We start from the raw sequence: 144,179 nt of genomic DNA on the forward strand, positions 1-144,179 counted from the left end.
CTACACTCATATCTGCTCCTAACTGTGTAATTTTATAATTCCACAAGCATCTTTAAGAAAGTCTGTACGGATGTGAACTTATTAACATCCACCCAGAGTCTCTCCTCCCCTGCATCCCAGTCTTCAGAAGCCTGAAAGAGCTCCATACTGGTGGTACGGTTGCAAATAATATGAAATACAACTTTCATGTGTAAATATGAACACACATGAATATATGAATACATATATACACATAAATAGTATGAAATATAGAAACATGAAAAACATGTATAAACATAAAACGTAAAATCTTTGCTCTACTTACTTTCCTTGTAAGAGCCCTAAAACATATCATCACATCTCTATGTCAATAATTTTTTATTTAAAAAAAGGAAATTGCAGTAATGAAGAAGTAAACCATTACGCCTAATCATCTAATTTTTTCTAATGACAAATAGCTCCACATAACGTATAAACAGAGATGACTAAAATTGACTCTGGTTTTAAAACCTGGTGTCACCTGTGTTGCCAGGAAATAATGGTGAGGATTTCCATCTTCCACCATGGAAAGCAGACATTCTGATCCACTCACTGCATTCTTGAAATGGGGACAATTTCGAACCTGGCATTTTTGGGCAATCAGCTTTGCCCCGTATAAGTCCTTTCCCAATGTTTCCAACTCTTTTAACACACATCTGGAAAATAAAGTGTTATTAGCAGCTCACAGTTATAACAGATGCCTATCAGTTATTCACATAAAGTATTAAAAAACAATCTCAGGTCTTTTTCAAAAACTACAAGCCATACAGTAACCATTTCACCCTCAAAAGACCTGGAAAAATGCATACATCAAGTAGAAGGAACTTAATGAATAGCTGAAATGTACTGAGCATTTATCCTGTGCAGGCAGCATGCTAACTGCTCTTGACATAAATTCTCCCTTATCTCAAAACAGCCCTACAAAGTTAGGCAGCTTACTTTAAAATTATCCTTATTTTAGAACAGCTTATTCTGGGAGATTTCAAGTAACATGCCCAAAGTCAAACAACTAAAAGTGGTAGAGTGAAATGTGAATCTAAGTAGTTTGACAATAGATGCCCCAGCCAGAGTGCTATAGGCTTCTGTTTCAAGTACAAATCGATACATCTTTAAAGTATTTTCAGCTCAGAAAAGTAAAGATTCTCAACTCACCAGCTTGTTTAAAAGCAATCACAACTTTCCTCACTTTGCATTTTCATATTAAGCTACTGTTTTTCAAAGTGTTACCAATGTGTGTGTGCTCAGTTGCTCAGTCGTGTCCAACTCTTTGAAACCCCACGGACTATAGCTCACCAGGCTCCTGTGTCCATAGAATTTTCCAGGCAAAAATACTGGAGTGGGTTGCCATTTCCTACTTCAGAGGATCTTCCTGACCCAGGGATTGAACCTGCATCTCCTGCATTGGCAGACGGATTCTTTACAACTTTACCACCTGGGAAGCCTAATTTCTCATCCACAAATCTGAACCTCTTATGGAGGAGTCAAATATTAGTATTTTAATAAGATCCCCAGGTACTTCCTCTATCCCACTTAAAAATTATGAGAAATAGTGAATCAAAAGGTTCTTCAACCTGAGCCAACCCTTGCCTGTCTCTACCTTGCCTCATCCCCTTTATCCCATTAGTTTATTTGTTTGAAGAGATTTTGCTTTCTACAGTTACCCATTTTGAATGTTATTTTGAATTTCAGGACTAAATTGCCAAACATTTACTGAATATTTCCAATGGATGGTCTGCCGTCAGCTCTTCATCAAATTCACTATGTCTAAAATCAAACTACTTTCCTGTTTCCAAACTTCTCCAGGGCTTGCTAATGCTTTGGACTTATTATCTTCTCAGATACCTTGTATAGAAATCCGAAATCCTATTTGATCTTTGCTTTCTCACTCCCACCTCTACCCTGCCCCAAAGGTGGGTAGTTCTATCTCAGCTTGGTATTTACTTCTGTGACATCTCCTTGTAAAACCCTGGGGTTCCTGCCTTTCCTCTCTCCCATTATTTCTTGACTAGAATTAACCAAAAAATGGGTTTACCTGTCTTCATTCTCTTGCTTCTCCAACTCACCCCTTACATAGCTGCAGTTATCTTTTCTAGAAGATACTTATCATGTGTGATAGCATTCACCTCCTAACACACACCAAGAATTAACAGAACAATATGTTTTAAAATAACCTATCAGATATCTTAGGCTAAGCAATTGAAGATATTTGATTATTCATTGCATTAAAGCAAAATATTAAAATAATTAGAGGGCGTTCTCTTGCTGAGACAATCTGCTAATTTGTAATATATTCAATAATACAGTTTTGAAATTTTTTTAAACAAACAAACAAAAAATAACCTATCAGTAAGATTAAGGGGGGTGGGGGAAATAAATGAGTAAGATAGTCATGTCAATAACTGCAAAAGCTGGGTGATAGATATTTTGTGATGCTATTCTATTTTTGTGCATGAAATATTCCAGAAGTTCAGAAGCTAAATTCCTTAGGAGGGAAAATGCAGCAAAATATAATTTCATCCACTACTTCTCAAACATATGTATATTACAGACTGTATTAAAAATGTTAATATTTATGACAGACAGAGCTAAATGGACAAGGCTTGTAGACAGAAGAAATCAACTCTGGAGCACAGGTCATCAGGATCTGGCAGTCCTGAAGGCAAAGGGGATCAAAAACTAAGGGTATCTATGTCCCATCTGAAGCTCTGCCTGGATGAAATCTGTATGAAGTTCTGAATACAGAAAGCTGTTTATGGAGTACTATTAGGTGAGAAAGACAGGCCATTAATATCATATGCAGAGTAAGAGCCCATTCTTATGTGTGTGTGTACAAAGAATTGGATGAATGACAGTAGTAAGTCACTGGTGTGGTCTTATGGTCACTTAAATTTTCTTTTTTCACTTTTTAAAGGAAATATTCTACAAAGAAAAAAAAAAAAACTACTAAGTTTATGAATAGTAGTTCTTTGTTATGCAGCCTCTATTTATCTTCTTCCCAGCTCCTTTCCCGAGTGTACACTGTGCTCTAACCTCTTTCCCTTGCATTTCACAACTCCACTCCTTCGTTCAAGAGTTCTACAAGGGATCTTTCACTCAGAAAATGTCCTTCCCTTCAGAACTGAACTGGGACTGAGCTCAAGTCACTTCATCTATGAAACCTTCCTTGACTTCATCCTCTCTCCAAACAACCCCACATGGTTTCATCTTACATGTTCCCACACTTTGAGGAAATGGGGAAACTACACTTGGAGTCAAACATAACAAATAGCGGTTGATTTATGCAACCCACTCTAGTATTCTTGCCTGAAGAATTTCACGGACAGAGGAGCCTGGGAGGATACAGTCCATAGCGTTGCACAGAGTCGGACACGACTGAACGACTAACACTTTATGCACTTTGCTGGCCATTCGGTTTGGGAGATCATCCTGTTCACCCAGTTATCCTCTGGCTAGAGCAGTGCTGTTCACCCAGTTATCCTCTGGCTAGAGCAGTGCCTGGCGTTCAAAAAAGGCAGCTGAATAAACAGAGGACCTTGCACAAAGTTTTTAACATCGAGTCTGGCCTTATCTTTCTGGGAATAGAAGGTGTTACACCATGAGGCAGTTGTGAAGCTTGAAAAATTCTTAAACTGGGAAAAGCTTTGCAAACAACTAGCAACCACTTCGAGGAGACAGGTTTTGAGATACCAATAAACAATCCTCATATACTATACCTCGTTAGACTTTTATAGCAAATTTATAAGTAGTTACAATCTTTTTTTTTTTTTTAATCAGATGAGTAATTCTAGGCTCAGAGATTAAATAACTTGCCGGAAATCACAAAACTGGTAGCACTGGGGTCGGAAGCCAGGTTGGAATGCAAAGGACATGTGCTTGTCCTCCAGACTAACGACAAGCAAATACCCCACGATACTACTGTCCCTCTACACGGTAGATACTCGCCCACCCTCCTCCGCGGCGCCGCCGAACTGTCAGCTCCTACTGGGCGGGGCGCTTTGCCCCTCCAGGGATCGCAATGGATGCCTGCGAGCAGCGGCCCGGCTGCTACCGCACTCGCGGGTTCCCCGCGCCTCCATCCGGACCGGCCAGGCCCACCTGGTGGTGCACAGCTGAGTCTCCGCCATGAGGTAGCGGGGCAACTGCTCTCGCAGCTGGATGCGGCCCCGTAGCGCCGCCTGACAGAAAGTGCCGTCCAGCAGTATCTGGTATGGCTCGCGGACTCCAAAATTATTGCGGAAGAAGCCAAGATGCTTCTTGGCGTGTTTCTGCCTGGTGATCTTCATGCCTGGCTTCCCGGGCCCAGGCCACCCGACCAGGACGCAGCTTCGAACCAATAAACTATCCCACGACCGGCAAAGTCTGCTTACCCGGAAACAAACACCCTTGGCCCCGGAAGCAAACGCCCCCATCTGTCGCCCCGATTTACGTCACACCCAGACAAGCGCGCGCTTCACGGTGGTGCCGGCGCTCTAAGGGGCATGCCCTCGGAGGCGGAGCTTGCGCTTAAGCGGGAAAACAACTAGATGTGTGGTTAGGTGCGTGCATGCGCAGTCAGGTGTCAGACTAAAAAGGCTACATGCTGGTGGCGCTAGTGGTAAAGAACCCATCTAGTGGTAAAGAACCCATCTGCCAATGTAGGTGGATGTTAAGGGACGTGGGTTCAATCACACACACACACACACACACACACACACACACACACACCCTCTTGCGTGACACACACACACACACACACACACACACACACACACCCTCTTGCGTGTTGCCTGGCACAGCAGCTGAAAAATTGGCGTTATGATAATCAGTGAAAAGATTGAGCCTTAATATGTCCTAGGTGGATGTTAAGGGACGTGGGTTCCATCACACACACACACACACACACACACACACACACACACACACCCTCTTGCGTGTTGCCTGGCACAGCAGCTGAAAAATTGGCGTTATGATAATCAGTGAAAAGATTGAGCCTTAATATGTCCTAGGCACTGTCAATGTTCTAGAGAAGTTACCTTATATTTCCTCCTTTAATGTTGATAATTCTCAAATGCGGGAAGAAAGGGACCAAAGTATATTGGATGACTGCGATTGGGCCGGTTTGTAACGGTTGCCTTCCTATAAAGAAGTTGAGCCTGAGTACTAAGGGCACCTGGTTCTTTAGTGTCAGAACTACCAGTAGAACCCAGGTCTCCTGCCTGAAGTTCAATTGTTCTGGCACCCCACCACATCTCCCCCTTAGGACCACTGTGTATGAGTGGTCCTATGCGCCAAATGTCAGGGTAAAAAGTACTACCATTTTGCATTTCTTCTGGAGACTGTCCTAAATGACGCACAGGGAGCGTTTCAGGAGGACTTCTCAAGAGCTTCCTTTTCCAAAAGTCAGTGTCCCTAAACTAGAGTTCTCATTCTGTCCCTGACCCAAGTCATTTGACCTTGAGCAACTCCCCAAAAAAGCTGGTTCAACTTCCTCACTGTCAAATAGATCGGCAGGACTAGATGACTTTTTTTTTCCTATAGCAGATTTTTATTTATTTTTCATTTATTTTTATTTGTTGGAGGCTAATTACTTTACAGTATTGTAGTGGTCTTTGCCATACATTGACATGAATCAGCCATGGATTTACATGTATTCCCCATCCTGATCCCCGCTTCTACCTCCCTCTCCACCCGATTCCTCTCGGTCTTCCCAGTGCACCAGGCCCGGGCACTTGTCTCATGCATCCAGCCTGGGCTGGTGATCTGTTTCACCCTAGATAATATACATGTTTTGATGCTGTTCTCTCGAAACATTCCACCCTTGCCTTCTCCCACCGAGTCCAAAATTCTGTTCTGTACATCTGTGTCTCTTTTTCTGTTTTGCATATAGGGTTATCGTTACCATCTTTCTAAATTCCATATATATGTGTTAGTATACTGTATTGGTCTTTATCTTTCTGGCTTACTTCACTCTGTATAATGGGCTCCAGTTTCATCCATCTCATTAGAACTGATTCAAATGAATTCTTTTTAATGGCTGAGTAATATTCCATGGTTCTCCAAAGAAGACATACAGATGGCTAACAAACACATGAAAAGATGCTCAACATCACTCATTATCAGAGAAATGCAAATCAAAACCACAATGAGGTACCATTACATGCCAGTCAGGATGGCTGCTATCCAAAAGTCTACAAGCAATAAATGCTGGAGAGGGTGTGGAGAAAAGGGAACCCTCTTACACTGTTGGTGGGAATACAAACTAGTACAGCCGCTGTGGAGAACAGTGTGGAGATTTTTTTAAAAACTGTAATTAGAACTGCCATATGACCCAGCAATCCCACTTCTGGGCATACACACTGAGGAAACCAGATCTGAAAGAGACACGTGCACCCCAATGTTCATCACAACACTGTTTATAATAGCCAGGACATGGAAGCAACCTAGATGCCCATCAGCAGACAAATGGATAAGGAAGCTGTGGTACAGGACTAGATGACTTTTAAGAACCTCTTTTATGTCTGTAGTCTCCAGGGTAGGAAGATTACCTACTGGGCTACTTACTAACAGGGAGATACAAAGCAGACCAAAAGTTTAGAAATACTTGGTCAACTTGATTAATGAAGAGGGTGAATCTAAAAATTTTGAGTTCCCGGATGACTAATTGCTACATATCTACTTCAATTCTAGGCAAAATAATTAGAGAGTGGGAGTATGGGATTTTGCTTTTTTTCTTTTGACCTGGATCTGTCCCAGATCTAGTCTGGCTGAAGATTGAAAGAACCAATGCAGAAAAATAACTTACAAAATGATAGAGCTGTATTATTTGCATTTGGGGTTTTATTTGAAGACACAGGTTTATGAAACTGGAATTGAAATCTTCTATAATGTAAACCCTGTCTTGATTCCCAGTACAACATCACTTAAATGGCTGCATCTTTTAACCGAAAATAAATCTAGGAGTTGGAAGCCATGAAGAGTTACTGTAGGACTGGAATCATGGTTCTTGAGTATAATTCCTCATGACCTTTCAATCTGAATACTCTCTTTATCCCTGTGTGCCAACACGCCACTCTGACTATAATCCCACCACGGACAGAGAAAATATACTATCCCAGTCCTGCAAAACAGTTAAAACAGTTTTAAAAACAGACTCACAGATTTATCTACCAGCTCCACCCTGTTGGCCACATTTCACTAGTAAGAAATATGTGGTTCGGGCCTAGGATTGAGTCATATTTTTTTTTTTCAATTTACTAAACTGTAGCAATTTTTTTCAAGGTGTATGTATGTGACAGTGCTATTTGCACAACCATCCCTTATTTCACAAGCAAGAAGACAGTAGATACCAGTGATTATCAAGTTTAAAACAGAATTTTCTGTTACATCAGTGTTTCTCAAAACATGATCCTGGGACATGCAGAAAGGCTGTGAGTATGCTGGTTTAATATGCCCATTTGATTGAGAACAAGTATTGAGGGAGAAGGATACTATTCAGAGAGGAGGTGACATTTATTACAATCTCCTGCAAGTCATTTATTATGCATATTAGTGATCCAGAAGGACTGTCTTCAGTAAAGCGTCACTGTTTACCCAATGGGACGTTTTCATTAAGTGGTCTACTGAGTATATCTTTGCCTGATGCCAAATGACCTAGTATTGAAAAATCAACATTTGGCCACAACAAAGGCAGGAACCAAATATTGCCATTATTGGATGAACTATTTGGATATAAGTTTGAATCTGAAATTTTACTTTGCAAATTATTATAATATTATTAGCTTTTAAAAATAATCATTGAAAATTCTCTTGACCTTAGAGTGCAGGAACAGTAATGTCTCAGCATTGCTAGCTGCTGGTTTTTTTTCCCCCTCAGGTCACTCACTACACTGGATATTTTCCAGGCCAAATAGACATTCAGTTGCAGTAGGGGATTAATTTATTTTTCTTTATTTTTTCATAGACTTCATATTTTTTATTACACCTGGATCAAATATAATTTATATGTTGTTGTACACAATTTTGAAGCTCTTTCCTCATGAAATTTTGATGCATCCAAGTTGACATGAATATGATTTATTCTTGCAAGGTATGACTAATTCCCAAACAAGACTTTTCATGAAAGATTCATGTCCTAAATGGAATTAAATAGGTAAATATTAAATGCAGTTCATAAAGCTTATTTTGTTTAATTTCATAAACGCTCATATTCCAATAATTCAGCAAAGTTATCTGTCATGATATTATTCTTCCTTATATTCATATTTAAATATTTATAAACATTTGTTAACATCCATTAGCTCCAAAGGAATGCAATGTTCCCCTACTGTTACCCAGCTAACATATTCCTTAAATAAGTAATTTCCTAAAATAAATAATTTAAAACAACTTAGGTAAACTGGTTTGCATTGAGAGCCTATTAGTACTTCACTAAGATCCCCTAAACTCCATCTGGGACTTGCTTACTGTGAATTTTTATATATTAGGGAAGGTGTTACAAAGGTTGATTCTGCTGCCATATTTTTAAAAAACATTTTATGGTTTTCAAATTATAAAACTACTATAAAACACAGGCCTACTATAACAAGAGGAACAATAGAACAACACAAGACAGGCATATCCTCTTCTTTGCCAAAATAATACAAAATAATCTACTGGGTACCCTTCTATGATTTGTTTCATATTCACATACTCATTTGCATGTACATCTGCATACATATTTAGAGATTTTTGTCACTTTGTTATTCAAAAATGAAATCATATTTTATCACTTCTGTCCATTTTAGTTTTCTCACCCAATGGTCTTTGTGAAAATCCTGACGCATATTCCAAGTTAATTGGCATAGTACTTTTTCATTATTTTTAATGACTGTATGAAATTTCCCACAAAATCCCACGTGTAACATAATGGATGTGACACAAACTGTGAATTGACACTCAATATCTCTTCTCTTCTCTTCAGTAGGTAGGATCCTAATTTCATCCTGGACAGTAGTGTGCCCAGAAAAGAGGATCCATGTCTCAGACTCTGTGCGGTTAAGTATAGTCATAGGATTAAGTTTTAGCCAAAGATAGGTTAAGTCTAAGTGTTACAAGGAACTTCTGGGAAAGCTGCTAAAAGGAAATTGGTTTCATTTGGTTGTGGGCACTTCTGTTTTTTTCCCATCATCTTTCTAACGACTCCTAGGATTTGGATGTGATAAAGGGGAATCTAGTAGCCTATTTTAGAGCAAGAGGTAAATGTGAGGATGGAGGCCATGTGCTAAGCTAGCAAAGTGGAAAAGAGAAAGAGCCTGGGCCATCGGTGACTATGAAACTACCTTTCCAAATCTAGCCTTTTAACCTCTGAGCTTGTTTTACATGAGAAGAAAAATAAACTTCTATTGTAGTTTAAAAATATAATTTTTGATTTCTTTTCATTTTCGAAACTATTTTTTTTTAGAGCAGTATTAAGTTTATAGCAAAATTTAAAGGAAGATGCAGAGATTCCCCATGTAGCCCTTGCCTCCACACATGCAGAGCCTCCCCCAGTATCAATACCGCTCTCCAGAATGGTACATTTTTTTCACCCAAGAAGGACCCTACATCAATACATTGTTTCTTTTATATACAGCCGTACCCAAACTTAATTGATAGACTAAGTTAAAACTGTGTGTGTATGTACTCACTCCCTCAGTCCTAAGGGACTCTTTGCCACCCCATAGACTGTAGCCCACCAGGCTCCTCTGTCCATGGGATCCTCCAGGAAAGAATACTGGAGTGGATTGCAATTTCCTTCTCCAGAGGATCTTGCCAAACCCAGGAAATGAACCAGCATCTCCTATTTGGCAGGCAGATTCTTCACCATTAAGCCACCTGGGCAGCCCCACATCGTACCTTAACTTTACCTATAATTCACTTAAAACTTTTATCCCATATGCCAGTGGGAAATAAAATACTGTAACCCTGAGTTCCTGTTTCCTTTACCTGTTGAACTCTCTAGCTCAGGCTTATCTCAACTCTGCTAGTAAACGTCAATCAGCTAGGCATTAGCACAGGGGATTGTCGTCAGGGCATGCAAGTATGCTGTTGTTTGTTGTAGTTGTTGTTTACTCACTAAGTTGTGTTCGACTCTTGCGATTCCGTGGACTGTAGCCTGCCAGGCTCCTCTGTCCATGAGATTTCCTAGGCAAGAATACTGGAGTGGGTTGCCATTTCCTTTTTCTGGGGATCTTGCTGACTCAGGGATCGAACTCCTGTCTCCTGCATCACAGGCTGGTTCTTTTACTGCTGAGCCATCACGGAAGCCCAAATTAAAACTACTTGCCAGAATTAGAGAATTTTATCTTGGCAGATGTCTTTGATAAAACTTCGATGTTGGTTAGTTTTTGCCAATATAATTACCCTTTCTTTGAACAGTTTCAAAATCCTAGTTTATAAGTTTTTTTTTTTTTTTTGAAACGTAAAATCAGTTCAGTCCAGTTGATCAGTCACATCCGACTTTGTGATCCAATGGACTGCAGCACGCCAGGCTTCCCTGTCCATCACCAATTCCTGGAGCTAGCTCGAACTCCTGTCCATCGAGTTGGTGATGCCACCCAACCATCTCATCCTCTGTCGTCCCCTTCTCCCGCCTTCAATCTTTCCCAGCATCAGGAGTGAGTCAGTTCTTCGAATCAGGTGGCCAAAGTATTGAAGTTTCAGCTTCAGCGTCAGTCCTTCCAGTGAATATTCAGGACTGATCTCCTTTAGGATGGACTGGTTGGATCTCCTTGCAGTCCAAGGGACTCTCAGGAGTCTTCTCCAACACCACAGTTCAAAAGCATCAGCTCTTTGACACTCAGCTTTCTTTATGGTCCAACTTTCACATCTGTACATGACTACTGGAAAAACCGTAGCTCTGACTAGATGGGACTTTGTTGGCAAAATAATGTCTCTGCTTTTTAATAAGCTGTCTAGGTTGGTCATAACTTTTCTTTCCAGGAGCAAGCGTCTTTTAATTTCATGGCTCCAGTCACCATCTGCAGTGATTTTGGAGCCCAAGAAAATAAAGTCTGCCACTGTTTCCACTGTTTCTCCATCTATTTGCCATGAAGTGATGGGACCGGATGCCATGATCTTAGTTTTCTGAATGTTGAGCTTTAAGCCATCTTTTTCACTCTTCTCTTTCACTTTCATTGAGAAGCTCTTTAGTTTCTCTTCACTTTCTGCCATAAGGGTGGTGTCATCTACATATCTGAGGTTATTGATATTTCTCCCAGCAGTCTTGATTCCAGCTTGTGCTTCATCCAGCCTGGCATTTCGCATGATGTACTCTGCACATAAGTTAATAAGCAGGGTGACAGTATATAGCCTGGACGTACTCCTTTTCCAATTTGGAACCAGTCTGTTGTTCCATGTCCAGTTCTAACTGTTGCTTCTTGACCTGCATACAGATTTCTCAGGAGGCAGATAAGGTGGTCTGCTATTCCCATCTCTTGAAGAATTTTCTACAGTTTGTTGTGATCCACACAGTCAAAGACTTCGGCGTAGTCAATAAAGCAGAAGTAGATATAAATGTAAAATACTTTTTCAAATAAACTAAATCTTTTTACATTCTATAGAAGCTATCTTACTATTTGTTTATTTTGAAAGTATAAACAATTTGATTTGAACTAAGAGTGTCAGTGGAATGTATCTCCTGCTTGGAAAAGTTAGCTAAATATTGAAGAAGCTTCACTGCTTGGGCAAGAAACATCAAGGAACTGTTTGTGTCACCCAGCTGTCAATTAAAGGAAGCAAGCAAAATTTCTGTCTGTTGGCCTAGCTGGTACCATGGACTCTTCCTGAAATGATGAAGGAGAAACTGGGTCTCAGAAAAAAAATCACAAGGGATTGCTCTTTGTCAAGGATATTTCTAAACCAGACAGTGATCAACAAATAATTCACCATTGGTTATCAGATGGCTGTTGTCAGGTGGCTGTAAAATTAGACTAGCAAATTTGCTTGCTAAATAGTTTATTTGAATGAGATTATACAGAGAAAAAATACTGCCATGTGAGGTAAGTTAAAAGGAATTAAGCTTCTCATAATAGATCTGAATAGTGCTCGCCACTGGAGTTTCACTAACAAAGTGTTCAGTGGTATTAATTAAAGTAGTAAAAACATACAATGGGGGAGAAAAGCAAAAAGTTGAAAAGTGGTAGCAGTGTGCAAAATGTTTTACTTTGATACGTGCATAATAAATAAACCATCATTTGAAATTTAATGAAATCATAACTGAAACTGCCAGAGAAATTCATGCTATATGGGGTCATTCATTTTTTAACCTATCAAAGCATTTTTAGAAGATTAATGAATCCTTATAAAATTACTCTAGGTAAGCAAATATTATTACTATTACCTAAAGGAGTTTAAAAATTGAGAATTATGTCAGATATGGCACTAAAGGATTTTCTAAAAACATTATTTATTTATATTAAACAAAATTTTGAAGACAACCCTTTCACTCATGGTTTAGTATATATTTTTAAGCAGCAGGGGGACTTCAGGGCAGAAACTGAATTTCTGGTGGCAAGAAATTAAACAGGCTTTCAATTTTTCAGTAGAATATTATTTCAAAGTCTTGTATTAATAACTGAATTACACCAATACAAGGTATTAGTTACATGATATTATACCAAATAAAAGTCACTCTTAGAATCTGTGCTAATGTTTTCAATGGGACTCGTTTTCTTTTAATATTAGTTGGTAGGTCATACATCAAAATACTGGGATGAGAAGATCAAATATCATTTTAAAAACTATTATTATTTTAACAAACACATAGAAAATACCTACATGCTGATTCATAGGTAATATAATTCATAGTATTATTTTCTTTCCATTGGTTCTCTCCATACCCTCTATTGTGACTTTTCATTGAACAAAACATTTGGTTCTTCAAAGTATAACCTCCCTTAGTCTCATTCCACATAAGTATACAGAAGAAGGCATATGATTTAAATCGATCTCAGATTAAAGAGAAAGACTTTTTTCCCCATAGTTGGGGAATAGGTTTTCTTTTTCTTACGAGAATTATAAAAATGAAGTGTATTATGTTCTTTGGTACTAGCAGCTATTTGGAGATTATAGGGGTAGCTAGCCAATTTGTGTTGTTGTTCAGTCACCAAGTTGTGTCTGACTGAAGCACCAATACTCTGGCCACCTGATGGGAAGAGCCAACTCATAAGAAAAGACCCTGATGCTAAAAAAGATTGAAGGCAAGAGGAGAAGGGGATGACAGAGCATAAGATGTTTGGATGGCATCACCAACTCAATGGACATGAGTTTGGGCAAACTCCAGGAGATAGTAGAGGACAGAGAAGCCTGGCGTGCTACAGTCCATGGGGTCGCAAAGAGTCGCAAAGCTGCTAGTACCAAACATGACAGAAGACAGACAAGAGATTCATAAAAATGCAGAACTGGAGTCTTTAGGCTGCTTCATTTGTACATACCTCTAGACATTTAATTGTGTGACAATACATTTCCTTCTTTTTTTAAAATTAGTTTATTTTTTAATTGAAGGATAATTGCTTTACAGAATTTTGTTGTTTTCTGTCAAACATCAGATGAACCAGCCATAGGGATACATATGTCCTTGTTTAAAATAATTTAAACTGTTTTTTGTTTACTTATCTATTTTTGGTTGCTCATAGCCCAAACCAATGGGCTATCCTAACCAATGGACAGTTTGTTAAATCTAGGCAACAAAATGTATTTTTAAAGGAAAAATAATATTACCTGTAAAATGTTTTACCTTAAGGACATTTAGGATGTTCCGTATATGTCCTTGTTTAATCCCAGACACCATTGTGAAGAGACTGGAATGCAGAAGTGTTGCTATTAGCTGCTTTCAAGTATCTCCCAAAGGCATCTTTTCCAGTCTAGTTAAATATTAAGCAAAGTGTTTATAGTGTTTTAAGCCAAATGATTTCCTTCGGTCAAGCAAATATTTGTGAACATCTAAAGAGTATGTGAATTTAATTCACAACTTCAGTTTTGCCCCATTTATGTGTTGTTTCTTCTGGCTTTGCTTATGTTTGATTTTTGTTCCCCAGGCCTTGTTCAATTGTGATGGCACTATATGTTCTTTTAGAGGGGAGGAGATGAGACAACTCTTGCCCTTTCCTCTCATTTCCAGAGTAGCATGTTTCTGATCCCTTCCTTATAACTGAGTAGTGTTAAAGTAGACTTCTTGTTTCTCTCTATACCCTCTTACTTATGACACCCTAACAATGGAGTGACTAATTTGATATTTGTGGAGAACTTGTAACCATCCCGTAACAGTATTTCCTTTTCAAGGGGAAAAGATTTTTGTGTTCCTTTTCTAGAAAATAATCTACGCAGATGAGATAAAAGCATACACCCTTACAGGCTTCCACTGAAAATTTTATTAAAAATGGTGGTTTCTTTGTTCCTAATGGTTACCAAAGAAGAACCATCCTTCACTTGTATGTCATGAGTGTACAGTTACTTCTCAGAGGGACAGTAAATAGAAAGGTCAGAGGACTTTCTACCCTCTTCCTTCATACCAAGGCTGGAACTGATGCTAAGTTGGCCCTATAGAGGTTGCCTAAAAGCCCTGAGCTCAACTCAGACTGTCAAGATGTCCAAAGGAAACTTGCCTTCTGTAGAGGGCTGGGAAAAGCCAACAACTGAACAGGAATAAACTGACATTAAAAAAAAGAAAACAAACAAACAAACAAAAAAACCCCCAAAACCCTTTGGCTCATCCTAATACTGAGTAGGAATAAAGTAACAATTTAAGAAATTCTTTGGCTCATTTTTGGTGTCTATTTTATTGCATTGAAGGGTATTTAGGTGAGTCTTAGCCAATTGAGAGGAAACAGCTCTAATACTGTGGGTATTAGAAACAGCCCTAATGGTGGGTCCAAGGCATGGACTGGTCACAGTCTGACATTCATGGGTTGAGTTACCATGCCACAAAAGCAGACCCGGTCAGACTGTTTATTTTTTCATTTTTTCACTCAGGTATGGCAGGCTCTTCTTTGCTTCCTGTCCCCAGGTGGTATCCAACCGTGGACAGGGCCCACAGCTTGCTTTGGAAGGGCCTTGCCATCCTCTCTCTGTGCCTCTGACTAAATCTGAAATATTTCCAGCAAATATAGAACTTTGCTGAAAACTTTAGTTCCTTGGATAGAGAGAATGAAGAACATACTGTTGGGGATATAGGGTAAATTTGTCTTTTCCAGTATATGAATATCCATAGTGAAATTAATAACCACAACATCAAAACTGCCTTTTGGAGGGATGCTAAAGTACAACTGAATGGTTGTAAGCAACTTTCTTTGGATGATCAAATATGCTTAGTGTTGTTTAATTTCTTCTGCATGTTGCAGGCTTGTTTTGCTCTTATTTTTTTAGGATCTCGAAGAGGAAGATTAGGTTATTGATTTGAGATATATCATCTTTTATAATGTATACATTTAGCTATAAACTTTCCTCTCAGTACTGTTGTAACTGCGTGCCATGAATTTTGACATTTTATATTAATATTTTCATATTTATTGAGTTTCCTCTGAATAAATTCAGTGTGTCTTAAAAGTTCCCTTAAGACTTCCTCTTTGATCCATGGGTTATTAAAAGCATGTTGTTTACAATATTATAAAGCAGTTATCCTTCAACTAAAAAGAAATTTTAAAAGAAGCATTTTGCTGTGGGAGAAGGCGAGGGTGGGATGTTCTGAGAGAACATCATTAAAACAAGTATACTATCAAGGGTGAAACAGATCACCAGCCCAGGTTGGATGCATGAGACAAGTGCTCAGGGCTGGTGCACTGGGAAGACCCAGAGGGATGGGATGGAGAGGGAGGTGGGAGGGGGGATAAGGATGGGGAACACATGTAAATCCATGACTGATTCATGTCAATGTATGGCAAAAACCACTACAATATTGTAAAGTAATTAGCCTCCAACTAATAAAAACAAATGGAAAAAAAATGAAGCATTTTGTATAGTTTTCAAGTATTTGGAAATTTTTCAGTTACCTTTATATTTTGACTTCTAGTTTGAATCCATTCTGCTTCATGAACATGCTCTGAATGATTTTTTGAATAATTTAAATTTCTTTAAATTTGTTGAGGTTGGTTCCTCACTCAGGATATGATCTCTGTGTTCCATGGGGTTCTTTTTTTTTTTTTTTCATGGGGTTCTGACAAGAATGTGTATCCTGTTGCTGTTGGGTGGAATGTTTTATAAATGTTTATTAGATCCTTTGATTGATGATGTTGCTGAATTCCTTTATATCCTTGCTGATTTCCTCTGTAGTTGTTATATCAATTGTTAAGAAAGGAGAGTTGACATCTCTAACTATGACTGTGAATGTGTCTGTTCTTTGAGCCCTATGAGTTTTTTCTCAACATAGTAAGTTCAGCTTTGTTGCTAGAACATACACATTTAGAATTGCTGTGTTTTTGATGATTGACCATTTTATCATTATATAACATTTTCCTCCATCTTTGCTGATTATCTTAGCTCAGAATTCTGTTTATCTGATATTAATACAGCCAGTTCTGCTTTCTTTTGCTGAATGATATATTTTTCCATCATTTTACTGTCAATGTGCTTATATCATTATATGAGTTTCTTTTAGACAGCCTATTAGGTTGTTTTTATCCATTCTACCAATTTTTTAAAAACAAAAATTTTTCTTATTTATATTTGGCTGCTCTGGATCTTTATTGCTTTGTGAGGGCTTTCTCTAGTTGTGGCGATCAGGGGCTACTCTTCATTGTGGTGCATGGGCTTCTCATTGCAGTTTGTTGGGGAGCATGAGCTCTAGGGCCCACTGGCTTCAGCAGTTGTGGCACATAGGCTTAGTTGCTCTGAGGCACTCTGGGATCTTCCTGGACCAGGGATCGAACCTGTGGCTCCCACACTGGTAGGTGGACTCCCATCCACTGCGCCACCAGGGAAGTCCCATTCTATCAGTGTTTTTTATCCATTCTTCCAATAGTTGTGTTTTAATATAGAGCATCTATATTAATCTAACTATTGTATATGTTTAGGCTTAAGAGTACTATGTCATTTTTAAAGAATAATTTTATTAATTTTTGGTTGTGCTGAGTCTTCACTACTGCCTGGGCTTTCTCCAGTTGCACCGAGCAGAGGCTGCTCTCCAGTTGCCCTTTGAGGGCTTCTCATTGCAGTGGGTTCTCTTCTCACCGAGCACGGGCTCTCAGGCACCCGGGCTTCAGTAGTTGCAGCATGTGGGGTCTTCCCGGATCAGGGATGGAACCAGCATCCCTTGCATTGCAAGGCAGATTCTTAACCACTGGACCACCAGGGAAGCCCTTGCATACATTTTTAACATGGAGTTTACACAAGCTTCCAATGAATCACCGGTCGAGTGTCAAGGATACAGAGGAGTCAAAGATGCCCCAGAAGCTTAGTTCTTATCAACTAGAAGAATAGAACTGTCATCTAATGACTGGAGAAGACTGGGGAAGAACATTTTTTTCAAGAGGAGAAGGTATTTGGAGCTCAATTTTTGAAAGGTTAAGTTGGAGCAGGTGCTTGTGGGACATTTAAGTGGAGATGTTGAATAAATAGACATGCCATTGTGGAGTTCAGTGGAGAGGTCTGGGTAAATATAAATTCAGGAATGATCGGCATTGCAGGAGGAGTATTGAGATACAGAGTAAAGATAAGGGGATGAAGATGTACAAGGACTGAACACACTGCTGTTCTTAAATTAAAATAATTTAATTAAAATTAGGCATTCAAGTGAAGGACATGTCATTCCTGCTGAAACTGTTAGGTGTCAGGGCTCCAGAAGAGCTCTGGTCTCACAGTCCTTTATGTCTCAACGCAGAAAGGAATTTGTTGAGAGGCAATGTGATAAATGGCAACCTTCTGCAGTACTCTTGCCTGGAAGATCCCATGGGCGCAGGAGCCTGCTAGGCTGCAGTCCATGGGGTCGCCAACAGTTGGACACGACTGAGCGACTTCACTTTCACTTTTCACTTTCATGCTTTGGAGAAGGAAATGGCAACCCACTCCAGTGTTCTTGCCTGGAGAATACCAGGGATGGAGGAGCCTGGTAGGCTGCCGTCTATGGGGTCGCATAGAGTCGGACATGACTGAAGTGACTTAGCAGCAGCAGCAGCAGCAATGGGATACATGAGTGATTTCTTTGAATAGGATGCTTGTAAGGTTCACAAGCAGGCAGGCAAATGTTGCACTGCCCTGAGTGCTCAGTGGGTTACATTTTTATAATCAGAGGAAGAAAGAGGAGGGGGAGAAGGTCTTTGTTTTTCTTGAGTAGGCTTCATGTTTCAACATCAGTTCCTCCCCCAGGTAGGGCAGGGAAGTTTATTTGTCCCTCCCTATATGGTCAAGCCAGGACTGTCATAGCACTTTGGAAAAATATTTTCAGGTTGCAGTGCAATGGTGGCTTTCATTTTGAGAAGTCATCTTCCCATAAATGATTTTGTGTGTGTGTGTGTGTGCAGATCCTGTTTTGGAAGTCATTAACTTAATAGCCCTGGGCAGATTGTAGTTATTTTCTACAACTGTTTTATTATTTGGGGGGCATGGTATGAAGAACATGTCAGGGGCCAAAGAACATGTTTCAGGGGTTATTAATTCCCTTAGCTTACTGGGCAGGATGCAGGTCTCATGCCGCCATTGTTTTATTGTTTTGGGGCAAGTCTCCTGTTTCTGTTGCCTGGCTTTGTTGCCAGCAGGTTAGCTTGATTTTATCATTAAGCAAGCCAATCTGACTTTGATGCTAAGCCACTTGTTTTTGCTACATTGTTTCAGAAGTTTCCCATTACTTTCTTGAGTGATCATTAGTCTTACTGTGGTCTCCCAAATCTCCCTAAAGTTCCCTCTCTATCTACAACTCCCTAATGGGGTTTCTATGCTAACTATTTGATCATCTTATTGGGCTTCCCTGGTAGGTCAGCTGGTAAAGAATCCACGTGCAATGCAGGAGACCCTGGTTTGGTTCCTGGGTCGGGAAGATCTGCTGGAGAAGAGGTAGGCTACCCACTCCAGTATTCTTGGGCTTCCCTGGTGACTTAGCTGTTAGAGAATCCCCCTGCAGTGTGGAAGACCTGGGTTCGATCCCTGGGTTGGGAAGATCCCCTGGAGAAGGGAAAGGCTACTCACTCCAGTATCCTGGCCTGGAGAATTCCATGAACTATCTAGTCCATGGGGTCACAAACAGTTGGACATGGCTGAGCGACTTTCACTTTCACATTCTGTCCCTGAGCTTCCCATGTGGTGCTGCTGTAAAGAACCCGCATGCCAATGCAGGAGATGTAAGAGATGTGGGTTGGATCCCTGGGTCAGGAAGATCCCCTGGAGGAGGGCATGGCAACCCACTCCAGTATTGCTACCTGGAGAATCTTATGGACAGCAGAGCCTGAGGGCTACAGCCCACAGAGTTGCAGAGTTCGACAGGACTAAAGCAATTTAGAACACATGCATGCATTCTGTCCCTATCACTTTTAGGCCCTTTCTAGTTAGGGTTAGATTACAAGAACCCAGTGGTAGGGACAGAATGACAGGACAAAATAGGTGATTAAATAGTTAATCCCACTAGGGATTTTCTATAAGTAGAAAAATATGGGAGACCCCTGTAAGTTAATGATTACTTGAGAAAGCAGGTTTGCCTCAGCACAAAACCAAGCAGGCTTGCTTAGCAACAAAGCCATGCAACAGAAGCATGGGACACGCCACAAACAATAAAACAATGATGGCAGGAGACCCACATCCTGCCCAGTGATCCCTCCGAAATGCTCTCTCCACACATAAAAAACAGTAATTTGTGGACCTAGCTTGACCACACAGGGACAAGAAAACTCCCATGCTTAGCTTGGAGGAGCTAATGATGAAAACGTGATGTCTACTCAAGAAAGACAAAGGAGGTCTTCTCCTCTCTCCCCCTTTTCCTTTGATTATAAAGCTGTAGCCAACTAGTTCTTGGGGCATGGCATTTCTTGCCCACCTGCCTGTAAGCCTCACAAGTGTTCTATTCTAACAAATCACTTTTTATCTACCACTTTGCTCTTGTTGAATTCTCTGTACACTGAGACATAAAGGATTATAGTACTGGAGCTCTTCAGAGCCCCCCTGAAATGACACCAATCAGTTTCACATGTAGTGTGATTAACATACATGACCGGAAAATCTTAGTGAGATATTGCCAAGGACAAAAATTGCAAAGAAATTAAAAAAAAAAAAAAAAAACTTCAATATAAGCTCGTCATTAATGAACAGAATGACGTTTGACAAATCATGTCTCAATTGCCAAATATGCTATTGAAGTAAGTACAGCTGTTCATAGTTTGTAACATTGGGACTACCGATTAATTTAAAAAATTAAAGTGAAAGCAGTTTATACGAATGACATGCTACATAAATGCTAGCTTTAAACCAATTATGATTCACTACCTAGTGCATACCGATTAAACATAAAGGGGAAAACACTTCCCAAAATTTCTTTTTGCCTTAAAGCTTTCTATGCGAAAGCAGCCCCCCTAAAGCACAATGCACATGCGCAAGGCGTTCCATTGCCGAAGAAAGGCTGGAAAAGAGAAGGGAGGCGGGGCCTCCCCCGCGGGCCTTTCCTAACAGCTCCGCCCCTCGAACGCCAGACTGCGCCTGACGTCAAGTGAAACTTTACTTCCGCTTCCGGCAACTCACGTTTCTCTTTTCCTGTCCGGCTGGAAAGATGGCGTCCCGCAAAGAAGGCACCGGCTCATCCGCCACCTCTTCCAGCTCTACCACCGGCGCTGCAGGCAAAGGCAAAGGCAAAGGAGGATCCGGAGATTCAGCCGTGAAGCAAGTGCAGATAGATGGCTTGGTGAGTGGGGTTCCGTTTCTCCCGGCCCACGTGGGGAGCTCAGTTCCCAGCCCGGTCTTGCCAGGCGTGCTTTCCGGCAGCCTCCCCTCTGGGCTTGCTGAAGCTGGGCCAAGGTTTTTCCTAAAACTTTCTTTCTTTATCTTCACTTTCTGTTCGGAAGACGCGGCCACCTTCTCTGCCGTCTCATCAGGGAATTGAGGACTCAGAAAGTGGACCTAGGCTCGGGTGTATGTATGACAGATTCTTGGGGGCTTGTTTTGAGATGCTTGGGAATAGGGTATTTGGAGAATGACTTTTCTGGGAGGCAAGTAGGTGACGGAGGTGTCGAGAAGAATATAGGGCTTTTGGAAGGGGAGAGTAAAGTTTATTGTTTCCCTGCTGGGATCTGATATCTGTAACTCTCCAAGTGGAGATTAGTTTGTAGCCACTTTTGAGCCTGTGGTTCAGCGGTTACGTGAAACCGCGTTATTGGACTAAATACCTTATGTTGACTTCTTTCCGTCTCTGTGAATGTTGGAGTGCCTTGGGATTCGGGTTTAGGCGTCTTTCCCCCTGGTCTCTGCTTGACAAAGCTGATGAAAGCGCAACTCTGGAGTCAGACGGCTGGGCTTGAAATCCAGCGCTAAAATTAGCTGTATGACATTGGGCATATTATTAATCTCTTTGTGCTTGGTAAGTTAAATGGTAAAAGGTGTTAACATGTACTTTTAGCTGCTGCTGTTACATTTGCAGAAGTTATAGTAGTAGACTTTCTCTAAGGCTCTTCAAGACTTTAAATATTATTTGTATTCTGAGACTTCGTAGGTTTATGTTTCTTGTCAGACTTGGTTCTTGAATGCCACTCTTAGGCATTTTGCTGTCACTGTTAGGATATCTCATAGGAACTTCAAACGTAATGTGTCCAAAATAAAAATTTTTGACCCTTGCCCTGCTGCTCTCCCACTCATCGATCTTACCTCACTCTCTCCTATCTTAGTAAATGGAACTGCTGTCTACCTGTTTGAAAAGTCAAAACCTGAGCATTCATGTATGCTTGTTCTTATTTTACCTTTGGTGTCCAGTCCCTCAGCAAATTCTGTTGGTTCTACGTCCAAAATATATCGGATTTCATTTGCTTTTCTTCTAGATTCCACCAGCCATATCCACTTTAAATAAAATGTAGAATTCTTACTCAGTCTTCAAGGCCCTGCTGCTGTTGTCTCTTTCTTCAGACTCACCTCATACTTTCTTCTAGGCTTCAGTCACAGTCAGCTTTCATTGTTTTATTTTCTCAGCCTGAAATACTATCTGAAATACTTCTTCCTACTCCGTGGCTTTTTTTGAGCCTTTAAGGTATTGGCTTAAGTGTCAGCATCTCAAGAGAGGCCTTGCCTAACTATCGTGTAAAAAAATAGCTTCATTCCCATTACTCTCAATTACATCACCTTTATTTCCTTCGTAGCATTTTCCATTACTTGTTATTGTCTTGTTTGTTTTCTTGTTTTGCTCCCCCAGTAGAATGTAAGCTACTGAGGGCAGACAGGTATTATGACTTTTCATCTGTTACATTCCAAAACTGAATCAGTTAATTGAGATAGATAAGATAAATTGATGAATGAAGTATTTTAGTTTCTTTTTGTAGTACTTCCATTTCCTGTTCTGATATCTTTTTCTATAGATTGTTTTCATAGCATCTTGAATTGTTCTCTTAGCCTGCTTCAGTCCATCCTTCATACTTTTATTAAAACATGCACTTGAATGTGAAAGTTCAGACATAGTTAACTTCCCTCTTGCAATGTTTTTAGTGCGTTTGCAGTGAGTTCAAGGCTGATCAAGATGTCTTTGGCTTTTGTGTTCAGGTTAACTTGCCACTATTCCCATGCTTTGTAGGGATGACTCATTCCAGCCACACAGAACTAATTTGCTTAGTCTGATGTTTAATCACATTTGTTTCTGGCACCTTGGTGATAGCCAGGGGCAGATTTCCTTTTCTTCTTGAGTCTTTCTTTTCGAACCTTTAGTTTTGTTTCTATCAGTTTTCATCAATCTTTAATTTTACCTTAACACATGGTGATTGTCAGACTTTTCCATATTAAAATGTCCAACCCTGTCTCTTTTTACTTAGCACTTTGTGTTCATTCTTGGGCTTCCCTGATAGCTCAGTTGGTAGAGAATTCGCCTGCAATGCAGGAGACCCTGGTTCAATTCCTGGGTCGGGAAGATCCGCTGGAGAAGGGATAGGCTGCCCACTCCAGTATTTTTGAGCTTCCCTTGTGGCTTAGCGGGTAAAGAATCCGCCTGCAATGTGGAAGACCTGGGTTCCATCCCTGGGTTGGGAAGGTCCGCTGGAGAAGGGAAAGTATGCCCACTCCAGTATTCTGGCCTGGAGAATGCCATGGACTACATAGTCCATCAGATTGCAAAGAGTTGGACCCGACTGAGCGACTTTCACTTTCACTTGTGTTCATTCTTAGTCCCCACTTCTTTCGTTTGATGTCGGTGGTTAAATAATTCATTTGTATTTGTGGTCTTCCATTCTTTCTTCAACTCAGTGCTACTAGAATCTGCCATCACCAGTTTCTTGATTTAGTTTTAAAAAAGATCATTGATAACATTAGCAAAGAACTGTAAAACAACATGTAAAATAATGTCTTTAATACATAATTTAAGTAATCACAGAATAAATATCCATTTACCTGCCTTTTAACTTGAGAAGTAGAATTTTTAGTCTCTTTGAAGTCCTTTCCATTTCATCCTTTTCTCCCATCCCTTTTTTGTACCTGTAATCACTCTTGTGAGCTTTGTTTCAGTGATTTCTTGGTTTTCTTTATAGCTGTACCACACAGAGTATTCCCAAATGATTTGTTTACTTTGGCCTGTTTGTATTAATAAAAAGAATGAAGTGTTAGTTAAATCATAGTGCATGTTCACCTGTGTCTTGAATCATATATGTATCTCACACCATGATCTTGAGATCGTTCTGTTCTTGAGTGAGGAGCTCTAATTCATTCATTGTCCTTACTACTTAGCATTTCATTGCATGAGTAGAACAAAATTTTCCTCTTCTACATGTTATTGGACAGTTAGATGACTTGCTTTCCTTGTGTGAAATGGTATCTCTCAGTAATGTTTTTTTTTTTTTCTCTCAGTAATGTTAACTGTCCATTCCAATAGACTTGTAGGCCTGTTTTTTATGTACGTTGTGCAGTCAGTACTCAGTTTATCCTTATAGAATGGACGAATGAATTGTCATTGTACTCAGGTGATCTCTTTATTCCTAGGTAAGATCAAGCTAATTCTTCCTGTTGGACCTTTCATGTAAAACCCTATTTCATCTAAAACCCTATTTTCATGTAAAACCTTAAACCAGTTTGAATCTTAACCTTTCTTACGTGCATTACATTTTTGATACTCCAGGTCTGGTCCAAGGACCAGCAAGACAAGCAGAATTGGCCTTGCCTGGTAGCTTGTTAGAAAGACAGAAACACAGTATCTCAGAATTTCTCCTGATCTATTGTTTCAGGTGATTTATAACATTTTGATGTTTGAGCAGTGCTGCTCTGGGCCACATCAATCTCCTCTTTTTCTCTGAACTTTTTATTTTTATGGTGACAACTTGTGTTACTCATCTTGGCATGTAATCATATGCTGTCAATGAATGGTCTACGTGTATTAAGGAGAGTCAGGAAGAGTACTAGTTCACTTCGGTTGTGTCCGACTCTTTGCGACCCCATGGACTGCATGCAGCACGCCAGGATTCCCTGTCCATCACCAACTCCCGGAGTCCACCCAGACCCATGTCCATTGAGTCGGTGATGCCATCCAACTGTATTACCTCTGTTATCCCCTTTTCCTCCTGCCATCAGTCTTTCCCAGGATCAGGGTCTTTTCTAGTGAGTCAGTTCTTTGCATCAGGTGGCCAAAGAATTGCAATTTCAGCTTCAGTCCTTGCCATGGCCAAAGAATTGCAATTTCAGCTTCAGTCCTTGCCATGGCCAAAGAATTGCAATTTCAGCTCAGTCCTTGCAATGAATATTCAGGGCTAATTTCCTTTAGGGTGGACTGGTTGGATCTCCTTGCAGTCCAAGAGACTCTCAAGAGTCTTCTCCAACACCATAGTTCAAAAGCATCAATTCTTCAGTGCTCAGCTTTCTTTATAATTCAGTGCTTGCATTCATACATGACTACTGGAAAAACCATAGCTTTGACTAGACTGACCTTTGTTGGCAAAGTAACGTCTCTGCTTTTTAATATGCTGTCTAGGTTGGTCATAGCTTTTCTTCCAAGCGGCAAGCGTCTTTTAATTTCATGGCTGCAGTCACCATTTTGGAGCCCCCCAAAATAAAGTCTGTCACCGTTTCCACTTTCCCCATCTATTTGCCATGAAGTGATGGGATTGGATGCCATGATCTTCATTTTCTGAATGTTGAGTTTTAAGCCAACTTTTCACTCTCCTCTTTCACTTTCATCAAGAGGCTCTTTAGTTCTTCTTCACTTTCTGCCATAAGGGTGGTGTCATCTGCATACTGAGGTTGTTGATATTTCTCCTGGCAGTCTTGATTCCAGCTTGTGCTTCATCCTGCCCAGCATTTCATGTGATGTACCTGCATATAAGTTAAATAAGCAGGGTGACAATATGGAGCCTTGATTTTCTCCTTTCCCAATTTGGAACTAGTCTGTTGTTCCATGTTGTTACATGTTGCTTGTTGACCTGCATACAGATTTCTCAGGAGACAGATCAGGTGATCTGGTATTCTCATCTCTTTAAGAATTTCCCACAGTTTGTTGTGATCCACACAGTCAAAGGCTTTGACATAGTCAATAAAGCAGATATTTTTCTGGAACTCTCTTGCTTTTCCGATGATCCAACGGATGTTGGCAATTTCGTCTCTGGTTCCTTTGCCTTTTCTAAATCCAGCTTGAACATCTGGGAGTTCTTGGTTCGTGTACTATTGAAGCCTGGCTTGGAGAATTTTGAGCATTACTTTGCTAGCATATGAGATGAGTGCAATTGTGTGGTCGTTTGAACTTTCTTTGGCATTGCCTTTCTTTGGGATTGGAATGAAAACTGACCTTTTCCAGTCCTGTGGCCACTGCTGAGTTTTCCACATTTGCTGGCATATTGAGTGCAGCACTTTCACAACATCATCTTTTAGGATTTGAAATAGCTCAACTGGAATTCCATCACCTCCACTAGCTTTGTTTGTAGTGATGCTTCCTAAGGCCCACTTGACTTCACATTCCAGTATGTCTGGCTCTAGGTAAGTGATCACACCATTGTGTTTATCTGGGTTGTGAAGATCTTTTTTTGTATCGTTCTTCTGTGTATTCTTTCCTCCTCCTCTTAATATCTTCTGTTTCTGTTAGGTCCATACCACTTCTGTCCTTTATTGTGCTCATCTTTCCATGACATGTTCCCTTGGTAAGTCTAATTTTCTTGAAGAGATCTCCAGTTTTTCACATTCTATTGTTTTCCTCTATTTCCTTGCACTGATCACTGAGGAAGGCTTTCTTCTTTCTTTTTGCTCTTCTTTGGAACTCTGCATTCAAATGGGTTTATCTTTCCTTTTTTCCTTTGCCTTTAGCTTCTCTTCTTTTCTCAGCTATTTGTAAGACCTTGTCAGACAACCATTTTGCCTTTTTGCGTTTCTTTTTCTTGGAGATGGTCTTGATCCCTTCCTCCTGTACAGTGTTATGAACCTCCATCCATAGTTCTTCATGACTCTATCAGATCTAATCCCTTGAATCTATTTGTCATTTCCACTGTATAATGGTAAGGGATTTATTGTAGGTCGTATCTAAATGGTCTAGTGGTTTTCCCTACTTTCTTCAATTTAAGTCTGAATTTGGCAATAAGGAGTTCATGATCTCAGCCACAGTCAGCTCCCGGTCTTGTTTTTGCTGACCGTATAGAGCTTCTCCCTCTGACTGCAAAGAATATAATCAATCTTGTTTTTGGTATCCACCATCTGGTGATGTCCATGTGTAGAGTCTTCTCTTGTGTTGTTGGAAGAGGGTGTTTGCAATGACCAGTGCATTCTCTTGGCAAAACTCTGTTAACCTTTGCCCAGCTTCATTTTGTACTCCAAGGCCAAATTTGCCTGTTACTCCAGGTATCTCTTGACTTCCTACTTTTGCATTCCAGTCCCCTATAGTGAAAAGGACATCCTTTTTGGGTGTTAATTCTAAAAGGTCTTGTAGGTCTTCATAGAACCATTCAACTTCAGCTTCTTCAGCATTACTGATTGGGGCGTAGACTTGGATTACTGTGATATTGAATGGTTGCGTTGGAAATGAACAGAGATCATTCTGTTGTTTTTGAGGTTGCATCCAAGTACTGCATTTTGGACTCTCCTTTTGACTGTGATGGCTACTCCATTTCTTCTAAGGGATTCTTGCCCACAGTAGTAGATATAATGGTCATCTGAGTTAAATTCACCCATTCCAGTCCATTTTAGTTCACTGATTCCTAAAATGTCAACGTTCACTCTTGCCATCTCCTGTTTGACCACTTCCAATTTGCCTTGATTCATGGACCTAACATTCCAGGTTCCTATGCGATATTGCTCTTTATAGCATCGGACTTTACTTCCATCACCAGTCACATCCACAACTGGGTGTTGATTTTGCTTTGGTTCTGTCTCTTTATTCTTTCTGGAGTTATTTCTCCACTGATCTCCAGTAGCATGTTGGGCACCTACCGACCTGGGGAGTTCATCTTTCAGTACTAGTAGGTATCCCTAAGTGAACTTACCTGCCTCATGTAGGCAAACCTAAGTCCATCTGACTTTTTCATCTCAAGTTGCTTTCAAGACTTGGATGACCCTGCAGACATCCTGGGCATAGTTTCTTGCCCTTAAGGTCAGAGAGCTTGTTGAAATCCATTGCCTTTTTAAAAGGTTGCTTTTCTGTCTTGGCTGTTGTCAGTAGCGCTGCAGTGGGTTTTTTTTTTTTTGGAGTATAGTTGCTTTACACCACTGTGTCAGTTTCTCCTATATTGCATAGAATCAGCCATATGTATACATACATGTGTCCCCTCTTTTTTAGATTTCTTTTCCATTTAGGTCGTCATGGAGCCCTAGCAGAGCTCCCTGCGCTATTCAGTGGATTCTCATTGGCTGTCTGTTTTATATATGCTACTGCTGCTAAGTCACTTCAGTCGTGTCCAACCCTGTGCGACCACATGCACTGCAGCCTACCAGGCTCCTCCATCCATGGGATTTTCCAGGCAAGAGTACTGGAGTGGGGTGCCATTGCCTTCTCCAATTTTATATATACTAGTGTATATATGGGCTTCTCAGGTGGTGCTAGTGGTTAAGAATCCCACCTCGATCTCTGGGTTGGGAAGATCCCCTGGAATAGGAAATGGCATGCCACTCCAGTATTCTTGCCTGGAAAATTCCTTGGTGCAGAGGAACCTGGTGGGCTGTAGCCCATGGGATTGTAAAGAGCTGGACATAACTGAGGGACTAAACACAAAGAACAAGTGTATATACGTCAATCCCGACCTCCCAATTCATCCCACCCCCCCTTCTCCTTTGTATTAATGAGTTTTTTCTCTACATCTGTGTGTCTGTTTCTGCCTTGCACCTAAGATCATCTATACTCCTTTTCTAGGTTCCATATATATGTGTTAATATATAATATTTGTTTTTTTTCTTTCTGACTCTGCTTATATGACAGTCTCTAGGTTCATCTACTTCTTTACAAATGTCCCAATTTCATTTCTTTTTGTCACTGAATAACATTCCATTGCATTTATGTACCACATCTTCTTTATCCATTCCTCTGCTGATGGATATTTAGGTTGCTTCTGTGTCCTGACTGTTGTGTCTGTGTCCTGTGTTGTGTTGTGTTGTGTTGTGTCTGTGTCCTGTGTTGTGTTGTGTTGTGTCTGTGTCCTGACTGCAGTCCGAATAATTTTTAAAAAATTAGTTATACTTGGAGGATAATTGCTTTACGTGTTGTGTTGGTTTTTGCCATACAGCCCTGTGAGTCAGCCACAAGTGTACACATGTCCTCTCTTGACCCTCCCTCCCAGCACCCGCCTGCCCCCAGCCACCTGACCGCCTAGGTTGTCACAGAGCGTCAGGCTGAACTTCCTGCATTATACAGCAGTTTTTCCAGTAGTTATTTGTTTTACATATTGTAACATAAAGCATTCTGTGTAACAGGCTTTAGGTTCACCCACCTCAGTTCAGCAGACTCACATCCATCCTTTTTTATGGCTGAGTAATATTTCATTGTATATATCTACCGCAGCGTCTTTATCCATCCGTCAGTGGACATCTGTGCTGCTTCTGTCCTGGCTGTTGGAAGCAGTGAACTTTGGGGTTTATGTGTCTTCTTTTTAAATGCCTTTTTGAATTATGGTTTTCTCTGGGTATGATGTGCCCAGTAGTGGGATTGCTGGCTTATGTGATAGTTCTGTTTTTAGTTTTTTAAGGAACCTGCATATTGTTCTCCATAGTGGCTGTATCAGTTTACATTGTCACCAACAGTGTAAGAAGGTTCACTTTCCTCCACACCCTCCATGGCATTTATTGTTTATGGAGTTTTTGATTATGGCTATTCTGATTGGAGTGAGGTGATAACCTTGTTATATTTTTGATTTGCATTTCACCAATGATGAGTGATATTGAGCACCTTTTCATGCGTTTGCTGGCCATCTGTGTGTCTTTGGTGAAATCTCTCTTCAGATCTTCTAAACATTTGATTGGGTTGTTTGGTTTGTTTTTTTTTTTATTGAGCTGCATGAGCTGTTTGTGTATTTTGGAGATTAATCCTTTGTTTGCAAATGTTTTTTTTTCCCATTTTGAGGGGTTTATTTTTGTCTTGTTTATGGTTTCCTTTGCTTTTAAGTGCAAAAACTTTTAAGTTTAATTAGGTCCCATTTGTGTATTTTTGTTTTTATTTTCATAACTAGAAGGTGGGTCAAAAAAAGATCTTGCTGTGCTTTATGTCAAAGAGTGTTCTGCCTATTTCATCCTTAAAGACTTTTATAGTGTCTGGCTTTACATTTAGATCTTTAATCTATTATGAGTTTATTTTTGTGTATGGTGTTAGGAAGTTCTCATTTCATTCTTTTACATGTAGCTGTCCAGTTTTTCAGCCCCCACTTACTGAGATTGTCTTTTCTTCATTCTTCTATTCTTACCTCCTTTGTTATAGATTAAGTGACCATAGGTGTGCGGGTTTATGGCTGAGCTTCCTATCCTGCTCCACTGATCTTTCTCTTTTTTTGTGCCAGTACCATGCTGTCATGATGACTGTAGCTTTGTAGTATAGAGAGCCTGATCCCTCCAGCTCCATTTCTTTCTCAAGATGATTTTGCTGTTTGGAGTCTTTTGTGTTTTCATAAAAATTGTAAAATTTTTTGTTCCAGTTCTGTGGAAAATACCATTGGTCGTTTGATAGGGATTGCATTGAATCTATAGATTGCTTTGGGTAGTATAATTGTTTTCAGAATATGGGTTCTTCCAGTCCAAGAAGATGGTATATCTTTGTCTGTGTCATCTTTGATGTCTTTCCTAAGTATCTTAATAGTTTTCTGCATAGAGGTATTTTGCCTCTTTAAATAGGTTTATTCTTAGGTATTTTGTTCTTTTTGTTGCAATGATAAGTGGAATTGTTTCCTTAATTTCTGTTTCCAGTCTTTCATTGTTAGTGTATAGGAGTGCAAGAGATTTCTGCTTATTAATTTTGTATCCTGCAACTTTACTGAATTCATTCATTAGCTGTAGTAGTTTTGTGGTAGCATTTTTAGGATTTTCCGTGTATACTATCTTGTCATCTGCAAATGGTGACAGTTTTACTTCTTTTCCAATTTGGATTCCTTTGATTTCTTTTTCTTCTTTGATTGCTGTGGTTAATACTTCCAAAACTGTTGAAAAGTAGCGAATGTGGCACCCTTGTCTTGTTCCTGCTCTTAGAGGAAATGCTTTGTTTTTCACCATTGAGGATGATGTTTGCTCTGGGTTTGTAATATAATATATGGCCTTTATTTATGTTGAGGTAGGTTCTCTCTATGCCTACCTTGTGGAGAGTTTTTTTTTTTTTTTATCATTAAATGGGTGTTGAATTTTGTTGAAAGCTTTTTATGCATCAGCTGAAATGAACATATGGATTTTGTTCTTCAGTTTGTTAATACTGTGAATCACATTGATTGATTTGTATATATTGAAGAATCCTCACAACCCTGGGGTAAATTCCACTTGATCATGGTGTATGATCCTTTTAATGTGTTGTTGGATTCTGTTTTCTAGTATTTTGTTGAGGATTTTTGTGTCTATGTTTATCAGTAATATTGGCCTATAATTTTCTTTTTTTGTGACGTCTTTGTCTGGTTTTGGTATCAGGGTGATGGTGGCCTCCTAGAATGAGCTTGGGAATGTTTCTCCCCCTCTGCAGTTTTTTGGAAGAGTTTGAGAAAGGTGGGTGTTAGCTCTTCTCTAAATATTTGATAGACTTTGCCTGTGAAGTCTTCTGGTCCTGGACATTTGTTCGTTGGAAAATTTTAATCAGTTTTAGTTTTATTACTTGTGATTGATCTGCTCAGATTTTATATTTCTTCCTGGTTCGGTCTTGGAAGATTGTACCTTTCTAAGAATTGGTCCATAATTTCCAGGTTGTTCACATGGATTAGTCTCTTAGGATCCTTTGTATTTCAGTCGTAACTTTTCCTTTTTCACTTCTAATTTTACTGATTTGAGTCATCTCCCTTTTTTTCTTGATGAGTCTGACTAAAGGTTTATCAATTTTGGTCATCTTCTCAAAGAACCAGCTTTTAGTTTCACTGATCTTTGCTATTGTCTTCTTTGTTTCTATTTCATTTATTTCTGCTCCGATCTTTATGGTTTCTCTCATTCCTCTAAGTTTTATTTGTTCTTTCTCTAGTTGCTTTAGGTGTAAGGTTGGATTGTTTATTTGAGACTTTTCTTGTTTCTTGTATTGCTATTACATAAACTTTCTTTTTGGAACTGCTTTAGCTGCATCCCGTAGGTTTTGGTTCGTTGTGTCTTTTTGGTCATTTGTTTCCAGGCTTTTTTTTGGGGGGGGGGGTACCAAATTACTTTATTTGAAGGAATGGTACTAAAGAAAGAACTTAAGTAGATGTTTTGTTACAACTTATAGAAAAGGTGAAGGTAACCCAAATATGCATGCACCGCCTTGGTGACCAGAGGAGTCACCCCTGTGGCTGTGGGAAGCCAGCCTGAGGCTTAGCTCTCACTGTGTCCCAGGGTGTGCTTGTCAAAGAGGTACTCTGCCATGCCAGATCCAGGGGCCCCCATCTTGCGCAGGTTGGTTACGTGGTCACCCAGTTCTTTGATGGCTTCCCCCTGCTCATTCAGGTAATGAGTCTCAATGAAATCACACAGATGGGGATCATTTTTTTCAGTGGCCAGTTTGTGCAGTTCCAGTAGTGATTGATTCACACTTCTTTCCAAGCACAGCGCACATTCCATTGCATTCAGCCCATTCTCCCAGTCATCACAGTCTGGTTTCTTGATATCCTGAAGGAAGATTCGGCCGCCTCGCTGGTTCTGCAGCTTCATTAGTCTCTCAGCATGTTCCCTCTCCTCATGAAATTGGTGAAGAAAGTACTTGGCAAAGTTCTTCAAAGCCACATCATCGCGATCAAAATAGTAGGACATGGACAGGTACACATAGGAAGCGTAGAGCTCCAGGTTGATCTGGCGGTTGATGGCGGCCTCCGAGGCCTGGTGGTGGTTCTGGCTCACCTGCGAGGGGGATGCGCTCGTCATGGCGGGCGGACGAGACGGGGCGGTGGCGGCGACGGCTGCGCTGCGCTGGAGCGGCGGCGGGGACCTTGGGCCGGTCGGAGGGTGTTGTCAAGTGGGGACGAGGGCTGGCTCTGAGTAGCCTGCCGGGGCTAGCGGGGGACGAGTAGCCGGGTTCCGTTCAAGCACTGTTGAAGCAGGAAACCGTGGCGACTCTCCGCGAAGACTGTGTTTCCAGGCTTTTTTACATTTCCTCTTTTGATTTCTTCAGTGATCTCGGGGTTGTGTGTGTGTGTGTTAGTCGCTTAGTCGTGTCTGACTCTTTGCGACCCCGTGGACTGTAGCCTGCCAGGCTCTTCTGTCCATGGGATTCTCCAGACAAGAATCCTGGAGTGGATTTAGTAGCATATCATTTAACCTCCATGTGTTTGTGATTTTTATGTTTGTTTTTCCCTGTAATTGGTTTCTAATCTCATAGCAGGGTGGTCAAAAAAGATTCCCAATATGATTTCAATTTTCTTAAATTTAAATTCTTAAATTTACTTAAATTTTCTCAAATTTCTTAAATTTCTTAAATTTACTTGATTTGTGACCCAAGATGGGATCTGTCCTGGAGAATGTTCCATGTGCCCTTGAGAAGAAAGTGTATTTTGCTGCTTTCAGATGGAATGTCCTTTAAACATCAATTAAGTGTATCTTAATTGTAAGTCTATTGTAAGTCTTAAGTGTAAGTCTAATGTGTCTTTTAAAGCTTGTGTTTCCCTATTATTTCTTCCTGAATAATCTATCCATTGGTATCAGTTCAGTTCAGTCACTCAGTCATGTCCAACTCTTTGTGACCCCATGGACTGCAGCATGCCTGGCTTCCCGGTCCATCACTGACTCCTGGAGCTTATTCAAACTCATGTCCATTGAGTCGATGATGCCATCCAACCATCTCATCCTCTCTCGTCCTCTTCTTCCGCCTTCAATCTTTCCCAGCATCAGGGTCTTTTCTAGTGAGTCAGTTCTTCGCATCAGATGGCCAAAGTATTGAAGTTTTAGCTTCAGCATCAGTCCTTCCAATGAATATTCAGGGCTAATTTCCTTTAGGATTGACTGGTTGGATCTCCTTGCAGTCCAAGGGACTCTCAAGAGTCTTCTCCAACACCACAGTTCAAAAGCATCAATTCTTCAATGCTCAGCTTTCTTTATAATCCAACTCTCACATCCAAATGTGACTACTGGAAAAACCATAGCTTTGACTAGACTGACCTTTGTTGGCAAAGTAATGTCTCTGCTTTTTAATATGCTGTCTAGGTTGGTCATAACTCTCCTTCCAAGAAGCAAGCATCTTTTAATCTCATGGCTGCAGTCACCATCTGCAGTGATTTTGGAGCCCAAGAAAATAGTCTGTCACTGTTTCCACTGTTTTCCCATCTATTTTCCATGAAGTGATGGGATTGGATGCCATGATCTTCGTTTTCTGAATGTTGAACTTTAAGCCAACTTTTTCACTCTCCTCTTTCATCAAGAGGCTCTTTAGTTCTTCTTCACTTTCTGCTACAAGGGTGGTGTCATCTGCATATCTGAGGTTATTGATATTTCTCCCCGCAATCTTGATCCCAGCTTGTGCTTCATCTAGCCCAGCATTTCTCATGATGTACTCTTCATATAACCTAAATAAGCAGGGTGACAGTATACAGCCTTGACATACTTCTTTCCTAATTTGGAACCAGTCTGTTGTTCCATGTCCAGTTCTAACTGTTGCTTCTTGACTTGCATACAGATTTCTCAGGGGACAGGTCAGGTGATCTGGTATTCCTGTCTCTTTAAGAATTTCCCCAGTTTGTTGTGATCCACACAGTTAAAGGCTTTGGCGTAGTCAGTAAAGCAGTAGTAGATGTTTTTCTGGAACTCTCTTGCTTTTTCAAAGATCCAACAGATGTTGGGAATTTGATCTCTGGTTCCTCTGCCTTTTCTAAATCTAGCTTGAATATCTGGAAGTTCACAGTTCATGTACTGTTGAAGCCTGGCTTGGAAGATTTTGATCATTACTTTGCTAGTGTGTGAGATGAGTGCAGTTGTATCCTTTGGTATGAGTGGAGTGTTAAAATCTCCCAGTGTTATGGTGTTACTGTTGATTTACCCTTTTATGGCTGTTACTAGCTTTTGCCTTTTGTATTGAGGTGCTCCTGTGTTGGGTACATCAATATTTATAGTTGTTTTATCTTCTTGGATTGATCTTTTAATCATCATGTAGTGTCTTTCCTTGTCTCTTGTAATAGTCTTTGTTTTAAAGTCTGTTTTGTCTGACATGAGTAATGCTATTCCAGCTTTCTTTTGATTTCCATTTGCGTGAATTATCTTTTTCCATCCCCCTACTTTGAGTCTGTATGTGTCCCTAGGCCTGAAGTGGGTCTCTTGTAAACAGCATGTATATGAGTCTTGTTTTTGTATCCATTCATTCAGTCTGTGCCTTTTGGTTGGAATAGTTTAACCCATTTACACTTAAGGTAGTTATCATAATGTATATTCCTGCTATTGGAGAAGGAAATGGCAACCCACTCCTGTACTCCTTCCTGGAGAATCCTGTGGACAGAGGAGCCTGGTGGGCTGCTGTCCACAGGGTCGCACAGAGTTGGACATGACTGAAGCGACTTAGCAGGCATGCATGCACTGGAGAAGGAAATGGCAACCCACTCCAGTATTCTTGCCTGGAGAATCCCAGGGACAGAGGAGCCTGGTGGGCTGTCGTCTGTGGGGTTGCACAGAGTTGGACACGACTGAAGCGCCTAAGCAGCAGCAGCAGCAGCTGCATATTCCTATTATGATTTTATTAATCGTTTTGGGTTTGTTTGTGTAGGTCTTTTTGTATGTGTGTGCGTGTTTCCCACCTAGAGAAGATCGTTTAGCATTTGTTGTGGACTACTGGTTTCTTATCTTTTGTTCTCTTGTCACCTTTGGCTTCAACCAACTCTGTTACAATTAGAAGTTCCCATCTTAACGTACAGGATTTCACAAGTTTATCCAGCTATTTTCAGCCTTGGCAACACTTTTTTGGGCCTTTAGCTCCAACGTTGGGAAGAGAAGCCTCTATAAAGCATTAGGCTTTGAAGAGGGTGTTTGTCGGTTCTTATTTTTTGTGGTCAGATTCTCTTACCTTACCAAGCTGACTTTAGATAGTCTTTTAGATAAAAGTTTCTGATTTTGGCACTTACATGAAAACTTGGTTGCATTTGCTTTTCTCTGGGTAATTAATAATTTTGTTGTAAAATATCATATTGGCTCAGACGGTAAAAGCATCTGCTTGCAATGCGGGAGACCCAGGTTCAATCCCTGGATCGAGAAGATCCCCTGGAGAAGGAAATGGCAACCCACTCCAATATTCTTGCTTGGAAAATTCTGTGGATGGAGGAACGTCTTAGGCTACAATCCATGGGGTCGCAAAGAGTCGGACACGACTGAGCGACTTTACTTTCACTTATCAAGTATACTTGTGGCTGATTCATATTGATGTATGACAAAATCCATCACAATATTTTTGTAATTATACTCCAATTAAAATCAGTGAGTTAAATTGTGTAAAGTGAAAATAAAAGAGAAAAAATAAATTGTGGTACTTGAATATTATTTCATTTGGCTCGACATGGGAAAATAAAGAGAGAATAGCTTTATTTTTTTCCTCAGCAAACTACTGTTTGTACAAGATCATTCTATAAAATGGTTATCTCCTGTAAAGATTAGACTTGATAGCAAAGTATAGTATAATTTACAAAGCCACCTATTTGATGAAAACTACTTGTTTCATCAAAACTGAAAGGGCTAAAGTGGTACTGGTATATGCCAGCGTCATATTCTGGAGTTTATTGATTTTGGTACCAAGCCCAAGCATACAAGGAAAAAAAAAAAGAACTCAGCAAAATAGTGGTAACTGAGTATTAACTTAATAAAAGTTTAAAGCTTTTTCACTCTTTGAGTCTGAATATTAACTGTATTTTGACATAAAATTTTAAGGTTTATTTTTCTCTCAAGTACCTAAATGCTGTAGGCATTCATTGTATCCTGATGATTAATATGAAACTTTTTTTCCTCAATATCGTTACCTTCTATCCTTGTCTCAACTAGTTTTCATTTGATATAAGTAGCAGATGTTTGTTGTATATATGGGATAGCAATAATTCCTAAAATTAGATGTTTTAGAAAACAAAAAACACATACATTCATTATAAAAATCTGGAGAAATATAAAAAACACAAAGGTAATTAGTTTATAAGCTCATAACTTGAGGGTTGTTACACCATTGAGAGTCTGTAATTTAACATTTGTCTATTTTTCCAATGCTTTAATAAATTGGATAAAATAAAATACCTATAAAAATAAATAGATATTTAATAAATACCTATCATTGAAGTTAACGAGTTAAAGAAGGTTGTGCATATTTTTAAGCATATTAAGCATGTTGCCAAACTGCTCTCTAGAATTGTGTAGTTCAGGTGCCTTCCCACTTACAGGGTATCAAGTGCTGTTGCTTGGCACCATTGCCAATGGAAAGTTATGATTTCTTAATCTTTCTTTTTAAAATTAAATATGCCTGTTAGTATGCTTGTTACAGTGTGATTCATCATTTCAGTAAATATTTCCTGTCTGATAGTGATAACACTCACATGTTTGCCCAGGTCACCCAGTCTTCTGGTGTCATCTTTGTCCTGTAGAGTTTCTCTTGGATTCTCTTAAGATCACTTACTTAGTAGCAAAAGACCTTTGGAAAAGACTCATTACACAAAATAAAAGCAAAACTTTACAGCTTGACTTTGAAGGTACTCTTTATCTTTTGTTTACAGCCTTCAAACGAGGACGTGTAGGTATACTGCTTTCAAGTTTGGTTTAAGGGTAACCTTTAAAACAAGACTAGCATCTTTTTCTTTGGGATAGAAGAAAATCCCTTTTACATTTTGTACAGAAATGCATCATCTTCAGTTTTGTTCTGAAGGACCTCTTGAGGATAAAAAGCATGAATAATCACCTCCTGGGGTTATTGTGGTATACTTCTTATGCTGGAAAATTGAAGTGTTTTTAATATATTAAATCTATTTCATTAAACAACCATTTTGCTGGGTATGCATGGTTCACAAATCAAAAGGCAAAAAAGAATAGGTAGTGAAAAGAAATGGTCACTTTCATCTCTGTCTTCAACCGCCCTCTTCCTAAGGGAAATCCTATTTATTCTTTTTTAATGTTTCTTTCTAGACCTATTTTAGCAAATATTGCATCCTTTTAAGGAAGCAGAAATAAACTGTAATAGAAACACCTAAAAATCACCTTAAGGCTTGCTGATTAAGCAGTGGTTCATGCTTCTGAATATAATAAAATTAAACTATATTAGGAAGCAGACAGCTTATAAGAACTTGGAAATTTTTTTTGTTTTCTATGAGAGTAAATTTTGTTCCATCTAAGCCTTTAAAGTAAAAGGAAAATTATCTTCTAGCTGTATGTGGGGAAATTTGCTGATTGGTTATATGTATTGAGTTAGTAGAATAAAAACTTAATGTTGTAAGTTAAACTTCCTTATCAGTTGACGTTTAATTGAAATTATACATTTGTATGTTCAGTTGCATCATTGTACTTTCTCGTGACTGGTTTTATGATAGCAGAGCTGTTCCGTTGACTTTCCTGAGGGTGCATTGTCCTTCCCCTTTGCCCAACAGTTATTAGTTGATTTAACTTTAAAACTGTGGGCCATCAGTGAACGTTGATACAAGAGAATAATTACAAAATGTGTTTTTTCAACTGCAGTATTATAGAAATGATATTGATTAAGTGTATTGTAATGAATCCCATATGTGTCAGGAGCAAAATATCTTTTTTTTTTCCTTACTGAAGTTACTTGAATTTCACATCAAAACTTAACAGCAGTGATTTAAATCCTATTTATTATTTGACTCAGCCCTTTATGAAATAGAACCCCATCCCACTTGAGCCATAAAATGTGTTAAATTTAAGACTAATGCTGCTTTCTGCTTTTTGAATTTACATTTTGGCAGTAACTACCTTCTTTGTTCAGTGCTAGAAAAAAATGATCCAGGCTTAACCAAATAAGAAAACTGCCAAGTTCACAGATCAGTCAGTGAGAGAAGCCAGAATTAAATGAAAGTCTAGATATTGACTTTACCGAATATGCTAAGGGGAGATTCTGTGGCATTACAGTTTCTCTGAGACTTAAATTCTTTTACTGTGATAGTTGTTCTTTGACGGTGATTGATGTGAGAAATTCAGGCTGTGGACCTTACCTCCCAGAATCTACACAACTGGAATAAAGCCAGCTAAGAATCATGCATCCTGTCTGACCTCTTCTGTCTGGCCAGCAACTGGAACAGTTTGGATTTTGCCTTTTTGTTTCAAACTTTTAAGAAACTCTAGTAGTGGATCTAGTATGTATTTTTAGCAGGGATAATGATGTTTTTAAAGAAACTTAACATCTGTCCGTACACATACACATACACGCAGTATTTTGAATAAATCAGTTTAATCAGACCATTGACTTTTTAATGCAGATTAAAAAAAATCATCTTGTCCTGAAACCCTGTGGTATTGATTATTATAAGAGATGGTTCCAGGTATCCTTGGACAAAGGAGCTTGTCAGGCGACAGTCCTTGGGATCACACAAGAGTTGGATATGACTGAATAACAAACAACAAAAAATAAAGCTCTAGGTACAAGTGCATTATAAGTCTTAACACAAAATGGAAGTTTGGTGTCGGGTGGCTGATTTTTCATAAGTCATATTTGTTTCTTATAAGGCTGAAAAAGATCTCTAGGAAATAGACCAAACATTCTGAGGAGACAGGTATAAGCACCATGGGGATATTTGTCATATTCTAGTCACTCACTAAATATTTGTGGGATAGATGAATGGATGAATGAATGAGATTGGTTGAAATATTTATTGTAATAATAGTAGTTGTAACAGTAGCTAGCATTTATTGAGCTTTAGTAGACACAGTGTGCTAGGTATTTTGGCTGAATGATTTTTTGGTCCTCATAAAGATGCAGAGAGATCAAACCAGTCAATCCTAAAGGAAATCAACATTGAACATTCACTGGAAGGACTGATGCTGGAGCTGAAGCTCCAGTACTTTGGTCGCCTGATGCAAAGAGCCGACTCATTGGAAAAGACCCTGATGCTGGGAAAGATTTGAGTGTGGGAGGAGAAGGGGGCAACAGAGGATGAAATGGTTGGACAGCATCACCAACTTAATGGACATGAGTTTGAACAAACTCCGGGAGATAGTGAAGGACAGGGAAGCCTGGCTTGCTGCATGCAGTTCATGGGGTCTCAGAGTCAGACACAACTTAGCAGCTGGACAAAGGATGCTGTGAGATAGGTACTGAATGACTCATTTATCTTCACAGGAGATAGGTGATAAATGAAAGTGAAAGTCGCTCAGTCATGTCTGACTTTTTTGACTCCATACCATGTAATTCTCTAGGCCGAAATACTGGAGTGGGTAGCCTTTCCCTTCTCCAGGGGATCTTCCCGACCCAGGAATCAACCAGGGTCTCCTGCATTGCAGGTGGATTCTTTACCATCTGAGCTATCAGGGGAGCCCAGGTAATAAGACAAGTGATAAGACAGCCTGCCTGTGGCTCCAGACCTGGCACTCAGACTTAATTTTGAATTCTGGTGCTCAGATTCAGCTGTGCTGTGTGATTTTCATTTTGGACAGACCAGAACTCACATTTGTGTGTACATACAAGAATTAAGTTTTAAGCTTTTACTTAAGTTTTCTCTCTCACTTGAGCATTATTTTTTTCCCCACAAAAATAAAGATTAGTTCTAGAGTTACAATAAGTGGAAGACAGAAGATCAAGGTTTGCATGTTGGGGCTTCAGCTGGGCTTACTTAGTAATAATTCACTGTCTTAACTCTGTCTTTACAGAGCATGTGATTCAAAGTGGGCTTCTGCTGCTGCTGAAATGAGTTTTTTTTGTTTTTTACCTTTCTTAAAAAATACAGTGTTCGGAGTAGAATCAAAACTAAGAGTAGTGGTCAGAACCCAGCGGCTGCCTGTCTGCTTCGGTAGCAAGCAAGGGTTGGGGAAAGCTATGGATTTGATAGCTACACAGTTTAGAGCTCACATCTGTTGAGGTGCTGGTATATTTTGAGGGACTTCATTGTCAGTGACATAAATTAAGAAGTGTTTGGTTATAAACTCTGAATGTTCCACTCCTGAAGTTGGAAGAGAACTGTACCTGCCTAATATTACAGGGTCTGTAAACCAGTGCTGTTGGAAGTGTGAGGTGTGGTCCCTGACCTGTCTGTGCCTGGTCTCCCTGAGATAAGCATGGGATTGAGACTCGGTCTTTAGAAACTTTGACAGCAGTTTAATATCGCTATGTAGCCAGGCTTCTGATCCCTGGGCTTACATTCTCTTATGTCTGTTAATTTTTTTTTTTTTTTCGCTTTCTAGTAAGTAATTTTTATTCTTTGACTGAAATTTTGGTCTGTGGTGGACTGGAGGAAAATGAATTCTTCGCTACTTGTAGTTTGAGAAGCACGGTTATAAATTTGCTGCCTTTATACCTATTTTATATAATAGCATCTTCCTATAACCAGCATCTCAATAATACTGTAATCGCTAAATATCACTAGATTTACTTTTTATAATTAGGTTTCATGGTAAACCATTTTAATGTCAGCGTTTCTTGGTCTGTGAACTGTTTTAACAGGATGAACAAGTAGATTCACTGTTTACTCTAGGTGCACAACACGGGTTGCAACCTGTGAGCTTTCTTTATGAACTCAGTTTTGTAAAGGAAGGTTAAAAACGATCGATGGTGTAGTTCTAACAATTTGAAACTAGTTTGGTCCCAAATCATTTAAACTGGGCTTTCAGCAGGTCCTTTTTATGTGTATTACAAAGACAGTGGGAAACCTACTGGTTTTCCTAGGGAAGATTTATTGCAATAAATTTGTGCAAAGTTTGAATTGATATTTTGCTGATTTATAATTGGCTTAGGTCAGACTTCTCTTAAACAGATCTCTCTGCTTGTTGAAAGCTGGTCTATATATCTAGAAGTTACCTCTTTCACCTTGATAGTATGTACATATGGGTATTTTCTGGTAATTTGTATATGTATGTGCAGCGACATCTGTGAATTGAGTTGAAGAGTAACTGTATTAGCAAGAGATTAGAATTTAAAGTCAGCAGGTGCTCAGGCTTATAGTGTGTGGATTTTTCCTTTTTTCAAAGCCACTTAACCATGCGTCATTCAGTTCATATATTTTTTAATGTACCCTAAAGAACATATTAAAATCAAGACATATCTTATGTCCATATCATTCCATCAACTCAGTAGCACTGTCAAAAAAGGAAATTAAATTAGTTTGTTCTTTGTGCAACTCCATGCAGTAAATTGCAATGATTGCTATAGATTAAAATCTTTTCCCTTAATTTTTTCTTTATTTGGTGTTTTCTGAATTAAAAACAAATACATACTTAGTACTAAGTAAGTAATTAGAACTAAATAAATAATACAAAGGTTCATAAAAGGTATGTCCTTCCACACTGTTCTTGTTTGTATAAACATAAATGCATAACTGCATATATATAATACATTTTTAGTACTACCTAATTTTTAATACTCTTTCTAACTTTTGGTGTGTCTTGGGCCTTTGGGAATCTGGCAAATGCCATAGATCTTTTTTCCAAGAACATGCCCTTAAGTACATACACACAAAATATTGCATATGATTTTAAGAACTTCTTAGATCTCTTTTAGTTATTTGCAACCTTCAGGTTTGAATGTTTGCTTTTAGGGTTTATGCACTTGGAGAAGTATACTTGTTAATGTAGAATTTTGGATAGTGTGGATTTTAGATGTCTTTTTTTTTGATGAGATGTGTGTGCATATTTGTAAACATTTAAGCATCCAATTTCTGGTGAGTTAGTTTTTCCTAAACAGATTTTTCTGGGTAACTGAAATTACATATTAATTACCTAATTAATCTTATTAAATTCTAAAATACTTTAAAGGAAAATGTCTAAATATTATACTTGGCTTCTAAAATAATACAGATTTATTTTGATTATTTAGACTTATTATAAACTTGAACATATATTTTATATGTGTATATATAAGTCAGAATGTAGCAGTGGTTCTTAATCTAATTTCTTGGACCTTCCTTGGGATCTTTGAACTCTGAAATTAAGAATAAAATTTGGAGTGGATACATACAAATTGTTTCTTCATCAAATAGACTTTGTAAAAGTATGTCCAGTTTTTTAAAGTTAAGGTGTTATTTTACTTGATCAGACTCACTCATTTTAAATTACTGTTTATGTATTTATTTGTGGCTTTGCTGGGTCTTTGTTGCTGTGTGCAGGCCTTCTCTAGACGTGGTGAACAGGGGCTGCTCTTGCTTGCAGCGTGCGGGCTTCTCATTGTGGTGGCGTCTCTCGTTGTGGAGCACAGGCTCTGGGTGAGCAGACAGCACTGGTTGTGGCACGTGGGCTCATTAGTTGTGGTCCATGGGCTTAGTTGCTCCCCGGCATGTGAAATCCTCCTGGACCAGGGATTGAACCCGTGTCCCCTGCATTGGCAGTCAGATTCCTGTTCACTGTGTCACCAGGGAAGTCCAAACCCACTCTTTTAAATGTAAAGTTTGATGAACTTTAGTATTAATAGTTGTAAATAGATTGTATTGTGGGCACCACAGTTATACAATTATTCATGCCCCTTTGCTCTCAGTATCTTCCCACTCACCTTGGCCCCAAGGCAACCACTTATCAGCTGTGGTTTTACCTTTTCTAGAGTTCCATATAAAGGAAGTCATATAGTATTGGGTTGGCCAAAAATTCATTTGAGTTTTTCTGTGAGATGTTAATGAACTTTAGGGCCAACCCAGTAGTAATGTTTTGTTGACTTCTTAACACTCATGTAATGTTTTTTGAGATCACCTGTTGTTGTATTGATCCTTTGTTCCTTTGTATTGCTGAGTAGTATTCCACAGAATGGATATGCTAACTGTAGTTGTTTATCCATCTGTGTTTAGTAGACCTTTGGGTTGCCTTCAGGTTTTGGCTATTATGAATAGTGCTGCTGGAACATTCGTGAGCATGTGTGTCTTTGTGTGACTATTTTTTGTTCTTCTTGGGTGAATTCTGAGCAGTCAGAATTTGGGTCATGTAGTAAGTTTATATTTAATGTTCAGTTCAGTCACTCAGTCGTGTCCAACTCTTTGTGACCCCATGAACCGCAGCACGCCAGGCCTCCCTGTCCATCACCAACTCCTGGAGTTCACCCAAACCCATGTTCATTGAGTCGGTGATGCCATCCAACCATCTCATCCTCTGTCATCCCCTTCTCCTCCTGCCCTCAATCTTTCCCAGCATCAGGGTCTTTTCAAATGAGTCAGCTCTTCATATCGGGTGGCCAAAGTATTGGAGTTTCAGCTTAGATACCGCAGTTACTGTTTTCTCTCTTTCCACCAACAATTTTCAGGGAGCTCTAGCTTTTTGGAAAGATCTCAGTTTTTACTTTTCTGAGTCAAACAAGGCCAACACCCCATTTGCTGACCCAGGACTGAGACTGGGCTGCAACCTAGCTCCTTGCTCTTGGGGATTGTGGCTAAGTGTGATGTACCTATAGATATTGCTCTATTAACTCAGAGAGTTAATGCTCTGGTTTGTAAGTTCTCTCTTCTAGCTTGGCTGGCTAGTTAAGCATTTCAGAAACACAGTTTATTTAACATTTCTACCTGCACACAGGATAGAGAAGGTTGAGGTACTTCATAGGCCTGAAAGTTCCAGAGACAGTTCTTAAATTACTTCTTAACTCTGAACTTCAAATTGCCACTTTCATTAGAGGAATCTTGGGTGGTAACTTCATAGACATATGTTTACCAAGTAAAATAACCTTGACACTGTCATTAGAAATATTGCTGATTATAAAAGTCATGGCAAACCTTTTCTGAAAGGATTTTATTAATATATTGTTTAATAATTCATCAACAAAAACGATGTGAAATTGTTAGTCTTGACTTATGTAGTAGTATCTGTGTCTGCCGGCAGATTGGGTTTCTTATTGACATATCAGTGCTTTTAGCAGAAGCCTGGGAGTGTATTCCTGCTGCCCTGCTGTTCATCCATCTTTAGGCCCTTTTTTACTCTTAAAATACAACTTGTATATTTTATGAGAAGCAAATCTTAGTATTCTTTGAAACTAGTATTTAACATCATAATTGGTGCATACTCTCTTCACTCAGGTCTTCACAGGACTGAGTGCTTGTTCATCAGCCCTCGACTGAGGTGTCATCTGAGAGAGGCCTTTACCAGATCACCCCAGCTTAACAGCACATTTCTCTGTTATTTTCATAGTGCTTTAAACAATCTATAAGCACGTTAACTTTCTTAATTTTCATTTTAAAATAGTGGTTCTTTTTTTTTTTTTTAAATAGTGATTCTTAAAGTGTGAACCCCCAGCACTCTCTGAGGTTTAAACTATTTTTGTAATAATAAGTAAACATTTTTCATCTTTTTTACTCTCATTCTTTCATGAATGTCTAATGGAGGTTTTCAGATCCTCTGTTATGTGTTGTATAAAACATTGAATGCAGAAGCAGATATGAGAATCCAGTTGTCTTTTATTAAAGTAGACATTAATAGAATTTACAAAACTATGAACAGTGTCATTCTTCTATCCTGATTAAAATTTCTTTTTGAAAAGGTAAATGTTTTATGGAAGTGTGAAAAATGTGGTAATTTAAGTTAGTGTGGGATGCATTTTTTAAAGTGAATAAGGTATTTTGAACATTTTTTTGGTTTGAATTTCAGTATGAAATATCAATGTAAAAGTTCTTTGAGTTCCACAATAATTTTTGAGTGTTAAAAGGGCCCTTTGACTAAAAAATTTGAGAACTGGTGTTCTTAAAAGTCCCATGAAAGTAAAGACCTTATGTATTTGATTTGGTTTCATATTCATAGGGCCTGGCAGAGGTATAACTGGCCTGTGGAAATCACTGAAGTATCTGGGTGAACCAATTATGAGTGAATGAAAGAAAATGACAATTGTAGAATTCTTGTGATTCTCTGCAGGGCTTTCAAGTTTTTCTATACTAACCAGTTTTTGTAGACATCATATTTGATAGAAAATTACCCCAATTCATCAGAAAGCATAATCTTTATTTTGGCCAGGTTTAATTGTTCCCTGATGTGGAACTGAAAGTTTTTGATGTGATTTTGATTAGAGATTCTGTTAAATGTTCCTTTCTAGGAAGGATGGAAGATTTTACCGATCATGCTTGTTATTAACTAACTAAAAGTTTAAGTTGATTGACTTCTAGTATAATTTATTTGTATATTTTAGATTGTTATTTATATTTTATCTTATAAAATACTTTCTGTATTTTATAATAAATAAATAATAAATAAATAAATAATAAAATATATTTTCTGTCATGGAAGTTCCGTTCTTTGTTGCTCTTAGCCTCTGGACAAAGTTAGGTTTTCATTTTTTTTTTAAATGCCAGACACTTAAAGAAACAGTATTTTGTTCTTTGTAGATTACAGATAGTCTGTTTTGCTTTTTCAGATTGCCCACACTGAATAATAAATGGTAGTAAGGAAAAAAAATTTATTCCTCTCAGGTATTTTCAGCAGATAGGACATCTGTTTACTGTCCTGCAAGTTGGGATTCTTTGCTAAGGTTTGCCCATCCTGAGAAGATGCAAACTTCAGAAAGCTAGGAGATGGTTCTAGAGACTGCTGACTTATTCCAAGAACAATACTGGTTGTGTAGGTCACATCAAGGAAGTTATTTAATAAGCATTTAAACCCAGAATATGACAGTGTTAGGGAGGTATAGAAGAATTTGGTAATTTCAGATTCTGCTGGTCAGTTTGTTTCTGTCCCTTAGGGTGTAATTTATAGAAGACTCTTCGGTTACCCGCTGATATATAGGATAAAGTAACCTGGCCGGCACAGGGTCATAAGTAGTTTTAAATTAGGGGGTCAAGATATAAAGAATAAGTCTTAACTCTGATAGGGCACTTGAATGCTTCTCAGTTGGACTGCTCACTTTACCTTTCCTCTTATTTCTTTACTATGGAGATCCTTCCAATTAGGGCTTAAGTTTCTCTTCATACTTTTGTAAATAAAAGGTTCATTCTTGGATCTGTATTTCTCAGTGTACTCAGTTTTTAGCAACACAAGGAGTCTTAAATAAGGAAGGAGACTTGTGCTTTAATCAGTTGAGTTAATTGCAATCACCTGAGGTGTTAGAACAGACAGGCTGGTCCATGCTACCTTATTAAAATTAGAATGAAGTAGGATGTTAGAATCACCTGGAGAATCTGAAAATGAAAATAGAACCCCCCCCCCCAAAAAAAGAAGAAATCCCACATCCCCCCAAACCCTAAAATACAGGATAGGAACCCCAGCCCAGTTTAATTACCTCTGATTTTCAAAGATTGGGTTTCAGACATCTGTATTTTTAAAACACTGATGACTGTAATATGTCGCCAGAGTAAAGACCTCTCTTCTTTTATTAAAAAAAACTCCCCTGGTCATTTTGATAAGCTAGGAACAAATGATATAGAGCTCCTGAGCATGTGGGATCGTTTGTGACGCTTACAAACAAAATGTAATAGAGGAGTGTGCTTTTGTTTGGAGAGCTGGTATGCTCCCCATGTATCTTGTTTTTAAGAGTAAGAATAGGGAGCATGACATCAATAAGCAGGGTTAATTACAAGTCAGTCAGCACTGTTTTATGGACAGAGCATATGAGTGGTTGGAGGGAGAGAAAATGAAAGGCCAGTAAGCAGGACTAGAACAGGACTTGTGTGGTAGAACATTCCCATCTTGTGGCTTAGTGAGGACAGTGCTGCTAAAGATAAAGAGCTGAACCTCTTCATCTTAGTTATGTAAGAATTTACCCAACTAGTGGCAGTTGTTCATGCTATTAGACTTCGCATGATTGGGGCACAAAGCATGTCCCCACTAGCACCATTCCCTCAGTCTTTTTGCTGCCTGTCCCTGTAAACCCTTCTCTGAACTTTTTTTACTCCATGTAGTAACCCTGTTTCTACAACTTTGTTATGGAGACTTCTTCTGGAGCTGTTGCCACCACATTCTGTTGCAGCCTTGTTACAAAAAACCTATTTGGAACCTCAAGTTACTCAGTTATTGTGAAGTAACCTTCCCACATGTCCGAAGTCAGATCTCACCTCCCTGCTGTAATAAATCTATGTCAGATTATCTGTTTCCTCCTCTGTAAAACGGGAAAATAATATTACTGATTTTATAGAGTGATTGTGAGGATTTAATGAGTAACTGCATTTGAGGCGCTTAGTGGAGTGCTTTTGACAAAAATGATTGACTGGTATTTACCATTCATTCCTTTAGCAAATACATTTTGAGTATCTAGACCATGAGCAGTACATGGATTCTGTCTTACTCATAAAACCCAATAATCTATGGAATGTTTTTCTAGATATAGTAAGTTCTTGATTATTTGTATAGAATAGCAGAAGCCTATGTGTCAGTGGGTTGCTTCTGCTCAGGAATTTCCTTCTGACATCTGAATGTCCTCTGCAGTTTGTAATGCAATTCCACTACATTTTTTTTGAACTAAAGAATTGAGATGTTAGTGTGTATACAGGAAATAGGAAAATGTCAAAATGAAGAATGAGTTTGCTTAGTTTTGTTAAAAGTTTTTTGTTTTCTGAATGCTTTATTATATCTGATTTTATTAAATTGGCAAGATCATAAATATTAGAGTTGGAAATTATTTCAGTGATCACCAAGCCTTTCCTAAGGCTTTCTGTTTTGGTCAGCCAGAAATGCTAGAGAGAATTCATCCTTAAAATGGATACCCTCTTTCCTGGAACCATCACCTGTGGTCCTTGCTTTGCTTTTCAAGGTGAGCCGCGTCCTCTGCTGCCGCACTGTTTGGACACTGCTCTTTGTGGTTGTCCCTAGCCTGTAGAGAGATTTTAATTCATGGAACTGGTTCTCATCACAGGGTTTTAAAACTTTCTCTCTTATAATTAGCCCTTCAGGGGGCACACATACTCTTGTTGATTGTCTTTAGCCAGTGACGTTAAACCACTGTGCTTTTTCCATTACTCAGTTGAATACTGTTACTGGTAACTTTTCTCTTGGTCATTGTAGAGAACTGGCTGTAGCAGGTCAGTGATGCAGAAAAGAGCGAGATAATAATTTCTCTTACTTGGAGGACTGTACTTCTGTGGATACTGTATAAATTGCATTGATTCTTGGGGCAGGCATATCAGGCTGCCATGCTGTTCGGTTACGTTGCTCCCAGCCCCTTCACAGTTTACTTTGTTTAAAGTAAGACAGTGTTTCAGTATAAGCTATTTTTGAACTATGCTAATTCATTTTTAAAGATAATAATTGTTTTTTTCTCACTTCTGTTTTCTTTATAAAGGGAAATAAGGTTATTTTGGTCTGGCTTTTTGTGAAACTATGCTGGGCTCTAGTCATCAATACTCCGTTTCCCGCATGTAGGAATCAGCTGTTAGGAATCAGTTGGTGCAAAGATATACACTAAGCCCACATACCTTCTAGCATCTGTCATGTACTTTGATATCAGCTGTGGTTCATTATCCAGGTTCAGTATCCAGGAAACTAGGTAACCTGGGCAAGCTGATAGGTGTGTTTGTAATAATTCTTTATCAGTTTTGTTTATCCCTTCTTAGGTACCGATGTTTATTTTTTAATTGTGAAAATGATCATTGTTGGCAGAGTTAAGTTGAATGGGAATTAAACAGTTCTGTTTTCTTTTTATTGATAAAGTCAGTAATATTGATCATTGAGAATTATTTCAGGGCAGATCCTGTGTGAAATATTTACTGTACATTTTTCTCATTTTTAATAGTCTTTAAGTAATGCTGTGAAACGGTTCCATTTTGCAAGTCAGAAATCTAGGACTTGGGAAGATTAAATAGCTTTCCGAAGGTCATAGCTAACAAATGCTAGAGCTGGAAACCATTCATCCTCTTCCTGCATGACCCCTGAAGCCTGTTTTTGTGCCTTTCAAGAAGTGGAGAGGTCTTTTATACAGAGATGTGTAAGGCTTACGCACGTTCTCACTTCACAGTGTTGAAGGTCTGCCAGTCTAGTTGGTGTCCTTCTGCATTAAACTCTTTCTTGCTGACTGCTTGCTGTACTTAGAAGGTCTGGATCTTAAACTGTTGTAGTCTTTCTGAGTCCATTCATCACAGAGTCTTTGCTTCATGTCTGTTCCTAACTCATGGTTTTAATAATTAAGCTGCTGATAGGAGAATCATCTTCTTGTTAAAATATGCCCATAAGCTTTGGAGTTTAAATCTTGGTTCTGCCATTTCCTGGACATGTGATCTTCAGCCATTTACTCAACTTTTTTGTTTCAGCTTTCTTATTTGTAAAATGAGTATAATATAATGCTTTTTCCTATGGTAGTTGTGAGGATTACATGATTTATAATACAGGTATAATAATTAGAATACTGCTTGGCACATGATGTTCGATAATTGTAACCTGTATTAGTAACTGGTTACTGATGATTTATTTCTATCAATAATATACATGTTTTAAATTAAACACTAATCAGTAAAACTCTATTTTGTTCTTAGATTTATTTTTCCCTCTGATAGCTTTCCATTGTATTTTAGACTGTATTGCCCTTTAGTCTTCAGGCCATGTCCTTGTACTGAATAATAGTCTACTGCTGTTAATAATACTATGTGCCAAGCACTGTTCAAAGCCCATTAATATATTAACAATCTCATGTTGTAGGAATTATTATTAATCATGACTGTTACTGTGAACTTTTAAATTAATTGCCTATTCAGTTATGCAGTGTACCTCTTCATTTTAATGGAAATATTAAAGGAGAGAGTAAATAGAAGAGCTGGCTATTCCATTAGAGATTATTTGGTATATCCTTATTGTTGAGAAAAATGAAGTAGTGCTGTGACTGGGCTATCTTTATGTTCTCTGTTACCAAGCAAGTTCTTGGATACATGTTCCTGTTGTTGCTTCCTCTGATTAATGAGATGCTCTGTCCAGGAACCGTCTTGAGGTGTTGAGAGTTTGTCAGAGGGTTCTGTTTTTAGATGTTCAGATAATTGATGCCTTTTTCTCTGTGCCTTACTGATATTTTTATCTTTTGTGGCAGGATATTGCTATTAACAAAGGTTAACGGGGTCACTTTCTCTGTAATAGTCTCAGCTAGAAGTGGTAATGTTAGATTCAACTGAAGGAATTTTTGGATGCCAGAACTTTAAGCATCTTTGACCTAAAGGTTGTAAGTGTTCTACATGTACAGTTTTTGGAATATCATTTTATTTATTTTAATTTACTCTTGGCTGTGCTGGGTCTTTTTGCTGCACGGACTTTTCTCTAGTTGTGGTGAGTGGGGGTTACTCTCTAGTTGTGGTATGGGAGCTTCTCATCGCAGTGGCTTTTGTTGCAGAGTACAGGCTTTAAGGCACGCAGGCTTCAGTAGTTGTGGCTCTCCAGCTTAGTTGCTCCATGGCATGTGGGATCTTTCTGGATCAGGGATCGAACCCGGGTCTCCTACATTGGCAGGCAGATTCTTTACCACCGAACCGCCAGGGAAGCCCACATGGACATGTTTGACACATCTTCAAATTCCAAGAGTTTCAGGTGTGTGTTTAGACTATGTAAGATTTTTTTTTTAGGTAAGGGTAAAGGAAATGGTTTGTAAAAAATTAGGTCAGTTCTGTCAGAACTGTGGGTTCATCAGTATAGTTTTGTTTTTTCTTTGAAATAAAGGAAGTGTAAACTATAAGAGTGATATTTAAGCTTCTGTTTTTTCTTTTAGGTGGTATTAAAGATTATCAAACATTACCAGGAAGAAGGACAAGGAACTGAAGTGGTTCAAGGAGTGCTTTTGGGCCTTGTTGTAGAAGATCGACTTGAGATTACCAACTGCTTTCCTTTCCCTCAGCACACTGAAGATGATGCTGACTTTGATGAAGGTAAGGATACTCACACAAATGGTTATTGATCCAGTGTTCACCATAACCTTTGATAATTGTTACCGGGAGCTCATCAGAATAACCTAGTTCTCAGTCTCTTGAAAAATATTCTACAGATTCTCTGAAATGAAGTTATATTATCAAAAACTTGATTGGTTTGGCCTTTAGTTGTTTGGGATTTGTGATTCTGATAATTTGGATAGGAGCTGTGCTGATGTTAACTTTCTCATTGTGAAAGCAGCTTACCAATTACAGTGTGAAGGACAGAAATCGTCGCTATGTCCCACACCCATTTCCTTCTGTAGTTTTTTGACTTACTGTTTAAGAAGAGATGAGTTGTCTACTTCAGAAAGAACATACTCCTTAAGCATTTCAGAATCTTTGTGCTGCAGGTATAATTGCTTTGTTAGCAAAGGCCAATAGTAGTTAAAAAGATCTTACCAAAGGCCAAGGTCAGCATCCTAAAGGATTTTTTAAAAGATCTAGTTGAAAATTAGGTTGTCCGAATTCTCACATTCTGTCAGCACTTATTTGTTGTCTTGATGATGGCCATTCCGACAGGTGTGAGTCAGTCTCTCATTGTGGTTTTGATTTACATTTTCTTAATATTAGTGATGTTGAGCACCTCTTCATATGCTTGTTGGCTGCTTTTATGTCTTCTTTAGAAGGTGAAATGTCTTTTCAAGTCCTTTGCTAATTTCTTAGGGTTTTGTTGAAGGAGTTCTTTATATATTCTGCGTATTTACTCCTTTTTGTGGTATTATCTTTCTTTCACACTTTTGGTGTTTCTTTGTTGCACAGAAGCTTTAATATAATTCAGCTTGTGTATTTTTGCTTTTGTTTGCTATACTTATGGTGTAATCTCCAAGAAATCATCGCGAAGACCAGTATTACGAAGGTTCTTCCGTGTATTTTCTTCTAAGATTTATATGCTAGTGCTGTACTCTTGATTATTGTTGCTTTGTAATATGTTTTGGAATCAAGAAGTGTGAGGTCTCCAACTTTGTTTTTCTTTCTCAACATTATTTTGGCTATTTAGGGTCCTTTGAGATTCCATACAAATTTTAGATAGTTTTTTTTTCCTATTTTTGCAAGAAAAAAAAAATGCCATTGGTATTTTGATAGGGATTGTACTGAATCTGTAGATCACGTCGGGTATTATGGACAGTGTAACAGTATTAAATCTTCCAGTTCATGAATACAAGATGGATGTCTTTTCCTTTGGTTTTGTCTTTCAGCAGTGTTTTGTAATTTCCAGCTTACAAGTGTTTTGCTGCATTGGTTAAGTTTGTTCCTAAGTATATTATTCTTTTTGATGCTATGGTAAATGTTTTTTAAGTTCCTTTCATTCATTTTATTGATCACTTTTAACTTTGATAAAATGTTAGCTCATTTGACTTCATGTCCTCATAGTACATTGAACGTATAGTAACACAAAGTATATTCTTACAGAGGTTGATACCTTGATATTGCAGTTTGGTCTACACATCTTATTTTAATTGAAGTAGTACTTTTAGAAACTAACCAAGGCTGTTTTATTCTAGGCATTTAAGTATTTGAATTCTTTAAAAATGTTTTTAAGTTTTTAAATTTTTTATCTTAAGCCAGCCAGAATCTCCCTGTTTCATTTGAATGGCTGTAATATTCCTATTAAATGTGTGTAAAACACAAGATTATGGTTGAAATTTCTCTTCAGTCTATTCTGGCAGTATTTAGATATCTCTATTCCCATATTCACCACCATATCTGGAGATGCACAATTATAATTCAGTAATAACTATTTTAGATTTGGAAGACCATGGCTTGCTAGCATACTTTCTTTGATTTATAAGTGAGCCTAAGAGTTCATTTGAAGTGACTTACTCAGTTTCCCTGTTAGTGGCACAGTTGGGAGCAGGGTCCATTCCTGAATAGTTCACATTGTCTCATGGTTTTCTCAAGTAGTTAATTTTGTTTTATAAAATCCTCAGTTTATTTGTTAATGAGTTCTTTTTGGCTGCACTGGGTCTTCATTGCTGTGTGTGAGCTTTCTCTAGTTACACAGAGTGGGGGACTCTGGTTGCATGGCACAGGCTGCTCATTGTGGAGGCTTCTCTTGCTGCAGAGCATGGGTTCTAGAGCACAGGCTCTGTAGTTGTGACCCCACGGCATGTGGAATCTTACCAGACCAGGGATCAAACCTGTGTTCCCTGCGTTGGCAGGCGGATTCTTAACCCCTGGACCACTAGGGAAGTCCTAAAATTCTTAATTTGAAATATGAGCAAGAAATAATGTTTAGTGCAATTACGGTAGATGAACCAAGCAAAGATTTGATCATTGGATGCTAACTTCTCTTATGGACTTGGGATAATTGGCCCGTGTGTCTTTTCATTAACATATGCTTTAAGAAGCTCATTTAAAAATAACACTGAAGTAACAACAGACTTCAATTTAGCATTAAATAATAAAAATATTACAGGGCATTGTTTGCTGTGTATTAAATGTGCATTTTCTATAATCATTTACTCTGCATAGTTGAAGGTTTTATCCATTCCATTTTCCAGACAAGGAAAGCTAATTTGGAAACTAGTAGGACTTGCCATTTTTCTTATGTATGTGAAAAATCTAAGACAGTCCCCAGTATTTCTTCTTGAGTTTTAGATTCTCTCACTTAATCTGTTTATTTATCTTAATGGACATTAGTATGCAGTCACCATTAGATTTTTATCAAACTTGATAAAAGCTAATTTTTTCCATTATAGTTCTGCATGTTTATTATTTTAAATAATGCTAAAGGCCTATTGTTTTGCTTACTGCTTTTCTGTTGTTTTATGCTTGCTAAAACTAATATTTGTTCAGGGAAGGATCTTTTGCTCTGCCTTTCACCCTAAGGAAGTAAAACACACCAAACATTTAATAATTTTAGTGATTATGTATTTTGAATCATGTTGTGTGTGTGTTTTTTTTTTTTTGGTTTGTTATTGTGCCCAGTGTAAACTAGAGATTCTGTGATCTGTGGGCCTGCTTTTGCATATGAATTTGTTTTTGAACTTTTTATTTTGTATTAGACTATAGCCGATTAACAATGTTGTAATAGTTTCGGGGGACAGTAAAGGGACTCAGCCATACGTATACATGTATCCATTCTCCCCCAAACTCCCCTCCCATCCGGGCTGGAACGCTCCGTTGGAACACTGTCATGCCCATGCACTATGTATTTTCTGTGACTGTGTTCCTGCCACAATGGCTTGGTTGAGTAGTTGTGACAGAGATCATATGGATACCTGGCCTGAAATTTTTTTTTTTACGGTCTGGTTCTTTAAGAAAAACTGACCTTTTCTTTTTTATATATCACTTTTTCTTATTATTTTCCCACTCATAAAGTTAGATAGTTCTTTTCATCATGAATTGATGGCTTTTTGTTTGTTTCTTTTAGATGTTGCCCTTGATGCTGACTCTCTGTCTAGACTGTTTGTGTGCACAATAATGAAAATGCTGGTATTATTGGGTGTTTATTTCACTGGTGCACCTGGAAATATCAGAATGGTAGTTTTTGCTTTAATTTTACTGCATTTTTCCTTTAAAAAAAAAAACCCCCACATACTGAATTACTGATATTTGGGAGAACTGTTTGTAGATAATGGACTTCCCTGATGGCTCAATGGTAAAGAATTTGCCTGCAATGCAGGAGACACAGGAAACGCTGTTTTGATCCCCGCATAGAGACGATCCCCTGGGGGAGGAAGTGGCAACCCACTTCAGTGTTCTTGCCTAAAAAATCCCATGGACAGAGGAGGCTGGCGGGTTACAGTCCGTGGGGTTGCAAAGAATCAGGCACAACTGAGTTGACTGAGCTCACAACACGCATCTGTAGATAGTAGGAAAGGAAGGCTTTTGATTATGGTTGTAGATTTGTGACCAGGTGTTGTGGAAAGACAGTGGTATGAGGCCAGAAAACTCAGGTGGAAGTCTCGGCTTTACAGTTAGGATCTGTGTAACTCTGAATAACTCACTTCTGAACCAGTTTTTATCTAACTGATCAAGCACATATTAATTGCTCACTTACTGAATACTCGGAACATAGCTGAAGGAGAATTTCCTTATGAGGTTAACATTTTGGTTAGTGCTACAGTGGATTTATGTTCCAGTAAGGTGATTCAGAAAATAAGAAACTGTTGGCATGAAGTTTCACTTTTCTTTTTTTGCATATGTGATAACTCATTGAGTGGTTTAAATCTTGATACACTTTTATGTTACAGAATTTACTTTCTAGAGAGATAATGTGCTCTATTAGAGAATATATGATTTTTTAAAAATTAAGTAGAAAAACTCATACTAAAATTCCCATTAGGGGGCACTATTATCAAGCTTAGGAGAACTAGAGACTAATTTGTTTTCTCAGACACGCAACCCGAGGCTTGCTAAAAGGGAAAAATATTTTCATCTGATAAGATTCAGATACTGTTTTATACAATCAGATTCCTTAAATATGTTATAAAGTGCAGTGAATTAAACACAGATCCAATAACTCACTGTCTTGTTTTTCAGTCAACTAAATCAATATAATATTGCAGGTGATATAAGAGGCTTACTTTGTTCTGAATCAGAGCCAAATCCATAATTTTCATATTTAGAATAGACAATTTTGAAAATTTTGCTCTTATTAAGTCAGTCACAAAGGGTGATCCTTGGCCTTCAAAAAAGTTTCTTAGAGAAATGAAGCATGAAGACTATTGTGCTACTAAAATGGAGTCAGGGGAATGAGCTGATGCCTGAGACTGTACTGACTGTAATTACTGAAGTAATTTCACACAGCGAAGCAATACGCACACACACATAGCTCTTAACCTTTCTGTTTATTTTCAGGTACTTGAAAATTATTTTCTTTTTTATTACTCAAGTTTAGTGTTAGAGCAAGAAACACTACTTAACACTGCCATACGCTATCACTTTATCATTAAGCTTCTGAAAGAAAGGCAGTAGTGTAGCCTTCAACAGACTTTTTAAAGTCTAAAGTATAGATTGGCAAAAATGTAATTAAAATAAAATGTAATCACAGTAATTTTTCATGGCATAGGTTTTATTTTGGTATCACTGGATTCAGAGAGAGTGGGTTTGTATAGTTACGTTATTTTCCACACTTTCTACCTTGCTAAGCCGCAGTTTACATTGGAGAAAGTCTCTGCTTAATTACTTGCTTCCTGAAGTCTCACCTTCTCCTTTGCTTGCAGCCCACAGGGTGAGGGCAAAATTGCTTTAAACCTAGCCAGTGGTTACTGTTTCAGCTGTGTATTGCTTTTGAGTTCAGGAAAGCACTGAGTCAGAATAGAGAAAGCTTTTCATACTTTCTCAGACCGATGGGGACATTTTGTGAAAAGACATGATGTTTACTTATTATTTTGTATTATCTCCTATCTGTATGAACAGTCAGTGATCACTGTGATATGTTTGACAAATTTAGTTTTTTTTAAAAAATCCATTTCTTTTATTGCTTTATTTTTTCTCCCAAAGAACTTTTCTTGGTAGAAATATTGAAAATTTATGTAGACCGTATTGGAGTGTGTTTTCAAGCTTATTGGAGAAGTAGGAGCAAGTTTACTTTGTGATCTCAAATCATTAAGTGGGGGAGGTATGATAAAAATGTTTCAGATATCTTAGAAAAAATTTCTTTTCAGCTTTTATCCAGCAAATTACATTGAGTGGGTGGTGAAAAAGATACAGATACGAAATCTAGTTACTGCTTTGAAAGATTTTAGGTGGGAGAGACAAGTGTGTAAAGAATTGTGAAATAGAATTGATGTAAGTTTAGAATGAGGAAAGGAAAAAATGATGGCAACACTCAGATATGAGCTACTCATTCCTTTTGGGAGATGACTTTACAGTTACGCGGGAGGTAAAGTTTGAGTTTGCAGATAATTATCAGTTACATTTTAAGTAATTTTTAAGGAAGTTATGTCTTGTGAGTTTGTTTAAGTTATTCACATTTTTGGGCCCTCATAAATAACACAAGCATCTCTATAAATAAAGAACAAACTATTTAATATATATTCAATTTGTCATCTTTATAATTCAGAGCTGATTATGTCCCTTGATAGTATTTTTCAAATTTTGTTGCTGATTTTCTGTCAGGTAGTGAAGTTGTCTTTGACATCTAGGCTCTTCTGATACATAAAAAGATGCCTGATGGTAATTGAGTGCTTTGTTTATAGAGACTCAGGACCCTTGCTTCATTTAGCTCTATTTAAAATATTTAATAGGTTTTTAAATAGGATGCTTGATAAATCTTAAATATTTAATAAACTATTTCATATATGTTTCATTTTCAATGACATACTGTATAGTCAGGTAACCAGAGAGAATCTGTGCTCTGAATTATGCCACAGTCGCCAGGGTACTGATCCTTGGTGGTTATTCACGGTAGTGTTTTGAAAATGTTACATCCTTCACACTGAATGATTTATTGCTGAATATTCAGGGTAATGAACTTTAGATTATTGCCTTCTTAAATTATTTTGATCACTCATAAAGCTATGGTTTGTGATTTGAAACTAACTTAATAACCTTAACCATATTTTATATGTTTAGTTTTTTGGCTTATTAAGGTGATTAGAATATGAGAAGTAAAATCCAGATATAAAGCCTCAATCCTGATATTTGTATGCCTTTTTCGTCCTTCCAGTTTGGGTGTCTCAAGATTTTAAAATACAAGAGTAGGAGCAAAGTCTGCTTCTTTTTAAAAGCTCGAAAAATATTTTTTGTGTTTACTTCATGTTTTAAAATTTAGGATTTTCCCCTCGCTTTTTAAGTGAATTGAGAAACTTCTGTGCATGGAAGGATATACTATTGAAAATGTGGTCAAGGTAAAAGATTTTTCTGCTTTAAGAAATTAAAGCGCTTTACACTGTACCCTCCCTTGGTCCCTGAAGCGTAAGTGCTATGGTTTGGAAAGAAGCCAAGTAAAACCTGTTCAAATTTTGTGCAGACTTAAAGTAATACTTTAAGATTTGAAAATTACAGGTGGATACAATACTTAAATAGTATTTAAAATTCCTGTTTCCCAAGTCTAAAAATGTAATCCTTAAATTACTATTCCCAGTGGTTTAAATTTTAATTAAATAAAAATAGCCTCACTTTTGAACCACAGTGACATTAGGTATAGATATTTGAATTTGTTACTAAACTTTAAGATAATAACCATTAAAAATGAACTGTTTGGGCACTAATTAAAATGTCAAAAAGTCAAAGCTAGTGTGTAACAAAAGATCCTTGCTATTTCTGTTTGATTGAAAATTGTCCTAATCATCACAGTTAAAGCTAGCTTTCTATCTTACCCAGGAGAAGTGTTACCTGGCTTCACTCCCCAATTCAACACGCTATCTTACCTGCAAGTTTTATAGATTGATAGATTAATTATAGTTAGGTTTGATGTTTTGGTGCTAATACTGTGTTTTGCAAGTTGCCCTTTTAATATAGAGTGAAGTGTTCTGTTTGTTTTGTACTGTCTCTCTAGGTGAAATTTTCATAGCTCTTGAAACTTTATCTGTTTGAGATTACTCTCCAAGACTTACCTATTATCAGTTTTAGACTGATCTATTCATACCTTTATTCCGTTTCAACATGAGAATTATTTGCTGCCTTTTTTTTTTTAATCAGTAATTTTTACTCAGTACATTTTAGATGCTTTCTAATATTTCTGAAAACAAAGGCAATATTTATTTTGACTTAAGTAACAATATAATGGCCTGAGTTTATAATGCAACCCTGCATCCCCCCTCTTTTCACCCTCTACATATTCACCCTTTGTTTTCTCTCATATTTAACCTGCAGACATTTTAATATACAGACAATCTTTCTTTCCTCTTTGAATGGTGAGAGGATTACAGCTATTTCCATGGTCTTTGCAGAAATGTATCTGTCTTGTTTCTGTTTTGTAGAATTGGATGGGTGAGGACCTCGAGGACATAGTTTTGGGTGGCAGGCTGCTAGTCCCACAAGCAGCACTAGTGGTTTTAAGAGTCCAGCAGCGGGGTCCTAGTGGGGGCTTTGGGCCTGGGGCACATGTCAGTGACCCCAGCAAGCAGGAAAGGCGGCCGCGGCAGTCCCCCCACAAATAGCATTTGTCCTCAGGCTACTGTAGCTTCCAGGTAGCTCTGTTCTCACTTTACCTTCTCCTTTTCTTTTCTTTCTTTATCCCTTTGTTATACATTCATCAAGTCATTGTTTCAGGGGGAACTATGTGCCAGGCATTTCCAGTGGCCATTTCGTGTCTACCCCTGCTAAGGATATTTTCTGAGGTGCTCATTATTTCAAGAATATAGCTGTTTTGAGCAGTGTTTGTGACTTGAAGCGTGGGGAGATTTGTTAGCCTGTTATGTTAGTGAAATCAGAAATTATGAAATCAGAAATTGTGAAATTATGTTAGCACACTTGTTAGTATACTAAGTGAAGATTATGTTGCTGTTCAGCTGCAAATCTCTGGAAAGTTTTTGTGTAGTTGAAGAATGATTTAGGATTATAAATACGTGTCTGTAAATCTGCATATCTATGGATTTGCGATTCAGGGTAATTCCATTATTTTGTAAAATAACGTGGTTCCTCAAGATTTGTAAATTATCATGTTTTTCATTTTTGTATTAGAAATATTTTATATTTATTTTGGATATCCTTGGGTGGGGTTCCCAAATCTAGGTAAAACTTCCTGTTAATAATTTAATCTGTAAACAAATATACTCAGTTTTAAAAGTGTGTGAGCAAGACTTTTGCTAAGGTGAATTATTTCTCCTTAACTTAGAAATTTCTTCTTTCCCTCCTCATACCACTCTTACCACCATTCCTACTTTGAAACACAGATAAAATGAAACATTGCAAAGATTCATTATTAGAAGAGAGTGAAGGGTTATATGAAGAGTGGTGACGTAACACCTTTATGGGTATTAGCCATTTTTTCTGGTGTATGAGTGAGGAATGGGATGGTATTAGACATACTGTGAAATGTTAAAATCACTGTAAGCGTGTCTGGGTTGCTTCCCTGCTCCTTGAGGAGATGTTTGACATGATTAACTGTGAGACTGATGTTTTGCTAGGATCCAGATTTGTGTTTGTTTCTTGTCTCCTCATCCTACAGGCAGCTAGATAAAAAATAAGTTGCAGCCAGTTCCACATGTGTGGAAATGGTGTGTGTACACATTTACCGTTACAGCTCTTGGTTGAGAAGAATTTTTGAATCATTTATATACAGATCTTGCAAACGTACTGAAATTTAGATGGAGTTCTGGTGAAGTTATGGTTTATTACTGATTGTAATCCTGGGCCTCTGGTCTCAGTTTTCACATTTGCAGAGTGGATCACAAGAGGAACTTCTGTGATTGTTGTACACATGGGAAGCTGAAGCCTAGAGAGGCTCAAGTCTAAAATGAGTGGCTAATCCAGAACTAGAAATTCCAACCTGCTCATCTATTATGTTAATTCAGCGTAGTTTAGGAGGGTTTTCCATATTCCCAGTGTTTTGTTGAAATCGTTGTGAGTGAGGGATATAGATACATATAGTTGTGACATGTAAGCGTGATGTATTTACTTAAAGGCGACTTTTTGGTGTTATCATTACTAGCAGCACAGCTGGGTTGTTGAATTTAACACTAGATTCAGAAAGTTTCTTAAGTCTGTGCCTGTATACGAGGTATTAAATCAAAATGAAGGGCAATTCTAACCTTTCAGATCAACAGAAAATTGGTGATAGTTGAATATATACAGTCAGCTCAGGCACTCTTAAGCCTGTTTCAGTGCTAAAAGGACCTAATTGAAAGTATAAATTGATCTGGTTAGGTTAAGGGAGGAAAAATACGTTCTTATTAAATGCTGTCGAATGCAGTTACAAACAATAGGTTGAATAGATGGTTTAATTTAACTTTGGAGATCAGTCTGTGACTGATGACACAGGAAGACTTTCTAGAATACGTTGCTCTGCAGATGACTTAGACAGCACTGATGAAGCCTGTCGTGTGAACTCCTTCCTGACTGAGTACGCAGTATGCTCAGGTGGCGTGTGGTGCAGTGCTTCCACGCTGCTGTGCCCGCCATCTGCGCGAGCAGAGGGAAAGAGAAGAGTGTGGAAAGGAAGGCGATGTGTTAGTTGTAAGGAATCTGTGTGAACACTGGGTGCCACTCACGAAACGCTGAGCAGTGAGTGGTTTTTCTTTGTACCCAGTGCAGCCAGCTGTCTGTGAACTGGAGGCTTGAAACACATTCAGCTCTCAGCTTCACCTTTTGGATATCGTGGTACCTGTGCTTGAGACCAAGTAGAAAATCCAAAGACAGTAACCATGATCTTGCCACCCTGTTATTATTTTTCTCAGTTTTTTTTTGGGGGGGGGGGATAGAATCTTTATGCTGCTTTAGTGTTTGACACCGTTGTTGAGATAGATGTAATAATGCTAACATTTTTACTTTGCCTAAATGGAATCTTTTTGGAAAGAAATTATACTATAAAACAAGTTTCCTGAGAAACATTTAAATACTTTTTAAAAAGGTCAGTAAGACCTATAAATGGGAAAATTGCTTCAAAATCTTACAAGTTGTAACCATGTGAATGATGGAGAAGTTGTGTATGGGTAAAAGGAATTGACTGGCAGAATCTAACCTCTATAGCTTTGTCAGTAGGTAAATCTCTTGTTTGAATCTGAGGCTTATAACTTGTAAAGCTTTTCTTTGTGTATGCATATGGTTACCTTTTTGATATAAACATAGGAGCCCTTATAAAACTGTGTTAATCGTGAGTCATCTGGTACCTCCTTAGGAATGAACGTAACCTTATAGAGATGACTAATAATACAAAGCCACTGTGCTTTCTGTGACTTTTACCAGCCATGCCTCTAGTTCTGAAACATTTAAAACGAGACCTGCTCCCTCTTTTAAAAATTTTTTTTGGACAAAGAGCTGTCTTATCAGAAAACTTCAGTAACTTAAGCAGATCCATAACTGGAGGGAATTAATAACAGAAAGTTTTTGTTGACACCAGGAAGTGGATTAAATAGTGCAATTGTGGTAATGAGTACCATATATGATAAGCATGAGCCACCTGGGTTTTATTAGGCTGCTTGATACTTTGATCACAATATTATTTCAAGGCTTGTCTATTTAAATTGCTAAGGTTTCTTGTCATCTTTGTGATTTAGACCATAATTTCTTTCACTGCAGAGAGATTTTTGAAAAGAAAGGCCCTGGCCAAGCTGAAATTCTGGGGAGGTGCAAGTTCAACAGCTCAGCAATCCTTAGAACGAGAAAAGCTTTTAAACAAAATTAAAAGCTTGAAAGTACAGCAGTTGAGTATCAAGTTCATCTGACTTTGCTTCTCTTTAGATTTTTGCTTGGATCATAATTACACTTTTGTTTATCATATAGTAATGGGGCACTATAATGCTGTTTGGCATAATTCAATTAATTATTGTTTGATATAAATATATGCATTTAAAATATATATTTCATGTTTTGAGAATGTGGTGCTGCTATTGGTTTCCCTTCAGCTGGTATTAAGTGGTTTTGATGAGCATCTTTGAGAATTTATGGAAAGTTTTTTAACTACTTCACCCATGATGAATAAATTATACTAATCACAGAATCTGATAAATTGCCTTGCTTTTTGTCTTTGAACTTGAAATGTTAAACTTTAGTTAACCTGTTGATATAGATGAATAAAATTTTTAGTCATTAAAAGCAACAGATATTTCTTCTACTAATTTTAGAAATAGTCTTTCACAAGTACCTAATAGTATCTTTGTTAAGTATGGTAGTTAAGCAAATGTTTTGGCCTAGGGACATATATATTCATTTTGATTAGTAAAGAGAGGACAGGGAAGTTTTAATAGTTTAAGGTATTATTGTCCTTAGCATATAAAAAGTGCTGTTTTGAAAATTTACATGTAAATTGCTTTGTACATTTATTGATGTGCTCGTTAATTTTCACTGTCTTGAGTACTCTTACAGCTGTTGTTAGCTTGGCTTGAAGTTTCCATGTCCCAGTGTAACTTTTAAGCCTGGTTAAGGGCACTTAAGAATTATAATGGTCTTCTTTTAATACACCTGATTTGCCCTTGGTATTGAAAGAAGCATGTGGAAGTGTTAATCAATCAACAGCCTTTTTGTTTTCCATGATAAGACAACGGAAAAACTATTAAAAATAGGAAAATATTTGATCATTGGAAAAATTGCTGACCAAGAGCTTTTATTTTATTTTTATTTTAGAAAGTAGGGTAGTGCTTTTAAGTTTTAGAAGTTTGTGACTCATTGGTTGAGGAAAGGTGAACTCATAAAATGCAGAGGCGTAGATTTAGGAACAAGCAGGTGACACAGGCAGAGAAAAATGAGTCCTGTCACTTAGAACAAAGACTTAGTTTGGGGGAATGGTCTGAAATAATAATAGAGTCAGATTATGGAAGACCGAATGCTTGAAAAAAAGAGGCTTAAACTTGAAGCAGTTGTGTGTCATTCTAGGTTCCCCAGCAGAGGTATGAAGGTATAAAATCTATCTGTCTGTCTTGGTCTAGAAGCAGGAAAAACAGAATGGATAATGGAGGTTTGAATGAAATGTGGGCAGTAGCAATAAGGTGAAAGGGTGATACTAGAGAGTTAGAAGAAACGTCAAAAGGTTGAGTTCAGGTTTATACACACATTTTGAGGGCTTGACCTCATGGATCAAACAGCTTTAGTATCTGACGTATTCTAGAAGAGTTAAATCCTGTTTGTCATCCCTTTTCCTCTTGCATAATTTGTGAAAAGCACCTGTTCTGAGATACTGGTGCGTATGACAGAGCAGGTGGGTAAGGTAAATGTGAGCTGTTGATAACCAGCAGGGCACATACAGGCTTTACTAAAATATTAAATATTTTTCAATTCAGGGAGCTTTGGGGGGCATTTTGAAAAGTACATGTGGAAAAAAAAAAAAGAAAAGTACATGTGTTGTTTGGAAGAGTCAGTGTGATGTAGCTGTGGATTGATATTTTTAGAGCTGTCTTAAGGAGGGAGGATTAAAGTTCCAAAGGACAGAACTAAGATCTACTAAAAATAGAAATAAAGAGTAAAGAAGATTTACTTCACTATTCTGATAGAACTGTCCATTCATGGGATGGAATTCTTTAGACAGTCATGTCTTGTCTTGAGAATAGTTTTTACAAGTTGGTAGATTCATTCATTCATTCATTCAAAAGATGTTTACTGAGTCCAGCTATTTCAGGAACTTTGCCAGATATTGAGAGACAACCTAGTGAACACCTAGAGGAGAGAAACATAAGATAGTTAACCAGGTGAAATAATTATAAATTGTGTTAAGTAGTGTGGAAGAAATAAACATACTTTAGCAGGTGGTAACCCACCTTAAATGGGTCCCTTCAGAGTCCCTGGTACTGAGGTGTATTCAGCTGTTTGAGAGCCAGGAGTAGAAGAAAGCCAAGTGCAAAGGCCATCTCTAAGGTGGGAATGAGCCTGCCGTTGTTTAGCAACTCTCGGAAAGCTTGGCTATCTGAATAAATCCTGCTCAGTGAGAAACAAGGGGCTGTGTCATTTAGAGCCTTGTAGGAGTTGGGGTTTTGTTCCGTAAGTAGCAAGAAGTGACTGAACTGAAGAGTCTTAAGTTAAAGTGGTTGACTTAATGACTGTCATGTTCTTTATAATACTGTGACTTAATCTCAGATTTTTCTTTCTTTTCTTTTTTTTCCCCAGATTTTTCTTCTTGGTGGTGTATTTGAAATATTTATGAAACTTAGCTTGGTGATTGAATGCATTAGTGATAGTGTTTATTCCAATAAAGTTTATCTGTGGCTTCTGGATAACTTTTTTTTTTAAAAAACTTTTTGTTTTGTACAGGAGTATAGCCAATTAACAATGTTGTGATAGTCACAGGTGAACAGGGAAGGGGCTCAGCCATACATACATGTATCTGTTCTCCGTCAAACTCCTCTCCTATCCAGGCTGCCACGTAACGCTGAGCAGAGTTCCATATGCTATACACTAGGTCCTTGTTGGTTATCCATTTTAAATATAGCAGTGTGGACATGTCCATCCGCAACTCCTTAACTGTCCCTTCCCCCCAGCCCCCCATACCCCTGGCAGCCATAAGTTTGTTCCTAGATAACTTTTATAAACAAGTTTTTCTGGAGTTTTTATTTATTTTTTTTTATTACATGTTTTATTTTGGAATAACATTGGGTGTACTGAAAACTTGCAGAGATAGTTTAGAGAGTTTTCTATAGTCCTCAGCCAGGCTTCCTCTCATGTTATCATCTTAACATTCCTGTGGTACATAAGTCTAAGAAACCAACATTGGTACATTACTATTAACTAAACTTCTGACTTTATCCAGATTTTACCAGTTTTTCCATTAATGTCCTTGGCTTTTCTGGGATGCAGTCCAGGATTCCACATTACTCTTAGTCATCGTGTCTCCCATAATCCTCTCTGGTCTTGCCATTCCTCAGTCTTTCCTTGTTTTCCTTCATCTGGGTAGTTTTAAGGAGTACCAATTAAGTGTTTTGTAAAATGTCCCTCAGTTTAGGTCTGTCAGATATTTTTTCATGATTAGAGTTTTGAGGAGAAAACCCACAACGGTGAGTGCTCTTTTTACTACGTCCTGTTGGATGGTAGAATGTTATCCACAGGACGTCACTGGTGATGTTAACTTTGGTCACTTGGGTAAGGTGGTATCTGATATCCTTTTTGAATTATCACTCTATCTTGGAAATCTCTGTAATTTACAGAAACATTAGAACATTGATGTTTCAGTTGAAAAAGAGTTTCTCTCTTGGAAGAAACAACTCAAATAACTTTGCAACTTTACTGTCTGCTCCTAATAGTTTAATATCTAAACAACATGGGCAGAGTTGTATATTATGTGCTGTAACTTTTCACATAAGTTAGATGAGCTTTTCTTTTTTACTTTTACGCTATGCCATCTCAGACATACTGTTGAGTATCTAAATTCATTCCGGCTGATTCAGATTCGTCTCTTACAGAATATGAATTGGATGTTGGAGAACATTCATTATAGCCCACCAGAACTTCAATATCAGGAATATTTGATGCAGGAATTAACATTTCCCATGTGTGGTCCTACACAGTATTATTGGCAATAGTTTGTATACACTGCAAAATACCTTGTGTACAAAGGACCTCTTTAAACTTTCACATTTGGTCTCAACACAACTTTGACCACCAGCATAGCGTATACTACCACTGTGAGAGCTTCACATGGACATAGAATTGGTGAAATTACGAGATGAAGAAAAAAATGCCTGAAATAATTGAAAACCAGCCTTAAGTTGCTTGTTTTTTTCTTTGGGATATTTGAAACATTTCAGATATTAAACATCCCAGTTAAGAAAATAAGAAAGAATGTACGGCTGTCCCTTGGTACCCAAGGAGGATTGGTGCTAGGGTCCCTGCAGTCAGTGAAGACCAGAATCCACAGATGCTCATGTTCCTTATCTTTTATATTCTTATTTTGAAACTTGCTGGAAGTTTTGTTTTCCCTTCCTTGAATGCTGTCAATCTGCAGTTGATCATATGTGAAACATGGGAGATTTGGAAGTTTGGTTATATTGAAGTTTCAGGGACATCCCTTTGATTTCCCCATTCTGCAGTTCTTAAACTTCTATTTCATTGTTGACTCCAAGTATCTTTTCATATATGTTGACTAACCTTATTATGGCTCTTTGTATGGGGAAAAAAGCAATTGTACATCAAGATTTTGCTATTATTAGTAAAATAGGTATTTTTCCTAGCTATTAGTAAGAACATAGCAAGAAGAAATTTTCGTTTTTCTCTTCTTAACTGGGAAAGATCACTAAAAAGTAAAAGTCTTGAAAACTAGCCATGGGGAGGCAGTAATCTTTGAGTATTGTCATTATCATCGTCATTGTCATTATTGTTGTATTGGTGATGATAACATTACAACCTCAGTCGTAATGGTTAACATTTATTGAGCACTTACTGTGTTGAGCACTTGGCATGCATTAGATATAATCCCCATGGCTACTTTATGAAGTTAAGTTCTGTACTATTCCCAGGTGGTACTTGGTTATGTACAATTGGTTGTATAGGAAGTGATTTCAGAAGAGGAAGTCACTTAAGCACTAGGTTGGAACTAGTGGAATTTGAGCTAAATCTTGAGGATACGTGGTTCCTGCTTTTCTCTCTTATGACATTACCCTCAGTTCCTGCCACCCCCCGCCCCCCCATGACAGCTGTACTGAACCACTTGTTTTCTTCCCAAACCAAAATCTGCCTTGTTCCTGGATAGTGGATTATTCTGTTCTCTTAATTTGAAATAATTTTAGATTTATAGAAATTGCAAAGAGTTCCTGTATAACCTTCACCTAGTTTCCCTTATTATTAACACCTTTTATAACCACAGTGCCTTTGTCAAACTAAGAATTGGCACAACGCCATTAAGTAAACTACAGGTTTCATCTGTATTTCTCTAGTTTTCCGACTTACCTTCTTTTTCTGTTCAGAGGGCAGTTCAGGATGCCTGTTGCAGTTAGCTGTCACGTTTCTTTAGTCTCCCACAATCTAGCTTTTCCTTGTTTTTCCTGACTGGCATTTTGGAAGTACTGTCAGGTCTTTTGTCCACTGTCTATTAGTTTGGTTTGTGTGTTGCTTTCTCATGATTAGATTGAGGTTATGGAATTTGGGGGAGAATACAGGAGATATGCCTCTCTATAATCACATCATATTGGGAAGGACATCATCTCAACATGTCTTAGTACTGATGATACTAACCTTGGCCACTCAGTTTAGGGGATGATGGCCAGGTTTCTCCACTGAACAGTTACTGTCTGTCCCTAGAAGTAAATCACTGCTTAAGAGGAGAGTTAAGTTGCACCTCCTGGTGGGAAAAGTAGCAAAGAATTTTTAGAGATAAATGAAAACGCTTCGGTAACTAGTAAATATTATGAGGACTGTCAGATTTAATCTTAATTACCTTTTTCTCTTATTCACTTTTATTGGACTGGATGTTTATTGAGCTCAGGAGCTAAGATGTATTGTTTCCTTTATATGTAGAACAGTGACATAGGGTAAATGCACAATAAAATGTTTGTTGAATGGCCAGAACCAAAAAAGGGAGATTGTAAATTACACACAAAGCTAAATTAGTTTAAGTTGATCCTTTAGGTAGTGGAATAGTATTAACAGTGTTTGAATAATGTAACAAAAATTTTTAGTGTTTTAGTTTCCTTAGTTTTAATTTTGTTTGTGATTAAAGAATATATTCTTCCCTGATTTGAACATATTTAGAAAAAGTATTTTTTCTTCTTAGTTTTGAAGGACAACTGATTAGAATAAGAAATTTAACAAAATAAATTTAGACCAGAAGTCTTATTATATGATTAAAGGTAGCTGGTTGAATGTTTTGAGCATACTCTGTATTTAGAAGGGTGGATTTAACTTGGGAAAGCATGTAATTTCTAAGTAAATTAGCAGTGATAGAAAAATCCCATCGCATTTCTCAAAAAAGGTGTTTAAAAGTACCAGTGTTATGTTTAACCTGACTTTTCCTAACTTTTACCTTATAAATGGACTCTCTGAACTCCAAGCATGCTAAATTTAACTTCCATATTGGATTCCAGTTTTACTTATGGATGCTCTGGCTTCCTTTCAGACTATATAAATCTTTTTTTTTTTTTTTTAAGAATGTTGGTTGATTCACTAAAAACAGGAACAATACTTGCTTTTGGTCATTGATGTTTTTGCTAAATAGTGACTAAAAAGTGAAGAGGAGTTTTCTTTAAGAAGTTGAAGGCTTAAGGAAATTGATAGTTGGTTTTAGTCTTTTGTTTCAGCTGCTGTTGCCATGCTCCTATTCAGGATGAGTTTTGTTACCTTCTGGGGCTTCCCAGGTGGCTCAGATGGTAGTGTCTGCCCGCAATGTGGGAGACCCAGGTTCGATCCCTGGCTAGGGAAGATCCCCTGGAGAAGGAAATGGCAACCCACGCCAGTACTCTTGCCTGGAAAATTATATGGACGGAGGAGCCTGGTAGGCTACAGTCCATGGGGTCGCAAAGGGTTGGACACGACTGAGCGACTTCACTCTACCACTCTAGACAGTTAAGCAGTCTTGCACCAATGCCAGATAATCATTGTCTACTTGAGACTGTTAAAATGCTGTCTTCTCTTTAATTATTTTCATTAAAAAAACAAACTACATTGTCATTTGCCATTGATCTTACTGGCCCTTGCTCTTAGAAGAAAATAATGATAGCACATATGTGCTCATTTAAATTAACCATTTTGGTGAAATATAAGGGAAAAGTTTGTTGAACTTAGAGGAGTCAAATGTCAAGTGTTTTACTGATGACAAAAATTGCTGGGAAGTAAAATTATGAAATGGATGGAAATATAAACAAATGTTACCAAATCAATTTTATTTTATTTATTTTTTTACCAAATCAATTTTAATTAGTAAAATGGAATGTATAGCTCAGTGACTTTAGACATACTCACCCAAATAAATGTATGTGTATCTGTGTGTAAAATATGTGTAAATTCTTAACAGCCCCACTGCTGTCCTTTGCTAAGATGAGCCACAGATATTAACAGTGTCTTGCATCTCTTGGTAGAAAAAAATCATAATGAAACTTAGGGATTGGCAACATTAAAGAATTGGAGTTCACATGAGAGATTAGAATTTATCAAAATGAGGGAGGAGGATGATTGTGGGAAGAGGTTTTGAAATAGAGGCTGTTGCATGACCAATGTACTGATAGATGGATGTGGAGTGTGGAAAAAAATTAGTCCTTCAGCTTTAGTTTCCGCCTCTGTAAAATAGAGACAATTGATACCTACAACATAGGATATATTAGTTTTGATCATTTTGTTGAAGAGTTTGACCTTTGTACCACTGACGGTGGGCAACTGGATAAACTTTTTGTATTTTAACAATGTTCAGATCTGGTTTAAGAAAAAACATTAAACTGCAAGAAGACCAGTTTGAGCATTGGTGGTGGGAATGACCAAAGGGATAGAGATGAGAAATTTGATGTCTTCTGAGTAAAGGGGTAATTTGCATTAGTGAGTGACAGCTAAGTCTAGACTTGCAGACTAGACTTACATGATGATCTAGAAAATTGCACCTTAAACTCAATTTTGAATTAAATGTGTAGGAAATGTACAGGTTTACTTTTTTAAATAATCAACCATGTCAGATTTATTTTATATCATATCGCTCAACATGTTAAAGCTATGGTAAAAATAACTGCTCTTAGAATTATTTTGCATGTGAAACCATAGATACCTAATAGCCATGATCATACCTCTCTAGTATAGTGGTTCAGGGATAGGATGTTGCTACAGTCGAATGTGATCTGCTCTTGACTGTGATGATACCATCTACCTTTAGGGTTGTTCTGGGGATTAAGTAAGAATGCATGTAAAACATTAAGACAGTACCTGATTCATAGTAAACACTTAATGAGTGGTAGATACTGTATTTTTCACAAAAGCATAATTCTGGGTACATTTGGGGTACAGTTTTTAGTTCATTATAGCTTGGAAGCATATGAAATATGTAGAGTCTATCTTCTGTGGTAGCATAATTTAACTTAATCAGTTGTGATTATGTTTATTGCATTTCAGGATCAAGCCTTGTTGAGAGGTCTAATTTGCATTGTATAATTCAGACTAATCAGGGCAAGTTGAAATTTAGGAGATTTTTAAACAGTGTGATATTTAATAGGAACAAATAAAGATTTAGGCCCTGAGGGAAGAAACATAAACCATTAATACTAATTCAGTGTGAGGAGGATAGGCTCAGAAAGAGGTTCCTAATAAAGGGGGTAAAAAACTGTTTGTAACCTAATGCAGAAGGAGCCCCACCTCTTTAAGTGGTGCTGTAAGGAACTGAGTGACTTGTGTATAGACAGTGGAGGGCTGTGGTCATTCTGCGTACCTGCCTGGGCTGTGTGCTTAGTCATGTCCGACCTTGTGACCCCATGGACTGTAGCCTGCCAGGCTCCTCTCTCTGTGGAATTTCCAGGCAAGAATACTGGAGTAGATTGCCATTTCCTTCTCCAGGGGATCTTCCCAGCCCCAGGGATCCAACCCATGTCTCTTGCGTCTCCTGCATTAGCAGGTGGATTCTTTACCACTGCGTCAGCTAGGAACCATCCTAATTCCAGTTTAATTCATAGAGCTCACTGGTAGAGTGAAACCCCATATTGTTCCCAGTCTGTAGCAAGGTATTTATTGGTAGTAGAACAAAGGAGGAAAGTGAGCATATTTGCCAGCCTTTGGGTTGGTGAAGGCAGCAATAGAGCTTCAGTATCCAGATGTCTTCAGTATTCAGAATCCACCAGAGCTTCCCTGGTGACTCAGTCAGTAAAGAGTCTGCCTGCAATGTGGGAGACCCGGGTTCAATTCCTGGGTCAGAAAAATCCCCTGGAGAAGGAAATGGCAACTCACTCCAATATTCTTGCCTGGAGAATTCCATGGACAAAGGAGCCTGGTGAGCTACAGGCCATGAGGTCACTAAAAGTGGGACAAGACTGAGTGACTAACATACACATCCAGATGTATATAAATAGGCATGCATTTTTTTAATGCTTTTCTAAAATCTTAAAATTCTATCCTTTTTTATTCTTTCTTATAAAAAAGTTTTCATCCAGGTGAAGTATTTCCCTAGGGGTGATCTGGAACTCCTTGGAAAAGCCACAGTGAGACTACTGTGTCTGTGCCCTTATTGTAATACAGGCAGGCTTGGTGTCCTAGCCTTTTTTGTTTGACTGCATATGCTGCCTTAACTGTTTCTGTTTTATTTCATTTGCTTTGTTTTCTTTAAAAAGGTTTTTTTTGTGTGTGTGTGTGTGTTTCATTCTGTTTTTGGAGCAAGGGTGTTCTGCCTCACATATTTTATAGTCAGATTTATACTTCATTAATTTTACTCTTAAATTATATAGATTTTTTTTTTCAAGAAGACTAAGCAAGATACAAGGATTAAACATGATATGTAGTAGAAATTTGATATCATGCCAGTTATCACCCCAGCCCTCTTCATTGTAAGTATTCTGAAACCCTCGTCATTGAACCCTGTATTTCAGGCAGAAATAATAAATTATTTCAGAAACAATTTGTATAGTGCTTTGGGATCTCCTTGATGTAGTCATGAAATATGCTGATCTGTTATCAAGTCTTAATTATTACTTATTATATCAAGTCTTTATTATTATTATTCATGACTATTGCTTATTGGGCTTCCCTGATAGCTCAGTTGGTAAACAATCCGTCTGCAGTGCAGGAAACCCTGGTTGACTCCTGGGTTGGAAAGATCCGCTGGAGAAGGAATAGGATACCCACACCAGTATTCTTAGGCTTGCCTTGTGGCTCAGCTGGTAAAGAATCCGCCTGCAGTGAGGGGGGCCTGGGTTTGATCTCTGGGTTGAGAGATCCCCCGGAGAAGGGAAAGGCTACCCACTCCAGTATTCTGGCCTAGAGAATTCCATATGCATATACGACATGTATATGATATTCAATATATGAATATGAAATTCTGTGGAGAATTCCACGGACTGTATAGTTCATGGGGTCATAAAGAGTTGGACACTGCTGAGCGACTTTCATTTTCAAAAACCAGGAAGAGTGGTGATGTCAGAGGTCATAGGAGTGAGAGGTGCTCATTAAGGTCTCAGAGCTACTGTATAAGATGTATATTCAGTGTAGGTATCAGGTAAAGGACTTTTTGAAAAACAAATAATACTTTTCCTGAGTCTCCCTTAATTGTGGTGTGGAATCCTGACTTGATTCTTAGTCATTTATTATGCCAATACATTCTCTAAATGTTTTGCCTAAGTTCCACTTAGGTTAGATTTTAAAGCAATATTTACTTTTAGTACAAGATAATAAGTGAGGTGGTTTTTTCTGTAAATCAGAAATTTAATTGGTCCTTACTGCATTGATGCCTTATATATAATCGAGGTCCTTTAAAAGTACATAGTTTGTATGTTTGCACATCTAATAGTCGTTTCGAATGCACTGAGAATTTGCCATTAAGAGGAATCTTGGGTAAGTTTTATGAAGGGAATGGTTCTTTTCTCCAGTTTCTATTAGTTTATTTCATATTATTGACATCATTGTAAACTTTTATTGGATTTTGAGAGCCTTTCAAAGTGCTTGCAAAATTACGTGTTTATCTTTCTGTGCTTTTATCCCTCTAGTCCTTTAGATTTAGTTCAGTCCAATAAGTAAGAAGGGTGGGATGCTAGGAGGATTTCTTAGCAGGTTGATAATTTAGAAAACAGGACCTTATCTGCCAGTGTTAAAGAGTGAGCACTGGGAAGAGGGAATTTTCTCTTGGTGATTTCCTAGCTGTGAGAAACCTCTGTTCCAAGAGGAATAATGTAAAAAGTAATTGTGTCTAATCTCCCAAACCTTGAAATTGAAAATAGAAACGTGTACATCCCCCTCCTCATTTTTTATTTTTAATAGAAGGGCATTTCTTTTGTAGCCTTTAAGAAGTTTGTTTCTTTTTAATAAAAGTTCCTGGTAGCAGTGTTCTGAAGCAAAATTAAAATTTAAATAACTGCAAAGTGCATAGAGTGTGTCAGGCAAGAAATGCAAGATTATTTAGTACGTGTTAAGCAACCAAAAGAAAGAACACTTGAATACATTATTTGGAATGGCCTTGGGGCTTTTTAAGCACGTGTCTCCTCCCTTCTCTCCCCCCAGCCCCCCCCACCCCCCCTCCGCCCCCCGCCTGCCCCTGCTAGGTTTGTAGGGAGTGGAGGGGGAGTGATGGTCAAAACCAAAAGGTGGCATTTGGTTTTGAACTGGAGTCTGCTCTGCGCACTGTTAGCAGCATTTCCTTTAAAGTGTGGTATGTATATGTATCGTGGATGCAGTTGTTGTTTAAAATAGAAAATGAAAGTTTTTCTTATATCTCCTAATTTAAATGTTTGCTCTCATTAGGAGCTGCCATGAAACTTATTATGTAAGAAGTCATGCTTGCACTAAGATTGTTTATTAAATGCCTCTTGGGCATTACTTTCCCAACAAAGGTCCATTTAGTCAAGGCTATGGTTTTTCCAGTAGTCATGTATGGATGTGAGAGTTGGACTATAAAGAAATCTGAGCGTCAAAGAATTGATGCTTTTGAACTGTGGTGTTGGAGAAGACTCTTGAGAGTCCCTTGGACTGCAAGGAGATCCAACCAGTCCATCCTAAAGGAGATCAGTCCTGAATATTCATTGGAAGGACTGATGTTGAAGTTGAGACTTCAATACTTTGGCCACCTGATGCGAAGAACTGACTCATTTCAAAAGACCCTGATGCTGGGAAAGATTGAGGGCGGGAGGAGAAGGGGACAACAGAGGATGAGATGGTTGGCTGGCATCACCAACTCAAGGGACATGAGTTTGAGTAAACTCCGGGAGTTAGTGATGGACAGGGAGGCCTGGCTTGCTGCAGTTCATGGGGTCCCGAAGAGTCGGTCACAGCTGAGCAACTGAACTGAACTAGGTCTATGAATACTAGGAAACAGTGTTTACCTGAACAGTGAGCATTGGGGTTGAGTGTATTCTCAAAGACACAATACTGTCACTAATTTTGGTGTAAATTCTTTGCATTAGCTATTATACTTGTTCATATCATTCTCACATTTGTCAGAGCCATTAATATGTTGAGAATAGTGGCTTTTTTCTTAGTCACTTGCTTAATTTAGCAAATACACTTAAAGCATTTTCTACCTGTATTTTAAATTTTCTCTAACGTGACCACACGGAGCAGAACTAATCTTTGAATATTTGCTGTATCTATTATGTTAAGACATTTTTCTTTTACACACTGAGAATGATAAGAAAAGTAGGTTATAATTAGACCCTAATGTGAGTTAACCTAGAAATGGTAGTCAGGATCAAAAGTAATGTTAACAGCAGTCAGAAGAGTTAATAATTTCAGTACACCCTTTCCTGGGCTTCAGTGTCTGCAGTCTTAGTTCAGTGTCTGCAGTACTTAGCAAGCAAAGTAAGTTGCCTTTGCTCAGTTAGAACTTTTCAAATTTCTGGTCCCCACCAACCATTTTGTATTTTAAAGTGCTGTTGTGGTGGAGTTGAGGGATAAAGAAAGAGATGAGCTATTTTTCTTTTTAGTTATATTGCCCTCCATCTGGTTGTTTCAGGTTGCTGTATATTCAGAAAATAGACAACCGACTTCAGTAGTTAATGATGTGTCAGCAAATTGTCAGCTGCAAGTTTCTAGGCCGCCTTTTTGCTTCTAGGAAAAGACAACAAAAAGGAGTAGGGGCCAGTAAGAATAAGGTCCTGGACTTAGTATTTTCTAAGAACTAGTAAGACTGACTTTTAGTAGTAATTGTGAAAATAGAAATGCTTTTCAACAGTTATTAAAGTGATAGTGATTATTTTGGGTAGAAATATATTATCATATGTGGGAGGAGTAGACTCAGCATTAAGATGTCAGACCCCCCTGGATTTTCTGGGATATGTTCATGTTATGTATACTTTCCTACTGGTGTGATTCATTTTACCTGTAATAGTTTTAATTAAAATACAGAGAATCTTATTTTTTAATGTGATAGGGCCTCTGACTGTATTTGAGTTTTTAAGAATATGTACAGTTTTAAAAGCCCATAAAAAAGCCGTAGATTAAAGAAATGTCTCCTGGCCCTTCTAACTTAAAAAAAACAAAAACACAATTAAGAGCCAAGTAGAAAATACTTCATAAAACTCGTCAAATGGCTGGGTCAGTTTCTCTTGAATTCCTACATCTATTTGCAGGAGAAGTACATAAAACAAACACAATTTGATGAACAATTATAGAGCAAACATCCACGGAACTACTACTTTGGTTAAGAAATATAACACAACCCCTCAGATCTTCCTGATCACAACTCCCTCGCATTCCCCCTAGAAATACCTAGTATTCTGACTTTTCATGAAGCTTTATCTTGTATAGTTTTACCAGCTGTGTTTTTATGCATTATTAATTTGATTTTATCTATCTTTGAACTTTATAAATGTAATGACAGTTACGTTTTCTTTGTTTTGCTTCTTTTAGTCAGCATTATATTTCTGAGGTTCATCCTGTGTAGCTCATTCATTTTTTAATTGCTGTATCCTATTGTGTGAATATCACATTTTATTTACTCATTCTATCCCCAGTGGGCTATTGAATTGTTTCCAGTTTTTATGTTTAATGTCTTGGTTTTTAAAAGCACTGTATATGTCAAAATGTTTTGTATCCTGAAGTTGGCCATATAGGACCTTTCCTTAAGATATGAATACCATAGAGATTAGGTACCATTCTGTGTTTAGAGCTAGTACTTGAGCTTACTCAGAGAAAGGCATTTCCCTACTCTAATATATTTATGGTGAGTTTGATGTTGCTTCTTTCAGAATTTTTGAAACTTTTCCCTTAATATTCAGATGTTTCTTTAGTTTTTCCAAGTTATGTGACTATCATACAGATAAAAGTGAGGAAAATTATGGGTTAAATTGGGCTGACTGAATATAGTGTTTATTTATTTATTTATTGCTTTGCATTGACAGTAACATTTTCTTGTGTTACATTTAAGCTGTGGTCAGAAGGTGTCTCTTGACTTTCTAAAGCACTACATTTTTAACTAACCTTAACTTGTGTTATCCTCATAGCTCAGTTGTAAAGGATCTGTCTGCAGTGCCGGAGACCTGGGTTCATTCCTTGGGTTGGGAAGGTCTTATCCCCTGGAGAAGGAAATGGGAGCCCACTCCAGTATTCTCACCTGGAGAATCCCACAGACAGAGGAGCCTGGCAGGCTACAATCCATTGGGTCGCAAGAGTCGGACACAACTTTGCGACAAAAGAGAGAGAGAGAACCTGTAGTATAAGTATGTGTAGGCAGTAGTCAGACCTGATTCATGCTAGATTAGTGTCTTGGGCATTTTAGGTTTCTTACTTGAATGAATGATTGATTGCTTTTGTGACCAAGTGTTTATTACAACTATCTTTAAAAGGAATCATAAAGTACATAAATAACTTTGCAGCCCTCATTGTTAGAGATTTTTGTAAATTTAGGTGATTTTCAGTATATTTGAAAATCATTCCAGAAAAGAAAGCAGTCATGGGAAAAGCAGTTTGGAAATGATGCTGTTTTAAAACCCTGTAAAAATTCCCCAGATTAAACAAAGTTCTCCTGGCCCTTCTCACTTAAAAGGAAAAAAAAAAAAAATTGAGCGAAGTAGAAAATACTTTGTAAAACCCATCAAATGACTGAAACAGTTTCTCTTGAATTTCTACATCTATTTTTCTCTAGGTAGTATAGTATAGTAACAAATAATGTAATTATAAATTATAGCCCTTATTTATTTGAAATATTTTAGGCTACACTGTTGATTAATGTATTTTGTGATAACACGTGGTAATTTGTGTCTTTTACTGGAATGCCAGGGTTGGAAAAGGCACGATGTGTATTTCTAGTCCTTTTCTTGAATGTGTAAACTTTGATTCTTACTAATTAAGTTGTTTTGCAGTATTACTTTAATGCAGTACACAGCCTAAAATGCCTTTTGGAATTTTGATGTTTTCTTGGTGGCTCATTTAAACTTTTTGCACAAGCGCCTTTTAAAGTTAACATGTAAAATTGTTGAGCATATTCCGTTTTTCATATTAACTACTCTGTCTACATTACTACCTAACTTCAGGCTTTCATTACCATCTCTTGCTGGAATTGTGGTAGCCTTTTAACAGGTTTCTTGCCCAAGTCTTTCCTTTTTAGTCCATTCTTCCCTCCAAAGTGATACCTTTAAAAAAAAACAAAACTTGAAGTCTCAGAGTGTCACTTTCCTACTTTAAAACCCTTGTCTGGCACCTCTGTACCCGCAGAGTAAAGCCCGTGTCTGCCTGTCCTGTGACACTTTGAAATTTGGCTCAGGTGTGTGGTTTCCACCTTATTTCTTCTTCCTTTTCCTGTGCATATTGTACAGTATGAGATTATTTATAGAGCTCCTTAAAAATTTGGAGTCTTTTACACTCTATACCTTGCATGGTGGTTTCCTTAGGCTCAGCTATAGCTCTTAACTTTTTCTGCCTGGCAAGCTCTTAGCCATCCTTCAAAACAGCACAGGCTTTGAACCTCTGTGAAGCCTTTTCTTTGCCCGTCCCGGTAGTCCCCTTTGTGTTAGCTCTGCAACCCACGCACCTTCAGTTTATCCCGTGGTATTGCTAATGGGATTCCCAGGTGGCGCTAGGGGTAAAGAATCCCACCTGCAATACAGGAGATCTGGGTTCAGTCCCTGGGTCTGGAAGATCCCCTGGAAAAGGCTTGGCAACCCACTTCAGTATTCTTGCCTGGAGAATTCCGTGGACAGAGGAGCCTGGCGGGCTGCAGTCCGTGGGGTCCCAGTGAGTCGGACACGACTGAGCGACTAACACACACATTGCTAATGTGGCTTTCTTACCTACTCTGAGCTGCTTGAAGGCAAGGACTATGTCCTGATTTAAAGCCAGCTGTCAACTTTTACCTTTGTGCCTGGAAATTGAGATAGGTGCTCAGGAAATAACAGGCGGAAGTCATCTGGAACCGGAGAGTTGGGATTCACTCTGTAATGATGTTTGAAAATCTTTTCACATCCTTCTATTTTTAGTGTATTATGGATGATTTGAGCCCATTTGGTCACTCATCTTTTATGTTCCAGGATCTGTAGACTGTGTTATCCTTTATGATTTGTAGGTAGTCAAGATATTTACAGAACCATCACAATAATATGAAATCCCTCCATAGGACTTTATCATCGTCTTTGAACTAGGTGTAAAATCAATTCCTGATGTGATGCTAAATGTTTTATATTTTAAGTAATATGTTTTTAATTCAGAATACAGAACCCCAAATAAGCTTCATAAATAACACTTGTAAACTCTTCCCTAGGGCTTTTGTGATTCGTTGTTTAGTCCAGTAGAGAAGCGGCTGAAATGGGAAGTTTAGTATTCATTTTCTTCATTGATGACTTCCTGTGTTTAATAGTAGGATTAGTCTGTAATTGTGTTCTCTTTTCTACTGTCAGTAAAGTTTATTGTATTAAAATGCTGAGTAAAATCCATGGCCCTTTCCTGGATACTAATGGAAGTAGCTGATAGTGTGAGGTGATGGAAACATTTTATTTCTAAACACTTTTCAGTTTGCATTTGATTTCTGTTACTCGAGGGGACTGATCCTTCACAGCTGTTAGAAAATGTAAGTGGGTTCCTCTCCTGCTGTGCAGATCTTTCCTTGTTTGGGAACTTTTGATGGCACAGTAGGGGCTTTTAAAAGTGTCACAAATGTAAGGCAATTTATACTGCAGTAAGCGTAGAATTTTGTTGTTGCTGTTTATGGCAGAAAATGGAAAGTTAAAAGTAAATGGAGGAGGAAGGCTACTGAGCATGGTGTGCTCCTGAAAGCAGCTCTTTTTCGAATTAATAATGCCAACCTCTCCTGGTCACCTGGACTTTCTCTCAGTTTTCCTCTCCCATTTCTTCTCCGGATTTTCTTATTGGTGAATTGAAAAATAGAAGCAGAACAGATTGATGGATCACAGACAAGAAGTAGCACACATTTTGACTTGATTAATACTGAGGTTAAAATATGTGGGAGAGGGATGCAGTCAGCAACGCCGTGGTGAAAGCAGTCTATTGAATGGTCCGTGTTTTGAACTGAAGGGTGTACTTATTACAGAAATAGTTCTCCGAGTACTCTGTGAGGCCCAGTTGTTAGCACATTGCTGAGAAAAAGAACGCACTCTGTGGTTGAAGAAGATGCCTCTTCAGTACGTGAGGCTTTTACCACTTAGTGTGGAGATGACAGCCATCACATTGGAATACTAACCTTAGCAGCAGATGAGATCCTGAAGCATGTACACATTTCACCAGATGTTCCATTTCTCTTTAGGGCAAACTTCTGGTTAGTTTCTTATATCAATCACTCTTTAAGAAATCAGAATCTGAAGTTCATTTTATGCAGACTGTGGCTGTTTATAAATAAGAGAAGAGGCACAGGCATTTATAACCTGTAAGACTGGGTGATTTGCATAATATCAAATAAATTGTCCTACAGCCACATTTTATACTTTTGTCATTGATACTGTGTGTGTATACTCTGCATGAAAAGGTTTGGGAAATACATATTTCAAGGATATATTTCTTATGAAATAAACAGTGAAGTAGTGTTCTTTGTTGGTTGTGCAACAACTATTTATGATTTACATATTCCTTCCCAAAAAGTATTTGAAGCAGATACGAGTTTCTTGCTAATTTGACAATTTAAAACATTTTATAATTGAACAAATTGTGGATATTCTTAATCATAACATCTGCAGGATGTTGATTTATAAACACTATAAAATGTTTTCATGCTATGCATACTTCCTGTAGTGTATGCTTACAGTTCAAAAGAATTATTTTCTTATCTATTTCCTTCAATCTTTGAATTTTAGCACTGGTCATAATTCTGAGTCTGGAAAAGATTTCATGATATTCCAAATTTCTGTGTTTTTCCTTCCCATCCATAATGGTTTAGCAGTTTTATGTTAATGTTAGGAGTGTTAGCTTTGTAAAAATAGTGGTCGTGTTGAGGAATGCATCATCTTGTTTCTTTGGAATAATATGAATATAATAGCTGCAAGGTAATTAAAAATGAGTATTAATTGAAGAAAGAGATGAATCTGGCATCTTCTCTTTTGGAAACGTTGCTTTATTCGTGTCCATTCTACATCTTCACTTTAGTGGGGGATCCAGCAGGGACAGTTTTATAGTGCATTTAAGAAGATACACTCTGTTTCTTCCGACTTTAAATCAAATATTTTGGAAAAAGCCCTCATGTCTGCAGGACTTCCATCTGGTGAGAACTTGATCCTTTCTGCCCAGTTTCATCTTGGCTCTCTCCAGTGGTTGTAGCATAATAGCTTCTCTTTGAGATTAAAACACAGAACAAAGACAGGCTCTTTTTATTAATAGTTAAGTGAAAGGCTACAGACTTGTGAATAGTCCTTTTTCCAGATAGAGAATTATTAGAGACAGATCTTATTTTCTTCTTTAAAACTACATTCTAAAGTTGTGCTACCGTAATGGATGGTTCTTAAACTTTCCTTGTCTGTAAAATGGGGATAATAATACCTACACCAAAGAACTGTTGAGATTATTATCATAAATACATGTGAGTTGTGTAGGCTACTAATAAATGTAGACTATTATTATTCATCTTGTGGCTTCGGAAAAGTAAAGATGGCCAAAGTTAAAACAATTCAATGTATGTAACCTGCTTGGGTTGTATAATCATTGAGCACTGTTTTGACCAGAGCATTTACAGAACAGCATCTTTATGATAACCAGAGATTTTATTTTTTGCTTCTGCCCAATTTTGGTATTGTTTCCTTACAGTTCTTTTTGTGAATATTAATGTCAACCTTTTTTAATAAAAGATTTTTATGATTTAAATAAACATTTTTGCTTTTGTCATACATCCCTATCCACACACACCATTTCCAAATTGAGAAATTTAAATAGACCTTGTTATGGACTTAATGTCTCTGTGCCTCCAGAGTCCATATGTTGAAACCCTAACCCGCATTGTGATGGTACTTAGAGATGGGGCCTTGGGAGGTAATGGGTTAGATGAAACCATGAGGGTGAGGCTCTGGTCTGATTGGATTAGAGTCCTTCTAGGAGCTTGCTCTCCTTCTCTCTTTACCATGTGAAGGCCCAGGGAGAAGGCTGGCAAGCCAGGAGGAGAGCCCTCACCAGGAATTGAATGAGCCAACACTTTGATCTTGGATCCCCCCGCTTTCAGAACCGTGAAGAAGTAAACTTCTGTGGTATTTTGTTATGGCAGCCTGAGCAGACTACTATACAAGGGACACTCACAATTGGAGAAGTTATGTAAGAAAGTAGGCTGATCTTTGATACTAGAGATAAATTCAGTATTTAGGGCATTGTGACAATGTCTGGAGTATGGCCCTGTCTGTTCTTACTCCTGATAGGAGAGCAGATGTGTATTGAAATTTTTGTTTTATGACACCATCTGTAAGATGTTACTGTTTGTGGATGGTAGGTGTTCTGAGATGTTTTTGACCTTAAACAATCATGTGAGTGTAGTTGATTTTCTCTGAACAGGCAGTTAGTGTACTAGTCATAATTCAGTGTCAGTTGATTATCATCTAAGCAGAGGTCCTGGGAAAAGTTTGTGCATCACAACCATAGCAAACAGCATGTCAACATTTCGTTTTTATATATTCTCTTGATTAGGTTGTTGAATCGAAGTAACTGGCAATTGGACGCTAAGACTTATCTCCAAGAAATCAAACATTTCCTGCTCAAGTGGCTTCATGCCACCCTGCAGGTCTTTAATCAAATTCCATTTTAATTTTGTAGGGAAGGTAAATTTATTAGGTATAGACCAAGCACTTAGAATAATGTTTGCTATTTACTTATTGCAAGTAATTTAGCCAGAGTATGCATCATCTGCCCTCTTAAATGTGATCTGTAAAGTGTTTTGTGAGGGCATTTGATCCATGGTGCTTCTGAAGACAGGGATGTCTTTTTTTTTTTTTTTTTAGCGATGTCTTTTTTAAAAGAGTTTTTTCATTTGGTTTTGAGAAGTCCTGGAGAAAGGACTGTAATATTACTTGATCTATAGAACAGTAAAGTAGAAGAGAGATACTTAGGGAGAAAGAAGTAAAGTAAAGCTTTTACTGCTTTTGTGGCAGTAGAAGCAAATAAAATGAATGTTTGGTAAATACTTTTTTGGTAACTAAGTTTTTTTATGGCCTCAAATGAGACACTTCTGACCGCTGTGCTTTGACCCCATTGTGGAGCTTCCTTTTCCCAGTGATGTGCTTGAGGAAGCAGTCTTCTCATCTTTCCATTGCTTTCCTACTCAACAGCCTTCAGCTGATTTTGAGTTTTGCTGAGAGCTTAGTGTGACTTGATCCCTTCAGTGTCATGGACAATTCTGTAGCAAATGGACCCTACTTTTATGCTCTTTGATCTGAATATAGCCTTTGACATTATGAATTTGTCTCGTGGACCCTCTGCTGCAGTTCCATAGTAGGAACATCTGGTTTACTTCTTGAAATGCTTCTGTTACTGAACTCAAAATCTTGCATCTCTTTTTTGCCTTTTCTCTTCCTATCTTATCTATGTCTTTAAACTTAACTATCACTTTTGTGAGCATGCAAATTTTGTTATGAATTAGAGAACAGAATGTACTCTATTTGAACTTTCAGCCCTTGCTAAGTTTTTCTTGTTTTAAGTACACTCTTTGAATTATAAAAAAATTAATAGAACAGTATTTCAGAGAATTTGGAAAAGGGGAAAAATTATCCATCTTATATCTTTAACACAGTGATGGTTAATAATTTGGTGTATTTCCTCCTAAGGTTTTAAAATGTGTTTAACATTTTTAATTTCAGAGTGTTTTTACCTTTTTCATCTTTCATATTATATTACATTAAATTCCCAACCCAGGGATTGAACTCAGGTCTCCTGCATTGCAGGCGGATTCTTTACTGTCTGGGCCACCAGGGAAGCCCATGAATACTGAGTGGGTAGCCTATCCCTTCTCCAGGGGGTCTTCCCAACGGAGGAATCAAACCGGGTCTCCTGCATTGCAGGTGGATTCTTTACCAGCTGAGCTACCAGGAAAGCCCTTTTTATCTTTCATATGTAATATAATATGAATGTTATTCATATGTAATATAATATAAATTATTGTATTATTGAATGATTTTCCCCATTGTTGTTTAAGCTGTATTGCTTTCCAAAGAATTATTTCCAAATATAATGAATCTTGTTGCTAACGATGGACGAGAGTCCCATCTATGAGAGCAGCATTCAAAGTAGCACTTCTTTTTTTTTTTTTTTTAAGTGACACAAGCAGAAGTCGCACTATTGCAGAGAACCTTGTAAAAGTGACTGCAAAGTTAATGACAAACGCTGTGTTTGGAGAGAAGGTGGAGTACCTATATCCTTCTCTAGAAGGACGACTGCCAGTTAATATTGTGTACTTTCAATTGTATAGAATATGCAGAAGGACTTCCTGTTATATGTGCATGTTACTAGATACTCAGCTTCACCGTTGATGTGCACAAAAGCATTCAGTCTTAGTATATATGTTACTCTTGTATGAAGGAAAAGTGCCAGGTGATTTTATTGTTTATCATGGGAAATTCATGATTAAAGAGAAGAGAGTTTTTACTTAACTATTTTGTGAGTTATATAGGCCAGGAAAAGTATATTAGGGTACTGATAGAATACAGTTGTATTTTTGACAAGAAAAGAGCATTGCTGCCACAGTGCCTGCCCACACTGCTTTATTTACAGGTAACAGGTTCATTGGCTTTGCATCTGAACTTCTATGAAATTGGGTGTCTTTTAATCCATGGTGTCTTGTAATTAAAATTGCCAGCTCTCTTTCTTATGCTTAGTTTTAGACTTGATAAAATAATGCTATTAAGCTTTCCAGCCTTAATTTAGTATGGAAGGAAATAATGAAAATAATAAAATTTTAGTCTTTCAATATTTATCTTTATGTTCAATGAAAAATGTGGGGCAGGAGATTAACTCTGACCCTGCTTTTCTAACTTGCCTCTAAGGAGAAAGATGCCTGCTGGAGTCTTTGCATAGATGCCTTCTCTATAACTGTTTTAAGTGCCAATAAAAACTATTTCCATTTCTTCTTCAAATAATTTGCTAAGTGGCATGTTTTAGCTAAACATACAATATCATGAGAAGCTTTACAGTATTAATTTTGAGTAAAAATATCACACTTTTAAACATTGAGATTATGATACTGGGATGAGTAAAGTGTTCCTACTTTACTGAGCCTTGATAGTTCTATTTTATTAGAGGAAGAAATTGAAGAGATAGCTAGGCCTATTTTAACAACTACATCTATAGCTCTGGAACTTGGTGAAATCAAGGATTAGAATTTAGTCTGTTATATTCATTCATAAATGTAGGATCATCTGACAGCAAAAATGCTGGCTGCTTTTCCTGATGACCTACAAGTCTGATTAAGAAGCTACTAATTTAGTAGAAACAGAATGAGAAAAGAAATTTCTTAGATATATAACCTATACTCCAAGTCATCCATCTCCAGGCTGTATATTTAAGCCCTGGAGGTAAATGCAAATCATCTCTGTCGCTGATATACAGCAGTTTTGTTTTTAATTTTATTAAAACTTTTATTTATGTAATTAAAATTAGGATAACGTTTTAAAAACTCAAAATCGGTGGTTTTTGTGAATGCCAATGTCCATTTAAATGTTCTACAAATGATTTCAAGTGTGAGATTGTTTCAGTGCTTCTTAGTACGAACTGAAATTGTGTTGGGAGGAAAATCTAGTGTTTTTTGACCCTCTCCTCCTTCCTTCAGAGATCAGCCTGAGGCCTGTTTTCTTTGTGAGCAACCCACATATGCTCCGTAGTCTAGCACTCTTGTCACGTCTTAAACTGTGATTCTTGTTACTTCTCCCCTTCTTCTGACCATTCTTGTTGTTAGGGTTTCTTGATTATATTTTTAGTGAAACTAACCCCTCTCCCATTTACCTCTGGAATATTAGCACCCAAAGGTACATTAGAGATAATTGATTCCACTTTAAAAACCTGGAAAAGGAACACATGAAATTTTATTAATGGAGGATTTTTAGCTGGTCCATGCCTTAACTCTTAAAATGTCAGATTTCTCACAAGGGTAATCATTGCCATTTTACCACTGTTTACTGTGATCATTGTTACCATGTGATATGCATTAATCAAAATCATTTTTTTCATTTGAGGTAAATTAAAAATTAGATGATTTTTAAACTGTAATTTTAAGGGCAGTTTGGTTATTTGGAGGTTTTCTTCTGCCTCATTTTCTTGTATATAATGGCAGAGCCATTCAGGTCTGCTGTTTTCTCAGGCTGCAACTATTCTTTCGCACTGTATTATTTTGCAAGGTAAGTAGCCAGGCCTTTGATTCCCAAGCTTGATTTCCTGGTGGTTATTAACAGAGCTAGTTTGTTCATTTTAAAGGCCCAGAGAACTATATGGGATTACCCAGTTACTCTCTTTAGGGAACATTGAGCATTTGAGTAGACCCAGGAATGCTAGCTGTCCCCTGTGTCATATCCGCTCCTCTCTACTAGAATGTCAGCTGCGGGGACCTTTTCTGTCTATTTCACCCTGTTTCTGGACAAGCACATTATAGATTGATACATACACTTGCAGTGTGAATATATGAAGGGATGAATTTGCTGTTCAAGATTTTTCTTCCCCGAAATAGAAGAAGGCAGCATCTGTAAGCTGTTTGTATTGCCTTTATCTGACTATCATAGTCTTTTCTGCAAGGAATAGATACATATCCTTTGGGGATAAAAGAGGGCTTTTGTTGTTAAGGTGATATTACCTGGTTTGAAAATGCTTTGAAACATTGCAAATACTCTGATTAAACTTATTAGCTTTGTAAGTAGGTATTGTTTGATCTGCCTTTGGCACATTTTCTAAAGCCTCGGCACAAGCTGCTGGCTCTGTATCTGGATACTGCAGTGAGGGACAGTTTTTTGTTTTGTTTTCTTTTTTTTGGTGGTTTGAGTGAGGGGTGAACAATCAAGTTCAGGGAAAGTAAAACAAAGATAGCCTTTCCCTAGATAGTTATTTATGCTTCCCTAGATATTTATTTATTTATAGTTGTGCAGTTTATTTCTATCAGTGTAGCCCATAGAGGTTAATTCTATTTCAAACATCTGGCAGGATCCTGCCTGCCAATTGTGAAAGAGAATTATTTGGTCTGTTTTGTAGCCTTCCAGCATCTTTCTGTAATAATTTTTTTTTTTTTGCCTCTCAATGATTTTTATTTCCCACCTGTACTCTCTATTTCATCTTCTCTCTAATCTGAGAGGCCCACCATAGAAAACCATCTTCAGGAGCCTTGGATTACATAGTGACATATGATTAGAGCAGCCTCAGTAATGGCTTCTAGAGGTTTCCTTGTGAAAGCTGCCAAAGACAACAGGATCACTGGGCTACTTGAGGAAGGTTTTTAGTGTGTGTGACTCTAGAACTGTATTCCAAGGTATCTTTGTAACATAGTAGAATACAGTTTGTGCTAAGTTTATTTTTAGAATGTAACACCTGGTAGGTAAACGCAAGTATTTTCTCTTGTCCACCCTGGGAATTACTAATCTAAATTGCAGAGTAGTTTGGATGAAGCCTCTGTCCTGCTTTTCCCATGATGGACTTGCTGGTCTTGGTAGGACAGGGGTAAGAGTGACCATCTGTTGCGCATCCTGCTGAAAGCTGGTGTTTTCTCGGGAACTTGGGCCTGTCATTTCTCCTTTATCTGGTGGTGTGTCTTTGGTGATCTGTTTGACTGCCCCTGAACCGGAACTGATTACTGCTTCTCATCTCGTCTCTCCCCGCCCCCGCCCCCGCATCCCCTCCACTGCACACTTGGAGGGGTGGAAGCTCTCTGAGAGCAGGATCGAGTTTGGCTCCTTCTCCACTCTGTCTCAGTGCTTGTTACTCTTTGTTGGATCTCAGCCCCTTTGAGAATGTAGTGAAAGCTTTACACCCTCTTTCCACAAAAGCATATATTCACATGGTTTTGGGAAAAGGAGATTGTAACAGGGAAGTAACATGGCCTCATTGAAAACAAGCCACAAGAATCAAACCTCAGATTTCTTGTGGTGGCTATGAGGGTTTCTGCTTGGTCATGTTCTCAGCATATACCTCATTATCCCTTACCATGTAAAAATAAGTTTCGATGAAGCTGAGCATATAGGGAGTTGGTGATGGACAGGGAAGCCTGGTGTGCTGCAGTCCATGGGGTCGCAAAGAGTTGGACACAACTAAGTGCCTGAACTGAACTGAACTGAGCATGTAGGCAAAGAGATGGGGGCAAGAAAGTGTTGGATAGAGGGTATGGTTATAAGTGCTTCTGTTTTGTTGATGTAACTAATCTGTAGAAAATTATTTCCTCTTCCTAACCTTTCCTTTTTTGTAACTCCTGTCACTTGCCATTCTTGCCAGCTTTCCCTTCTTTGGGTTGTGGTTAAGGTTACCCTTAATTAAAAGATTGTATCATTCAAGCTTTAGACCCCATGAACTGTAGCCCACCAGGCTCTTCTGTCCCTGGAATTCTCCAGGCAGGAATACTGGAGTGGGTTGCCATGCCTTCCTCCAGGGAATCTTCCCGACCCAGGGATCAAACCCAGGTCTCTTGTGTTGCTATTGTTTGCCGTTGGAGCCACCAGGGAAGCCCCTTTCTTCTTAGAACATCTTTAATACGGGTTTTCTAATCCACTTGTCCTGACACTTGAAGGTAGAGGAGTGGATCACCCCAGTAAGCAGTAGATGGCACGTTAGAGGTGTTTGCTGTATTGACATTGAGTTTAGCTCCATCACGTGGGCGGGCAGTGTGCCCAGTCCGTGTTTTGTGTAGGGGGCACACTGCTGCCCAGTCTCCTTCCCTTTTCCACTCCGGTTCTCAGTGTAGCTTGTAGAGTCACCTTTTGTGGAGTGGGGGAGGAAGCTTATTTCCTTCCTTCTGAAGAGTTACAAATGGAATCAGGAGATAGAAACTTATATAGTACAATGCAATTATATTGTTATATACACAGTAATAATAGAACACCCAAGATTACCTTTTCTCGAAATCTAATTTCTGTAGCTTGTCTCTTTCTTTATTGAATCTGTTCTTTATTGTACTGAATATAATTAGCTTATAGTTTTAGTATCTAAGAAGTATTTTTTTTCCTTTTGTAATCCTTTTTCATGGTAGGTTGTTTTTTGATCATATTCATATTTGTACATGTGAGTTATTTTTCATTAAGTTGATGTTACAAATTCATGGACTTTCTTGTCACATATACTACCTCTGATTCTCTAGTTTCCTGATTTCTCTGTCCTCCCAAAATGCAGATGAAAATGGGGAATTTACTCAATACTTGGGGACCAAGTTAACCAAGCCCAATTCTCAAAAACTTTCGACTCAGATAAGTTCCATAGATTCTAGATTATAAATAGCATTTCTGAATAATAGGTGACAGTGCAAACCTGCTGAACTCTTGAGGATATTCAGTAATCCTCAGAAGGCCTTTGCTTTTGTTGCGAAGGTTTTCATTTAATCCTCTTTACGACTTCACAAGGTTGATACTGATTTACTCTCATTTTGCAAGAGCAGACACCTCGGCTGAGATAATTTGTCATAGGTCACACAACTAATGTGTGTTAAATTTAGACAGTGTCTTATTGGGCTTGGGCTGCCATGACAGAATACCGTAGACTGAATGGTTTGAACGACAGGAATTTATTTTTCAGTTTCAGCTTTGAAAGTCCAAAATCAAGATGCTATCAGGGTTGGTGTCTAGTGAACACTGTCTCCTTGGGTTGTAGCCAGCTTCTCACTGTGTCTTCACAGAGCCTCATTACTCAGTACTGCCCATGGATGGAGAGGAAGGAAAGAAGCTCTAAGGTATCTCTTCTAACAAGGGCACTTACTCCCTTATTGTGAAGCCTTCACTCTGATGACCTCAGCTAAAACCAGTTCCTTCCCAAAGGCCCTGTCCCCACATACCATCACACTGCAGCCTTTAACCTATAAATTTTTGTAGGCCTTTAACCTACAAATTTGGGGTGGCCATAGTTCAGTCCATAGCAGACAATATTCAGACCAGGTTGGCTACTTCAGATTCTGAATAACCTTGTGCCGAATTCTCTGCCTCCACAGTTTAGCAGCTTTGGTATCCAGATTATTTGGTGACTCTGTTACATGTAATAAATTGGCCAGCAAAAGAAAACTCTATTGATACATGTGTATGTACTCCTTTAATACGGCCCAGGTGACATAGTGGTAAAGAATCCGCCTGCCAAGCAGGAAACGTGGGTTTGACCCCTGGGTCAGGAAGATGCCCTGGGGAAGGAAATGGCAACCCACTCCAGTATTCTTGCCTGGGAAATCCCATGGACAGAGGAGCCTGCTGGGGTACAGTCCATGGGGCTGCAGAGAGTCAGACACGACTGAGTGACTAAACAGCAGCAGCAACTCCTTTAACATATGTATTTTACACTTCTTTTGCTAAAAACCAAGGAAAATAAAGGTAAGAATAAATAAGAGAACAGAAATCATCTATGATCCCACACCCTGGAGAACTGTTGCCATTACCATTTCAGTGTATTTCTTTACCATTTCAGCATATTTCGTTCTAGTATTTCTCTTTAGGAGGAGGGAACAACTTTCACATGTCCTTTTTTGTATTTTTTCCTCTTGGCCTCTCATGAGCAGTTTCCCAGTTAAAATTCTAGAAAACTTCTAAGTGAGTTTTGCCTTGGAGAAAACAGATTGAGAGCTACTAAGAAGGTAGAGTATTATATGAGCTGAGTATGGGAGAAGGTCGTCAAGATTGGTGACTCAGGACCTCTCAGGGAGCGAGAAAACAGAATTAGTAGGCGTGTGATTGATAAAAGTCAGTGCATTACCTATGGAACTCCGCCTTGAAAATGCTCGTTACAAGCAAACAGTTGTCCAGACTGGAGGTATGTTTTTAAAACTGCCATCATCAGATGGTTGGAAGTTGAAACCACTGTTTTCTAGGTGAGGAAAGGAAGGTGCAGAGAGATAAATGCGTTATTTAACCAACAGCTCATACTGAAGGAGGGACTGTCTTTAAAGATCGTGTCACCATAGCTTCATCAAGTTCCCGGCACAGGTGATGCTCAGTGAATGGTTTCAGAATGAACAGTTTTGCTCCTGCACGGCAAACAATACTTCCAAAAAGGGTCGTTTGTTCTTTATTTAAAGTATTTAGTGCTCACTCCTGATGCATCCCAGTCTGTTTTTTGAACAGTAGTTCAGTAGGCGGGTTGAACTACTACTAGTAGTTTGTTAGGTAGTTTTCTTACAGGATGAAACTATTGATTTGATGGAACTGTTAATTCATGTCCATAGCGCTTTCTTCTTTTCTTCCTCTTCTGCTGCTTGTTCTTCTGTTGCTAAGTTGTACAAACTGTTTTCTGTTTTATGAAAAATAATCATGAGACAGTCTCTCCTTGTTTTATTTTAAAAACCTAGATTTATTTTTTTAAAGGTAAATCAGTTGTAATTGTTTTATTAGAAAAATGTTTTTGCATCTTAAAAAGCTGCATAATAGTTTTTCTTTAAAACCCCACACGAAAATTTTATTTTAGGGTTAAGAACTAGAGAGAATCTACCTTGAGATCTTCGTTTTCTCCCCGCTTTGGATAATATAAATCACCATGTTTTCCGTTTTGCTTTGATTGCCAGTTGTTTGTCTAGTCACTAAGTCGTGTCTGACTCTTTGCCACCCCCATGAACTGTAGTCGGCAAGGCTTCTCTGTCTATGGGATTTCTGAGGCAAAAATACTGAAGCAGATTGCCATTTCCTTCTCCGTTGATTGCCAGTGCTCAGAGCTCAATGTGTCTATTTTAACCAAAATATCTCTGGCTTGCTTCACTTTGTTCAGGTCTCTGCCTCACCTTTAATTTCTACCTTCTTTAATTTTACTTTCCTTAGATATGATTTCACTGATTACATTTTAATGCAAGCTACTTCCTGTGCTTTATGAACATGCTAAGATGGAGATACATCGATTTTTATCTGTGTACCTATCTGGGGCTTCCCTGGTAGCTCAGTGGTAAAGAATCCGCTTGCCAGTGCAGCAGACTCAGGTTTGATCTGTGGGTCAGGAAGATCCCCTAGAGAAGGAAGTGACAACCCATTCCTGTATTCTTGCCTGGAAAATCCCATGGACAGAGGAGCCTGGCAGGTTGCAGTCCATGGGGTCACAGAAGACTCAGACACGACTTAGTAAGTAAATAGAAACATCTGCCTATATATGTATAATTTCTTAATGATTGTGACCATTCCCTAGTACATTAACAACAATCACAATTTTGAAATATTTCTGTTAGCACCTCACTTTGTGCCAACATTAAATAAGTACATGGTATATATACCTGTAAATATGTTGGAGTGTTATTTGTCCTCATGAAAATAGCATGAAATATTTATTTTTCTAAATCCAGAGATTCTCATTTGGTCTTCTAACATTCTGTGCTCTTCATTGTAACAGGTCATGTTCATAAGAGTATGAATGTGTTGTGTATATACATAGTATTTTCTGTGAAGAATCCTGTTTATTTCATAGGCGACTTCTTCCCAGGTGGTGCTAGGGATAAAGAACCTGCCAGCTAGTGCAGGAGGCATAAGAGATGCAGGTTTGATCCCTGGGTTGGGAAGATCCCCTGGAGGAGGGCATGGCCACCCACTCTATACTATTCTTGCCTGAAGAATCCCTATGGACAAATTCATAACTATATGAATTTGTTGCAGCATATACACAGTATTTTCTGTGAAGAATCCAGTTTGTTTCATAGGATACTTCTTGAGTTACATTAAAACCTCTTAAAAAAGCCCTCTGGCTTCCAATAGTTTTCTAAGCTCTTGTCTGGTTTTAAAAGGTAGAGTAGCACACACGTCCCCTTCCCCCCATTCCCAGATTGGCATACAGAAGAAATTACTTATCAGAATTCAAAATACTTTAAAGAAGAAATTAAACCACCCAGGACAAATGAACAATTTAAAGGATATTTCTGGTAAGATTAAGAAAGTATTTTTGTTATTTCGTTTTAAATAGAATAGGTTCATGTCTGAGTAGAGTAGAATTTATATTGGACACTTTATTGTGAGAACCTGAGCTTTTACCATAATTCTTAAGCAATCCCAGAGTGACCTTAATAACAGGTGTAATGACTGAGGGGGAAACAGATGAATACATAAATGAAGACTTGGTGAAGAGAGTATGGAAGTTTTAAAAAACGTGTACTCCACCCAAAGTAGACTCTTATTTAATTCTTTTTTTCAAATGCACATTCTGTTTGCTTAAATCTACATCTGCTCCTAGCTTTGAACATTGCCTGAAACGTATGTGTGGCTTGGCAGAAAATCTGATATGAAGGGGAAAGCACAGAGAAGTTGGGGTAGAGCCTTCACAGTTGATAACCTGTCCGCGCTTGCTGTGACCTGTGGTGCTGCTGGGAGGGGGGCTTGTGATAATTTTCTTACAAGCCCTCCTTAGGACAGCCCTAATGGCAGGACAGATAGGAAATTTTAATGTATTGCATGTCCCTGTGACGCTTGTGGTAATCACCGATTTGCTTCAGAGTTGTGGGGTTTTGTTTGTTTGTTTGCCTTTAAAGCTGTTTGCATCTCTTGGCTGAGCTTAGTTTGTTTCCTTGCTGCAAAGAGCATGTATACTACATCTGGTCTCTCTTTGTTCCTTTTCTTGATGTGTTTGTGCATCTTTGATCTGAGCCAGTGCTTGGTTACAAAGTAATCTTGGCAGAAGTTTCAAATACTAAAATAGAATGCAGTGTTTTAGGAGTTTGATTATATATTTGTGATAATTCTCAACTTCGACATTTAAAAATCCTTGAGAGTAGTTTTATCACTTAAAATCTTACTGGTAGTGCTAAATTATTGGTTAATTTAGTGATCAAACATGCACACGGTGTGGTTTCTGAAAACTTAGAAATTGTGTGTTTCTGCTCTATCTCTGTTATGCTTTATTGACTCAGAAATAATTCTCTCCACTTTACTAATAAGAAGAAATGAGATCCTGTAAATGGGTGGTTGCCTGGCTTCAGAGTCAGAAAGTCTGAGGTCCAGTTGAGTCCTGCCCCTTCACAACCTGTGATACACAACTTTTCTAAAAAGATGTCAATAATCATGCTTGTCTCATTAGAGTCATCCTGAGGAATAAAGTCAAATACCATGTGTAAACCTCTTAACAGGAAGTCCGACTTAGTAAGTGCTCCCTGAGTGCTACTTCTTTCCTGGTGCTTGGCTCTCTCCCTTTTTTCCACACTGTGTCAGTGCATATGCACATTTTAAAGTATGGTTTTATTGTATTTTTTTTTAATGATTTAGATTAATTTGCTACAATATTAAGTAGTCAAATGACCGGTCCATTGAATTCTTTTTAAGTTTTAAAATTTAAATTAGATTATTCCTTGGTTCCTTAATTGTTCTCTAATAAGACATCTGTAAGCTCTCCCCACTCCGCCTCCCCCCGACCCCCCCACCCCCCGCCCCAAAATCTGCCAGACAGATCGTTTCAGAGTATGTCTCAGCTTCAGTTTTCTTCTTTCAGCTCATCCCCATCTGGCCAACAGTGGTAATTCCTTGTTCCTGTTTTTTTGGTGATCAGTTACATTCATGAGGGCTCACTTAAGATAATAAAATAAAGATGGTTTTTAAAATGAAGGTGAGAAATTGGAGGTGAAAAAAATACTGATTGATTGTTCTGCTGAACTGAAAAGCTAAGCCACCATCCTTCCCAGTGGTCTTAAGGAGAACTCAAAGTCTTATTTGGTTGTTTGCCAGTGTGAATCCCACATAGCATTTAAATAGAAGACTGCATATTATTTTCAGTGTTTTCATATTTGGAGACAAAAATGAGGGAAAGCCCTACAAATATGGTGGATTTTTGAAAGGAATAGTTAACTATTGGGCAGCCTGCCTCAGTTAAGACAGTTTTAGCTCTAGGCAATTTAAAATTGCCTGTTTTGCAAAGAAGATATCTGGAAAAAGTGACTGTGAATACACTGGTGCCGAACTGAACAGCTACCAGTATTGTAAACCATGCTGTCCTTTGCTTGGGAGAGGCTTAACCAATTAAGACGATTGTAGAGGTTGAAGAGATTTATAAAACTTCACCTCATTTTTATAACCTTCCAAATTTTGTAGCACCACCTCAGTTGCGTCTAAGTGTAGTTTTTGTATTAGTAACTTGCGTTGGCTTAGCAGTAATTCCAGTTTGTCTTTGAAATTCATTTGCTATGCACTGTTTCTCCTCAGTTGGGAGGGTGTGTTTGCTTTTTAAATGAACAATGTTTAAAACATTCTTTCATAAACTTCTCACTACACAATTCTGAGCCTTTCTGTTGAGTATTATCATAAATTTTGAAGTATTTCCCTCTTCCAAAAGGTTTTTCCTTGCTATTCATCTTTGGGAAGTTCTCCAGAAATATTTAGCCATTAACTCAGAAGTGAGTGTCATTGGTTGAAGTTGCTGCCTGGGTTTCTGTTAAATCCGAGAACTTGAGAACAAAAATGAAAGTGTCTGTAACCCTGAACCAACTCGGCAAAGTTGCCAGTAAAGGCTTGTTTATTATTTCATTAATCTGCATTAACTCCACAGTAGGGAGCTGTGGCACTTTATATCAAGGAACTTTTGGTTTTCTTTTCCTTCTGCTGTATTTCTTTTTGCTGATTCTCTTCCTTCGGAGGTGTGAGGCAGTCCCTGGGTAGGAGGGAACCTATCTCCCTGTGTAGTCACATCTTTTCTACCCCTCTTTTAAAACGCCAGTAGGGGGTTAGGGGGTTTTAAGTGAGGATGGCTGGGAACGAGAAGGAAATAGCAGCAGTTCCCCCTCGCCAAAGCCTGTGGGCTGGGACACCCGTCCTCACAGTCCCTTCCAGTAACATGAGCCCCTCTCATCCCGGTTCACCCAGTGTCCTAGCTAAACTTGGCTTCTTGTTCACACCTCGCCTACCCACCTCCAGTGTCTCTCCCCTTCACCTCCAGCATAACTCCCGAGAGGCGTCAGCAAAGCCACTAACGCAGTGGCATTTGCCTGGGAGATTAGAATCTGGAATGACCATTCCTTATTTCCCCTGTGAAGTCTGCTGTGTCAACTCTCCCCCTTCTGTCAGAGGGATAAGTGGGCGTCAGCTGGTGTGGCAGCCCGGCTCTGTTGATTGGCGGGGGTGTTGGGAGCACAGTTTTGAGACAGTTTAGCTTTTGTAGGGTTTGATTTTGTACTTTTTGAGAACCTGGGTTGGAGGAGGAGGGGAAAACCAGGAAGGAGCCAGTGGTCATGTCTTGTGTGGATGTTAGAACAAGAACACAGACCTAAAGACTGCAGAGATAAAAATTCACTTGGCTGTTTTTGAGTTGTCTCTTGCTTGCATATAGTAGGATAAATATGACTTCTTTAAAAAAATTTTAAATTAAATCAAAGTAACTTCTTTAAGCTTTGCTTCCCTGCTACCTCAGTGATGAAGAATGTATCTGCCAGTGCAGGAGACCCATTGGTTTGCTCAAACCCTAGGTTTGATCCTTGGGTTAGGAAGACCCCTGGAAAAGGAATGGCAACCCACTCCAGTATTCTTGCCTGGGAAATCCCATGGACAGAGGACCCTGGCAGGCTACAGTCCATGGGGTGGCAAAGAGTCAGACACGACTGAGTGACTGACCACCACTTCTTTAAACTGTGCATTTATCGGAGCCTCATGTGTGTAGTTCCAGCGAGGACTGGGCCTCAGTGCACCCCAGGGTCACTTTGGAGCTCTGGCACCCCTAGCCTCACCTTTTCAGGGATCACTGGCAGTCTTTTTAGATCCTTTCTTTCCCTGTGATACCTCCAAGAAGACATTCATTTTTTTAAGTGTTTTTTAATTTAAAAAAAGAGTGGTTTAAAGTCTAAACCAGGATGAAGAATGACCTGTAACTTCATATGTTGTGTAATAGTGAAATTTCAATTCATTGTAGATTTTTTAAGACCAGTTTTATTAACTCTCCCCTGTCATTGCTCTTAACCCTTAAATTTGTATTTTCATCATATGAAAGCTCTTGTGACCTTAAAAATAAAGTTTTATTATAATGGTAAATCCATAAGGCAACAGGCTTCACTCATATCTCTTAGTCCCTTTTTTAGCTGAAATACTTCATTTTCCTTCTTATCCTTATTCAGGGGGCTTTGAGGTAGGTAAGACTCTGTATGAAGAAGGAATCTGGATGTTTGCTACCAATTGTAAAATGTTTTACTTCATGCTTCCTGAAAATGCTATTATAAAATCTGTTGTATTCAGGCTATTTGACTTATTAGTAAGATTAAAGAATATTTCTTAGAGATATGCATTTTTATTTTAATTATTAATGCCTGCTAGAGACCCGGCTTTAGTTTATAGAAAAATCATTATTTATAAGTAGCATATCCAGTGAGCAGTGTGGAGTCACAGCATTTTGACCGGGATGAGCTCTCAGATCTTTTTGGAGATGGGAAAACAGCATCGGAGAAGGACAGCAAGATGCCCCATGAGAGAAATCCCAGCGCCTACATGAGAACCTAGATTGCTAGATTCCAAGTCTTTTTTTTTACTACTATTTCAAGTTGGTGGAATCTGACTTGTGCTTGTTTTATAACTAAATTGTACACTGACAGATGTCTAAGAAGGACCCGTTTTTAAAAGCTCACCCTATACAATCGTGTTTGCACTGTCAGTTGCTTGTAATTGCTCCCTATCTCCACTTTCCTATCCCTTTAAAAGAAATACTAAATTTAGTTCTGGCTCCTGTTTTACTGGTGATATTAGAGTTTTTCGTTCATAAATTACATTTGATTAAATTTTACTAGCAAAATCAGTGATTTCATTTTAGGAGAGTTGTGAAATTTTAAAACAGAGATCATAGTAGTGGTTCTATCCCAGTTTTATGTGGTTGATAGAAATCTCTTAACTGGCTAGGAAGGGGATCTCTTATAAGCTTGAGAGTGAAAAAATTTAAGAGAAGAGATAATTGATACAGGATCACCGTATTAATTTTATACTGCTTCTTTTTGAGACCATCATGTTGTATATAAAAAGAAAAACTCAAAAAGCACTTAATTCTGAGTAGTTGATGAGTTGGCTGCCATCTTTTATCATGAAAAATATAACTTTCTTTGGGATAAGCAGATTTATAATTTCTTTACCTAGTAACAGGTGTTGAAAAGACTGTGTCCATTTGAGGAAGGTTCTTTTATACTCTTTGATCCTGAATTTTGTTTGGTGTGTAAAATCATAGCTCTGTGGCCAAGGAAATGACATTTAACCCACTTTTGCTAAAACCTGATTAAAAATGAAATGGTTGGATTTTGAGTTAAACAAGTATGTTTAAGTGCATTTATTATACAGAAATAGCTTGAATATTACACTAACTATAAAATTTTCTCCTGTTTTACATATTTGCTACTCATTATTGAGCTATATTGCTTTTTAAAATATATTATTTATTGTACTGTCAATTTGCACCGATTTTCCTGGTAATATGGCTTTGAGTTAATAATGTATGTTATAGTCATTATCAATAAAAGTTAATCCAACTGTTCAGTTCCATACATGGTGATTAGCATATAATTTATCTAATAAATAATATTGATTACTTAACGTAAAGGAACTCCCAGACAAGAAAAAATTCTTTTTAAAATTTAGCACATGCAGCAGGGGGCACCAGACGAAGGCAAAAATGAATTCTTATATTTTTAATCAGCTGCAGCTTGTGTCCTATTCATAGTTAAATCATGTGGTAGTTAAAGGTTTCCCCGTTTTAGTTTTCTTGATGGTTTTAACTTCTCAGTTCTAAAAGCTTTGTTGAAGACACTGATAACTACTCTCAACTTATTCATTCAAACAAAACTTCTTACAGCCAACCAATTTAATAATTTATCGATTTCTCCTTAAAAGAGACCACATTTAATAAATAATTACTTGTTTGCAATAAAGCTTATTATTATTATTTTTAATATTACTATTACTGTTATTACTATTATACTGTAATAATATATTGTTACTAATATACTATACTATTATTACTATTAATATTATTATCATTTTTAATACTGTTTCTACAAAATGTTTTTTGGTTAAGAGAAAAGAAATGCCCTAATGATTTGAAAGCTTAGTTTGTTTGCTTTATGTGTAAAGTGAATTAATTTAAAAATCTGGAAAAATGTTCCCTTTAGATAAGAAATAGCTGTATAGAAATTTGTTTCCAAAAGGCTTGTTTTTTCATATAGGTGATGTTATTAGACAGTTGTTCTTTTGTCCCCTTGTGCCCATCATCTAGTCCAGTATCAGATGGAGATGATGCGGAGCCTGCGCCATGTGAACATCGACCACCTCCACGTGGGCTGGTACCAGTCCACGTACTACGGCTCATTCGTCACCCGGGCCCTTCTGGATTCTCAGTTCAGTTACCAGCATGCCATTGAAGAGTCTGTCGTTCTCATTTACGGTTAGTAGGAGTTTCCTTTATTATTCTTTTCTTCCCTTAATATTATTGCTACTACTATTTTTGCTTTCTGTCTTTTTGCCTCTCAGCGCAGCCTGGCAGGCCTTCCCGAGTAAATACCAACCCTGTTTCTGCAGCAGCCTCAGCAGCAGCTAAGTCTAGACAGGGTTTCCTTCTTTCTGTTTATTTTTCTTGCTATCAGAGCCCTGATGTGTACATTTTGGAATGCTGGAGTAGCTGCTTCATTTTTATTCCTCCATCTCCCCTCCCTCATTTCAAGGGGCTGGTGGAACTAGACCAGATGTCTAACAAACCCCGATTGCTAGAGTGTCTGGCTCTGTACGTGACTGACCAATCATAACATAGTGTGCCAAGTTTTTTTTTTTATACCTCTGACAGCAGCGTACAAAACCTGGACTGTTTCTCAGCACAAAGATTTTTTTCTTTTCAGCCTATTTAATGGTGTTTCCTCAAGCTCTCCAGACCAGATGTTCTGTGCTGTATCAGAACTGTAGGCAATTTAACAGCTTTATAGCCTTCCCCCTCCCCAAACACTCACAGTTTGCCATATCTGGCAGACTTGCATATAGTTTCCAGCTGAGAAGTAAATGTAACGTCCTGAGTATCTGTCAGAAAAAATACTAATGAATACGATCAATCTTATGAGCTGCCCCCAAATTGTTTCAGTATGTTAACAATTGGATTACAGTAAAGAACAAGTTGTTAAAGTGTACTTATATTGGCTGGAAACATTGCATCATCAGACCTTGATGAATTTTCCACTTGTTTCAATCTATTTTGGTTTTCATTTTATCACCTATTGCTAAAAGTTTCACTGTGTTAAGTTTCAGGCAACATGAATGTTAACACAGGTTTTAGGCGAATATTGGCATGCCGGAGCCGTTATCATGCAGCAAGTGCTAAGCTCCCTTACTCTTGGAGTGTTTAAGCAGTTAGTTTTGACAAAATTAGTTTCTCTAAAACTAAAAAGACACTTGTGATTGCACCTTGACTTTAGTGGTTTTCTTTTTAAAATTTGCTTTAACTAAAAATTGTGAACAATGATTATTAGGATGGGTAAATTGTTTGCAGGGCCATTCACTTAAATTAGGGACAAAGGAAATACACAAGTGCATCCAGTGAGTTTTCATATTTAATATTCATTAGTATTTTTCTTTTAATTATGCAAGATGTATATAAGATGTATGGAACATATGCTGTATTTAATTTTTGTCAACATTGCTGGTTCCAGTTGAGTAGATTTGAAAATAACTGTATTTTGTATCTTATAACTTCAGGAGGAAGTTATTCTGCCTAGCATAAGTAGGGTGATAGTTTTTTGCCTTTTCACTTACCGTTTGCTGTATTGCTTTGACTCTGCTTCACATTGTGCTCTGATCTTCATTTATTTTTATTTTATTCTTCATTTATGTTTATTTTGATCTTCATTTTGCCAAGATTGTACAATAATTAACAGAACGTGCTCAGAACCAGTGTCATTTGAGCACTGGTAGTGACAAAGTTCTTAGTAATTTCTTTCTCTTTTCTTTATTTGAGATCCCATAAAAACTGCCCAAGGGTCTCTCTCACTAAAGGCATACAGACTGACTCCTAAATTGATGGAAGTTTGTAAAGAAAAGGATTTTTCTCCTGAAGCGTAAGTTTTTGGGGGCCTGTAAGGCATATGTTAAGGACTGGGTATTTTTCTTTTAAGATACTAGTTTGCCACATGCATTGAGTCCTCGGTGGTGGCGCGGTGATGCTTCTGCCGTGTGGACGGTGGAAGTGTCTGCATGGCTGAGTGCCCCTTGATCTCTCCCTTTCCATTTTAAACTGTTCTTTATGGAATGTCTCATCTGTTGTTCTCACCATGGGTGAATGCAGCTAGAGTGAGAATTAATTAGCTACTGGATTTGAAGAAATACATGATTAAATAAAAGGAGATGGGATGAGTGTTCAGTGGCTGTCAGGTTGTAAGCTCTGTGTCAGAACAGTTGTGAGCCGTTTGTCTCATTTTCTGACCTACTGTTTCTTTGTGGGGGACGGGGTGTGAAAAGATACAATGTCTTAAGGGTTTAGTAAGGAGTGTGGCTTTTGGGAAATTTTATGGGTGACAGGAATGCAGAGAACTAATTATTAAAGCTGTTTTGCGATCCTGCATAATGGCACTGGGATATTTACATTAAAATTTTTTAAAATTCAGAATTCTTTCATTTTCTGTTAATTATAGGAATATGTATTTCTTAATAAATTAAACTTAGTGGCTTTGACTTCATTTGGGACAGACAGTTCATGACTAATTTCCCATTTGGCTCCTAAAGAAATTAAGATACAAAGAATTTTAAAAGAAAAGCTAACTCATGAACATCTCCTGGGTATGGTAATTATAATTAAACTGTGAGAAGTTGCATTCTTGCTGTGTTTTCAACCATTGTGTGTGGAATAGCCTGTGAGTGTCCTGCTCGTTGTTAATCTCTTGAGTTCAGTTGGTTTTTAAAGTGAACTTTCTGAGAATGAGAGTATTTCTCTTTTCTAGCTGTTTATTTTAAATATTTTAGATATAGATTATATAGCATAATTTCTTATGACATTTGCATTTTTTAGTATGTGAAATTTCAGAGATACCTGATTATGAAGAAAGAATTGTCTCTTTGGCTGAGAGTCTTATTTTCTGGTCTTATAGCTCCAACTCAGATCATTTTCCGAATTGTTCAAATTACTCAACTTGTGCTTGATTCTGTAAATCTCTAGTTTCTCTCCCTCTTTTAAAGATTGCTAATGAAACAAACAAAAACTCTGAAGAGGACCTGTAATTAGGAAAAATGTAAAATGTATGAAATAGTCACTTTAACACTTACTTCTGACCACCAGACTATAAAGTATTTTTAACATGCTTTGCAGATTGAAAAAGGGAAATATCACCTTTGAGCACATGTTTGAAGAAGTGCCGATTGTAATTAAAAATTCACATCTGATCAACGTTCTAATGTGGGAGCTGGAGAAGAAGTCAGCTGTAGCAGACAAACATGAATTGCTCAGTCTTGCTAGCAGGTAAGCAACTCTGTCTCATGAAAAGTCCCTTTTTTAAAAAAATCACTTTATGCAAAAGATTTTTAACTTAGACTTTACCTGTGAAACAAGGAGGGGGAAATGACTTAAACATGTTGGGAGGTTCTTAAGACATAGTAACAGCACGTAGTCTTGTGCAGCTCTGCTCAAATCCCAGGAAGAACACCATGCAAGTGAAAGTGTTAGTCTCTTAATTGTGTCGGACTCTTGGCGACCCCATGGACTGTAGCCTCCAGGCTCCTCAGTCCATGGGATTCTCCAGGCAAGAATACTGGAGTGGGTTGCCATGCCTTCCTCCAGGGAATCTTCCCGACTCAGGGATTGAACCCAGGTCTCTGGCATTGCAGGCATACTCTTTACTGTTTGAGCCACGAAGGAAGCCCAGAAGAGCACCATGGTTATTGATAAAGTGAGATGAGGCTTGAATACTAATTACCTCTTGTCATTATAGGAACCTCAGCTGCCTTGCTGTGTCATTTTTGCTTTGAGATGGTAAATGCCCATGGAGGAGGGGTTTTTGATGTGGCTCAGCCTTATTTATTGTACACTGACATTAGAGGCTATGGTATTAATGTCTGGATACTTAATAATGCTTAGGAGAAAACCAGAAATGCTTGTTTGTTTTACTGTGGCACTCGCCATTGTTCAGATGTAGACTGTTTAGCAGTAAACTTTCCACTTGAATTTTCAACCAGAATTAGAATTTTCTGAACCTGACACTGGCTTTTGCTCTCTTAGACAGTAGTGACATAATTTGCCCCATCCTGACTGCCTTAGCTATCTAGTTGCTAAGATACTATTTATTATATTGGTAAAATGCTGACTGAGGTGTGCCTAAACAGGGTATTTCCTTTACGGAATTAATGTTTCATTTCCCCTCATTTATTGCTTTTAACAGAAATATGTACAGAGTCAAGTGTGTATATATATATATATATATAGCTCCTCCTAAATGCTCTTTAAGCTTGTTGCTAGTGATTGTTCTTTGTGGTGGGAAGAAGCTAACAGCAGGTAGGTGTAGTAAACTATGAATATGCAGTTGCTGAATGGCTGAGAAAAACAAGATGTGTTTTCTTGAAGCAACCAGCTTGGAACAGAAGCTCAGGTATTCATCAGATTTTTAGTTACACCACATAGAAGCTTTACAAAAGAATGTACAGGCTTTGTGCTTCTTCATTGTAAGACAAGTGGGGATAAACCCGGAAGGACCAGTGTACCCAGTGCTCTTGTCCATGCACCAGGACGGGTGGGGCTGTGGTTCAAGAACCACCTTCCATTGCATGAACTCATCACAGAGACCATTAGAAAGTCTTTACAGGGGAGGGAGATGGAAACTGGATGGTAAACGGAGTGCTAGGTAATACAGCCAGGTTGCAAGGCTCATTTGGCACTAAAGAGTGTACTGTTTGACTGCAAACATACATTCATAATAGTCCTTTAATTTGTCTCTTTTAGAAGGTCATATTTTTCTTCATTGCTTTCACAAACACACTCGGCACACCTGTATTTAAAGCACTGAGCTAAGAACCTTTTTCAACATGCAAGGTTACAATTTTATGTATTAAGTATATAGTTATATAATAATTTTAAATTTACTATGTGAAAGCTTTTGCTTATATAATTTATGTCTTCACCTTTTCCCAAGCTTCCTTTATTGATCATACATACAAATACAGCCCTTCTCTGCTTTCCCATTACCGGTGAGCTGGTCTGCAATGTCTGTCTATCCAAAGCAGCATTTATAATAGCCAAGAAACTGTTCCTAGTTCGCCATAGCAACTAAGATCAGGACAAATATTTATTTTATTCTAGTTTTTATCTTCTGTATTTTATGTGAAATAGGAAAAGGCCTTTGCTTTCCATGTGAAACTGTTTTAAAGGGTAAATTGGTGTTCCTTTGGGGAGAAAAAAAGAAGCAACCTTGAAGCTGTGCTTATATTAATAGACTGCTACATTGACCCGAATTGATAATACTAATTTAAAACACTGAAATAAATGTAACCTTCATGCCTCTCAAATTTTAATTTCTAACATTAGTAGCACGATGATGTTAATCATCATTTGCCATACAATTTTTTTTCTAGGAAACTGCCTCAGAAATCATTCTGAAGTAGCTCCTTAAACATTTTGCTTGGTCTTGCTTTTCACAACCCATATGTGTGTATCAGTTTTTTGATTTACCTGATAAATTTGCTCTATGCTATGAATAAAACATATACTACATTCCCTTTCATTTGAAAAATTCTGATTCTTAACTTTATTAGATGGAAGTTTTGGTATGGTTATTTCATAACAGCCTTGATTAATTTTTAAAAATGTGTTACACAAGCCTTCAGTTTTTCACACATGGAAAAAAATTCTATTTTTATTTCCTCTTTAAAAAAATAAACTAAGTGTGGGCATCATACCTGAAGGATAATAAGGACAAATGGACACTGCAGCCAGAGCAAGCTTATCACTGTGCGTCTTGGTTCACATCTGTTTAAGTTATCTGTTTCCAGTTCTTTGTTTCCTGGGCAATAAAAGAAAAGACTATATTATTGAAACTCTGAACAGTAACTCTGTTTCAGTATTCTGGTTGCACTGGTACTGAAAAGATCCCCATAAAGTTGCTCTTGGTAATGTACCTGATTCCCTGTGAACGTTATCTGTGAAACAGTTCTGTATTATTGTTAGTTTCTTTTGCCCTTCAAGACCTGAACTGTGCAGATTTTCAAGTATTTCTTGCTGGTTAGATTTCTGAAGAGCATTATGGTAATAGAATGTTATGAAATGTTGACAGTCGACGTACCTGTGCTTGTTCTCTTCCACTATAACACACGCCTATATAACACGTGACCTTAGTACTTTACATGAAAGTTTTTGGTGGTGAGGGGAGCCCTATTCTGGTAGTACCTTTCTTGTTGCTGAAGTCAGTGCAGTCAGACCCCCGGATACAAGATCTGGAAACAAATACTAGGTCTTTCTCTGCAGTGACAGTTATTCTCCTCAGTGGCTTTTTCCTGTGTCTCTGTTCTCCTCCATCACCCAGCCAAGGATTGGGGCTGACCTTGCCCTTCTCTGAATTTCTTTGCACTTCAGGATATAAATGACTTATTTAGCAAATAATCCTGTAGTGAATTACAGTATTTCATACAGTTTTTGGGCCTCAATTCTTTCACTGGTGAACGTGAGAGTTCAGGGTCTCCATGAGGTCTCATCCAGTCTCTCTTTTTCTGCACCCTTTTTCCTGAGTTATCTCCTGTTCCTTTCTGTACTGGTTCTTTTCTATTACATTTGTTGACTGGCTTTCCCCATTTAAAAAAAAAAAAAAAAGTTTTTTTTTTTTAATACTCGACTGTTGAGAAAAATTGAAAGAATGATAAATCATACAATAAATATGCATAAACCTTTACTTTGCACATTTACCTTTGCACCCACTCTCTTTGTAGACATAAATGGGTTTCTTCCCTGAACCATTTGAAAGTAAATTACAGACCTGATACTTAACCTGTAAATGCTTGAATGTGCATCTCCTAAGAATAAGTAAGGAGGTTTAAACTTAAGTTCCAGAAAGAACATCTTTTGACCTTGTATCAGTTTATCCATTTCCTTTCACCATTTACTCCATCTTTTCCTTTTTTTCTTTTTAATAGGATTTTCTGCATGTCGCTGTCTGTATTTACTCATTTCCCACTTATCCTAAGCACTCAGTGTTCCATATATTCCGTGACAAGAGTTTTTGCTCAAGCCACACATTATCACGATATTGCTGGATATGGTAGACTCTTAAGCATTTAATGTGTTGATAATAGCTTCTTCCTGAAATATTTTGAGTCTAGGATTCTACTGCTGAGTTACTTGTCATTTTCCACAGTCAGCCTTCCTCTGCTTATCCCTAAATATGTGTTCCTTGGGGTCTGTCTTCTTGTATGTGATTCCTGGCGTGATCTCATCTACATCCTTGTCCTTGGCTACCTTTGGTCAGGGCCTCATTATTTCTTTTCCTGATTACTTTCACAGTCTCTTAATTTCCTGCTTCTGACCTTTTCCTCTTTCATTGCAGTTATCTTGCTAAAACTAAAATGTATGATCACATTACTCCTTTGCTTAGAATTTTTGGCAGAGTCCCCTTTGTCCTTAGAATAGAATCCAGACTTCTGGCCCTAGCTTCCAGGAGTCTTTGCTGCGTGACTGTTTGCCTCTTCAGGTTCACTGCTCTCTTTTTTCCCCATCTTGCCCTTTTCCCGAGCTTCTGATGTACTGAGTTACTTGTGGTTCTGCAGATGTGTCAGACTTATGCAGTGCCTCTGAACAGGCTTCCCACACACGGTATCTGAAGTGTCCCTCCCCATATTCCTTGTCTTCAACTCCCATCTCCACCTCCTTCAAAAACTCAAAATTCAGCTTCATATAATCTGGAGAGTCTTCACCTGATCCTACCAAACTATATCTTATGCTTCTCTTCTATTATAGTCTACCACCACTGTGTTGTTCCTTTCTTCTAAGTAGAATGTTTTGAGTGTGACTGGGAAAGTAAGTATATACTCAGTAATGTATGTTGAAAGAATGCATGTGAGAGGACACAGTATTGTTAAATTTCAGAAGTTATTTGGAAAGCAGTGTCAATAATCAGTCAATCTGGACATTTGATGAGATATTGGGGAAAAAATATTTTTATTCCTCAACTTGCACTAATCAGCTCAAATTACAGATGAATTAAAATCAGCCTATTAAGAAATTGGAAAAAAAGAGTGAATACTTAATCTGATTTACAAAGAAGAAATGTCTGAAAGTTAAAGCTGATTCACAAAATTATAAGAAGATAAATATGAAATAAGATTTAATTTGCAAAAACACTTGATTTTTAGGTTAAGTCATTAGGCCAAGCTACTATATCGAGTTAAGGTAGGTAGTGCCAGACCTAGAATTAAAAGATTATTAATTTACACAGACCCACAGAGACCAGATCTATGCTCTTTCTACTATTTAAGATGAGTCAAAGCTTTCTTTTCTTTTTTTTTTAGGTTACAGATGGAATCCATATAGAATTCATGTTTTAGCTGGCTTTAGTTTTACTCATTCCCAGGATTCCCATTCTGTTTCTTCCTCAGTCTCTTTTCCCTCTAAGTGCTGTAACCAACCACTCAGCTGCTCAGGCCAGGAAACTGGGAGTCACCCTTGATTCCTCTCTCAGTTCTGCCCATTTTCCTCCATGCTAACTGCCACTGGGCTAGTCCATGCCACTACTGCTGCTGTCTAACCACAGTAGATTCTGTGTGTGTGTACGCAGTTTTAAAAGTAGAGATAAAATTCACAGAAAATGAAGGCACCATTTTAACCATTTTTAAAAAATACATTTTAATATATTTGCAGTATTGTGCAGTCAATACCAATTCTCATCCTCCATCCCCTTGCAGTCACTTGTTACTTTCTGTCTCCGTGGATTTGCCTCTTCTGGACATTTCATACAAATAGAACCATATTATAGGTGGCCTTTTGTGTCTGGTTTCTTTCACTTAGTGCAATGCCTTTAAGTTTCATTCATGGATAAATACTTCATTCTCTTTATGATGCAGTAGTATTCCATCATATGGATGTATCACAATTTATTTATCCTTTTCTTTTTTTGTTCCCACTTTGTGGCTGTTTTGAATAATGCAGGTATTAACATACACATACAAGGTTTTGTACGAACATGATTTTTCAGTTCTTTTGAGTGTGTGTACACACACACACACACACACACACACACACACACCCAGGAGTAGAATTGCTGGGTCATGTGACAACTTTGTGTTTAACTCTTCGAGGTACCACCAAACTTATTTCCACAGTGGCAGCACCGTTTTACATTCTCACAACAAATGTATGAACATTCTAATTTTTCTTCATTCTTTCTAGCACTTCCATCAGTTCAGTTCAGTCTCTTAGTCATGTCCGACTCTTTGCGACCGCATGGACTACAGCCCACCAGGCCTCCCTGTCCATCACCAACTCCCGGAGTTTACTCAAACTCAAGTCCATTGAGTCGGTGATGCTGTCCAACCATCTCATCCTCTGTTGTCCCCTTCTCCTCCCACCTTCAGTCTTTCCCAGCATCGGGGTCTTTTCCAATGAGTCAGTTCTTTGCATCACGTGGACAACATTGGACTTTTAGCTTCAGCATCATTCCTTCCAATGAATATTCAGGACTGATTTCCTTTAGGATGGACTGGTTAGATCTCCTTGCAGTCCAAGGGACTCTCAAGAGTCTTCTCCAACACCATAGTTCAGAAGATCAATTCTTCGGCGCTCAACTTTATTTATAGTCCAACTCTCACATCCATACATGACTACTAGAAAAACCAGAGCTTTGACTAGATGGACCTTTGTTGGCAAAATAATGTCTCTGCTTTTTAATATGCTGTCTAGGTTGGTCATAACTTTTCTTCCAAGGAGTAAGCGTCTTTTAATTTCATGGCTGCAGTCACCATCTGCAGTGGTTTTGGAGCCCAGAAAAATAAAGTCTGACACTTTCCTTTGTTTCCGATCTATTTGCCATGAAGTGATGGGGGCAGGAGGAGAAGGGGACGGCAGAGGATGAGATGGCTGGATGGCATCACCAACTCGATGGACATGAGTTTGAGTAAACTCCGAGAGTTGGTGATGGACTGGGAGGCCTGGCATGCTGCGATTCATGGGGTCACAAAGAGTCGGACACGACTGAGCGACTGGACTGAACTGATGGGACCAGATGCCGTGATCTTAGTTTTCTGACTCTTTGCCATCTTCTGGTTTCTACTCTCCAGTGTATTCTCTGCACAGCAGCCAGGGTGGTCATTTTAAAATTTAAGGCAGAACATGTCACCAGGGTACCGTTCATGTTAGAGTCACAGGGTCTCATTCTCACTAACTATGTTTTTGGAGTGTTGCGTGGACAGCCAACAGTACCTCATTCGTGCTTGCCTGACGTCCTTAACCTGTCTCTGTGCTCCTCCCATGCCAGGCCTCCATAGTTTAAAATCAGCCTAGTTGTTGCCCATCTCAGGCCTTCAGCACTTGTGCTTTCTTCCACCTAGAATACTTTTTCCATGGCTGATGCCTTCTAATCCTTTGCTTTCAACCTGTTATCTTTTAAAAGAAATATTCTGACCATACTATCTAAGTGTCTATCTCATCTCCTCCCTTCTTCCTGTCACCTGTAAGCTAGTGAAGACCAAGACTAGGAACGTCTCATTCACTGTTGTCTCCTTATTTGCTAATAACACTGAGGCTGGAACATAATAGTCATTTAGTAGATAGCCTTTTGGAATGAATGAATGAATGAATGAATGAATCCTGTTTGTCAGCTAGTTATTTTTAGATTACATCTATGTGTAGTGAGCCTTACCTTGGTAGGAGATGGTTGCAGGAGGAAATCAGTGAATACGATGGGCATTGTACAAACCGTTAACATCACTTTATAAGAAGATTTTGGTAAGTAAGCTACAGCAGAAATTCCTGGAGAGGAAAAGATGAAAAATGACTGTGTTCCAGATTCTAGGAAGGGCAGAGGGAAAGGAGCCCTCTTCGTCTGGCCTTGCAGAATAAATGCTGCTGGTACTCTCTCAGAACCTGCTGGGTAGAGAGAGCATGTGCCAGAAGTCTCAAGTCTCTCTGCCTGGTTCTTCCTTTCTGTGACTTCTGATCTGAATGTCTGGAGCACGTTTTGGGAGGGCCGTGGTGGGGATAAGGAAGTGCACTCAGGAGTACTGAGCTTAGGTTAAGCTTGGTTGTTCCAGAAGTACACATTTTAGATAACCCTGCTAGATACGTTCAACTGTTTACTGCTCTGACATGTGTGTGTATGCTCTGACAGGAAGAAACTGCACTATTTCAAACACCGTTGTAGTTACAGTTGTGGGTTTGATACAGAAAGTTCAGTGACATGCTGATGCACATTCTTTCCTCCACCATTGCTTTCTGGTATTTGTGTGCTTTTTTTTTTAAGCAAATGGCAGATCAACTTAACATCTCTAAACTGCTTAGAGCAGTGGCAGAGCTTTAACTTTAAAAGTTTGACATGTCAGTATCTGTACTTTATATTTCAGCAATCACTTGGGGAAGACACTCCAGTTGCTGATGGACAGAGTGGATGAGATGAGCCAAGATATAGTTAAATATAACACATACATGAGGAACACAAGTAAACAGCAGCAGCAGAAACATCAGGTTGGTATTTGGGAAAATTCAGCTAACATAGAATTCATTTCTAAGTGTGATGCTTCAAGAGTCATCTTCAAAATGATCTAAATTAACAAATCATGGTATCTGTACAGAACTCTGTATCATACTTTAAAAGATTATTCTTTATATAGTATGTTCCTAATAGATTATTTGTAAGTTGTACTTAAAAATAGCTGTCTTGAAGAGAGCTAGTATTTTAAGCTCAGATGGTAGTGCCAAGGTTATGCAAATAAGGGCTACATTTATTGAGAAAATCAGGCAGAGAGATTCTGGAGGGTCACAGCTCATTTCTTTACTAACTATAATTGGTCTACTAGTGGCTTATTGCAGTACAGTTAGCAATCTTCAGTTCATTTAAAAAACTGAGCAATTGTGATTAAGAGCAAGCAATTTTGATAGGAAATAATAGACCAACCGCTGTGAAATAAATAGTATAATACAGAAGGAGCCCTGGGATTACCTGGATGTAATACACACATCCATACTGCTCTGGCCAATCATATTTTTCTTTGTCAATGTTGCCTGAAGGCCACATGATTGATTCTCACAGTTCGTGGAATACTGTTTTGGACTATACTGCCCCAGAATATTCTTAGCATTTGGTTCATGGATGGTTGATTCCAGAATGTACATCCATGTGAGTGTTTGACTAGTCTGTTCATTACACTGTACTTTAGGTGTTGGTAACTATAGAATTCTAAGCACAACTAAGTGGTTCTGAGAGTATTTTATTTAAAAATTAATTTCAGTGTTCATATATTTACTGAAATTTAAAATATATTGTTTGAGCATACATAAAATATTAAAAAGCACATATATGTCTATAAAATACCATTTATTTTTAACTGAAAAGATGGTGATGAAGATGGTAATGGTGAATGTCTCTAGGGAGAGTAAAACCGTCTTGATCCTTTCTCCTACTGGCCCTTCCTATAGTTTAGACTCAGCTGGAAGATCAAGTTGAGACTCTGTCACCAGTGAGACAGTTGATTCTGGGAACCAATTTTAAGAGAGTTTTTTTTTTGAATTCTGATATGTCATAAATTTTTACACTTGACATTTGTTCTTAGCACCATTCATAACCCTTTTTAGATTTGTCTAACTTCTATTCTCATGCCTCATAGTAAATAGAAATCTTCGCAAGGCAAGTTACTTCCCTTCTTTAGGAATCTAAGAACTTAAAATTTTTACTCGCCTACCCTGGTTTCCCATTTCCTGACCTTTAAGGCTGTGCATGGGCTATTACTCCCTTTGCTGTTTTAGGCAGTTCACAGCTATTAGCATCTTGACTGTAATTAGAACTGTAAGTTTATAGTTGGTCTATATCTTTAGATACACTCCCACGTTTTCTGCGTTGAATCATAGAATCCAGAGTTTGAAAGTTTTTGAAGCATTATCTGAGCTAATATTCATTCTCAGCTGTGGTGCTAAAGCACAGATGATTATCTGCTGTTAAGAATAATAATAGTATTTACTATTATAATAATAGTATGTTATTACAGTGATGTTATAATAGTAACATCATCAATATTATTGTTCTTTTGGTCAGTAGAGATAAAGTTGAAAAAATTCTGCACTGTGGTTATTTCATTACTTAGTATAAGTTGGGATGAATCGTACTTGTCACACTGTTATTACCCTGTTGTCATAAATGATCAAGTTCCTTCCTTTTTTCTCACTCATCTTGAGCTTTGCCTTTGAAGCCCCCTCACATAACCAGTTTTGCTTTTCCAAATCATTAGTTATATTGGACTCTTAGAACTCAGAAAAACACTAGAGTTTATAACAAAGTTTTCTTTGACCATCGTGACCGTCACCATATTTAGCCTCTTAGAGGCAAGGATTAGGAAGGGTTGCGTTTATAAAACCGAGGTTGGAATTCAAAGCAGTGGGATTTTTGCTGATCACATAAGTGAAGGAGGTCTTATTTTTCTCCTTGGGTAGAGAATAGTAACCCAGCCATCCCCCATCTGAATTTTAGTACCAGCAGCGTCGCCAGCAGGAGAACATGCAGCGCCAGAGCCGAGGAGAACCCCCACTCCCTGAGGAGGATCTGTCCAAACTCTTCAAACCACACCAGCCCCCTGCCAGGATGGATTCTCTGCTCATTGCAGGTACTGCTGGCCCGTGCAGAGCATGGCTGGTTTTCTTTATTCTTTAGGAAGCAGACGGTGGGAGGCTCACTAACAGTAAGATAGTGTGTTTCAAATGGTTGAATGATGAACTTGAATCTGGTTCCTGTAATTTCTGAAATTTAAAGATTTGTCAGTCTTTACTATTTCTTAGGTCCTTGCAGTGCTCCACTTGGTGTTCATCTTAACACTTCTGAGGTGGGATTGTATAAACTTTCTAAAATGAGAAGGTTTTTACTGTGGATCATGTAACATGGAAACCAAGAAAAAGTGTTTATCATCTCATAATGGAAAAGATCATTTAGCTGGAACCCCTTTCTTTTGGTGCTCTAGCCTGATTGAGCCTGGCCAGAATGTGGGTGTCTGATATGAATTGTAGTTTTTGACTCGAAGAAGCATCTCCTTTACTTTGACTCGTCTTGTAGCAACATGAGTGTGACTCTGGATGGAGTTTCTCAGGGGATACCCAACGTTTAACGCTGCCTTAAGGGAGTGGAGGCCGTGTGTCCTGTGCTAGGGCCTGATGTTGAGTATATAACATTCATGCTCATACTCAGCTGTAATAGCTTATTTATGTGTAAATGTGGTTGAATACTGTTTGTTTCAGCCACCCAGTTGTCCAAGAGGTTTGTTAGTGTGAAAATCCAACTCAAAGAAAAGCTGATCCTCTACAGTTTCTCATTTCTGTTGACATATTTTTAGAACATGAGAAAATTCTAAATTCCTTAAAGCTTTTCCTTAAAGCTTAAAGAAATGTGTAACTGTCGCATCAGATCAGATCACTCGTTTGAGGACTCGGGCAGTAATGGAGCCCTCACCTCACGTGGACGCCCCACTCTGGCTCTGTCTTGGCTCTAGGGGTGCAGCAGGAGGCTGTTAATATTTCCAGAGTATGGGCTGAAAACTCCTGTAGTTGTTAACATCTGGGGCAGGGGGGTCTGGTTAGTTTGCTGTTCTTTGGTTAGTGTCTCCTTTCCACCTGACTGAGCAGAGCTAGAGGTGTTTTCTCACTTCTCTCAGTTCCAGTGTTGGTCTGATCTGCACTGTCAGTACGTTTTGATTGACAACTAACATATGCTAGTAACTGCTGATTATCTTTTAAAAAGTTGTTGTTTTTCTTCATTCTCTGTGTAACCAAGAGTGGAAGATAGCTTATCTTCAAAATAACTGACATTGTTTATTATCCCTTATGAATGAATGGAATTCTTTTTTTTTTTTTTTTTTTAATTTTTTTATTAGTTGGAGGCTAATTACTTCACAACATTTCAGTGGGTTTTGTCATACATTGATATGAATTGAATGGAATTCTTAACTCTTAAAACCATTTTTATTGATGTATATAGTTGCTGTACAATATTATGTAAGTAACAGGTGTGCAATCTAGTGATTCAGTTTTGTAAGTTTATACTCCATTTATAGTTATTATAAAATATTGGCTATATCCCTGTGTTGTATAGCCTTATAGCTTATTTTATACCTAATAGTTTGTACCTCTTATTCCCCTACCTCTGTATTACCCCTCCCCTCTTCCCTCTCTCCACTGATAACCCCTAGTGTGTTCTCTGTATCTTTGAGTCGTCTTCTTTTTTGTTATTGATTCAAAACATAATAAAATTCTGATGATTCTGTATTATGCTGAGTTTATCATGTGACTGGTATTCTAGGTCATTTTGCAATGTGTGCAACATTATGACTCTTTCTCACTTTCCCGAATGCACAGGCCAGATTAACACTTACTGCCAGAACATCAAGGAGTTCACTGCCCAGAACTTAGGCAAACTCTTCATGGCCCAGGCTCTTCAAGAATACAACAACTAAGAGGAGGACGTTTCCAGAAAAGGACATTAACATAGACTCTTGAGATCACACTGGGGCAACTCTCAGAAGAAGAACATTTGAATATTGGAAAGTCTTTCTAGCAATTAATAAAATAAAAATAAACCAATCTTGACTGCTTGCTCATTTGGTTTTAGACTATATATATATATAATATTTAGCTTCTTATTTTTGTTTTGCTTGTACCTATGTATTTCCAAAGATAAAGCAGGCTCGACCAGAAGTTTCACCAGTTCACACCTACAGGCTCCGTCACATTTGTTACCTTTTCGGTGCCACATTTCAACCACCCAGCCCAGTGCTGCTTGTCCCGCCCTGACCTCGAGGCCCTGGCACCTACTGTGAATTCTAGGACTTTGCTCCCCAGTGAGCGCGCCTGGAGCCCAGGCTTCCTGCTCCTGCCCTGGCACCCCTCATTCTCAGGCCTGGAATCGCTGGGTGTTCTTCCTGTGGCTGGCTTTTCATTTCCTCAGATGATGGTTGGCCAGACCCCCATGCTCATAGGCCATTCACTGGGCACAAGAATTTTAAAAAAAAAATCGTTTTGCTAAAGGACCATGTTTTGTATGAAAATGAAATTCATTCTGTGTGTGTGTGTGTGTGTGTGTGTGTGTGTGTGTGTGTGTGTGTGTTTGAATTGAGGACTTCATGTTTATTTTTTTATACCATAAAATGTATTAATAATTCTGCTAATAGCAAGTTTTATGAGTCGAGCAAGAGGAATTGAGAAATAAGTACTACATTGGGAGGGAAAGGACTGTTATGATAATTTTTTGTTTGAAAGAAAATTTTTAAAAATCCTGTCATTTGTATAACACCAAAGTCAGTGAGGGTCACCAAGGTGGTGGAGGTATGCCTATGAGACTCTTGCTGTGATTTTCCCTTTGAAGACATGGCCCCTAGAAAGAAAGTCAAAAGGAATGGGTAACAGATAAGAAGAGAAATTTTTTTTTTTTTGGCAACACTGGGACCCTGGGATCAGCTGGGTTCCACCCTGGCTCTTTTCCCTTTAGTGTGCCCTTAGGCAGATTGGCCACTTGATATGAAGAGGTGACTCATTGGAAAAGGCCCTGATGCTGGGAAAGACTGAAGGCAAAAGGAGAAGACAGTGGCAGAGGATGAGACGGTTGGATGGCATCACTGACACAAGTCTGAACAAACTCTGGGAGGTGGTGAAGGACAGGGAAGCCTGCAGTCCATGGGGTTGCGAAGAGTTGGACACTGCTTAGCGACTGAACAACAGCATAGACAGGTTGCACCTGACTCTCCTTGTCCAGAGGAGATGAGAGAAAGAGACAGGTGTGTTACTTGCAGAGTGGTGTGAGCACTTGTGGATTTGTGGGGAGCCGTGGTAGGTGTGGAGCGGCGTCAGTGTGAGCTGTGACCAAGGGTGTGCTCCGGGGCTCTCCATTGAGGATATTGGGTTTTTCCTCACATGTAATTTGTTTTCCTAGGATCCATTCCTAGAAGCAGACTTACTGGTCAAAGGGTATATACAATTTGGAGGCTTTTTATTGCCATGTTACCTTCAGGAGCATTATACTGCTTTGCAGTCCTTCCATGGTGATTCCTTATTTGAGTGAGCGTGTATTTGAGTTTGACTGTTAGGCAGAGGGGATTATTGATAGAGCCAGTCCCTGCCTTTGTGGGTGGTAGACTGTTGGTTCTTTTCCCGAATTCTTGTTGTCTAGATTTAGAATTTCCTTGTGAATAAAAACAAAGCGGCCTTGAAGTATCAGAGAGCAAACTAAAAAGAAGGAAATTTGGTTCCAACATAGTCTTATGTCATGTTTCCCTCGTGGCATATGGTTAACAGGATTCATTCATTCATTATTGTATTTTCTAAAGATGGGAATCTTTCTGAAATTCTGTATGACTATTTAGGTGCCCATAACTCAGTAATATGTGAGCATATACTTAACAGAAGATTTCAGTAGTTTTTGAGTTAGGAATTACTGTAGTGGGAAAAACTGTTTAGGAAAACATGTCAATGGAAATTAAATCTCTGCAGTATGTAGTGTTAGGGAGTAGCTTCTGTTCGGCATTTGATTGGAGTGCTATATTCTGACATTTTTCAGGAACAAATACATGTGGTTCATCTTCTATAAATATTTGCAGTTTCTTCAAGTTGAAATGAAAAAAGCTCATAAACTGAGTACCAGGTCTAATAAATCATTCACTTACCCAAGAACAAAAAGAACAGAAAAAGCTAACATGTTAATCAATGGAAAATTAAATGTTATAAGCTAAGAAAAGCAAAAGCTGTTTGATATTAACCCCATAATCACAGATAATGTTTTATAAGTCTCTAGAAAAAGTAGCATTTTTCTTAAAAAATGCCCAATAAAATCTTTTAGCCTGCCCAAAATACCTTGTCCTTTTAAAATGGGGGTAAAACTAAAAGAACTTTCTTCCTTTTTTGAAGCTTGGAAATGGAGATGGAGATGTGGTTATCTAATGTTAACCTCATTAAAGAGCTCATGTACAGTAATTTCTCATGTACACCATCTAAATATTTAAATTTTAGTGTCTTCTAAAATGTTGCTACACTGTTCACAGTATGTTTTTATAACTTTCTTTGGAAAACCTATGTCAACTTTACTTTCAGACCATGCTGGCATTAAAGTCTGGTGTGGATATGAGAATGTCATGAAATAATTTTTTACTTAAGCTGTAAATTCCATCTTACAGTAAACATTTCTCATTCAAATTAAATATGTAATATACCATTCATCAATTTTCTCATTAGGCATCTTTCTCTACTATCATTCTATCAGAGATGGGGCTGATAATACTCAAATTGGATCAAGATGAGGCTTCCCTGGTGGCTTGGCTGGTAAAGAATCCACCTGCAGTGTGGGAGACTTGGGTTTGATCCCTGGGTTAAGAAGATGCCCTGGAGAAGGGAAAGGCTACCCGTTCCAGTATTCAGGCCTGGAGAATTTCGTGGACTAAATCCATGGGGTCGCAGAGTCGGACATGACTGTGTGACTTTTAACTTTTCAAATGCTTATTAGGGCTTGTTTTAGTAAACAACTTAAGGGTCCATCTGTAGAGAGCATGACCGAGTCGTCATTGCCAGCAGAGGATTCCTTCTTTATTTGGCATGTATGGAAGGGGTGGTCAATAGGTATGTAATGAAGGGGAGGCTGAAGATCTGAGTCTATCGGTGTTAACAAAGACAGGAGGAGCAATGAATGATTTCTGCTTCCTGTAGCCTGAGAATGTGCTGTGGAGAAGTTTGAACCTGCCTATCTGGCAGTGACTCCCAGAGTGGAGTGTGAGCCTCTGGACCGATTGGGACAGAGATTGATGTGACTCATTGGGGTAGAAAAGGGGGCCTGGGGGGCCAGAACTGTTGGGAGATTACTGATTGTGGAAGCAAACAGCTGTGGCCTAACACCTGTTGCCTTGAGCTTCCTTACTACATAGATGCACACTCCCTATGTGTGTGTACGCTGAGTCCCTTCAGTTGTGTCTGACTCTTTGTGCCCATATGGACTGTTGTCCGCCAGGCTCCTCTGTCCCTGGGATTCTCCAGGCAAGAATACGGGGAGTGGATTGCCATGCCCTCCTCCAGGGGATCTTCCCAACCCGGGGATCAAACCCAGGTCTCTTAAGTCTCCTGCATTAGCAGGTGAGTTCTTTACCGCTAGTGCCACCTGGGAAGTCCCCAGACGCATCTTAAGCCTGCTTGGCTCTGCAGTGCAACCCGCGATGGCTGTGCTGAAACCTCAGTCATGATTTTAGGAATACCGTCCCTGTATGTGGAACGGTTTCAAAGAGCCTCACCCCCAACTTGCAGAGTCTGGGCCTTTCTATGAGGATTTGGTCTGTCTCAGATAACTCTTTAAATACCTACGTCCTTCTTGTTCTCAGAGGCTGTTAAGCTGTCACATGAACTCAGGTGATCAGTTTAATAGAATTGCCGTTTGATTTGGTGCACTTGATTTTGAGGAAAACTGCATTTTTTTTTTTTTTTACAACTATGAGGTAGGCAGCCCATTTTCAATCTTCATTAAATCAATGGCCAGCAGACTACCAAAGACTGGGTGCAGCCTCAGAACCTCACTAACGTAAGTATTGCAAGGAGCCTTTGTGAGTTAAGGGGATGGCAGTGGGATGCTGAATCCATGCTTACTGTAAGACCTGTACTCAGTTCAGTCGCTCAGTCGTGTCCAACGGTTTGTGAACCTGTGGACTTGTTGGACTAAATGCAGCCTATGAACAGATAAAGTTTCTTTCCATGTGCCTTCTCCCCTACCAACCCCTCTAATTCTTAATTCTAAAGAATATGTAATACCCGGATGCTGTACTGTGAAGAAACATTAAAATGATTTTTCTCCTGTTTTAATCCAAAAATTGCTGTTTTCGCATTTGGACAAAAGTAAAGGACCACTTCATCAGACCCTTAACAATGCAGGGTGTCCGATTTCCAAGTGGCCTTCTTTACAGTTGATTGCAGTAGGAAAATATTCTTATTGCTTCTAGCATTTGTGTCAACCTCAAGGCATAAACCCAGATGTCACTTTTATTTCCTTCAGTAATATTTTTTTTCGTTGACCCTTTTCCAGGGCACAGCCATTTCTGGCATCTTCCATCTTCCTTTGTAAACCTGAAGGCAAAGGATTTGTTTAACTTTCAGCAGTGTTTACTGCTCCTGACGGTAAATGGTCCTTGCCTTTTCTTCTTGGGCCGGAGTCGTCCTCTTGCCAACGTTTTACTTTGTATGTATTGGAAACTGTTCTTATTTTGTCAGATCCCCTGGGTAATCTTTCCCCACCTTTGTTTATCTTGTCATTTGGCTTTCACTTTCTTAACCCATTCCTAGACTCAATCTGCTTCTGATGCTTTGGTTTTGATTTTTGCTGTTCTCTGTTTTGAGGCTTTTAAATTACACTTCATTCTTAAAGATTTTAATTTTTTTTCCCCCAATGGAATCATGCATCTCTGAATGTCATAATTCTCCAGTCAGGCAAGTGTCCCAGTAACCTCATCTCCTGGATCAAAATGGTGAGCGTCTATTTTTCTCGTTGATGCGTGCAGCCACCATTACTGCTAATGAAAGGTCTTCATGTGCATTAAGGGGAAACTAGGCCTCTAATGAGATACAGAGAGGAATTACAGCTGATGATTCCCACTTCTTGCCCACTGTACTATAACACAAATGCACTCTCAGGAGGCAGTGGGCTTAAGAAATACAAAAATGCATGTGCTGCCTACACAAGATACCTAGTCTGGTCTTAGTCGTTGAGTGGTGGTGTTTTGGCTTCCAGTCCCTCTGATATTCCATGCCTGCCTGTCTGGAAGTGAAAGCCCCAGACACGTAGAAAAAGAAGTGAATAGATGAATGACATCGCATTTGAAACAGCTTTTAAAACCATTTCTTATGTTAATACATTGCTTTACAGTTTGCAAAGTACTTGTTCTTATGTTTTCTAGTTTGGGATAGGAATGGTGTACAAATGTGTTATGAAGCCAGTGTATCTGGTACATGGTAGTTTTTGCTCAGGGATGTTGAAATCAAGCTTGAAAAAGGTGGGATTCGTTAAAGCTCACATACTCCTAGGTGGCAGGACCAGGACTGGAGCTCAGGTCTTAAGTTCTCTCGTGAGTACTTGGCATAACCTCTTTGCTCAGCACAACACTAGGAAAATCGTTCTCAACTCACACAACTTCCCGCTTGTATGATATCTTCACTTCTGCTGTGGTAAGCCTTCTCTCCCCTTCTTCCACCAATTTTGGGGAACTGTTTCCCCCTAATTTAGCCCATCCCCTAAATTCGTAGGATCCCAGTGGTGAACCCCCAACATCCTTATAGGGTGGACACATCACCCAATTAGTGATTCTTTTCTGGTAAATAGTAATTGAGATTAAGGGATTCTAATGTCCATTTGGGCTCATTTCTTCACAAGGGACTATCTAACCTCTTGTTAAACATTTTGTAGCATAGGTTACAAAATGGTGAGTAGCAGAGAGGAGCTTAGGGGGAAGAAGCAGAAAGGTACAGAGGTGGGGAGAGCTTCCAAGTTCCTAACACTTGGATTTTCTATTTCCAGTCCTTTTCTGAAGCCTGTTTGTATTCCTGCCCTTGGGTCTTAGAAAAACACTTTTGAATCTTCTTAATAACACTGCCTTTTTTCCCCCCTTCAAATTTGAGTTGGTTTCTGTTGCTTTTAACCTCAAAATACCTAATCCAACTCGTGTATATACCAAGGCTTATTTGCTATTAGGCCTTAGTGGGTTTGAGAATGCCTTGCGAGGTAAGAGAGGAATCAAAGTTCCTTTGCAGATACATTAATGATATTCTAGAACAGGAGGGAACCCAGCCTGAGCTGTTGGCCACCTCACACACTCATATTTACCGATGAGGAAACAGGCTGCAAGAGCTTTAAATATTGTTTCCAAAATAGCCTAGATCATTCACTCTTCTCTTGTATTATTCTGTGTCTCAGCATTTTTAAAAGAGCTTGAGTGTTAAGTATTGTCCCTTCAGGTTCCCACCTTTCTGTTTTTGAGATGCTCTCTGATGCCTGGTGGAGTTGAGGTGTGTCCTCTGAAGCATTTGGAGCACTATGACCACACATTTCGAGAAAGAGCAAGATGTTAGGGGCTAATTCAAAACCTTTGATAACTATCTTTCCGCTACCCTGACTGTTCCAGCTCGGAAGAGGATGGCAGAGGTGAGGTTTTGCCTCTCTGCTGGAGATGAGCGGTGGAAACAGGTGGCCGGGGATCCTAAATTTGGTCTGAAATGAAAACACTTCAAGCAAACAAAATTAAGTTAGATTCTTTTGACAGTGAAATATTTCTTTAGAGATGCAGATGTCAGTCTTATTAAAAGTACAAATCAGCAATAGAAAAGCATACTTGACGGGGCGTGTGTGTGTGTGTTTTAAACACACAGACATGTTGGAATGCCACAACTTACCTTTGCTTTTGCCTTCAGATCTTAGGGTGAAATGGCCTGTGGAGACCACTCCCTCTTCTCCCATACTTAAGGGAGAGCAGGGAACTGGAGCAATTTGTTAGAAACAAAGACATTTGCATTTGTGATGTTCATGTCATTCTGCTGCTGCTTCTGTGAATTCACAAATGTACAGAAATTCAGAAATCATCTGGGGTAAGGGAAGGAGAAAGGGAAGGTGTTGATCTTGCATTTTGACGAAGCCCTGATGTGACACATCTCAGATGACAATGTCCCATCTTGCGTGCACTGACTGCGGCAACTATGGGCTGCTCTGCTGAAAAGAATCAGAGGCTGGCCATGCAAATCCTCCATAGCTTCCAAATATATTTAGCGTGAGCAGTAAATCACTGCTCCCAATTTAAGCACACTCGGACAAAATGATAATTATTTTTCTCCTGATGCTCTTACGTCCTGGATGCCTGCTTCGTTACCTTTTGGAAGAAAAGTCAACCAGCCAACCAATTCAGAGTGGCGTTTTCCTTTAAAAGAATTGACTGCTGCTTACTCCGTCAGTTCAGCTCTTCTGCGTCTCTCTTTGTGTCTAACTTTTTTGTTCAGTTGCTCAGTCATGTCTGCAGAACGCCAGGCTTCCCTGTCCTTAACCATCTCCTGGAGTTTGCTCAAACTCATGTCCATTGAGTCAGTGATGCCACCCAGCCATCTCATCATCTGTCATCCCCTTCTCCTGCCTTCAGTCTTTCCCAGCATCAGGGTCTTTTCCAATGAGTTGGCTCTTCACATCAGGTGGCCAAAGTATTGGAGGTTTAGCTTCAGCATCAGTCCTTCCAATAAACATTCAGGGTTGATTTCCTTTAAGATTGACTGGTTTGATCTCCTTGCAGTCCAAGGGACTCTCGAGTCTTTTCCAGCACCACAGGCAAGTAGGTTTTAGCGTTATCAATGGAGCATCGCTGTGGGATGAAAGTAGAATCACAAACTTGCACTTTGCACATGGTGACTGCTGCGTGTTTTCCTCTGTACTGTACATCTTAACGTTGCAGCACTTTCTGGTGGTCATTCAGCAGACAGAGGTGTAGCACTTGGTGCTCGACCCTGGGGCTGGAATTGCAGGCAGTCCTGACCCTAAGGGACTTAGCCATGGGCAACAGTTCCCTAAAGTGTAGTCCCTAGAGGAGCATCACCTGTGAGGTTGTCAGAAATGCAAATTTGCAGGCCTCCCGCCAGATTTAGGAATCAGGAGTTCTGAGGGTGGAGCTGAACTGGTGTTTTAACAAGCATCCAGGGGCTTCAGAGTCTTGTGAAAGATTGCTCTGGAACAGTGGCGGCTGAATCTGGCTGTGTCATTATCGCCTGGGGAATTTAAATTCAGGTCTGAAATAGGCCTGGAGAACTTTTTTTTACGATGATTTTGGGAAGAAGTAATGCAATAAATTTAGAGTGGCCACCTTTTTTTAGAGGTTAAGAGTAATAGTCGTGTCAGGTCCTGGAGAAGGATTCTGGACATAGCAGAGAGAAGCCAAGCCTGCAGGCATGCTTGGCCAGAACCAGCAGAGGGGAAGGTGGGAGAGAAGGGGAAGGAAGTGGTGGGGGACAAGGAGGAAGGGGGATGGAGAAAACAGGCAGGTGAGATCTACAGGGAGCAATGGCAGGGCTTTGTTTACCTGACTCCCGATGGCAGCGGCCACCTAGAGGCAGTGGTATTAACAAGCATGTGCCACCTAACATCCTGGAACCGAGTGAATTCTGTATTGAATCCCAACAGCAGGAAGGAAAAGAATCGTGATAATGTGTCTTCTACCTTCATCCCCAACTCCCCCTAATTAGGGTCAAGGAGTCAGATTTTTTTTAAAAATGTGATTCAAATATATTTTTCTAGCAAAAATGTAATTGCTGTACAGTGACCCCATCGTTGATGATGAAAAGCATATTGATGTTGGGGAAAAAATAACCACCTTGTATACACTCTCCATGGTCAGTTGGAATCATGCACAATTCGTTTGAGCTAATAGCTCTGAAATAAGACCCATTATATCTTTTGAGAAAACTCTCAAATGAAATAATGGGTCATATTTAAGTGCTACACCAGAGTATGAGAAAGGTTAAGCGTTTGGTGATGGGATTTCTTCTTCAGCACCTACATAAAATTAGCCAGCAGAGTGCATTTTTAGCAACTGCAAATTGTAGGGTGCAAAGAATCTTTTCTGGATGGAGACTGCGTGGTCAGCGTGGGGAAGGCGTATCTACACGCCTTGGGGCCATCGAAGCAACTCACTGGAGACATTGAAAGTAGACCTCTCATCTGGCTTGCTGCCAATATCCCTTTCTAACTCTCTATTTCAACTTTTTATTTTTTTGCAGTGTTTTCTGAAATTGTCTTTTTTTTTTTTTTTTAAAGAAAAGCATATAGAAATTTAATTTGTCACAGCTTGCATTTAAAACTCTGGAAAAATGAGAAGTAACTGGAAGATAACAGTAGCATCTGCCTAACCAGTTGTTTCAAAATATGGCAATAAAATATTATATTTGAGCCTTGCTATTTTTGTGCCCTGATGCCTGTCATTGGTTATGATAGATTTCTAACCTCCTCACCAAATTAATATTTTCAGAGGGGGCAGGGGCGGAATGCATGTCATAATTACGGACTTATATCATTCCTGAAGAAAATTTGTGATAAATGAAGCCCTGACTGTAAACTTTATACTATCCATTATTTTCTTTTAAAAAGCAGAAAGAAAAACTCCACTGAGCACATACATAATACCACGTTGTTTGATTGACCTGGACTAAAAGGCAGTCTCAGATTTTGGATTCTGCCTTTGGAAAAAAGCCTGCAACTGATTCGGCACATAAATCCTATAAAGAATTTGGATTTAGAGGGAGAGCAAGCAGTTTTAATGGAAGATGCAGTTTATTTGCATTACAAATAGGAGGTATGGGATGATGAAAGTGTATTAAATGAACATCCAAAGTCACCCAAGGATGGAGCTTCACTGTTCCTGCAAATGGAATTAGCAGCAACAGCAAGAACTATTCAGATTATTTTAGTGAAAATGAAGTTCCATTTGCCTGTGGAGCAAGGTACAGCGTGTCTTAAATTGGACATGCCCAGAGCAGTTGTGTGGGCATTCTGGAGAGGCAGGAGGTAGCTACAGCCGAGGACTGAGGAGGGCAATGCCTGTGAGGTGTGGTGTGAAGTGTGGCAGGCTCTTGATGAGGATGAAGGGAGTGGAGGTGTTTCCTAAAATGTGTTTTGCCAAGAAAGACTAGTCTTGTGGGATGTTTATAGGCACTACTTGGTGGCAGGGGGAAAGGGGTAAGATCCCAGAGCTTTTCTGGTCAAATAAATTTGAAAAAGCTTTGCTTAAACAGCCTTAGACTAATTCTTTACTTCAGTATTAGCACAACCTTTGGTACACAAAGTGTAGTTTTAAGAAGCAGTATAGCCAGTGGCTGCCCTAGCCAAAGAGCTGGTTAGTATCTGAACACTTACCTGAGTGCCAATGGGCCAACTGTGCCTGTGTTCTCATTTTTAAAATAGAGAGTATTAGCTTGATTGACCTATATGAAATTGCCAACATTTGACCTACAAAAAACTAGTAGTTTCATTTTGCTCAGTGCAGTGGTCTTAGCATCATATGTCTTTATATGACTATGCATATGGCGCCAGTGGTAAAGAACCCGCCTGCCAATGCAGGAGACAGAAGGGACACAAGTTCAATCCCAGGGTTGGGAAGATCCCCTGGAAGAGGTCCTGACAACCCACCCCACTATTCTTGCCTGGAGAATCCCATGGACAGAGGAGCCTGGTGGGCTACATACAGTCCACAGGGTCACACAGAGTTGGACATGACTGAAGTGACTTAAAACGCACGCATGCATACCTTATAGTAGTTGGGAGAATTAAATAAGATAATGTGTAAAAATAAAATAAATAGAACCCTCAGAGTCAGGAGGTCAGAAGAGGGGCTGTCACATCCTAGGATCATGGTCAAGCCTTCTCATAGGAGAGCAACAGGAAGAAGAAGGACTTCCTCTTCTTGCCTGGCAAGAGTTAGCTAATAAGACTCAAAGCTCAGCCAGTGAAAAGCCGCTATACTTTGAACTTTAACTTGCTCCAGTGGTTCTGTTCACTACAGCCGTTCCAACTTCCTTTCCCCCTCTGTAAAAGAGGGTTCTTCTTGCTCTGTGGAGACTTGCGTACAGCTTTCTATGTTGATCTCAAATAAACCTTTTTTTGCTGGACAAATAACTGGTCGTCTGTTTGTTGTAAATCAATGTGGGTAAATTTTCTTGCACTCCCAGGAGCAAGCATTCCTGAAGGGTGGGTTGACTGTGTGGGCTGTGTGCCTGGAATCATGTGACCCCAGAGGCCTTGTCTCTGCCAGTAATGTTGTTGATCAGCCGCTCACTTGTGTCCAACTCTTTGCAACCCCATGGACTGCAGCACGCCAAGCTTCCCTGTTCTTCACCATCTCCTGGAGTTTGCTCAAACTCATGTCCATTGAATTGGTGATGCCATCCAACCATCTCATCCTCTGTTGCCTTCTTCTTCTGCCTTCAATTTTTCCCAGCATCAGGGTCTTTTCCAGTGAGTCAGTTCTTTGCATCAGGTGACCAAAGTATTGGAACTTCAGTTTCAGCATCAGTCCTTCCACTGGATATTCAGGGTTGATTTCCTTCGGGATTGACTGGTTTAATCTTGCTTTCCAAGGGATTCTCAAGAATCTCCTCCAGCACCACAGTTTGAAAGCATCAGTTCTTCGGCACTAAGCCTTCTTTATAGTCCAGCTCTCACATCTGTACATGACTACTGGAAAAACCGTAGCTTTGACTATCCAGATTTTTGTTGGCAAAGTGATGTCTCTGCTTTTTAATATGCTGTCTAGCAGCAGCTGTCTACCAGCAGCTCGAGGACAGATGGAATTCCAGGCAAAGGTCATTAGAGAGCAGAGATCAGCAAGCTTTTGTCTGTAAAGGGCTAGATAGCAGATACTTTAAGATTTGTGGGCCATGTGGTCTCTGTAGTGGGACAACAGCCTTAGACCATATGTAAAGGAATGAGTGTGGCTGTGCTCCAATAAAACTTTATTCACGAAAAATCAGGCAATGCCCTGGATTTGGCTCCAGGGCTATAGTTTTCTGACCATTTCTTTAGACAAAGGAAAACAATGAGTTTGTAAAGGCAAGAAGACTGAATTGGGTGTTTGGAGACCTGATCTGCCACTGGCTGTGTCTAGTTGACTTTGTTGAGCCTTCTCTGGTTTATCAAGTATTTTCTGCCCTAACAAGTCATAAACTGAAGACAGCATGGAAGGAGATGCTATAAAAGTGAAAATGTTAGTCGCTCAGTCTTGTCCAACTCTTTGTGACCCCATGGACTGTAGCCCATCAGGTTCCTCTGTCCATGGAATTCTTCAGGCAAGAATACTGAAGTGGGTTGCCATTTCCCTTTCCAGGATCTTCCCAACACAGGAATCTGAACCCGCGTCTCATGTCTCCTGCATTGTCAGGTGAGTTCTTTACCACTAGCACCACCTGGGAAGCCCAGTCTAATTCCTATGCAAACATATATAGTATTCGTTTTCTAGGCCTATTATCTATGCATTTATTTGCTCAAATAGTCCTTTTTTGTATCCTCTATGAATCAATGCTCTGCAGATTTCATGGTGAATAAGACAGATATTGTCCATGTCCTTATGGAATACACATTCTCCTGGGGGTATTTATTTCTGGAGTATCGTTATATGATTTAAATGGAAAGTGGTGCAGTAAGTATGACTGGTTCCTCTATTTTTTACAGAAAACCCTTTGTCCTGAGTCTAAGAGAGTGAGCTAAATGAGAAGGTGAGTTCTTCAAATATAACCTAGTCCAGAGGAGAAGAGATTGACTTTTCCCAGGAGGCTCACTAAATAGGACTAAGGATGAAGTCAGGCTTAGTTGGTATTTGAGCTTTAGCTCCAGTTCTGTGTATAAGAATACTATATTCTGTTTATACAGCAGACTCCGCTTTCAGCCACAGATGTTTCCGGCACCTGGTTAATTTATCCAGGAAGGGCCAATGCTCATTAAGACTCCCAAGTCCCAGAGCTACATTTTATGAGTGGGGAAACTGAGGTACTGAAACTGGTTATGGGATTGGCTCACCTCACTGGTCATAGGATCCTGGCCAACACAACTGGCGAATCCTAGGAATGGGACCAAGGTCTCCCTCCCTGGGACTACCTGATTCTCCACCGCGGCTGAGACGTCTCAGACCCCCGACTCCAATTAGGCTTAAGAAGCATTAGAAGGACCCGAGACCCTGCTGGGAGAGAAACCTGTTCTGACAAAGGAGAGACTTGAATCAGGAAACCAGATGTGGCTTCAGGGCGAAAGAAGTCTGGCAGCCTCAGAGCTCTGAGTTGGAAGGCTGCAGTCTGTCAAAGACGAGCGGGACAATGTGGGAACAGGGTCTCTTTTCTTTCTTTCGTGAGCTGGTTTCCATCTCTTGAGTGGCTCATATTGAGGTGGTCTCGCAGGGGCAAAATAAGCCTGGAACCAAATGGATTCCCACTAGTGTGTGTGGGTGCTAAGTCTCTTCAGTCATGTCCGGCTCTTTGCACCCCCATGGACTGTGGCCTGCCAGGCTCCTCTGTCCATGGGATTTTCCAGGCAAGAAGACTGGAGTAGGTTGCCATTTCCTACTCTGAGGGATCTTCCCAACCCAGGGATGGAACCCACATCTCTTGTCTCCTACATTGGCAGGCAGGTTCTTTACCACTAATGTCACCTGGGAATTCCCGCCTGGAGGCTGTGATATCACTTGTTACTGGCAGTTTTACTAAGGAGTAGGAACCAATGGGGCGGGCACAGTGGGATTTCCAGGAATATCCACAGTGGGGTTTGAGGAGTGGAAGTGTTAGATTTTGTTTGAATACACTTTTTAATATTATCGTTTAGTTTTGTATTGGGGGAAATTAAAAATTTTTTTTTAAAAAGGGAATCTGTTGGTTTTGTAACTTGCCCATCTTGATATATGCTGAAAGAGAAGCTCAACCAAATTTTCTTGGCCACTTGTGGTAACTAGTCAGTCTAAAAATTGTTGGGAGATAGAGAGATTTTCATGTTTATTAGTTTAAAAAGAAAAGGAAGGCTGAAATAAGAATAGACTCTTTCCTAGTTGCCTGGCTAAACCAATAAGCTCAGAGTAAGGGGATTCTGAACGCAGTCACAGAGATAATGTGAAGACTAAAAATAATAAAATGCCTCACCTTAGAAAGTGCTGATGCCAGCTTTCATCAGGGACAAGAAAGGTTAGCAAGTGGGCCTTGTACTGTACTACAGGAAAGACAGCTGAGTTGGTTTTCCTGGAACTGGTAAGAACTGGATTGTCTGTAGGAGTGTGTCTGTTGCTATGACCTCGTGTCCCTGAAGCCCGACTCCATCAGGTAAGTCATGGGTGTTCCTGGTTGATGCGAGGTCCAGGCCAAGTAGGAACTCAGATGCAGAAGTCAGACTCCGCACCTGTCACTGCTCAAAAGGCTCATCAGTTCCTTTGAAAGCTAGGAGGAGGCGTGGAAGGTCAGGAGTAGAACTTGTATTTACATACAATAATTTTAAGCCAAAAATAGTTTTTGACATTTCTTTTTAAACCATATCCTGATTTACTAGGCCTCAGTTTTCTCATCTGTAAAATGGGAGTAAGAGTAACGTTGTACCACTATTGTGAGAATTCAGTAAATCTGTGCTTGTACATTGTGTGGTCAATGCCTAACACACGTGAAGCGCTCAGTAAAATGTAGTTATGTTAGCGCTGATGCAGTGTTGAGAACAGCTTTTTTTCTCTAGCCATCAATACAGTCATTCTCAATACAAAATCTCTGAGGAGAACGTGATGATTGGAGCTTGCATGGCTCGTGATGAACGGCTCTGAGGAATAATGGGGCGCTAGTATTAATTCTTTGGGGCATATTCCTGGTGTCATTCTCCCAGAGAATGAGTTCAATCCACGCTGATTCATCCACACTCTTTTGACTGGTCTTCCCCTTTCTGAGAGCACGTGTTCATTTTACACATATTAATTGAGTGCCTGTTGTACACCAGACCTTGTTCCAGGCCTTAGGGGAAAAGCAGAAATTACTGCCGGTGTCAGAGCGAGTCCTCCGGGTCCTTAGGAAGAGAGAGGAAAGAGAAGGGGAGAAAAAGAGAGAAAAAAGGGTGGGGAGAGCCTTCCGATGAACTTAAGAAGGAGAGAGGGAAGGAAGGAGTCTGGGTAGCAAGAGTCTCAGACTGCAGCCTGTTTCTGAGAAAGTTTTGGCCAAGTGAACAGGGAACCCTTGAAGTCGCCTGTCGGAGGAGCCCCACGTCTGGCAGGAATGGCCTGCATTCCGAGCTGACCTTGGTCACCGGTTGGAAACAGCCCACGGGAAGGAAGGAGGCCTTGTCCTAACGCCATGGTGGATGCAGATGAGCGTGGCTGCTGGGGCCTGTGGTCACTCACCTTTCCCGCAGCAGAAGACCGGAGGGGCTGCCACTTCACTCACTTTCCCGCAGCAGGAGACCTGACGGCTGTCACTGCCTTCCTGGGGTTGACAGTCTGGAGGGGCAGACAGGTGTTAAACATAATCACAAAAGCGATCGGTGACTTGCAGTTATGATGAGAGCCATGGAGGAGAAGTATAGTGGGCCACAGGGTGACATTACAAGAGTTTTGTTGTTGTGAAGGTCAGGAAGACTTACTGGAGGAAGGGATTTCCTGGGGTTCAGGTTGGAAAGACAAGCAGTAGTTGCCAGGGAAAGAGGGGGTGGAAGAATATTTGAGAGAGAGAGAGTGAGAATCTGGGGCTATGGACCTTCCAGAGAGAGAGGAGGAGAGGGGTGGTGGAAGTGTCTGACAAAGTCATAGAAATTCTAGGGGTTTAAAAAAGAATTATTCCTGTTCATTCCTCATGCTTTGTCCTTTGGGAATGAATGTTTCTATCCTTTTTTCCAGGAAAAACACCCCCACTCCTACCCCAAGCATACATTCTAAGGAGACCCAACTGAGACCTTGTATTGAATTGGCTAAATAATTCAAGTTTTCCATAGATAGTATAGAAAAACCTGAATGAACACTTGGCCAACCCAATATGAAATGAAGTGAAAGTCGCTCAGTCGTGTCTGACTTTTTGCAACTGCATGGACTGTAGTCCATGGAATTCTTCAGGCCAGAATACTGGAGTGGGTAGCCTTTCCCTTCTCCAGGGGATCTTCCCAACCCAGGGATCTAACCCAAGTCTCCCGCATTGCGGGTGGATTCTTTACCAGCTGAGCCACCAGGGAAGCCCAAACCAATATATAAAGTATCAAAGAAGTCTGGGTCTATCTCCTCCTTGGGGGGCGGCATTGGGACTTGCAGGTCCTATTGATGAAATTTTATCAAGTCCTTGATATCAAGGGCCTCTCAGTATTGGGAGAGGTCCCAGTTACCTCTCCTGTATTAAAAATGATGAAATACCAAAACAGGTTATGAAGTTAGTCCTGTGAGTGTGTCTCATGGATACTCTATGACACTCTAATATTTGGAAACTGACAGCAGGAGTCCCAGTATTAGACCAATGATGTCTTATCCATCCAAGCCTGCTGCCTCCCAGCCACGGGCCCTGCTGAGCCTTGGTATGCGAGTGACCCTGTGTAGACAGTGTAGGATGCCTCTTGTGCTCTGACAAACAGATTTGTGCAGATCAGTGTGGAGTGAGAGGGACCAGGAGATTTTCCAAATTTCCTTTGAACCTGTTTCTGAAATCCATGGCTTTTCTTAAACTCTACAAAGCTTAGCTGATTTCTAAAATAGGCCTTTAGAACCTGTCTTTAAAACCTGTTTCCCTTCACCTATTCACCCCAGCTGGACCCTCTGACCTTGATAATCAAGGACATCTGTCATTAGAGCTTCTCGGATGATTCCTGGCCTCTGGAGACAGAAGGCCCCACCTTGAGCTCCGACACTGTCTGTCCCCATTTAGTTCCCATGCCCCTGTTGGAGGCTGTTGTCTTGTCCTCTTCTGCCTCAAATATATTAGCAATGCATAGCAATCTCAGCAGCTTCCTCTTGGAGGAAAATAATGTTTCTAATATTACAAGAAATCAGTTCTGCCTGATGAAGCGTTCAGTTCCGTTGTCTGCCCTTCTGCGCACCTAAAGAATGAGTCTTACTAGATTAGAATGTGTTTTGGGCTGGATTAGCATCTAGTGTTTTATCTGCTCTTTCTTCCAAGGAGGACTCCCTCCCACGCATTCTCCGTGGCTCATCTCCAAGTCAGTACATCTCATTGTGCATCTGCTGTTGCTTTCCCCAGGCCTGAGTAGCCGCTGACAGTGATTGGCAGAGAAGTGTTTCCAAGAATATTCAAAAGCAAACAAACAAACAAAAAGTGTAAGGAAGAGTTGAGGGAAGAGAGGGAGAAAAGCTGGAGAACTTTTGCTGAAGGATGATAGAGAATAAGTAGGCCTCTGCTTGCTTCCTATGATTGATTGTACAGATCAAGAGAGTTACAGCTACCAGGTGGTATCTGCTGTATCACCCATATGACACCCTTACTTGGAATCGATAAATCCTGTATTCAAAGTGCTGACTGGGGAGTTTCTGACTTGCATGTCTCAGCCCCTACTGTTCTTGGCTTTTAAGCACAAGAATTTGGGGTTTGCAAAGCAAAGAAGTGTGTATATGGGGACACTAGAGTTTCCACAGCATGCCCTACTGTGTCAGCTGTGGTTCAGGCAAGATTTAGGAGATAGACACAATTTACGAGTCAGATGCCTAGTCCAGAGCCGGTGGGAGGGCCAGCTCTCGCCTTCTGAACAATATATTGTCTCTTTTCTCTCTCACTGTCATTCCTTTTGGAAGAGAAATCTTAGGTAGTGTCTATGCAGTGTTAGAGAAACCATGTGGAACATGTAAGCCCCAGAGAATAATTCTCCAGGTGCTGGAGTAGATGCCTTTTGTAACATGATCTTTCTAAAATGGAGCCCTGAAAATGGCCCTCCCCTTCCTGCAAATGATTCTGTTTTGGCTCCCGCTGCTCCCTGGATACGCCCCACCTTGAACTCTGACACTGCCCCCTGCAATTTGATGGTCAAGGGGTGAACCAGCCCCCACATTCCTCTAACATCCTCTGAGCTGCTTCCTTCCATGGCATAAGAGATGTCAAGGAGGGTCCCACCAGGGAGATAGGAAACCCTGTACATTCTTAAACAGAGGGGACTCACGCAGGGAACTGATCAGACAGGTAAAGAAGAGCTGAGGAGTCAACACCGATGATGTGGCCACCCAGAGGTTAGCAGAGAGTCATAGGTGTGGGGACAAAGGCCACAGATGGGACCTCGGTCACCTGGCAGAAGCAGGGGCCACGTGGGCCTGGCCAGCTGGAACCACTGATGAGACAAAGCTGCCTGGGTCAGGGAAGAAGGGAGAGAAATGCCCTGGCTTTCTCTTCCTCTTTCCCTCCTGTCTTAGTCAGCTCAGGCTGCCATAATGGAAATGCCACAGCCTGGGTGGCTTACACCACAGACATTTCTTTTCATGGTCCTGGAGGCTAAAAGTCCAAGATCAAGGTGCTGTCAAGATTAGTTTCTAGTGAGGCCTCTCTTTCTGGCTTGCCAATGTCTCTTTCTTTCTTATAAGGACCCCAGTCCTATCAAATTAGGGCCCCTACCCTTTTGATCTCAGTTCACTGTAATTACCTCCTGAAAGGCCCCACCTCTAAATACAGCCACTCTGGGAGTAAGGGCTTTAACATACGAACTTTGAGGGAACATAATTTAATCCGTTACACTTCCTATCTCCTACCAGCACCTCCATGGGGCAGTCAATGGCTGATGTGGAACCTGGGAAATACAGCTTCCCAGGGGCTGTGTGACAAAGAACAAAGCATCAGGTCAGTGTGTATGGGGTGTGTGTACCTGAGTAGTGGGTTATGCTCAAAACTGGGGTTCCATTTGAAGGGAAATGGAAGAATGGATTATTAGATGGGCAACCATCAGTGTCCAGCTTCCCAGATGGTGCTAGTTGTAAAGAATCTGCCTGCCGATGCAGGACATGCAAGAGACACAGGTTCTATCCCTGGGTCAGGAAGATCCCCTGGAGTATGAAATGGCAACCCACTCCAGTATTCTTGCCTGGAAAATTCCACGGACAGAGGCATCTGATGGGCTACTGTCCATGGGGTGGCGGAGTCAGACTGACTGAGTGAGCCCAGCAGTGTCCACTTCAGAATGATGTTTCTGGACTTAACTGAGTGTCTTGCTTGTTCATGTTTCCTCTTACTCCCGATTTCTCTTTACTGCCCCTTTGTCTGGCTGACTTCTCATTATCAATGTTATCTCTTCTACAGGTTACTGTCTTTCATTTATTTGACATATTGAGTACCAGGCACTGTTCTAGGCTCTGGTAACATTGGAGTCAACAAGGTTCCTGCCTTCAAGCAGCTTATATTTTAGTGGTGATGGTGGGGATGGGGGGCAATAAATAATAAATGAGTAAAGACATAGTATTTCAGATGGGGATAAATAAAGGGGGGAAATCAATTAGGGTAAAGAAGATAGGGAGTGCCATAGGTACAGGTAGTATGTCTATTTAATGCTAGATTGGCCAGGAAACCCTCAGAAGTAAGTAGTGTCTAAACAGAGAATTTAAGGACAGGAGTCATGAGGGTCGCAAAAGACTGAATACTGGCCTCACAATTATGTCCACACCCAGTTCCCCAGAACCTGGGACTATGCTGCCTTAGCTGGTGGAACAGACTCTGCAAACTTGGTTAAAGATTTGGGGTGGGGAGATTATCTTGAGGCTGTTATTTTTGAGTTTTTTTTTTTCAGTGGATTCAAGATCATCACAAGGATTTTTATAAAGGGAAGCAAAAAGGTCAGAGTCAGCTGTAGGAGATATGATGACCAAAGTAAGATGCTGGAAAGATGTGCAGAGGGGCCAGGAATGCAGATAAAGGTAAAGAGGCAAGTTCTCTTGTGAAGCTTCCAGAAGGAACGCAACCTTGAGGGTTCCTTGATTTTATGTATTTTTTAAAAAAAATATTTGCTTTTAAACAAATTTTTTTATTTTTTTAGGCTGTGTTGTGTCTTTGTTGTGGTTCGTGGGCTTCTCGTTGCAGTGGGTTCTCTCATTGTGGAGCACAGACTCTAGAGCGTGGGGTCAGTAGTTGTGGCATGCAAGTTTAGTTGCCCCACAGCATGTGGGATCTTCCCAGACCAGGGATAGAATCTGTGTTCCCTGCATTGACAGGCAGATTCTTAACCACTGGACCAGTGGTTAAGAAGTCCCTGATCCCTTGATGTTGGATTTCCAGCCTCCAGAACGGCAATAGAATGTGTTTATGTTGTGTTAAGCTGCTAAGTCTATAGAAATTTGTTACTGCAGCAACAGGAAGCTCATACACTAGTCGCTGGGGGGAGAGTATTCCCAGCAGAGGAACAGAAGGTACAAATGCTCTGTCCTAGGGAGGTACCTGGTGCTTTGTTCCAGGTGTTGATTATTTCCACAGTTAAAAAATGCATTTACATTAAATCTTTTTTTGAGCACTTGTCACAAGACAAGCACTTCTCCTCACTTCCCCACTCCCTACTCTTGCTGGTCCTTCCTCACTGTTAAAATTGCTTGTTTCAGTTTCTCCTCCTTGGACCATAAACTCCTTGAGTGCAGGGGCTTTGAATTTTTCATTGCTTTGTCCCCAGGGCTGACAAAGAGTAAATACTTTAAAAACTGCATTTTACAAGTTGAAGACTCCTCAGGAAACTTCCCTCCATGTAGATAAATCTATATACTACATGAGGGCTGGTAGAGTAATATATTAATGCTTGGATATTATCTGTCCATCGTGGTCTGAAAATTTGCAGATTAGGCAACGAATGGTATAATAGGGGATTTCCCTGGTGGTCCAGTGGTTAAGAATCCACCTGCCAATGCAGAGGACACAGGTCCGATCCCCGGTCTGAAAGATTTCATATGATGCGAGGCAGCTAAGGTCGTGCTGGATGGAGCCCATGCGCCACAACAAGAGAAGCCACCACAACAAGAAGCTTGTGCACAACAACTGCAGGGTAGCCCCTGCTTGTCACAACTAGAGAAAGCCTGTGCACACCAACAAAGGCCCAGCACAGCCCCAAATCGGTAACTAAATAAATGGCATGATGGGGGCACAGAATGACTCTTCTCAGACCGCTCAGCTGGGCTATGGCATATTTGATCAGCTTCCCTCTTCATCCATGGGAGGCTAGGCCTATGCTTTGTGTGAGGGGTGTTAGTGGGGGTCATTCATTAACGGGGATGGGGTGGAGGGGACTGCTGTGTCTGGTGAGAAGAGACTTAGCCCCTCAAGGTCATCCCCTCATTAAAGACTTTGCTGCTTACTTCCTGTGTAATCCTTTCTGAGCCCAGCTGCCATGGTAACTGGGGAAGTTACCAACATCCTCCTGTAGGTCTGAGGATACACTCTCCCCACTGTGCATCTCCCTGGGGTGGTCTTTGGCTCTTGTCTGCCTCCGAGCTCAAGCACAAACCTCACTAGCTGGGGAGAGGCACTTTCATCAGAACCCTTGGAAGCTGTTCAGGGGTTTGTACGATGATTTTCAGCTGTCTGCTCACTAGTACCCTCATTATTTTACACTCCAAATACTTGAAACCGCCATTGGGTTACCCTCAGCTCCCTGCAATTAACCGTTGGCTTTGAAAATCCAGCTGTGCTCAGCATTTCAGTGATGATTACAGATGCAGGGAAGGAGGTTGAGGCTCTTGAATAAGGCTGTCGTTACTGGAGGAGGCGGGGAATGTTTCAGAAGGAAGATGAGTGTCTAGATGTGGGTACAGGAGATGGTGGGGTGCTGGAGAGAGGGAAGGGGGAAAAGGAGAGAAAGTCTAGATGTTTAGGGGAAGACAGGATGGTCTAAACACTGGTCATAACAGGATGAGGACAGGAAAGGGAGAAAAGGCTCGCAGAGGGTGGGGAAATGCGATGAGGACTTGGAGAAGGTGTGCTGGGTGCATGTGTACACACCTGTTTGTGTGTCCAGGTTGAGCTTCAGGATGGCGATTGGCTGGAGGGATGTTTATGGATTTTACCAGAAAGAGAGTGAGGGTCTCGACATTTGTTATCTCTTTTAGATTTCACTCCAAATGTGTATGTGGTAGGCATTCTTCTCAATTTTTTTTGTCCATGCCTCGCAGCATGTGGGATCTTAGTTCCCCAATCTGGGGCGGAATGCATGCTCCCAGCAGTGGAAACATGAAATCTTTTTTTTTTTTTTTCAATTAGAGTATAATTGCTATATGATATTGCGTTAGTTTCTACTGTACAACAGTGGGGATCAACTATATGTATACATATATCTCCTCCCTCTTCCCTGGTGGCTCAGTTGTTAAAGAATCTTCCTGTAATACAGGAGACCTGGGTTCAATCCCTGGGTAGGAAAGATCCCCTGGAGAAGGAAATGGCAACTCACTCCAGTATTCTTGCCTGGGAAATGCCATAGGCAGAAGAGCCTGGTGGGTTATAGCCCATGGGGTCACGAGAGTTGGACAGGACTGAGTGGCTAAACCAAACCGAACATATCCCCTCCCTCTTGAGTTTTCCTCCCACCCCCTATCCCACTCCTCTAGGTCATCACAGAGTACTGAGCTGAGCTCCCTGTTCTATATAGAAGCTTCCCACTAGCTATCTATTACAATGAAATATTACTCAGCCATAAAAAGGAATGGAATTGGGTCATTTGTAATAATGTGGATGAACCTAGGGTCTGCCATACAGAGCTAAGTAAGTCAGAAAGAGAAAAATATTGTATATTAATGCATATATATGGAATCTAGAAAAATGATACTGATGAACCTACTTGTAGAGCAAGAATGGAGATGCAGATGTAGAGAATAGACTTGTGGATAAAGTGGGGGAAGGAGAAGGTGGGCTGAATTGAGAAGCAGCTCAGAGTCTTAACCACTGGACCTCCAGGGAAGTCCTCATTATTCTCAGTTTTGCACGCCAAGTCGCTTCAGTCATGTCCAACTCTTTGTGACTCCATGGACTATAGCCTGCTGGGCTCCTCTGTCCAGGGGATTCTCCAGGTAAGAGTACTGGAGTGGGTTGCCATATCCTCCAGGGAATTTTCCTGACCCAGGGATCAAACCCATGTCTCTTACATCTCCTGCTTTGGCAGTCGGGTTCTTTACCACTAGCGCCACCTGGGAAGGAAATGAGTGCTCAGAAAAGTTAAGCAAATCGCCAAGTTACATGGCAAGGTTGTAAATGACAAAGTCAGAATTCAATCCTGACTCCTTCTGACTGTAGACCCCTGGCCACTCGAGTATTTGTCCTACATTTAAAAAGCTAACAACCATTGGGCAGTGGATCTGCCCCTTGGAGTTTCAGAGCTCTGAGTAGGCGTGTTGGTCATGCTGCAGTGACATGTGACGCCATCTCTGTGACCTATGAACCAGTGGTTTATCTTGCACTCACGCTGTGTGTCTATCGTGAGGGGCTTCGGTCTGTGACTCAGACTGTGGGAGCAACCTCTACCTTGAAAGTTGTGTTACTTGTAGTGAAAGAAAAATAGAATATGGCAAACTCTCAGCTGGCTCTTCAAGTCTCTGCTTGGAGATGGGAACACATCTCCTTTGCTCATCATTTTGCTCCGGCAAGATCAAGTGGTCCTGCCAAGGCTGCTGCCAACAGAGCAGGGAAGTAAATCTTCCCTCAGGGAGGGGATTGGATGCTTTTGAATATATCATTATATTTGAACACAGGCAGCAGGTATCCGTGAGGCTTCATCATTCCCTGAGGCACTTCTAGTCTTGGCATGGCTGGCACATACCTGGTTCCAGGTGGTCTATACCAGGACAGAAACATTAGATGGGAAGAGAGCCAGACTCTCTTAAGATGAAGAACTGTATTACCAAGGGGTTACTTAACCCCTTGATCCTGCTTCTTCACTAGTAAAGTGGGAGTAATAATATCTTGTTCTCAGTGTTGCTGAGGATTAAGGGAGACTGTAGATACAGGGCTGCATGTATCAGTTAAGAAATGTTGTGTTTCTCAACCAGCCATTCATCCCAACTTAGCAAAGACTAAACAAGGGAGGAGTTTTCATTTTTGAAGGTGAAGGAGTTTGGCAGAGGTACAGATAGCTGAAAGCCCTTGTACAGGCAAGGAGACAAAACTGATAGGAATGGAAGATTAAAGGGTCGAACAGTGGAATCCACAGGTAGATAACATGTTGATGGTTCATAAGTGGTTATTGGTGTTGCTGCCGAGCTAGTTGTGCCTGGCTTCCTCCAAAAGGCTTATCAGAATTGAATGATGAATTAGAATTGAATGATCTGCCTGCATTTCTAGAGGCGGCTGTGCTGTACTGTGCTCAGTCACATCCGGTTCTTTGCAACCCCATGGACCATAGCCCGCCAGGCTCCTCTGTCCATGGAGATTCTCCAGGCAAGAATACTGGAGTGGGTTGCCATGCCCTTCTCCAGGGGATCTTGCCAACCAGGGATTGAACCCAGATCTCCCGCATTGCAGGTAGAAATTCTTTACCGTCTGAACCACCAGACTTCCATGCAGAATGGAAGCCTCTTTCTTTCTTTTTTTTCTTTTCCATTTATTTTTATTAGTTGGAGGCTAATTACTTTACAATATTGTAGTGGTTTTTGTCGTACATTGACATGAATCAGCCATGGATTTACATGTATTCCCCATCCCGATCCCCCCTCCCACCTCCCTCTCCACCCGATTCCTCTGGGTCTTCCCAGTGCACCAGGCCTGAGCATTGTCTCATGCATCCAACCTGGGCTGGTGATCTGTTTCACCCTAGATAATATACATGTTTTGATGCTGTTCTCTCGAAACATCCCACCCTCTCCTTCTCCCACAGAGTCCAAGTCTGTTCTGTACATCTGTGTCTCTTTTTCTGTTTTGCATATTGGGTTATCGTTACCATCTTTCTAAATTCCATATATATGTGTTAGTATACTGTATTGGTCTTTATCTTTCTGGCTTACTTCATTCTGTATAATGGGCTCCAGTTTCATCCATCTCATTAGAACTGATTCAAATGAATTCTTTTGAATGGCTGAGTAATATTCCTTGGAAGCCTCTTTCAAGCTGTCACCTCTGTGAGAACACACTGGAGGCAGAAATAAAGCCCTAAGAGACAATTGGAGCTTGTATGTTAATCCCTCACTCAGAGGAGAGCCCTGTGATTCACTTTCTTTAGCTTTGCAGTGGATGATCCTGTAGATGACCCCAGTACCACAAAGGGTTCACCTGTGTATGTATTTGGCAGTTTCATGGAACTTCTTTCACAAAATCCTCAGAATCCACATGAGTCTCTCTACTCTGAGACTTACATTTTATAAAGACAGGAACTGGCTTGCTTATTGTTGGTATTTTGCAAACTATACTTGTCAATGTATTTCCCTTGGTCAAGAGTTTTGGATAACCTGCATCACTCCAGCATCCTTCAAGATGCTCTCATCAGGAGGCCTTCCCATCACCCATTAGTATATGTGTTCTGCTTTTTGTGTTGAAGCTGTCGATGAATTTATCTGGCCTTTTCTGAGGGTGACCTTGAAAAAGCTGCTTTCTCTCTTCTCATCTATTTTTTTTAATTGTAAAAGGGCATAATTGATAGTACCTAGAATTGTTGTGGGCTTCCCTGCAGAATGAGATTATCTTCAAGTTTTCAGTGCAGTGTCTGGCACGTAGTAAAACCTCAGTAATTGCTTTCTTCTCTTGCCCTTTCTCTTCCCCTCCCTCTCTCCACCTCTCCTTTCTCCTCTATTTTTTCCCCTTTGCTTTCCTCCTCCCCTGCCACTGTCTTTCTCCTGTTTTCCTCCTCCTTCTCCTTCCCCTCCTCTCCTTCCTCCTCCTTCCTCACTTTTTCCTCCTACTTTTTGTGTTCTTCCCCTCCTCTTCTTCCCTCTCACCTTTCTTTTTCTCCTTATTGTTTATTCTTAGAGTATGGTAAATATTACTCCATACCAGGCTTCTTTGTGATTTTTTTTTTTTTTAATATTCTCAGCTCTAGATGTGACATGTACTAGTCAGGGTCTCAGCAAGAAACATCATGTAAATCATATCAGGCAGATTGAGGCATTTTTAAACAAATAAGCTACAAAGTCTTGGGCAGGGTGTAGGGCAACCACAAGGTGAATGGCAAATCTCTGAGCCTAGTAAGAGTAGGTACTGGGTTAAACCCCTAGATCTGAAGGAACAATGAGGGTAGAGTATGAGTTGATTTGTGCTGTGATAACAGACAGCCTCAGTATTTCGGTAGCTTATGACAACCAGCGTCCACGTGTTATGCATGTTCCCTGAAGGGTGTAGGCTGGTGGTGCTTCTGCTTGACTCTGCTGGCCTCAGCTGGCTTCAGTTGGGCTCAATAGGGCTTAGCTAGGCTCAGGTGACCTCCATATGTCTTCTCACTTGAGAACCCAGGCTGAGAGTAGTCTTTCAGTGAGACGGTTCTCAGGGTCGAGGGCGGAGTAAGAGGGGCAGAGCCAATCCATGCAGGAGTACCTAGAATGCTTCTGCTCCGATGAGATGAATGTCATAACTGCACACCTCCCATCGACTAAAGCAAGTGGCTAAGTCCAAAAGCGTCAGCAGAAGTTTACACTTTTGAGAGTGAAAACAAAAATTTGTGAACAAATGGTACAATTGATCTCAGGGAGGGAATGATTACTGGAACCTGGAGAGGGAGGGAGAGAGAGAACTATGAGGAGACAGCTGCCTGACAGGACCTGTGACTTTGCAGCCAGGGAGCAGTCAGCCAGAGAGCAGAGAGGAGGGAGGTGGGGCGGATAAACGCCTTCCTCCCTGCCATCTCTGGCCGGCCCTTCCTGTGTCTGTACCCAACTGGAAACCAAAGGCAGTGACACTTATTCTGTATCTTTGCTGGCCAGTTTCCTGGGGAGGACAGTGGGATGGAAAACATTAGAAAGTAAATCTAGAGTAGCAAGTGGAAGATGATTCAGTTCTTACTCTGGGGCATCATAATCAGGTTCATGATAAGAATATTAACTTTGCAGAACATGTACCACCAACATTTTTTAAAAACCAGCAACTCCTCATTCCTAAATGACTTAGAAGGAATTCCAGGCTGACGGTTCATAAAGTTAAAATGGGGGGAAAAAATTAAGAAGGCAATAAATCTTCCTGGAGATCACGCTATAAATCTAGGGAAAAACCCTTTTGGGTGACGTAAGGCATAACCTTTAACAGCTAATAGTCTAAAAACTGTTTGCATCTGACCATTCTGAGTCCCTAAGTGGTTTCCATTCCAACAATGTCATTTATCTTGTGATATTTACTTTATTGTGGTAAGTTGCAATTTTTTCCCTCCTCAGTGCGTCTGTGATAAAATAAACTCACCAGAGTAAGATGAATGCCAGCCCATTAGCAAACGTCACTTAGAAGGGAATGGAGCTAAACTGGGCCAGCAAGAGGTGTAAGAGGTTTGCATTCCTCAACACCAATCCAGAGAAGATGCTCGTTTCCACATTTAGGTGTTGTTACAGCCACGGGATGTGACAGCTATAAATTCTGAAAGATTCTTGAGTGTGATGGTGAAACAGGGCAAGTGATCTCTGCAATGCCCTGCATTTCTTTGTTAACCTTTCTCTCCTCAAACATATTTTCCCAGTTCTTCCAGAACATGGTACCCTCAGGTTTCCCCTGGTTGTCTGGGTACCCTAGAACCTAGGACCTGGAGTTCCCCATCAGTCCTCCTTTCTGTAGGGAGAGGAGATGATGCTCAAGATCTTCTCACCTCTTCCCAATAGCGGCACAGAACTGCCTGCTCTTCCATTCGTCATTCCACCCATTTTCTAGCTTCCTTTTTCTCACTGCAGAAAGAATTGCAACTGAATGGTCAGAGCCTGAGGAATCGATGGGGCTCATGGTTCATTCTCTCTCTGCCTGATGCCCATGTGTATGGTAAACTCTCCTGTGGGTCCTGCTCCCAGGTGGTAACCACACCCAAGCACCCCTGTGATAGGTTCATCCTCATCTATTTGGTTGCTGAGGTCAGACACTTGGAGTCTGGTCACAGATCTTACCATCTCTGTTGGAATGGGAAGAAGCCTAAACTTCCTGTGCCTCTCCAGTTTACCCAAGTCTTAGTCCTTCAGTTGTGTCTGACTCTTCCTGCCAGGCTCCCCTGTCCATGGAGTTCTCCAAGCAATAAAACTGGAGTGGGTTGCCATTCCCTTCTCCAGGAGATCTTCCCAACCCAGGGATCGAGCCCAGGTCTCCCGCACTGCAGGCAGATTGTGTACTATAAAGCCTCAATTTACCTAAGAAGCCACTTAATGGAAATCTCAGAGGCTTGATCTTTTTTAATGTTTTTAAAACAATAGTGTTTTGTTATTTGTTGCTGTGTGAATGCTTTCTTAACCAACAGCTCCAGAGGGGAGTAAGATTTGGGTACCAAACCTCACCCCAAACCTAAGCCCTTCCCTTAGGCTAATTTCATTCCTTCTTTCCATTCCTACAATGTGTAGTTGAGTGAATACTGAGAGGGAACTTCGTGTTGAAAGAACTTGGTTCTAGTACCAGCCTTGCCATGAATTCAACTCAGAGATGAGACTTCGGGTGAATTATTTAATGCCTATGAATGTTTTCTATGATCAGACAGCATTTTGTGGCAGCTAACACGAGCCAACCTAGCTATTTTTAATCAGAAAGGGAATTAGGTGCTCATAAAATCTGTGAATGTCTGAAAGAGTGGCCTGAGACTTCAGGAGTGACTCCAGAATGATCCTGTTGGGGAGGCTGCCACCTCAGCCACAGTCATGAAGCTAGAGGACGAGGAGTCAGACACAGCAATGATGGGTCCAGGGACCCACTGTCTGGCTTGTAATCAAGGCAATCACTGCCTTCAGAATGACGCTATAGCTTCCAGATCCACCTCTGCAAAACAAGAACCCCAGAACTCTCTTTCTTACCTCTGTGAGGTCAGCAGCTGGACACTGGACCTTCTTGCATTGCTACTGCAGGCAACCCAGTGTCCCCATGAAGCTAATCAGCAGCAACATCAGAAGGACCTGAAGTAAGACTTTGACCTTCATCACTAAAGGAAATCAACCCTAAATATTCAGGAAGGACTGATGCTGAAACTGAAGCTCTAGTACTTTGGCTACCTGATGCGAAGAGCTGACTCATTGGAGTAAAACCCTGATGCTGGGAAAGATTGAGGGCAAGAGGAGAAAGGAACAACAGAAGATGAGATGATTGGATGGCACCACTGACTAAATGGACATGAGTCTGAGCAAACTCTGGAAGACAGTGAAGGACAGAGAAGCCTGGGATCACAAAGAATTGGACACAACTTGATGATTGAACAACAACACTTAACAAATGTCAGGCAGTTTATATGGTTGGCCAACCTAAATCATGTTCAAATTTTAGCTGCAAGTGAAGTGAAAGTCACTCAGTCATGTCTGACTCTCT

General features: G+C 39.4%; 3 protein-coding genes across 3 annotated transcripts in view; 1 reads left to right on the forward strand and 2 right to left on the reverse strand.

Annotated features, from left to right (window-relative positions):
* Positions 1–4,402, reverse strand: part of UTP23 (UTP23 small subunit processome component) — a 5,247-nt gene extending 845 nt beyond the window's left edge. The window contains exons 1-2 of the mRNA XM_043483993.1: positions 4,114–4,402; positions 500–674 (exon numbers count right to left, since the gene is read on the reverse strand). Coding sequence (XP_043339928.1) covers positions 500–674; positions 4,114–4,301 — 363 coding nt within the window. The 5' untranslated portion in view covers positions 4,302–4,402. The remainder of the gene's footprint in view (positions 1–499; positions 675–4,113) is intronic.
* Positions 4,403–20,670: 16,268 nt separating this feature from the next.
* EIF3H (eukaryotic translation initiation factor 3 subunit H) lies at positions 20,671–114,896 on the forward strand. The gene is made up of 8 exons (XM_043483251.1): positions 20,671–20,827; positions 51,377–51,533; positions 99,399–99,566; positions 101,121–101,220; positions 102,465–102,614; positions 110,684–110,804; positions 112,801–112,933; positions 114,672–114,896. Exons 1-8 carry the CDS (start codon positions 20,696–20,698, stop codon positions 114,767–114,769), a joined length of 1,059 nt encoding a protein of 352 aa, XP_043339186.1. The 5' UTR covers positions 20,671–20,695; the 3' UTR covers positions 114,770–114,896.
* LOC122450889 (ferritin heavy chain-like) lies at positions 31,865–32,773 on the reverse strand. Its single transcript, XM_043483252.1, has one exon. It carries the CDS (start codon positions 32,569–32,571, stop codon positions 32,026–32,028), a length of 546 nt encoding a protein of 181 aa, XP_043339187.1. The 5' UTR covers positions 32,572–32,773; the 3' UTR covers positions 31,865–32,025.
* Positions 114,897–144,179: the final 29,283 nt, after the last annotated feature.

The sequence above is a fragment of the Cervus canadensis genome, chromosome 12, assembly GCF_019320065.1.
Source record: "Cervus canadensis isolate Bull #8, Minnesota chromosome 12, ASM1932006v1, whole genome shotgun sequence".
Classification (NCBI taxonomy): domain Eukaryota; kingdom Metazoa; phylum Chordata; class Mammalia; order Artiodactyla; family Cervidae; genus Cervus; species Cervus canadensis.

Bases quoted from the DNA above. Each gene is read 5' to 3' on its own strand.
- EIF3H (XM_043483251.1), top strand. From the start codon at position 20,696: ATGGCGTCCCGCAAAGAAGGCACCGGCTCATCCGCCACCTCTTCCAGC. The intron at 51,534-99,398 runs GTAAGGATACTC...CCCATCATCTAG, and splicing joins TGATGCTGACTTTGATGAAG to TCCAGTATCAGATGGAGATG. The intron at 112,934-114,671 runs GTACTGCTGGCC...CCGAATGCACAG, and splicing joins GGATTCTCTGCTCATTGCAG to GCCAGATTAACACTTACTGC.
- LOC122450889 (XM_043483252.1), bottom strand. From the start codon at position 32,571: ATGACGAGCGCATCCCCCTCGCAGGTGAGCCAGAACCACCACCAGGCC.